At 36.8% G+C, this 134,117-nt stretch overlaps 2 protein-coding genes across 3 annotated transcripts; both read left to right on the top strand.

Annotated features, from left to right (window-relative positions):
* The first annotated feature begins 8,250 nt into the window (after window positions 1-8,250).
* On the top strand, window positions 8,251-24,585 carry FBXO30 (F-box protein 30). Its single transcript, XM_069488072.1, has 3 exons — window positions 8,251-8,388; window positions 16,902-18,954; window positions 23,936-24,585. Exons 2-3 carry the CDS (start codon window positions 16,918-16,920, stop codon window positions 24,137-24,139), a joined length of 2,241 nt encoding a protein of 746 aa, XP_069344173.1. The 5' UTR covers window positions 8,251-8,388; window positions 16,902-16,917; the 3' UTR covers window positions 24,140-24,585.
* Window positions 24,586-55,056: 30,471 nt separating this feature from the next.
* EPM2A (EPM2A glucan phosphatase, laforin) lies at window positions 55,057-119,784 on the top strand. Of its 2 annotated transcripts, XM_069489218.1 has the most exons (4): window positions 55,057-55,357; window positions 81,984-82,158; window positions 110,404-110,645; window positions 117,069-119,784. In XM_069489218.1, the coding sequence occupies exons 1-4, from the start codon at window positions 55,057-55,059 to the stop codon at window positions 117,344-117,346; spliced, it is 996 nt and encodes a 331-aa protein (XP_069345319.1). In that variant the 3' UTR covers window positions 117,347-119,784. The 2 variants fall into 2 exon arrangements, with proteins under 2 accessions (XP_069345319.1, XP_069345320.1); XM_069489219.1 differs by lacking the exon at window positions 110,404-110,645 and having other exon boundaries at window positions 117,069-117,323.
* Window positions 119,785-134,117: the final 14,333 nt, after the last annotated feature.

Genomic DNA, 134,117 nt, shown 5'->3' with positions numbered 1-134,117 from the left:
TCCTTATAAATACAATACTGGCCATTTTAAGGTTGTCTTTTAATAGGCAATTCCAGAAGATCTCATAACTACCAAATGAACAAACTGCTAACATTGTTACTCACCCAGAGGACTTGCCTTTCACACTGCTGGGTAGACTTTGGACTTCCCAACCTTGAGGAAGAGAACAAGAAGACACATATCTCTCCTGGAGTTTTGTTTTCCTCAGGGAAAAGTCAGTCCAGAGAGGAATCAGGGAGCCGTTTGCTGGGTACAAGCTTCAACTTTGTAAGCCGCCAGAAATAGAAAACATGCTCACCTTTAACCCTTTTTATACTGCAAAAGCAAATTAGAAAGGCTCTTTCATTCTAGGTCTTATCATTCCTTCATCCCTGCTCTGGAAGACTAATTCTTCTTTCAATGGGAAAACTCCCCCAAATCTACATTTCTAATTTCAGGATATATGTAGTAGAGTCTTTTGTACTGCAATGACTTGTTCTACCTTAGGGGGTCATTAATATCAACCCATTATTGTTGATTTGCTTATATACATTTCTTTTCTCCAGTCCCACCTTCTATACTCCGAATACATCCTGAATTGTTTGTATAACCTAGGAGAAATGGAAGTAATGCTGGCTAATTAATTTATTCCAGAAATATTCTGTCTTAGAAAGACAATTAACTTGTCACCTTGGATATTTCAGTGGAGTGGAAGATAATCCATTAACCTTGAGGAATACTAACTTGTTTCTGCTCCCAGAAATATGCGAAGCTAGTAGCTGTGTGCAGGTGAGCTTCTATTCCAACATAATTATGCATCCTCTTTCCTTTGTTGTCAAAGTGTAAGGTCAGAGAAAGGTCTATGAAAAGTGTGCCGCCATCTCAAAGAATGAAACAACAATTTACAATTATTGGTGCAATACCAATGTCACTTAGCCAACATTCATTTAATATCAAATATATCATACTTCCCTAGGCTCTGGGGATACAGGAGTAAACTACATAGACAACAGATTCTGTCCCTTGGCCTGTTGGGGGCTATCAGATTTGCTTAACTTACAAGGCTTAGCAGAGGTTTCAGTGACAAATATTAGTGAGAGGACTAACTACCCCTCAGAGGCTCATCACACAGGATGACTCAGTTGTTTCTGGGTTTTCCCAGAGAATGTGTCAGAAGTGCTCAAGAATAAATCCACTAAGGATCTTGTGCTCAGCTTCTTCCTCATCACCCAGACCACTAAAGGCATGGCCAAGTCTCTACACTGATGAGGACATAGCTCCCCTGGCTTTCACAGGTGTCCCTGCAACTCTGTCAGGCTCTGTGGCAAAGTTACCCCATGGTAATACACGAAGTAGGAAAGAATTTCCCTTTGCCCAACATGATGCCACATTTTGTCACTTGGTCTTGAAGAAGCACAGAAATAGCCCTTTCAGCTTCTGTCTACCACCCTTCTTTGCTAAGATTCCTTCACCTTTAGGATCTGGATGAGGAAAAGACATCCAACACTATTGCATGCTCACGTTTCCAATCACTGTTCTAAGCATTTTACAGGTTTTAATTCATTTAACCCTCATAATAGCACATGTTGGGGGTAGGGAAAGTACTATTCTTTCCTATTTCAGAGATGAAAAAATTAAGGCAGGGTGTATTAGTTACATATTACCATGCAACAAATGGCCACAAACTTAGTGGCTTAAAACAGCCAATACTTACTGTGTCCCATTTTCTCTGAATCAGTGCATGGCTTAGTAGAGGCCTCATGAGGCAGCAAAACAAGGTGTTGTCCAGGGTTAGAATCTCATCTGAAGGTTTGACTGGGAAAGGATCTTCCTCCAAGTTCATATAGACAGTCATTGGCAGGATTCAGTTCCTTTGGGATGTTGAATTGAGGGCCTCAATTCCTAGCTGGTGGCTGTCCAGTGAATACCCTCAGTTTTATGCCATATGGGCCTCTCCAACATGACAACTTGTTTCATAAAATCCAGGAAGGGGAAGAGTCTGCCAGCAAGACAAAAGCAACAACCTTTGTAATCATCAAAGTGATATCCCAACACCTTTGATGTATTCTATTGATTAGCAGCAATTACAGCTTCTCCCCACATTTGACAGAAGATTACACAAATACGTGCCTATTAGGAGGCATGGGTCACTGGGGGCCATCTGAGCTTGCTTTCACTCCCACAGAAATTAAATAACTTACGGGAATTGAAAACTAATAGACAATGAAGCCAGCATTTGAGCACAGGAAATCTACCATCAGAGGAAAGTGAGACTCAAATGGTTTGGAAACCAGGCTGTGCATAGAAATATGTATGAACTTTGATTTCATCATCTTGTGGATGAGTCACTAAGACAAAGGTTGCTAAAGATGTAGGCTTTTTTGTGGTGGTTGGTTTTTTTCTCCACAAAGCATTTTAAAATATTTGAAAACAAATTACGTGGCTTTCACATAATTATCTGAATTTCTGAGAGCTTTAAAAAAAATAATCAGAAGATATGGTACCACTATCTCCTCCATTCTCATGTGGCAACAGCTATTGACTAGAGGAGCTAAGTAACAAGTTTATAACAATGTGCTTCTCTGAACCCACTTCTTGTTACTAACAAGGCATTTAGCTGGAGGCATTTGACTTTGCTACCTCTGCAAATGAATACAGAAGGCCTGAGAACTGGAATAGTCAGCCCACTTATAGGGTAAATTAAAAGTGTTTTCTCCCAAATATTTAACCTATACCAAATTCTTTGAATAAAGAGAAATTTATACATAGAAATGAAACATTATCTAAAAACATACTATGAAAAAGTACTGTTAGCTTAACAAAGTTACATATTTCTTGACAACTGATTAAGAGGATGTCTTCATTACTCCTGCCTGAGAGAAGGCTACCTGCTCATCTGCTCAAGCACAAACTAGTACCAACTAGTGCTAGCTCCTGAAATGCAAATACAACACTTTGGAATAGAATGATTCATTTGTTTCTTTATTTGTTTAATAAACATATATTCTACATGCTAGGCACTATATCAATACATCTAATTATAATAATGCAAATTATGAAACATTGAAATGCACATGATAGATAATTTCAACAACGTCCTGCAGCAAGTCTATGGTGTACAGAAACAAAACCTGGGTCTTCTACTTTTCTAACAACACAGGCTGCCTTGGTTCACATTCCCTTGATAATTTATATAAAACTACAAGGTTGATTTGGGGTTATGAACATTATCCTTGGCAGGCTGCTTCTAAATTACCATATAATTGTATGTTAATTATCATATTCTTCATACTTCAAGTGAACTTGTAGAGGAAATATAATTATAGCTACTAGATTCTAGACTCTGGCAATTAGGTGATTCAAACTGGCTCTTTCTCACTTGTAATTCCTTAGGAGCATATCATAAAAGAGGAATGGTATTTCCCCCACAGTCCCAGCTGGTAATTCCGATTGTCCCATGATTTCACAGCTGCAAATCAGTCCCCACCCAATCACACTTGTCTCTGGCAAGGATGCTTTCCTTAATTAGAACATGACTTAAACTTTAGTCCTGGCCTCTGGGCTACCTGAGTGCAGGCTGATCTAATTGGGAAAGAAAACCTACTTGAACACAGAAGCTGTTTGCCCTGACATGGAACAAAGGGAAGAGCAATTTGTCTGGTTGCTAAATTTGCTTTCTTTATCAGCTGAATTTGTTGTCTTTGATAACTTCTCTCTCTCATAATGTAGTCTTGTGTATAGGTGTTACGTTATTTTTATCTTTATGGTTCTCACACCTTTCCCAACTTGAAAGTAGCCCCTAGAAAAAGCCAGTAGGAGCTATGCCTTGTCCAAGCCTGTGTGGACAGCCTGCAGGGTGTGATGTGAGGAGCCAGCAAGGCCCTCCTCTCAGGTCAGAGGAGTACTGCCCTTTCCTCTTTTTTTTTTTTTTTTTTTTTTGCCTTAAGTTGCCAGGATCCTTGTCACTTCTCTGGATAGTTAAGCCACACATATGTTAGCTTTCCTCTAGAACTCTGTGTCAAAATACACATATATTAGAGAAAAGGCATATTTGAAGAAACCTGTGATTCCTGGCATTGTCTCTGCTCACCACTTAAGTTTTAGATAAATTCCTTGAAATGGCACCAGTAGATGGTAAATAGACAGTATACAGAAAATGGGGGGAGGATGAAAGGAAAAGTAAACATCTTATTTTTCAGGTGACAAAAATTCATCAAGTGTCTATATATACATGGTATGTACCAGATACTCAGGAGAGATATAAGAGTGATGCAAAACCTGCTTCCATGAACTTGGGAGATAATCTGTGAGCTGACATAGATTTGTGAAACAGGTAACAGTGCTAGTTGGCACATGTGGAAGTGCTGAAAATAGATAGCATTTGCTACAGAAGCCTCTTAGAGCTGTATAGTTAAGAGGTAGGAAGCTTAGTTCTATCATAATACTGTATGAGCACAGGTGGCTTGGAATTGGACTGTACACAGTGTTTGGTGGAGAAAAGAAGGAAACTAATCTGGCGAGAATGAATGATTTACTTTAAGCAATTGAGGGCAGGAGTTGAGACTTTATCCCATGGGCACCAGATAGCCATCTACTGTGGTCTGAATGCTTTTGTCCCCTTCAAAAATTCATGTTGAAAATTAATCCCCAATGCAACAGTATTGGGAAGTGTGGCTTTTGGGAGGTGATTGAGTCATAAGGGCTCTCCCTAATGAATGCAATTAGGTATCCTTATAAAAGGGCTTGGCTAAGGGAGTTCACCCCTTTTTGCCCTTTTACCTTCTGCCATGTGAGGACACAGCTTTCCTCCCTTCTGCAGGACACAGTCTTTGGACATTGGAAGGAGAGATGGTACCTGTACCAAACAATTGAACCTGCTGGTGCCTTGATCTTGAACTTTCCAGCCTCCAGAATTGTGAGAAAAATAAATTTCTGTTCTTTATAAATTACCCAGTCTGTCACATAGACCAATGGAACAGAGTAGAAAACCCAAAAATAAATCCACATAAATATAATGAACTTATCTTTGACAAAGTGGCTAGGCACACACACTGGGGAAACGACAGTCTCTTCAATAAATGGTGCTGGGAAAACTGGATATCCGTATACAGAAGAATGAAACTAGACCCTTATCTCTTACCATATACAAAAATCAAATCAAAATGGGTTAAAGACTTAAATCTAAGACCTGAAACTATGAAACTACTAACAGAAAACATTGGAGAAATGCTTGGGGACATTGGTCTGGGCAAGGACTTCTTGAATAATACCCCAAAAGCACAGGTGATCAAAGCAAAATTGGACAAATGGGATCATACCAAGCTAAAAAGCTTCTGCACAACAAAGGAAACAATCAACAAAGTGAAGAGACAACCCACTGAATGGCAGAAAATATTTGCAAACTACCCATACAGATTAAAAAGTAGAATATACACGGAGTTCTAACAACTCAATAGGAAAAAAACAAATAATCCTATAAACATAGGCAAAGGATATGAATACATATTTCTCAAAAGAAGACACACAAATGGCCAACAGGTATATTAAAAAATGCTCAACATTATTAGTCAACAGAGAAATGCAAATCAAAACTACAATGAGATATCTCACCACAGTTAAAATGGCTTTTATAAAAAAATCAGGCCATAATAAATGCTGGCAAGGATGTGGAGAAAGGCGAACCCTTGTACACTGTTGGTAGGAATGTAAATTAGTGCAATCGCTGTGGAGAACAGTATGGAGGTTGCTCAAAAAACTAGAAATAGAACTACCATATGACCCAGCGATACCACTTCTAGGTATATATTCAAAAGAAGGGAATTCAGTACATCAAAAAGCTATCTGCACTCCCATGTTTACTGCATGCAGCACTATTCCTAATAGTCAAGAACTGGAATCAACCTAAGTGTCCACCAATGGACAAATGGATAAATTGTGATACATATACACAATGGAATATGTAGCTATTAAAAAGAATGAAATCCTGCCTTTGCAACAACATGGATGGAACTGGAGAACATTATGTTAAGTGAAATAATAAGCAAACCACAGAAAGACAAATCTCTCATGTTAAACAATCCATCTCATGGAGACAAAGAGTAGAATGAATGATGGTTGCCAGAAGCTGGGAAGGGTGGCAGGGAGGGGATGATAAAGTGGGGATGGTTAATTGGTGCAAAAATAAAGTTAGATAGAATGCATAATATTCAATAGCACAACAAAGTGACTACAGTAAGTTATGGTATACTTTAAAATAATGAAAACAGTGGAATTGGAATGTTCCTAATACAAAGAAATTATAAATTCCTGAGGTGATGGATACCCCAATTACCCTGATTGATTAATATGCATCGTATGCCTGTATCAAAACATCACATGTACCCTATAAATATACACAACTATTATGTACCCATAAGTAAAAATTAAAATTTTTAAATAAATACAGAAATAAGTTATCCAGTCTGTGGTATTTTGTTACAGCAGCATAAATATACTAAGACACCATCCCACTATTTCTATTTAAATAGAAAAATAAAAAGATGAAATGGGTAGAACTGTGTTGATGGTGTATTTGAGGTAGGAAACACTGGAGGAGAAAGACTGGTTAGGCAAAAGCAGAAATCCAAATTTATTTAAGAGGATAACTAGGGATGAATGTGAAAGACAGGAAGAAAGGATTTTTTCATGGGGGTGGGGTCTGAACATAGAAAATTATTGAGTTGGAGGGAGAAAGAAGATGGTGAGGTTTCCAGCCTGAATGACTCAGCTTGAGGTGGGAGAGGTGACCTAGTGTCAGCTAGGTGATTTAGCAAAGGGGAAAGCCCCAGATTTCAGTAAGTACAATCATATGGAATCATGGGATTTTAAAGCTGGAAAGGGCTTTAGAGATCATCTAGTCTAGCCCCATTATTTTATAGGAGGGCAACTCAAGCAAAAGAAGGGTGTGTGACTCAGCCCAGGACAGTGAGCACAAAGTGGGGCAACAGTGTAACAGAACCCTGGTCTTCTCCCCCCAGGTCATCCCGCTTGCTTCACCATCCTGTTTGGCTCTCTGCACAGCAGCTCTCAGACTCTGGACTGAGGATCAGGACCTGTCTGCAGCCAAAGTAGGCAAAATAAGAAAAACAGGCAATTTAAAAAATGTATCAGCTTTTTTTGTTTTAATTTACTGGTCTTTAAAATCCAAAAGTCTGAGAGTCATTTTTCTGCAGAATAGCAAACTATGTATTAGCTGTTTTTTCCAAGGCACAATAAGGGGTAAAAAATGTAGCCGCAGAAAGAATGACAAAATAGGGTTTTCCTGCCTCTGTCTCCACCCCCACTGCCAGGATTACAGCCATAGTCTCTTTGTTACAGTTCTTTTGAGACAGAAGTGGGCAGGAGTCCCCGAAATGGACACCGGGGGGGGGGCGGGGTAAGGGACTCCCACTACCCCGCACTGAGTCACTGTCCCCTCTGTCCCTTGGCTTTAGACCAGGGCTTGATGGTAGTAGCGGGGGGCGTAGATACCCACTCTTTGATATGGCCATGTGGTATCACGCGAAAACAGCCTCAAGCCCCCTTTCCAGCCAGATTACCTTCGCGGAGGATGCCTCAGTCCCTCACAGAAGCAGACCTCGGTGGGCTGCCCCGTCAGGGCTCCAGAAAGGCTCCGCCGCCCGCCTCAATGCAGGGCTGTGCCCGGTCCCGGGGAGCTAGAACCCTACGAGGGTCACAGCACCACGGTGCTGGCACTAAGTGACAAGACTTGGCTGGGTACGTTGAGTTAGCCGGCGGGAAGGCCTGAGGGGTGGTGGCAAACATCAAACGTTCAGCGAGAGCTGACCCATCGCCTCCAAATAAGAGTTAATGGGAGGAGCACTGCCCTGGAGTCAAGAGATCTGGGCTGCTTCTCCCACAACTGGCGAGGCGAACAAGTCACTCTACTCGGGCCTGTTTCCCCAACTGTAAAATCAGGGGTCAGGATTCCTTCCAGGAATACAAGATTCTAAAACTGAACAGGATTTGGTAGCACCGCCAGAGTGGAGCTCTAAGGGGCGCAGCGGTAACCCACTCCACAACGCGCCAAAGCCTGGGGCTCTCCCGACCCTACTCTATGCCACGTCGCTGCGGGGTCAGAGGGCGGCGTGCGCGTCTCCGCCAGGCCCTGCGTGCGCGCCTCCGCCGGGCTTGCGGCCGAAGCCGGCCGGGTGGGCGGGGCAGAGCGGGGCGGGGCGCTGGGGGAGGGCGGCCGCGTCTGCGGGAGGCAGAGGAGAAGAGAAAAGGCGGCGGCCCGGCGGGGGGAGAGGCGCGGAGAAGGCGGACCGGACGGGGGTGTGAGGCTCGGAGCGTCGCCGGGACACAGCGGGGCAGCCGGGCACGGCGGCTACGGCAGCCAGGGCCTGGGCCGCGGTTCGGCCGCGCCGGCCGGTGAGTGTCTGGAGGCCCGCAGGGGAGGCCGTACGAGGCCCGCGGCGGGGTGGAGACGCCGGCGGCGGCCGTGGGCCGGCGGGCCGGGCCTGGAGCGGAGGAAACACTGCCCCGGGCCGGGCTCTTGCGTGTCCTGGGGCGGCCGTCCAGGCGCGCAGAGAGGGCGTCCGCGGCGCCGGTGTTCGCGCCCGGCCTCCCGCCCGGCCAGCCGTTGAGGCGGTCAGCAAATGGCGACCCATACCCCGAGGGCACCGACCCCCCTGTCACGCCAGTCTGCGTGTCTGTGTGCTGGGAAGGGACGAAGGAGGTGTTAAACTGAGGAAACCATAAAAATCTGGAAAGAAACCCAGTTTCTCGTTCCGTTTGGCTTTTAGAAACTTAGGTTCTTTGGGGACAAACGGGTTAAAGTAAGACCTGGAGGAATCATCAACTATCTCCACGGGATGAACGAAGTTGGTAACTTTTCCATTCATGGAAGTGTGAGGATTAGTCTTAGCCTCAGTCCTTGTTAAAGGGAAACTTCTGATTTTTCAGACCTGAGCGGTTGTGTTATTTGTGTCCTGCTCCTTGGAAGTACATTGCTTGGAAGGGGTACAGAGAGCGCATGCTAGATTCAAACTAATCTCTTGTGAATATGTTTTTAACGTGTGTGTTTGGGAGTCTAGAGGGAGACAGGCGGAACAGTATGTGTTTACCATGGTTCTAGTACTCCATTTCCCTCTCCCTTTCTCTTGTTTTTCTTTCTGAGCCCTGTCGTAAGTCCCATATAAAAGATGCCTGGGAACGAATTGACCTTTTATTCCATGATTACGTTATTGACTGTGATCCAAGATGAAGTTATTTATGGGCATTCTGATATCAGTGTAGATTAACTTAAAACCCTTTTAATAACAAAAATCCAAACTAAGTTTTAATTTCTATTTGCCAAATTTTAATACTGTGTTATTTCCTTCAGAAACTTACTAAATTGTGTTAGCAGGCTTTGCATTTGCTCATATTAAGGTTTTCCAAAGCAGTCCAGGTAAAAGGAAAAGAGTAGTATAAAATATGCCCTTAGGATTTTTCTGAGGGTTAGATTTCAATATGCAGTTTTCGCTGAATCACACTTCTTTATGCTTAGTCACTGTTTCTCACCACAGAAGTTTAATTGGGGATAACATGGTGTTTTGCTAACTTTTTAGATTGCCAGTTTGTTTTTACCTGGTACTTTAATGCGATGACATAAGCTTTTTTTTTTTTTTGGTTTGATTTTTGGATTCTGGAGATGTTAGTGGGTGGAGTTTTGCAAATGTTAGAACTGAAGTTTTGGATATAGACAAACTTTTATGTATTCCAAGTGTACTAGGTATTTAATTTCAATCTGGTATTTCTCCATGTCTAGTATTGGGAGGTTTTCTTTTTCTTTTAAGTGTCCTAATAAAGTATACCATTAAATAGCAATAATATACAAGTGATTCTTAATATTTTAAGATGCTTTATATAGTTAGAGAGGTACTTTAAGGTCACCAAAATAGGCATTGGTTAATGTGTTTACTGTTTGATATAACAGGTTTCTAAAATGTGACTATTTTAATGGGATAAGCCCTATGCTATTCTGTATGATTTTGGACAAATCTTTTAACTGAGTTCCCAAGACTGCTTATTTTGATAAAAGGAGTTGCTATGGAATGGCATTGTATTTGTAGAATTCTTTGACATTAAAGTCTTGAGTGAAAGGCTATATAAAATAAAATAAAATTTAATTTCAAATTTGGTGTGATGAAGTAGGTGAGATTGGCCTGGAACTAGTTGGTTCTATTAATATATTGTAGGTAGCTAATACAAGCATACCTCAGTTAAAACCCAGTCCGTGAAAATCTTTTACAAAAAAAGTCTTTTTTTAAAAGAGTGGATAATATTAGCATTAGATAGTTCCTTATATGATTGCATTTAATAAGCTTTATAAATTTAAATGACCTCATAAAAATATACATAAAGCTTTGTGTATGTTAATGTGGCTTTTGTGTAAATGGAAGTACACCTGTTTTCTGAGAGCAGCATGTCTATATCCTGTTAGATACACACAATTGTAACCAACCTTTGCAGAGTTCTAGATTATTTTCAGGGTTAAGTAACTGCTTCAGGGTCACAGAACTGAGACTTCTTGGAAGCCCACTCCCTCATGCCATGCTGCCCATTTTAATAAACTGAGTTCTGCCATTTGGATGGGTTATTTTTATCTGAGTATCAACTCAGTTGGGTTCTGGTCTGAGTATTAAATATTTATTAATATCATTTCAATTTCTGATGTAAGTCTATGACAGTTTCATTTGTCTATTTAGTGGAGAATATTACAAGTAGTTAGAACTTTTATTTAGAGTGAGCTAAATAAGCTACTCATGACCATGACCATGTTTAGAAATTAAAGATATATATTTTGATTATATCATAGGTGAAAGGATAAAAACTTGAAAAAAATTTTCCATGTAGTTAGATCATTCATTCTGTAAATAAAAAGTCAGAACCAAAGTTTGATAAAGGAATATACACATTGTAATCCATTTAGCCATTTTTGACTGGGAGCATGTGCTTTGAGTTTGGAATTTAATGGTAGTGGATTTTTTAAAATCTTGTCTAACCACCCCCCCTTTAAAAAAAAGACAGATAAGATATCCACCTGAGGTATAGATTTATTATGTGGTCTTTAAAGCTGAGTGCACCTGATGAGTAGATCAATCAGCAAGTGTTTGCATTTACTATGCACTACTACCTCTGACTATACAAAGGATGAGATTTGCCTGGGAGGAGCTTATAATCGATTATTAAATTTGAAATTTCATTTGTGGACTTGTAATAATGGTTAATTGAACAAGTCCATTTATAGTTCCATGTCAGCCTTACATTGGAGCAACATGCTACTGTATAAGTAGAATTCTATTTCTTCTAATACCATTTGTATTAATTGTAATATTAAACAGTAGGCTGATGCCACTTCCTATTTTGAGCTTCTTTTCCTCACCCTGTACTCTACTCAGCACTTTTGCATGTTCAGACATTAGCCTCTGCCTTTTTGTTCCTAGTGCTTCTGTAGTCAGTTTTCCAGTAATTAATGCATAGTTGGTTAGGGAATTTAAATAATCATAAAGGTAAATGTTTCCTCCTGTGCCTTTTGTTATTATTTAAGATTTTAAAACAGTGGAAGGTTGAAATTAACTTTCTTTGATTTGCTTTTTTGATAGATGATTTGTCTTACTCCATATATAATGCCTGGAACGTACTACCCTAGGTGCTCAATAAATGTTTCAGCACCATTGACTTTTTATGGCCAGTACAATGAGGTAATATTGACTCAGTTTAATTGTCTGATGCCAGATCTGTAAGATTGTGTCTTTCATGGAATGTGTAGTTTGCAGTAAAATCAAGAATCTCAGTTGTTTTGGAATCCATTTTGTTTTTATTGTGTTACAGTTCTTCAGGTATTTAACACAAATGGGTCTCTAATTGAGGCAGAGTTTTGAATGTAGGGAACAGTAAGAATGAATGAGACAGATGGTCCTGACCTTCATGGAGCTTATAGGTTTCCTGTGGAAATAAATATTAAACAGAATAATGATTTACTGAGAGCTGTCATCATTATTACCAAGGAAAAATGCAGTGTGTAATGAGCATTTACAATACAGGATTCATGCCTTGTCTTTGGGGTATATGGAAAAGTAACATTTAAGCTGATACTTAAAGAGTTGAGGTGGCAGTGCATGTGGGGAAGGAAGATGTGTGGGTGTGTCTGTGTCTTGGAGGCCCAGGCAGACATTTAGGAACAGCCCTGAGGTAGCAAGCTGTTTTAAGTACATTAGGTGACTTTTTTAGTATATTTTAAAGTCATGCTAATTTGTGATTCTTTACTTATTTCCTTATATGTTTTAATGAATTTGAAAAAAATAAATGTTTTTTTGAGGACAGTGTCTTTATGACTTTAGTGACAAGATCCCGTTTCATTGTATGGGAAAATGCTGTGTCTTAAAACTATTTTTATGTATTGCTTGTTAGCCACGGAGTATGAGTTGCCAAGGAACTTCTCTTAGAGAAAATTGAAACTGTTGAAAGCATTTCATCATTTATAGATATTTTCTAGTCTAATGAAACTTTTTCCAGTAATTTAAATTTAAGTGTAAGTTAATTGAGATGCTATTTGGCATGTTAGGATTCTGATTTAGGGGAGTTAAAAAAAATGAAGAGTTTTAAATTAAGCTCATTGTGAACTTGAAACCTCAGTGTTAGCAACATGTTTTCTACTGGGCCTGCTGTGTCACTGTTCAACTGATAAATCAGGGATTGATGTCTTTAAACCTGTTTCACAGGATTTGTAAGCAGTTGTGAAATACTTTATGAAGGCATATTTAATTTGGCAATAGTGATCTTGATTAGAAAAGGGATGATCTGGGAGAATTTTAAATTCTGAAGCTGAGGATTTTATCCCCAGAATACTCTTTGGGTATTAACTATTTTCTTAACTTGTTTTCTTTTTTTTTTTTTAATTCTGGGAAAATTTATTTTATTACTTTTTGTACAATTTTTACATAATTTTCTCCTTCTCTCCTTTTCTTTTTTTTTTTTTTATTTCAGCATATTATGGGGGAGCAAAAGTTTAGGTTATGTATATTGCCCTTGCCCCCACCCTCGAATCAGAGCTTCAAGCATATCCATCCCCTAGACAGTGCGCATTGCACTCATTATGTATGTATACACCCATCCCCACCTCCCCCCACATCTGCCCGACACCCGATTAATGTTATTCCTAAATGTGCTCTTAGGTGATGATCAGTGAAACCAATTTGATGGTGAGAACGTGTGGTGCTTATTTTTTCATTCTTGGGATACTTCACTTAGTAGAATGGGTTCCAGCTCTATCCAGGAAAATATAAGAGGTGCTATATCCCCATTATTTGTTAATATGTTTAACTGTAGAATGGAATTGAACTTGATTCCTCCTTTGTATAGCTATTTTGAGAATTTTTAAATTCATAATGTTGTTCCATACATTTATACTGAGTATTATCAATGTAAAATATTTTAAAAATAATTTAAAACACATATGTTCAAAGTAAAGTGATGTGCTGTTTATTAGAAAGGACCAGAAAGAGTTTATGACCACATAGGTAGTTAAGTGTTGGAATAAACTACATGCAAAGTTGTGTAATCTCCATTCCTCAAATAACATCTTAAAATTGGATCACCAGTTACTGAAGTGCTGCCCTGTTTTCTTAAACTTTTGTAAGTAAATATATCTGTTATTGTCCAGGTACGTTGATCAGGTATAGATTTAAGTCCTAGCTCTGCCTCTTACTAGGTAGATGACCTTGGGCAAGTCACTTACTCCTTCTGAACCTGTTTTCTCTGGATTGTTATGAGGAATAAGTGACACAATATATGTAAAGAAGTATAAAATAGGTACTTAATTAGTGTTCTCTTTTCCTCCTCTGTAAGTCCACTTCATTAAATAATAAGTGTTGTGAACTTATTGCTATGGATTTTTTTTTAACCTTCTTATAGGAATAGTGTGAAAGAGGCTATTTATTTTGAAATTTGACTGCTTCTGCCTTTGAAAGTTATTGCTGTTTTTGAATTTAACTAAGTGTTGTTTGTAGCAGTTGCTATTGTAAACATTTTTGAATTAAATGATGTTTTTAAGATGTGTTCTGCCCGGTGTTGTCACATGATAGTGTGTACAGTAACCTAAAGTATCCCTAAAAGTTCTGAGAGCACTGGTTACTTCTGTTGAAACTGCTTTTATTTTTAGTTTTCTCCTGTAGTAATAGTCAAGCTTATAACCCTTAGCAGGTGAGATGAACTCAGTTGTCTAGGTGTTGTAACTAAGAAAGCTACAACTGTTTTCACAATGTAATCACTCAGTAAGATTTGTCTTAATTCTTAGTAAAATTTCTCTTTGAATGTCTGCTTAATTTACAAATGTCATTACTCTTTTATTTCTTCTATTATGACCCTTTTAAGCATGTCTATTTTTAATTTACTGGTTCTATACTTCCCTATAAAGTTTATGAATATAGACATTCAAAAGTATTTAACTCATAATTTGTAATTTTTTAACACAGTTTAAAAATAAAGTTTTGGTGTTGAATGTGTACCTTGTTTTTTCCTTGGCATCATTGAACACCATAGTATCAACTCAGAACTTTTCCACTTAATCAAGAAAAGCTCTATTAATGATGATTTAGGTAGACTTTTGTTAGTCTAGTTTGAGAAAAATCAAGCCTCAACTAGAGAAAATGTTATAGTAATTTGGGGTGTGATTACTTAAGCTACCTGGAACCAAGATAGAATTTATGAAAAAATATGTCAGAGAGCTAACAATCACTTATGCACTGAGGTTAAGAAAATACACTAAGAATCAGCTTCTTATCCAGAAAATTGTCTACTATGTTGTCATTTAATTTGAGAAATGTTGAGCTGAGTTGCCTGTGCCATATGCAAGTGGAAATATATCACAAATAATTAGTTGTAGAGGTCTGGAGTTTGGAAGAGGAATCTCAGCAAGATGTATAGATGGATCAGCATATGGGTGGTAATTGGAACTTTGGAAGAAAATGAGAGCACCCAGGGGGAATATATAGAATGAGCAAGAAATGACATGGGACGCTAAAGAAAAGTAATATTTAAGATGAAAAAAACTAAGGGATAACCCAGAGAGGTAGGAGGAAAACTGTAGACTTGCGACATTATGAAAAGTAAGGGAAAGTAATAGTCTAAAAAGGAGGAATTAGTCATCACCATGATATAATGGCCAAGGAAGATGGGGTCTGAAAAAATATGCCCTTTGGATTTAGTATTGAAGATCTCCATAGAGCAGTTTTAATTAATAGGGGTAGTAAAAATAAAGCCAGATTAGAGAGTTGAGGAGTATATGGGATATTAGAGATTTTTTTTGTTTGTTTTTAGTTTTTCTTCTGAAAACTTAATAAGAAAAAAAAGAATGGTAGCAAAAGGGGGACATTATTTTATTATTTCAGTTTTTAAAGAATATTCTTTTAAGTTTTTACTGCTAATAGGAAACAAACCAATAAAGAAATTGAAGATTATAGAAAAAATATATTGAGTAGGCTCAATAACTAAAAGTAAAATGCTTATACTTTCTTTGTTTTTGATATAGAACTTTTTTTGATCAAAGTTATAAGGCATATTTTAAAGCAGGAAAGACCATTAGGTATCTGTAATCCCTTCATGTTATCTTATAGACACTACTTCTCTGCTTCAAATCTCAGTGACTTCTAATTACTAAAAGTCTGACCTCCTTGGAGAAGCATATGGCACTAATTATCATTTGCCTCATACCTATCTGGCCTCATCTTTCACAACTGCCTTGTGATCCAACGATATTAGGAAACTTGAGGTTCCCTGAATATGTTTTGCCAATTCGTGGTTTTCTGCATTTGCATATGCTGTTGTTTCAGCATCAAAATGCCCCCTTTCCTTACCAACTTACCCTTCCATACATAAGATTTCTCTTCTTTCAACACTACTTTGAATTCTTCTCTAACCCTTACTCATGATGATGATGATGATGATTCTCTGTGCTACCATTTTATTTCTGTTGTGTTGATCACATAATAATGTGTTATCATTTTTACTGTCTTTAAACATAATAATGTGATACGATTTTTATTGCTGTAAGTTCTTCAGAGGAGGCATCATGTCTTACTAATCTTTATTTTGCCACACCAAACACAGTGCCTGGTACATTGTAGTTAAACAGTAAATAGGTGTTTAATGTATGAATGGAAACTGTAGCCCTCAGAAGTAAGTGATTTGCCCACAGCCACAGAGCTCAAATTATAACTTTTATTTTCTGGATAAATTCCCTGTTTGTTCTAATTGAGTCTTAGTGTGTTGATTTGTTATGGACTTTATGAAGGCATATGTAGAAGGAGACATCAATAGATGAAATCTTAATGAATTCCTTTATTTAAAGGGAATAAAAAAGAAAACGCCTAGTAAAGTTTTGATTAGGTATATTCATGAAATTTGGATTATTCCCTTTTAGGAATATGATGAGGTCTCTGTACTGTGTGATACATTAAAATCAGTTTAGTTGAAATTACAAAAGTAAAAGCTAAAGTCTTCTCTGAAATCTAAAAGTTAAAATACACATTAACTTGTTATTGACATTAATTTACATGCTACACAGTACTGGAATTTAGGTGGTACATTTTGAAACTTTTGCCCTTTTAGGCATATTGGTATATAATATGTAAGAATGATTTTTTATGACATTTTAAAGTACTGAATTGTTACTTGAATCAAAGTGCTTATATTCTTTTAAGAACTTGATTGTGTATAAAATTGATTATAAAAACTATATGTATTGATTACATATAAAATTAATGGGTTAAATATGTTTATATATTTCATCATAAAGTAAGCTAAGATGCGTTAGTGATTTGATTTATATTATTAAACAATTTTGAAAAATCAACCACTTGTTCCCTAACTTCTTATCTTTTTTCCATTTCAACAACTAGAGCTGGACTGGCCATTATGGAGGAGGAGCTGCAGCATTCACACTGTGTGAATTGTGTCAGTAGACGGTGTATGACCAGACCAGAGCCTGGGATTTCCTGTGACTTGATTGGTTGTCCATTGGTTTGTGGAGCAGTTTTCCATTCTTGTAAAGCTGATGAGCATCGACTTTTATGTCCATTTGAACGAGTGCCTTGCTTAAATAGTGACTTTGGATGTCCATTTACCATGGCCCGAAATAAAGTTGCTGAACATCTAGAAATGTGTCCTGCAAGTGTGGTATGCTGTACTATGGAGTGGAACCGATGGCCAGTTAGTTATGCAGACCGGAAATCGTATGAAAATCTAAGCAGAGATGTTGATGAAGTGGCACAATTAGATATGGCCTTGGCCCTTCAAGACCAAAGGATGCTCTTAGAATCTCTCAAAGTAGCCACCATTATGTCAAAAGCAACTGATAAAGTATCTGAATCTAAAGAACAAATCTCAGTTAAATCAAGTGTCCCAGAAATACCACATACTAATGGTTTGGTATCTGTTGATGAAGAATCTTATGGTGCACTTTATCAAGCTACTGTAGAAACAACCAGAAGTTTGGCTGCTGCTTTAGATATCCTGAACACTGCCACAAGAGACATTGGCATGTTAAATACAAGTCTTTGCGCTTCCCCAGATAAAATAGAAGAGCAAAATGAAAGAGAAAGCTTACAGGATAGAAACTTAAAAGACCAAGAGTATCTTTCAGAGGATGAGATAGGAGCAGTAGGTGGAATTGATCATAATGACACAAGTCAGAATGCCCAGTCTGAACAAAATGGCTCAAGCGATTTATTATGTGACTTGAATACAAGTTCTTATGGCACTTCTGCTCTTTGTAATGGCTTTCCTTTGGAAAATATGTGTACACAGATCATAGACAAGAATCAGAATTTACATGGTGATTCAAAACAAAGTAACTTAACAAATGGAGAATGTGCAGCATCAGATGGCACTTCCGAACCTTCCAGTTCACTTTCAGTAGCAGCACAACTTAGGGAAGTAATACCATCCAATGCTTTGCCTAATGGCACGGTTCAGCATATTCTCATGGCAGATGATGAGGATGAAGGAGAATTGTGTTGGAGAAAAGTAGACTTAGAAGACTTGAGGAATGTAGATGTCTTATCTTTCAGTCATTCTCCTTCATTCAAATTTCTTTCTAATTCATGTTGGTCTAAACCAAAGGAAGATAAAGCAGTAGATACATCAGATTTGGAAGTTGCAGAAGATCCCATGGGCCTCCAAGGAATAGATCTGATCACAGCAGCATTACTGTTTTGTTTGGGAGATTCTCCAGGTGGGAGAGGTATATCTGATAGTCGTATGGTTGATGTCTATCACGTTGACTTTGGGACTCAGACTTTTTCACTTCCATCTGCAATATTAGCTACAAATACAGTGGTTGGGGAAATAGCCTCAGCTTCAGCGTGTGATCATGCCAATCCACAGCTTTCAAATCCAAGTCCTTTTCAGACACTTGGGCTGGATTTAGTATTGGAATGTGTCGCTAGGTACCAACCCAAGCAGCGTTCAATGTTTACCTTTGTGTGTGGACAGTTATTTAGAAGAAAAGAATTTTCTTCACATTTTAAGAACGTGCATGGTGATATTCATGCTGGACTGAACGGCTGGATGGAACAGAGGTGTCCTTTAGCTTATTATGGTTGTACCTATTCTCAGCGTAGATTTTGTCCATCAACACAAGGAGCAAAGATTATACATGACCGCCATTTGAGGTCATTTGGAGTTCAGCCATGTGTTTCTACAGTATTAGTAGAGCCTGCCAGAAACTGTGTGTTGGGATTACATAGTGACCATTTAAGTAGTCTTCCTTTTGAGGTCCTGCAGCATATTGCAGGCTTTCTTGATGGCTTCAGTTTATGCCAGCTCTCACGTGTATCCAGGTTAATGAGGGATGTGTGTGGCAGTCTGCTTCAGTCTCGTGGAATGGTCATACTACAATGGGGGAAAAGGAAGTATCCAGAAGGAAATTCATCGTGGCAGATAAAAGAAAAGGTTAGTTTAATCTTAACTGGATTAACCTCTTACTTGACATGAAGTAGGCCCTTAATAATGCTGCTAAATTAATATCTTGTTGAGAAATTGACTATCTCCTAAAACTTACTAAATCAGTATGATGACAAATTTTTTAATGATAATTAATGAAGAACTAGAAAAGTTAGAATTGTTTGTCATGATCACAGATTTATTGCAGCTTTCCTAGGAGCAGGAAGAAAGTTTTTTGTTCTGCTTATAGTTGTTACTTTCTCTCCATTCTTAGCAGTTTTTTTCCTTAGGATTTGCTTGTTTCAGGTAGTACCTAAATCAAGATGAGAAAAAGCTATAACTATTAGTATGGGGTCATACTAGTAAGTTACCAATGAAGTATCTGGAGGATAGAGAACATAATGGATGGATAAGGAAATGTCTTAGGCCAGAGTGAGGTAAAAATAGAACAGTAGAGTTTGATATTGTGAGTGGGGAGTCTGGGTTTAGTACAGTACAAAAGAGTGATGCATTCTGTATTGGAAACGTGAGCTGGAGAATTGGGGAGACCTAAACAAATCCAATCTTCACCATTTTCCTCCTCTGATAACCCTACTTTTGCCCAGCTTCTATTTGAGGCATTACTCAATGGAAACCAGAAGGCATTACATATATCTTTGATTGAAGGTATTTTTCATTTTAGAACACTTAAAATATAAAACTACATTTTATTAGGCCATTAAATATGAAATGTCCAATTTCTAATCAAAAGTGTACTTTATTATATCTTAGACAAGAAGCAGTACAATTAATCAAAGTATGCACCTAAACTATCGACACAGTTTTGCCATCTTAATGGTAGTTTGTTTATGCCAGCAGCGAAGAAGCCTGGAGAGTGAGTGGCAATAAAATCATAAAAGATGTTTTCCACAGCTTGTTCAGAATTGAATATTTTTCCTTGTAAGAAGTGGTATAAAGCCTGGAAGAAGTGGTAGTCAGTTGGTGCAAGGTCTGGTGAATATGGTGGATGACAGAGTTTCCAAGTCGAGCTGCTGTAGTTTGAGCAGAATTATTTGTGTGACATGTGGTTACCGTTGGCTTGCAAGAGAATTGGCATGTCTCTGTTGACCAATCTTGGATACTTAATCACAAGCATCCTCATCATTTCACCCAGTTGGTTGCAATAGATATCCACTGTAATTGATTGACCAGGTTTTGTGAAGCTATAGTGGATAATACCAGCGCTGGACCACCAAACTGACACCATTAGCTTTTTTTGATGAATATTTGGTTTTGGACTGTGTTTCGGCACATCATCTTTATATAGCCATTATGCTGAATGCTTGCAGCTGTCAAAAAGTGTCCATTTTTAATCACGTAACAATATGGTGTAGAAATGGTTCACCTTTATGTCGTGACAGCAAACAAAGGCAAGCTTGAGATGATTTCTCTTCTGAAGCTCATTTAATTCATGCGGAACACATCTATCCAGCTTCTTTACTTTGCCAGTTTGTTTCAAATGGTCCAGTATTGTTGGGATATTAATGTCAGACCTTGCTGCTATTTCACGTATAGATTGAGATGGATTTGTTTCCACTGCAGCTTTCAGCGCATCAGTATCCACCTTGGTCTCAGGTCACCATGGCTCATTTTGAAGATTAAAATCACTAGAATGGAACTTTTCAAACCATTGATATACTGTGAGTTCAGTAGCCACATCCTTTCCAAACATTTTGTTAATATTTCAAGCTGTCTGCACTGCATTGGTTCCACAACAGAAGTCATATTTGAAAATAACACAAAGTTTTGACTTATCCATGGTTTCAGAAAAATTGCTCTAAAAAAGTGAAAGATAATCACAAGCCAAAATATACGTTTGTAAGACTGAGGATGTACCTTTACGATAAAAATAAAATAAGTAGTGTCAAAGTGAAATGTCAGAGATATCAACTGTCAAACTTAGTACTTAAGGACATTTCATACTTAATAACCTAATATTAAAGTGGAAACAGTTTTGATAAACTTCATATTTGACTGCACAGCATTCAAATTTCTGGTTACTTTATTCGTAGCACCCTTACTTTCTCTTTTACTCATTGCTCTAGTTTTTCAGAATTCTGCATCTACTTTTCAGTTCTCCTGAGGCTTTAACCAATAAATGAACACAAATTATTTTATGCTTTTTTTTCTCAAAAAGGAATTCTAGTGGCAGAAAGTTTCACTTGCTGTGTGTATGTATGTATTTTCGTTTTCCAGATGATTTGGTGAGTTTTTTTTTTTTCCTTTTAGGATGGGACACTCTGAGTATGGCCTCTTTTTTCCTTGCCCACTTGTATTGATATATGGAATGAAATATTTTCTAGGGATTCTGTAATCATTGCTGCAGAAAATGTTACCTACTCTTCATGTTTAAATTGCCGTCATTCATAAAGGTTATTCACACATTTATACCCTCACCATTTCCTCTACTTCAGACCACTATATATAAGCATCTACTGGACATCACTACTTGATTATCCTACAGCTTCCTCAGACTCAACATCTGAAGCCTAACTCTACTCTTCCACCTCTCTTAATCTCAGACAATGTTATCATCATCTACCTAGGTGCCAAAACCAGGAATTTGGGAGTTAGGGTTCACTGCAATTTTCCTGTATCCAGATTATCAGGAAATCCTGTTGACTCTACCTTCTTTATACCTCTCAGGTTTGCTTCTCTGTTTCATTGCCACTTCCCTAGTTCAGTGCCAACTTTAGTTCTCTTCTGGATTACTGCAACAGCTTCTTCCTAACTGGGTATCTACTTCCAATTTGGGCCAGTCTCCAACATATCCTCTACACAGAGCTATAATAGAATGAAATATATTTTCTTAAATACAGTTCTTATGCTGTCACTGCAGTGCTTAAAACTTCTTTGATATTTGCCCATTACCCCTGGGATAGAGGCCAACTCCTTAATAAAACATTGAAGACTTTGCATAGAAGACTTTTCATAATCTCATCCTTACTTACCTCTTCAGTTTCCTCCTGCCACTTTATAGTCTAGCCACGTTGATTTACTTATATTTCCCTGGTGTTTCCTTGCTTGCCTTAGACCTTTCAATATGTTATCTCTAATACTCATGTTTGAACCCCTGCAATATGCTAGACAGTGTGCATGGGTACTTTTATTAGCTTATTTAATTCACTCTACCCATTTTACAGATGAAAAAACAGGTTGGGTAACTTGTCCAGCTAATTGATGGGTTCGGATGTGAGGAGCCTATCTCTTGAGGTTATGCTTTTCAGCTTCTTGCTATATCCTGCTTACTCTTTGGGTCTTACTTCCTGAAGAAAGCCTGTTGGAAGCTTGACGCCTTCAGGGAGGTGCACTGTGTTCCTGTGGTGCTCCATTATATGCCCTTACTAAAGTACTCACCATGCTGTTTTGAAAGTCATTGATGAATTGGCAGTTTCAGTCATTAGATTGTAACTTGAGAAGTGGGACTCTATGGAAAACAAAATGTCTAATGCTTCGCATAACATCTACTGTATAGTAGGCTCTAAGTAAATACTTGATGGATTCTTGAATGAAAAATTGACCCATTACTAAGAAACTGTGTCATCAACAGGTGGGAGTCATCTGTTTTCTTTTGCCTGCTTTTCCTGTGTTTATTTCACCAGACTCTTAGTTGTGTGGAATTAGAAAGGCTGCCTACTACCATTGAATCTTTCAGCTAATTCATTCTGCCAAAGCTTAAAGAGAACTCCTAATTCCTCCTATAGCTATGAGATATGGGGGATTATAAGGGAGGCTAGTGACATATCACTAGGCCTTGACTGACTCCAGGAAATCACTCCATACAGGCTAATTGATCATAACCCTAAGGAACATAGGGCGTACCCTTTGTGCTGAACAGTGGGGACTTGTATTGCTAGCTGAAAAATTATTGTGTTCCCACAGAATTTAAAGGAATCCAGCCACCCCAGGAAGGCATTACCATTCTTTCCTGAGAAGTTGTAATGAGTGCTGAGTGTTTTTCCCCAAATCTGCTACTTTCTAGAGTATCTGTTGTTTATCATATATTCCGTGTTTTCTAACTAGACATTTGCCTATTGATGAACTTAGCTAGGATGCCTAGGGCTGTCCTGCCCCATTCATGCTTGTTACCTAGGTCTGTCCTGCACTGCATTCATGCTTTTAACATATCCTCAGGTAGCTTTCTATTTTCAATTGTAAAGATGAGAGGGGGCCACAGTAGTCGCTGCTGAACTAGTAAGATGACAGTGCTTCAAGGCCTGGAGCTGCTGAGTGTGCACAAGGGGCAGTAGCTCACATTTTTACCAACAGACAAATGAACAGGATGGCAGGTGAATGTTTTGCCTAGAAACACATTTTACAATGATACGGACTAAAGTAGGATCTATTTTACAAATGCTGTTGTATAAATTTTCAGAAACATTTTAAATAAATTGAAGCACCTGTGTTCTTAAATATTGCTAAGTAACTTTAATGCTTGTGCATAGTGGAAAGATAAGCTACCTTAGCACACAATATTCCAGGGTATTTTTTAGTATACTTTATGTGGTATAAATAGGAATGGGAGAAAAACCTGCAGAAAACAATATAACAACACTTGTATTGTCAGTATCTCCAGGCTATGGATAATTCTATGTAGCCAGTTAGTATGAAAGAATAGTGTGCTAGGAAGTAGCTCTGAATTCATAAGGTTATGATTTTTAAATAATCATTTAATAAGCCAGGTTGCATGTAATTTTTAATGTTGGATTTTGTCCTTTTTTTGTTTTTAAATTTATTGAAGTCATATCATAGAAGTGATTTACCTTATAAATATTTGATAAACAGATTTGTATCCAAATAGATTTATTACTTTTTAATTTTGTAGCTAAATAATTGAAATTTTATATTGAATGTGTCTCTAACAGTAGCCATGTATATAGTTAGAGCAAAAAGTATGTTTTGATTCTCTATAAATTGACATGTTTAAATCTAAAGTAGAATTTTCTTCTAGGTATGGCGATTCAGTACTGCATTTTGTTCTGTTAATGAATGGAAATTTGCTGACATCCTAAGCATGGCTGACCACTTGAAGAAATGCAGTTACAACATTGTAGAGAAACGAGAAGAAGCAATCCCATTGCCATGTATGTGTGTGACGCGAGAACTCACTAAAGAAGGACGTTCACTACGCTCAGTTTTAAAGCCTGTACTTTAAAAACTGTACTTTCCCTTGCATATACATACAAGCACCTAGTGTAATATCTTTGTAATATGTGATACTTTAATAATGTATTAAAGATTACAACTAGCTAAATTTATTGTCACTATGTATATAATGTTTTGAAGTGACATATATTTTTATAAAGTACTGTTTAGTTGGGAAGAAGTTGCCTTAATGTTTGAAATGTGTGAAATTTTTGGAACTTGCTGGACAGGGTGATTTAATTTTTAGCTACATAATTTTCAGAATTAGTATTTTTAATGGTGTGCATATTTTGGTTCTTAAATTTTTTGCTTCTTTAACTAACAAAATCCTGACCAAACAATTTATTCCTCATGTTTTCTGTGGGTTGCAGCCCATGCAATGAAAAGCAAAACTTTGATTAAATTTTTGCAGCATAGGTTTTTCAGATAAAAACATTCTCAGTTGCTTAAGCACTACCGTAAGATCATTATGAAGTTTTTATTTTGTAGTGCTCCCTATATACACTTGTTGATGCATAGGTGATCTCTAATGTATACTTACATGATATTTAAAATCATGACTAATGTTTGGTAATGCCATTTATCTTGATTTAAAAATAATCCACAAAGATATTTTCATCTTATGTACTTATAACTATTATACAAAGAGTAACCAACCATATGCAGCTTTCTTTTTTGTTAGATGCCACATCCAAAGACTCATGGCAATGTGTTATATGACAGATTAAAGCAAAAACAACAAACAAAAAGCAAGCCTGTGAATGTAAGTTAAACTGTTCATGGTATTACATATTTGCTATTTGGTGTTTGAAAAGGAAATATACCTCATTTTAAGTTTGAATTGGGCATATTGTGTGAGTAAATTTAAAAAATTCAGAATGCAAAGGGCTTAACTATTCTTTTCCATAAGCATTTAAAATTTTTGCCTTTTGATTATAAAAGTTACAACTATGTTTTACGACATCTAAAAATGTGAAATTTGGCATCTTTGTAAGACGACAATCATGCAGAAACCTGTCTTGGTTGACAATCTCTTCGAGACATTTCCAAGTTAATTTCCCATAGACTTCTCTACCAGGAAAGAAAGAGTTGCACCTTTGTATAAAAATCAAAGTGTAGTAGAAAAATATTCAAAGACCTATTTTTGAAGTATTTTATTATTGTTTTCAAACTGATTTATACTATTAACCTGATGTGGTCAGTTTAAAAAGTGAATATCAGTATTTAGAAATAAATTGCAGAGATGGGGGCATATATTTAAATAATTTGCCCTAAGTAAATTCTGGCATTTGGTAGTCTGAAATGGTGACAAATTACTTTGTTAAAATTGTCAAAACTCTATTGCGTCTTCTGTTCCTGCATTTGTCCCTGCGGGTGTTCTATGGTTACTAGGTTCTTGATTCCCATATATGGCAATCAGGCTGGGTAGAGACGTTCCTTGGGCATTAGAGAAGAATTCTGAACTGCTAAAGACTTGTTTTGGTTGGATCAAGACCTTAGTACAATTAAAAAATGTAGCGCTAAAGACAAATCAATTGTTTGGCCTCACCTGTCATTTTAAGTAGAATACTTATTTCTCATTGCTTAAACTTTTTTTCAACTATGAAATTGATGCATAAACAATCTATTTCTGTGGAAAAGCCAGAAATAAGATCAAATACTGTAAAATATAACTCTGCCTTTTAAAGTTTTGCTGAAGAATGTGTCTATGGTTAGGATAGCACAAGCATTAACTTTTTGTTTTATAGTTATGCTTTTTAAAATCTATGGTTTTTAAGTTTACACTTCTTATTTCCACACTGGATCATGAGATGTTTAACATTTTTTCCACCTTATATTTCTTTTACACATCTTTCTCTGTCTTTTTTGTTATGCCACCATACTATTTTGTTAAAACATTTTCTTTGTGAAACATTTGTTCAAGTTTTAATAAAATTAACATTTTCCCTTTATATGGCTCAGTAACTTAACAAGAAAAACTTTCATTCAATAAAATTTTAATACTTGTTTGACAAATTCCAAACACAATCCTGTTGTTTCTATAGTGTGGGTTTTCTGCATGTTTTTAGGAGTCACTTGTTTTATTATTGCTCACCCATGTTTTACTGGTGAACATTAATTTTCTTAATGTGAAAAACTCCTTAGTTAGCTTTCTGTGCCCCTTCGGTGTCTTGAAAGTAGTCCCACATTGGGGTATTGAAAGGCTGAAGAGTTTCTGGCATGATTATATCTCTAATACGTGTAATGGGAACCATGTATTTAGCCTCTTAAGCATGTAAACGTTTGTATGTTGGCCTAGTAGATTGTCATTTGAGAAGTCTTTGTTGCGTTCTTAATTTTTGCTAACCAGCAAGATAAAAGGGCAAACATCAGAATGCAGGGAAATATTTGAATTCACTTTTATTCTCTGCCTCCTTCCCTAGTGCTACTTGTTAGCTTAATGTCTCCCTCCTTCTTTTTCTCCCCTTCTCCCTCTCCCTCTCTCATTAGCTTTTGAGACTCACAGATACTCTTATAGCAGTGATTCCCAAACTGTGATCCCTGGACCAGCAGCATCATCACCTGGGAATTTGTTAGAAATGCAAATTCTGAGCCTCTCCCCAGACTTACTGAATCCGAAACTCTGGGGTAGGAACCAGAAATCTCTTTTAACAAGGTCTCCAGGTGATTCTGATGCACATTAAAGTATTAGAACTTAGAGGAAAGCCTGGGACGTGCCAGCTACCCTCTGATGCGTTATTGGAGTGGACATATATATGTGTTTGTACTTATATGTGTAACTGAAAATTAAGAGTGGTGATAATGGTTAAATTAAAAGATCTGTCGTCTCAATCTTACAGCCATATGACAAAATACATTGGGTACTATGGTTGTTGGACTTTTATATTTTAAACTAGTATTTACAAATATTTTAAGTTTCACTAGTATTTTACTAGTGTTCTGTTGAAGGCAAATTGCGGTGCAAACTTTAATTCATTAGCAGTAACATTTAGCCTAGTCATCTCATTCTCTTGTTTAGTGATTGTGGAGTCATGTGAACGTATTTTTAGGATAAGCAAAGAGAGTAGAAGTAGGTAAATACTGGATTAAATCCCACAGAAACATTTGTAGGGATCCTTTCAATCCTATCAATAAGATAATATTAAAGATTGGGTTTCTTATTTATTAGTAGTATAGAATCTTTTTTGACTGTGTGCTGCATATCCTGTCAGTGTTGTTGCTTTCAATATCTGTCCCTTAACATTGGATATTGGGATCTTTGTAATGTGGATGATAATGGGATTTTCGGCAAAACTTCCATGTCCCTTGAAGATTTGGTGGTTTAAATTACCATATTGATAACAGATTTACCTGTGGAGATTTAACTAGTTTTAAGTGTTTAGAAGCAAAACAGATTTCTTCATGTTTTGCATCCCAACCTAAACAGACATAGAGTTTATTTTTCAAATTTCCTAAGGAAAAGTTATTCAGATATTTAAAAATGTGTTTGTTCCATGCATGACACATCCCATTGGAACTTGCAAAGTTGGTTGTTTATAAGTACAGTAGAAAGAAAGCCATTGGCCCTTATTTTCAGGAGAAAGACTTTTGATGGAAAGAATTTCTCTGATAGGTGTTTGGCTGGTTATCTAAATGTTGCTGTAGGTAGTCTTACTTAACATGTTCATGAGGCCTAAGAAGCCAGAGAATATTAGTTATACCTTTAAAGAAAATCAGCTCATTAGTGACTTGTTCGATAGTGTTTGAAATAATTTAATGATGGGTTTTGTTAGGATTTATCTAAACCTGATTTCCAAAAAAGGAAAAAAAAAAAATCACTTTAGTAAAGGCCAATTCTAGTGAAGTTCTTTCTAAATAAAATAATGGGAAAAAAAGAATGGCTTGTTTTTGAGATCACCTTTTACATAATTATTTCCTTTTATTTAAAAGACCAGAGTGAGTTCAAAATGTAAGACCTTTCAAATTTCTATTTTTATGGATGAGAAAACTAAGGTACTCAAAGTTTAGGTACTGATGAGTGTATTGGGGAGAAATTTGAGGGAGAAATGTGTCCTGACACAGATCACTTTTCCACTTTAAAAATGCAGAAAGAGAAAGGACATTTAGATATAAGGAAATTTGAAAAATATTGTTGCCTAGATTATTTGATTACTCCTGTTTTGGAAAGACTTTTGGGGTTATACCAACAGGAAACAAAATAGAAACTAACCAAGTGTGGTATGTTGCTCTGAGAATCTTTGCAAAACTAGGACCTTTTGCTGAATTTTTACAAGTATTTTATTGCATCTGTGACTGAAAAAATTCTGTATTTATTTGACATGTATAATCTTCATAATTAGCCAATAAATCTTTTGATGTATTAATGGAGACATTATACATCTTGAGATGCTTTGTTACCTTAGAAGATTTCAAAACTGAGATTTTGTATTCAGATTGTTTTGTATCTCAATGTATGATGTGGAGAATGACTTTATTATAAAGAATCTACAAATAGGTTACAAGGAAGATTCATGAACGTGCTTTATAGAAAGAACTACAGTAAAAAATCATTGATGTGAATCTTCTTTTTTAAAAACGATTTTTGATCTTTTAGACATGCTAGACTTAAGCTCTTTTACTATGAAGGAAAGCAATTTTAAAGTAAACTGACAACATAAACAAGGAAGATATGTTTCTTTTTTATTAATACCGATAAAAATTATTTCCAAACTCATTTTATTAACCATTTGCATGCAGATATGAAGTGAGATGATTCTTCAGTACATAGTTTTAGTGGTGATAATAGTTCATGTGTTTGAAAGTAATAAAACTGCATTTCTGTTGAAGTCTTACTAAGATCAATTCATCAGGTCAAATTACTCTTTCCCAACATAGACAAATTCGTCAGGTTTAATTTTTATCTTTTTCTAACATAAATGGTTAGAATTTGTTTCTCAGACAAGATCTGGGAGAAATAGATTATTTGTGTTCGTTCTTTGGCAGAGGAACTGACTAGAGTTAGCTTTTTATATCCCTTCCAGGCAAAGGATAACATTGTTACATTATTAAATAGTAGTTACGAGGTGTAATGATATAGAAGAACAGTAGCAATAATTTGTTATTGCTCAAAAGATTGAAGTTGAAAGAAGGGGGTCCTGCCCTCTGCTGTCCTAGAAATTTTTTCTTTTGAATTTCTTTTCCATATTGTCATTATTGCTTATCTATCCCATGACTTTTCAATTTTCTGACAAGGTAATCCTAACTTTAGTAGTTTTGCTCAGTAATTTTAGATTTAAGCAACTTATCCCACTTTTTTAAAAGTCCCTTTCAGCTCACCAATGAAGAAACAAATTTCCTTCATTTGTTTCCTCAAAAAGCAGCACATATTGCTAAATTAAATTGAAGTATCAGCATTCAGGTTTAACCATATTATTTGATTAAAAGAAATCAAGCCATAGAAATGAAAATAATAATCAGTACTACATCTGTTCGAGTAAGATTATCCAATGAATAATTATGTCAAGTGGATGTCTTTTATATCAATTGATGATTTCTGAAAATTACTGTATTTTTAATAAAGGATTTGAAATGAGAGAACAGTATTGACTCCCTACAACATTCCAATAGCTTTGTGATAACAGCCCTGACATATAAGTTGCTTTAAATAGTTAATAATTCAGTGGACGTGAATTCTATAGATTTTTATTCTCATTAAAAATGTTGAAATTGTATTGTTCATTTGATCAGTGTTTAAATACCAGTCAGTACTGGAAATTCTAACTGCATTCTGAAAGATAATTGTGCTGACTGACTCACTTACCTCAGAGACAAGTTTCCAGTGTTCTCTTTTTTTCCTCATGATTGATATTAATTAGTGTCATTACCTTAAATGCAAAAGGATATAGTATTCCTTGGGGGAAAAAACATGCTAAGTGAATAAAGCTTGACACAAAAGGCCAGATATTGTATGATTCCATTTATATGAAATACGGAATAGGCTAATCCATAGAGACAGAAATCAGAATAGTGGTTGCTGGGGGAAAAGGGGAGTGTCTGTTTATCGGGTATGGGGATTCTTTGGGATTGATGAAAATATTATAGAAGAAGATAGTGGTGATATTTGCACAATGTTGTGAATGTGCTAAATGCCATTGAATTCTATACTTTAAAAAGGCAAATTTATATGTGTTTTACCACAACTTAATATGATATTTGCAGTCATTACCAAAGCCAGAAAGTACAGTTTTCCCAAGGTTTGTGAAATGCCCAGACTATGGTTTAGAAATAATTTATAGCATTAATAATGTCACAAATTTATTCAGTTTTAAAGTCCAGATGGAATTTATGAATTCTCATCACAGAAGTACTGCAGACAGCAGCAGAAATAAAGCTGTAATCCATCATAATTTCCTTATATTTAATACATCTGTGACTGAGTAATTGGCTTCTGCAGCAATATTTATTTTTTACCTTTTGTAGTTTATTATGATTCCTTGCGGCACATCTCAATCATGCTTTTTAACGATCTGTTTTAAAAATCATACTTTGAAACAAATTTGTATAATTTTCAAGGTTATTTTTATAGTTTTATACTTTGTTTCTTTTAAAGAGCAAATGCAATTATGTATGACTAAATTAATAAATTGAACTGATGTATACATTTTGTATTCTTTTTTATTGTCTTGTGGGAAAAAACTATTTGAATCTTGAGATTGGCAGGGACTTTAATGATCATTTAGTTTTATTTTATATTTGGGGAAATTAAAGCTGAATTTGTGTGTTCTTTCATTCAACAAGCATTTATTGAGAATTCATGCTAGGTACTGTGTAGTCTTGATTCTGGAAGGTTGTTTCATGCTTAAAGTTTAATAGGTAATTTCTTTCTCTCTTCTTTATTTCATTATCTAGTAACTATGCCAGACACATGGACAGACAAGTTTCAGAGGAAGGAAAGCAGAGATTCACTTTAAATATAATTCTTCTCCAAACACTTTAAAGAGGTGTTCTTCAGTACAGTAAAGTACACATGATCATAAGCAGTCTGTTACTCAAGGAATGCATTTATTTTCATGATTTTGGAAAGGAAGTATTTTCAAATCACTTTAAACCAATTACTTCCTACTATTCTAAGGACTCGACTTGGAATTGTTGATTCAAATCAACCTTAAGAAAGTTAAATTGCTTTGCACATAACTGTGCCTCTCATGTAGTTGGGGGTATATATGTTCCAAGTTGAACAACAATTAAGTATGAGCTTAACAGAATGAGGCTGACAGTGTGAACTAAGCTATCAGGATAAATGGGGACAAGAAGAGACTTGCACTACAATAGCTTTACTTACACAGTACAAAAGAGTCCAAAGTCAAAGAGAATGAGAAGAAGGTAAATAATTGTAATAATTGATGCTCTAATAAATTTGTTGTGATTTTTCACTTTGGTGATTTTGTATTCATTTTTTGATACTTCTTACCAAATAGGTTACTTGACCCAGACTTCCTTAATCATCCACCTTCCCTTATTCCATCCCTTGCATGCTGCATTTCTGCTGCACTGTATTTCTTACCACTTCCCAAACACTTTATATCCTTCAGTGTCTCCAAGCTTTTACATATGCTATTTCCTTTGCCTAGAATGTTCTCCCCCACTTCTTTTCCTGGTTCATTGTCGAGGATCCAGTTCTCATCTACTTTTTTCCTAGACCATCTCAAGGCAATATGTCAGCCTTCATCTTTGCTCCTATGTTTTGCTTTCATTTTTTTATCATCTTTTTTTCCATATTAATCAAACTGCATTGCCATTATCTATTTGCTGGTATCTGTACACCACTAAATTGTGGGCCGCTCTAGGTAGAGACCATTATCTTAATCGGCTTTGGATCCCTGTGCCTAGCTGAGAGCCTTACACACAGAAGGCATTTGTTGATCTAACAATGAAAAATGTTTACATAATTTTAATGCTGTTTCAGTTAGCTTTTGCTGCATAACATGCCACCCCAAAACACTGTGGTTTAAACAACAGTATAATTAGTTCATGATTGGTTGGCGGGGCTGCTCTGGTTTGGCCTGACTTGGCTGATACCCGCCTGGTTGGCTCACACATCCATGGTCAGCTGATGGGTCAGCTGGAGGTTAGATGATCTGAGATCACCTTACTCACATGTCTGGCAGTTGGCAGGCTGTTGGCCAGGGGTGATGGGAATGATTAGGCCACATGTCTCTCATCATCCATCAGGCTAGCCCAGGCTTATTTACATGGCAGTAGCAAGAACAGCAAGAGCTCAAGCCCTAATGTGCAAGCCCTTTCCAAGCCACTGCTTATTACATTTGTTAATGTCCCATTTTCCAGAGCAGTCACATGGCCAAACCCAGACTCATGAGGTGGAGAAATAGACTCTACTTCTTGATGGGAGGAACAACTAAGTCATGTTGCAAATGAGTGTGTATGTAGGAATGAGGAGAATCACATCCACTTAAATCTACCACAAATGCCAATGAAATTTCAAAACTTAATACTTCCTCCACCCCTCTTAAGATTTTTCTAACAAAAAAATCCTGAATATTAGAGCCAATTTAAAATCAGAATTATTTTTTGCTTTCTTTTCTCAAACTGGAAAGAGCATTTTAATCAGGGTTCCCCAAAGAGATTTTATTTATATGTGTGTATATATATGTATATGTGTGTGTGTATATATATGCACACACACATACACACACAGAAGAGAGAGATGAGAAAGAATTTTTATTTTTTAATTTCAGAATATTACAGGGGTACAAATGTTTAGGTTACATATATTGCCTTTGCCCCACCCAAGTCAGAGCTACAAGTGTGTCCATCCCCCAGACCTCACCCAGTAGGTATGAATATATCCATTCCCTCCTCCCACACCTGTCCAACACATGATGAATGTTACTACTATATGTGCACATGAGTGTTGATCAATTAATACCAACTGATGGTGAGTACATGTGGTGCTTGTTTTTCCATTCTTGTGAAAGTTCACTTAGAATGGGCTCCAGCTCCATCCAGGATAATACAAGAGGTGCTAGATCACCATTGTTTTTTGTGGCCAAGTAGTATTCCACAATATACATATACCACATTTTATTAATCCACTAATGTATTGATGGGCACTTGGGTTGTTTCCACATCTTTGCAATTGTGAATTGTGCTGCTATAAACATTCGAACGCAGATGTCTTTTTCACAGAACGTCTTCTGTTCCTTTGGGTAGATGCCCAGTAATGGGATTGCTGGATCAAATGATAGTTCTACTTTTAGCTCTTTGAGGTATCTCCATATTACTTTCCATAGAGGTTGTACTAATTTGCAGTCCCACCGGCAGTGTATGAGTGTTCCTATCTCTCTGCATCCACAGCAACATTTATTGTTTTGGGACTTTTTGATAAAAGCCATTCTCACTGGAGTTAAGTGATATCTCGTGGTTTTGATTTGTATTTCCCTGATGATTAGAGATGTTGAGCATGTTTACATGTTTATTGGCCATTTGTCTTCTTTTGAAAAGTTTCGGTTCATGTCCTCTGCCCACTTTTTAATGGGGTTGTTTGATTTTTTATTGCTGATTTTCCTGAGTTCTATATAGATTCTAGTTATCAGTCCTTTACCGGATGTGTAACATGCAATTATTTTCTTCCATTCTATAGGTTGTCTGTTTGCTCTCATGATGGTTTCCTTGGCTGTGTAGAAGCTTTTTAATTTGATCAGTTCCCATTTATTTTTTTTTTTGTTGTTGCTGTGATTGCCTTTGGGGTCTTCTTCATAAATTGTTTCCCTAGGCTGATGTCTTTAAGAGTTTTTCCAACATTTTGTTCTAGAATTCTTAGAGTTTCTTGCCTTAGGTTTAAGTCTGTTATCCACTGTGAGTTGATTTTTATGAGAGGTGAGAGGTGCAGATCCTTTTTCAGTCTTCTACGTGTGGCCATCCAATTTTCCCAACACCATTTATTGAATAAGAGTTCTTTTCCCGAGTGTATGTTTTTGTCTGGTTTTATTTCTTTCTCTTGCCTGATTGCTCTGGCTAGGACTTCCAGTATTATCTTGAATAGAACTGATAGAAGTGGACATCCTTGTCTTGTTCCAGTTCTTAGAGGGAATGCATTCAACTTTTCCCCATTCAGTATGATGTTGGCTGTAGTTTTGTCATGTGTGGACTTTATTTTGAGGTATGTTCCTTCTATGCTGAGTTGTTTGAGGGTTTTTATCATGAAGTGATGCTGGATTTTGTTGAATGCTTATTCTGCATCTATTGAGACGATTATATGGTTTTGGTTTTGAATTCTGTTTATGTGGTGAATCAGATTTATTGACTTGCATATGTTGAACTATCCTTGTATCCCTGGAATGAAACCCACTTGATTGTGGTGTATTATAATTTTGATTCAGTTTGCTAGTATTTTGTTGAGGTTTTTTGCATCCGTGCTCATAAGAGGTATTGGTCTGTAGATTTCTATTTTGTTGTTGCATCATTTCCTGGCTTTGGTATCAGGGTGATACTAGCTTTCTAGAATGAGTTAGGGAAGATCCCCCCCTTCTTGATCTTTTGGAGCAGTTTCAATGAGATTAGTACCATTCTTCTTTATATGTCTAGTAGAATTCACCTGTGAATACATCTGATCCTGGCTTTTTTTTTGTTTTTGTTGGGAGATTTTTTTTTTAATTATTGATTCAATCTCACTACTCATTATTGGTTTATTCAGGGGTTTTATTTCTTCCTGGTTCAATATTAGGAGGTTGTATGTTTTGAAGATTTCATCCATTTAGTCTAGGTTTTCTAGTTTGTGAGCATATATTAAAATAGTTATCCATAATAGTCTGTGATGAAATTTTTGTAATTCTGTGGTATAAGTTGTAATGTTTCCTTTCTAATTTCTACTTGTGTTCATTTGAATATCCTCTTATTTTCTTGGTTAGTCTAGCTATCAATTTTCTTTATCATTTCAAGGAACTAAGTTTTTGTTTTGTTGATCCTTTGTATTTTGGGGAGGGGAATGTTTCTATTTCATTTCTGCTCTGATCTTTGTTATTTCTCTTCTTCTGCTAACTTTGGATTTGATTTGTCCTTGTTTTTCTAGTTCCTTGAGGTATGATGTGAGGTGGTAATTTGTGATCTTTCTGCTTTTTTGATGGAGACATTTAATGGCATAAACTTCCCTTTTAGCACTGATTTTGATGTTTCCCACATGTTTTGGTATATTGTGTTTTCATTTCTTTTGAAAACATTTTTAATTTCTTTCTTTTTTTCTTCATTGACCAAACAATCATTCAGGAGTGTGTTGTTTAACTTCCATGTATTTGTAAACTTTCTTTTCATATTGATTTCTAGCTTTATGTTACTGTGGTCTGAGAAGGTACTTGATATTGTTTTCATTTAAAGACATTTGTTAAGACTTGTTTTGTGGCCTAACATGTGGTCCATCTTGGGGAATGTTCCATGTGGTGATGAAAGAGTGTATATTCTGTAGTTGTTGGGTGAACTGTTTTGTAAATGTCTGTTAAGTACATTTGTTCTAATGTCCATTTTAAGTCCAGTGTTTCTTTTTTGATTTTCTTTCTTGAAGATCTCTCTAGTGCTGTGAGTGGGGTGTGGGGTTTGGGGGTGGGAGGAAATGGGGATGTAGGTCAAAGAATACAAAGTAGCACATATGTAGAATGACCAAGTCTGGATGGAGATCTAATGTACAACATGAGGAGTATAGTTATTGAAACTGTAGTATATTAGAGATTTTTGGTAAATAAGTAAATTTTAGCTTATCTAGTTATAAAAAAGTACGTGAGGTGATAGATACATTAATCTGTATCAGTATAGTAACTATCTTACTATTTCCCTATTTCCCATAACATCATGTTATAAACTTCAAATATATACAATCGAATATATTGTTTAAAAAGTAGGCCCCCATTCCTTCAGGTTGAAAAAAAAAAAGAGGAAATAAAAAATTAACAAAAAGGAAAAAAAAAAACGTAGGCCCCCAAATCTCTATTTACTTCAATTTGAATTGTTATTTTGGTAACCCACTATTCTCAAGTCTCAGCACTATATTTGCTGTCTAGATTAATTTAATGTCATTTGAACTATAGCATCTTCTATGAGGTAGCAATGAAATTGAAGCCTCAGAATATTTTATCGAAAGTATATGGTCTTTGGAGTCAAATAGTCTTGAGTTCAAATATTGGCTCAGCTACTTACTAACTTGGAACAGAGAAAGAATTTACTTAACCACTTGCACTTCATTATCTTAACTAATAAAATGGGATAATAATTTCTAGTTCACAGAATTGTTAATGAGATTTTATTATTAATAGATAATGTAAGCAAAGTTTGAAGCTCAGTGATGGCCAAAAGGTAGTTCTCATTAATTAGCGAATTTTATTACTACCAAACTTCTTGAGAAACTCCAAGTACTTCTGAGGCAATTAGACTTTCTCCAAAAAATTTTGCATTTTTATCCAGATGTTTCACTTATTTAAACAATTATATGCATGATAGACTGTTCTGTAAAAATAAATACTAATCCTGTGAAATTTCTTCATGCCTAAAATAGTTTTGTTTTGTTAGTTTTGTTTTTGCATTTTTTTGCTTGCAGAAAAATGTCACACTTCCATATTTCCAAGTAGAAATTGTCAAATAAGTCCTAAGTAAAAGAGAACTGTTTTCTGAAGTCAGTAAATACAAGAGAAGTTAGTAAAATTTTTCCCTATTTAACTTCCTTTTTCAGGGTTACTTAGCAACCAGCTAGTACTTTTGAAAAATCTCCTTTGAATACTAAATTACCTTTGAGATTTGTGTTTATTTCTAAATTGAGCATCAAATATGCAGTCACCATTTCCGTAAAGGACACAATTGAAAACTAGGTAGTATTACCTCATTACCACTAAGAAACCAATGTTTTGCCCTTCCTCTTTAGTAATGTCATTATGTGCTGTTACTTATGCATAATAAATTTATAAGAAAGTTCATGAGAGTGGAATTACAATTAGGAGTGTGTCATGCAGCCAACAATCCCTCTTTAATATGAGCATTCCTTATTTGCTTTGAGAACACACACACAAAGTGTTATAATGAATAAGGTGACAGTACATTCTGGTTTGCCTGGGATGGATCTAGTTTATATCTTCTGTAAATCAGCTAAAACTGTTATTTTAGTACTTTTCATTCCCCAAACCATCTTGTTTTGGACAATAAATTACCTGGTCACCTTAGACTGAAAAAACTTGGAGTTACTGCAGAAAAGAACAATGGAAATAATAACAGGCATTGGGAATAGCACTTATGAAGAAATGACTAAAGGAATTGGGTTTATTTATTTGTTGAAGAAAAGAGAAAACATAGGGAGATTATACACTTCAAGGAGCAAATATGGAAGGAGATAACCTGATTTCTCTCCCACCCAGGGCTGCATAGTATTAGAATTCACACACTGGAGGTATGCCGTGTAGAAATTAGAGATTAAGAACCCATTGTACACATTAGCTTGCACTCCCAATAAAGGTTATTGTTTCCTGTTTTGAATATTCTTTAAGGAACAGATAAAATATAAACATGCTCTATGATTTAGCAAGTCTACTCCAAGGTATATATACCCTAGAGAAACTTGTGAAAATGTACATCATGATGTACCTACTAGGATGTTATTAGCTTTACTATAATAGGCCCATACTGACAACTCATCTATCCACTAACAATACGATTTCTAAAGTATGGGGTATTTAAACAATGGAATATGCTATACATAAATAAAAACAATTGAAGTATAAATACATGCTACCATATGTATGTATTTCAAAACCATAATGTTGAGCAAAAGGCATAAATTATAATACATGCAGTATGATTTTATTTATACAAAACTCAAAACATAGGTGAAACTAATTTTTTAGTATTGGTGGCCTCAGAAGCAGCCCATAGATAAAGGATTCAAGTGCAAGTATTAAGTTGAAACATATGAAAGTGAACATCTTCAACCATCAGCCCTGGCCTCAAAAAATAGCTTGAAAAAGCTAATGCCTCCCTCAGCAGTGCATTTCCTATTGCTTTAGTAAAATAGTATCCTCTGGGCCCTCCCAAGGAACATGGTCAGCTGGAGGCTTCTCTGGCCGTATATTCTGAATACATGATGGCATGTTCACCCCTGTAATCTTTTCATCCTTTTCTAAATACTCTGCTAGGGCAATTTCAATATCTTGCTCCATTTACCATATGCCATCTTTTTTTCCAAATTTCAAGAAGCCATCTCAATAGTGCATTAAGACTGGCTCCAGGAGTCCTTAAGATGTCATATCCTGACTCACAGGACAGTGCCCTCAAATTAATAGAACTCACCCTTATCTGGCTTATTTTCTACTCTCTCAACTTCAGGTATGTACTCTCAGTGAAAGCCCACTCATGCCATGAGCACCTACTAGGCTTTCCACCCTAACACTCAGTTCCTGCTTATACATATTAGCCTGGTCTGCAACACATCTGGTAAATAGCCTGTTTCCTCTTATAGAAAAGCAGTTAATCTCCAGTCACACTGTGTTGAGATGTAACCCTAGTAATTGCTATATAAGCCATGAATGAGAGTAGGGACAGCTTTTAAAAGATATGGATATGTTCCTTCTATATAGAATTACTTGGGTAAATGGCTATATTTCCCTTAAGTGAAAGAATTGGGGAAATCATTGTTTAAATACTTGCTGTAGCATTGCAAAGTCCTTCCTCAAAGGGACCTGGTGTCCTCTTCCATTGATAGGTACTAGTTCTGGCTTGGAAACTGGATAAGGAAATATGATTTTCTATTGTGGGGACTGATGACTGTCTTCTGAGGTCTCTGCATGGTACCCAAGCAAGGCGAGGCTACTATACTCTATCATGGTGGAGTGGAGCATTTATGCAGCCCCGGGGGTTCAGAATAATCTGGAGGTTCAAGATTTTCAAGCAAAGAAGTCCAGGTGTTTTTTGTCCCAGGTCTCTAGGTTCCATTCCTTCTTTATCAGGACTCTGTGTTTGGTATAGGAGAATTACTGGGGCTGTGAATTTAGCATTCTTTGAAATTTAAATACTTTTACAGTTAGATCTTGCATCTGAATTTCAGTCTGCCCTCTTGGTATAGGAAATGAGGGTCTTTTTCATGCTGTTTTGAATAATATTCTGAATTTCGGATCCTGCAATCGGTTGAATTGAGTTCCCCAAAAGATATGTTCAGAGCCTTACCCCCAGTATCTGTGAATGTGACCTTATTTGGAATTGGAGTCTTTGCAGATATAATCAAGTTAAAATAAGGTCATACTGGATTAGAATGGGCCCTACATTCAATGACTGGTGTCTTTATAAGAGAAAGGAGAGGGAGATTTGGAGACATAGAGACATAGAGGGAAGAAGGCCACGTGGCAATGGAGGTAGAGGTTGGAATGAATCAAACTGCGAGCCAAGGAACATCTGGCAACCACCAGAATCTAGGAAGAGGCAAGGAAGGATTCTTTCCCAAAGCCTTCAGACAGTTCAAGGCCCTGCCAATATCTTGATTTTGGACTTCTAGTTTCCAGAACTGTGAAAGAATAGATTTCTGTTGGTTTAAGCCACCTAGTTTATGGTACATTGTTATGGAAGCCCTAGGAAACTAACATACATCCCTAACTTTCTAATTTTATAATTACTATTGCCCCATATCTTTTAAATGATAGAGCTATCACAGAAGTGTAGGAACCCCATCTTCCACAAGTGAGAGTCAAGAAATATGATACTACACCACCAGGAATGGGATTCTCGTTGCTCTGCGCCCAAGGAGTTAGTCAATTTCCAAATCCCTTCCTGAAGATCTGCTTCTTAGAACAACTTATGATATCAATCATTTTAGTTTGAATGCTCTCAGAGACAGACTTTGAGTTAAGGACTTGGGTGCATATGGTTTATTTTAGTGGGGCTGCAGTGAAGAAAACACTAGTAGAGGGGTAAGGAAGGTAACCAGCTACCATTGTGGACAACTAGAGCTTAAGCCCACTAGATAAACTTAGATAGCTGGTATAAAACACATCCCTCAGTTATCCGCTGGAGGAACAATGGAGGTAGAGTGTATTTATACCAGTTCCCATCTGTCATTGAGGGTGCTTCTGAGGCATTTTCCCGAGCACTTCTGGCCCACTTGCACAGCACAGATCCACCAGCCATCAACACTCCATACACTGGCTATACAGTCCTCTTCTTTCTTTTAATACCTTTCTCTCATTATGTACATGTATTAGATATATTTATGATATTAAATGTTTATATACTTATATGCATATATATGTCTATTGTACACACATAAATATATACTTTTTAAATGTATGATACATAATATTCTAATATCACAAATATGTATTAATAATATATACATATCATATATCTATTTTATAAATTTTTTAAAAACTACTTAAGAATGGTTTACCACAGATTTTTTTAGTGTGCATTTTCTAATAGAAAAAGGATGTTCTTTTACATGATCATTATGCAGTCATCAAAATTAGGAAATTTATCATCAATACAATACTGTTGTCTCAACTGTAGCCCTTTTACATTTTTGCTAGTAAGCCCAATAATGTCCTTCATGGCGTTTTTTTTTTCCTGGTCCAGGATCCAATCTAGGACCATAAATTTCATTTAGTTGTCATGTCTACTTTGTCTTCTTTTGGCTGAAAGAGTCCTTTAGACTTTGTTTGTCTTTCATGGTATTGACATTTGTTTGTCTTTTATGGTATTGACATTTTTTGAAAAGTATAGATCATTTAATTGTATAATAGAATATGTCTCAATTTGGGTTTGTCTGATGCTTCCTCATGAAAATATTCAAAGTATGTATTTTAGGTAGAAATATATAAAGTTCTCCTTACTTTATATCATGTGACCCTGCACACTCTTTCCAGGTCATAGATGGTTAGCTGTAGTTCTATCAGGAAGTGTGGAATGAGTTCTTTGATGCAGGGTAATCTCACTGGATTATGACAGGTGAGCCAATCAGACACTTACTCTGCAGGAATCGGAGACACTCAAGAGAAAGGAAGGCATAGCAAGAGCAGCAGAAGACAAAGGAGAATAGCTGAGTCACACTCAATGGCAGAACACCAGAGTGGAGCTCAAAGGTTGCCAGTTTCTCAGCAGACAAGTATTAAGAGTTGTTGAGACACCAGAACCACTTTCAGATCTATTAGAACAACTGTTGTATTTTACACAATATTTTGGTTCCTTGTGAGGCTTGGTTTTGTAGCCATCTGTTTTATGTGAAGCTCTAATTATCTGAGATAACCTAATTGTGTCTCTCTTCCCTCTACATTAAGAATCAAAATGATTTCAATAGATGTGGGCTATGACTTGTAGGATCTTATACAATAGAGATGTCAGTGATGGAGGGAAATAATCAGAATATTTATAAAGATGTACTATTTTAATTTTGTGGAGGGATAATAATTCACATAACACAAAACTCACAATTTTAAAGTGTGCAATTCAGTGGCTTTTAATATATTCACTATATTGTACAATAATCACCACAATCTAATTTCAGAACATTTCCATCACTCCAAAGAGAACCCTTGTACATATTCATGGTCATCACAATTTCCCTCTTCCCTCATCTTCTGGTAAGTCCTAATCAACTTTCTGTCTCTATGGATTTGCCTACTCTGGAAATGTCATGTTAATGGAACCATACATTATGTGACCATTAGTGTCTGGTTTCTTTCACTTAGCAGAGTGTTTTCAAGGTTCATCCATGTTTTAGCATGTAACATACTTCATTCCTTTTATGGCTGAATAATAGTTTATTGTATTGTAATGTACAATATTAATATATGTTACAGTTTGCCTATCCATTCATCATTGACAGGTATTTTGGTTGTTTCCACTTTGGGCTATTAAAAATAATGCTGTTATGAACTGTCAATGTACAAGTTTTTGTGGTAATAGTGTTTTTCACTCTCTTGGATATTTACCTAGGAGTGGAATTGTTGGATTGTATGGTGATTTTATGTTTAACTTTTTGAGAAACTTCCAAACTCTTTCTACAGCATTGGCATCGTTTATGTTCCTACCAACGATGTAGACAGGTTTCAATTTATCCACATCCTTACAAATACTTGTTATTGTTCTAATTATAGCCATCCTAGTGGGTGTGAAATGGTATCTCACTGTGGTTTTTACTTGCATTTTCCTAATGGCTAATGATGTTGAACATTTTTTCATGTGTTAAATGGCCATTTACATGTCTTTTTGGAGAAATGCCTATTCAAATCATTTTCCTGCATTTTAATCAAGTTGTCTTTTTATTGTTGATTTGTAAGAGTCCTTTATATATTCTGGATAGTAGACACTTATCAAATATATGATTTGGCAAATATTTTCTTCCATTCTATGGGTTGTCTTCTCACTTTCTTGATGATATCTTTTTAAAATTTTGATGAAGTCCAGTTTATCTGTTTTTAATTTTGTGACTTATGCTTTTGGTGTCATATCTCAGAAACTTGTTAGGGTGGGAACTCTTAATGTGGGATGAGAAAGAATTCTTGACATAAATATTAGGATAAGTTTTAAAGAAAGAAGTTTATTTTACTTTTGCAGAGAGGAAAGGTCACAGCAGGAAAGAAAGAAAGAAGTGTCGCCCTGAGGATAAGGAGTCTGGGCCCTTTATTGGGATAGAGGATAGGGTCGTTACTGTTGTAAAATGATAACAGGACGCAGCTGTGTTTGTTTCTTTTTTCTGCTAGGCTGGCTTTATCAGTTTTCTTGGAATGTGTTCTGGCAGATGTGGAGGAGGGTTACATGCCTGCTGTTTGGTCAGTCCTCTTCAAGTGCTGTAAAACAAACTCTTAAAGACAACAAGGGAAGCCACAGGTGGTTAAGCAAACAAAGGGGCAGTTGTGTGTTGTGATTTTTCTCCTTTTTTTTTTCCCTCTGTTAGATAGTTTTTTTCTCTGTTAGTTTATTGGTAATGTCGTCCTTTCAAAACTGTTACCTAATCCACGATCGTGCAGATTTACAGCATTTCCCTTCTAAGAGTTTTTTAGTTTTAGCTCTTACAATTAGGTCTCTGATCTATTTTAAGTTAATTTTTGTATATGGCATGAAGTAGGGGTCCAGTTTCATTTTTTGCATGTGGAGTTGTCCAGACCATTTGTTGAATAAACCAGTTGAAGCAGCTGAAGCATCATTTCCCTGTAGAATGATCTTGGCACCTTTGTCAAAAATCAATTAACCATTGATGTATGGGTTGATTTTTGAAATCTCAGTTTTATTCTATTGGTCCATATATTTATCTTTATGCCAGTACTACACTGTCTTAATTACTGTAGCTTTGTATTAAGTTTTGAAATTGAGAGCTACTCTATGTCCCACAACTTTGTTCTTCTTTTTCAAGATTGTTTTGGCTATTCTGGGCTCCTTGAATTTCCATTTGAATTTTTTAAGATCTAGCCCGCCCAGTTCTGCAAAATAGGCAGTTGGAGATTTGCATTAAATCTGTCAAACAATTTGGGGAGTATTTCTATCTTAATCATCCATTCCTTGAACATGGGATATTTTTTCATTTATTTAGATCTTCAATTTCTTTCAATCATGTTTCAATACTGTTTTGTAGTTTTTAGTCTACAAGTCTTGTACTTTTTTGGTTAAATTATTGTTAGTGTACACACATACAATTAATTTTGTGTCCTATAAATTTGCTGAATCCATCTAATAGTTATATTTTGTGTATGTGTGAAGATGTATTGCTTTAATGAAAAATTGGGACCACATTGTCTGGCTTCCACATTTGTGCCACATCACAGTTAAACACATTGAAACAGTTCTGTGCTATTTTGAAGGAATAGAGTAATAAAAGTCCTCCCTTCTTTCACTATCTTTGAACAAGGGCTAAATGACTTCTTATCACCTCACCTTCCATTCTCTCCAGTGACTCTCAAGGTACCTAGAAGCCACATAGAAGAGAAATGCAATTATTAAGATTTCTACCTTTATTTTTGTGCATATTTCACAAACATACTTATAAAAATGTCAAAATTCTATATTCTCTAAAAGATGAGAATTCAGGCAGAGTTTTAAAAGGATCAGATTGGGCAAAAAACAAGGTAAATTAATTCATGTTTCTAAAATTTAGCAGGGTCTATATCCATGTCCAATCAAGTAACTTAATGAAATCACTCAAGATAAAAATAAAACAATGATTCAAAGTGGAACTATGAACACTGGAAAAGAAATAGTAGCATTATAAAAATCTTAATGTAAATTTGCAGCTAATTGGATTCTAGAGAAATGCAAGAAGTGATAGAAGTGTCCATTCCAAAGTGATAGAAAACTGTCTGCATTTATGTGTTTAACTCAAGTGGATAATGAAAATGTAAGTTTTATATCAAAACTTCTCTTTTCACAATGCAAACTTAAGAACACAATGTCTGTGAATTTCCAATGCAATGAAAAACTTGAGTCTAAAATAATACATAGAGTATTATATTTTATCTGTAAATTAGTATGTACGTTTTATAGTGTCATCTATCTATCCATCCATTCATCTACCTAGTCATTTATCTATCTTTCTATGTATTGATATATAGTAAGTCTAAGGGTAGTTTGTAAATTTTATGCTTAAACAAAAAGATACATCTCACCACTCTATATTTAGACTTCCTCTGGCCACCTACACATATGTTCAGGTCCTTTCCCTACTCACTTCTTGAGACAGGTAGATACCTCTAATACTTCTTGTGAATCTGAAACTGCCTCCTACTATTTTTGGTTCCCTGGTCTGGATGACTGTATTATGACTAATAAATATTTGCTTCCCTTTTTTGAAAAACCTTTATATTTTCTTGGATTATCTAATGATAGTTTTGGCCATGTGGTTGCTTTAGCCAATGAAATATGAGCATAATTGCCTTGCAATACTTCAAAGCAAAATCTTTAAGAGACATTTTTCTCTTTTCCTTCTGGCTTAGTAACCCACAAAATTCTAGCTAGAGACTTCTACCCACCTAAGCCCTGCAGTGAATGTGATGTAGGGCAGAGATACAGCCAAACCAAGATGGACATGAGATATGATTGAGAAATGAAACTGTGGTGGTTGTTAAGTCATAGATATTTTAGGGACATTTGTTACCAAAGTGTAACTGATACACCTAGTGTTTCAGACTTTTCCAAAAAGCTACTTTAAGGGAATATGGAGAAAAGGAATACAGTAGGAAATATTTTACTGTTTGGGAGTTGGGAGGAGAGATTTCTCTCAAGTGAAGGGGTATGTGCTTGCTCTCCCCTGGCTACAGAGGTAAAGGACAGCTTCGAGATCAATCCCCACCTACTACTAGGTACCTGGGAGTATGTGTGTGTGGGGGGGTGGGGGGTGGTTTCTGTCCATCTAGAAGGTAAAGTAACATGCAACAACTGACAATGAGTGACAGGTAGCATAAAGGTCAGAAGATAAATAAAACATCAAAGGACCTATACAATTTGGGTCTGATACCACATCACAAAGGGCTTGCAACCAGAAGTTGAGATAGGCAGAACACAAGAAAGAGATGGAGGTGGAAAGAAGCTGGTACTCCAGGTTGGGGCCATTCTTTAACAAAAGCCAACAGGCAGAAAATCTCAGAGCATGTAATTTTAGAGTAACAAAGGATAACAATACCAGAAATTGTTCTTCTAAGATAATTATATGGAAAACATATATTTTGCCTTACTCAATTATATTTTAGACTAATTATATACTTTATCTTATATGTTTCACATATCACTATTTGTAATAAAGATACTGGGTAAAGAGACAAACATGTTTATGGTAGTTCTATAAAGAAGAACTGGAAAAGAAAAGAGAAAAATAATGTCTTGTGTATTTAATGCCCAAAGAGAATAACAAACTTATTAAAATCAAGAGGTGAACCATTTCATACACCTCAGTTTAATATGGAGATATGAGTTCAATTATGCTTAGCACACTGTGAATTGTTATAATCTATTTGCTTATTACTTGGGAATGGGTATGTGAGTACATACACCCACAAGCTTACCAGGCAAACAATATCAATCATGGCAAGGCTAATATACATTTAATAATCTCCTTCGGTTATCAAATTTCTGAAGTATTAGGTACATGAGATTGCTTTTTATAAGTGAATATCTTTGCAATGAAGTAACATTCTTTGTAGAAAGTGTGATTTATTATTACTCTGAGGAAAAGGTTGACTTCCAGAATCTTTAATTTTTGATAAATTTCCAGCTCTGACATAGTCACTGCAGGGCCACTGAATTCACCTGAAAAAAACATCCTGTGGTTTAATTAAATTTGCATGTCCCTGGTGGAGTAGCAATTGATTCTGTGATTCAATTTAGAAATTCTATAGAATAAATGGAAACGTAACTTATTTCAACGGATTAATGCCTTTAATATTTAGTCAATTTAATATAGTTGTACCACTTTATCCTGGACTAGAAAATCCAAAGAAAAAATCTTTTGTTTTTAGAAATGCAGATTTTAAAGAGCCAGAAGAACATCTGTGTTCCAGCCTCTTTGATCTACAGGGAAACTGAGGCTCTTCTAAAACCATTTGTAAAGGTTATTTATGTATTTTCATCCATAAATCTAGATTCTTGAACCGTGAAGGATTATCAGAGAGACATGCTTGCCCTGTTTCCATGCTCTTCATCCTTACTCCTTTTCTTGAAGAACCACGTGTTAATCTCAAGTGTCCGTGATATATCCACCAGAACACACACAATGCATGACTAAGAAAAGTAATTTGCTTCAGGAAAATAAACATCAGTGATGTTTTGGTTTTGTGAACAGTATGTTCATAGAGCTTTTTCAGAACAGCCCCTACTACTCTTTGAAGGTAATGGTTCCATATATAATCAGCATTTTAAACCCCACTCTTCTCCTCAGGATATTTCAAGAAGTAGTATTGTCCTAGGATACCATTCAAGAGCAGTCTTAAAACTTTTTAGAGTAGGGTAATTTATTATGCTACTTTATTTCCAAGTTACTGCCATCCAAAAGAGGAAGAGCATCTTTGATTTTTCACTGAAGTACAAACCATATTCCATGTGCTCAATAGTTAGATCATCCTCATTACATGTTACTTTACCTTCTAGATGGACAGAAACCACTCCCCGTAACACACACCAAATTTTCATGGGGGCCTCCAGTAGACCTGCTGGCGACCCATCTTTCTTTCGAGAGTGCAGCGAGGCAAAAGGCCCTTGCTTTTTTCCCTATTGGCTTTATTGACTAATAATTTGCATAACTTATTAATTAACCCATTTAAAATATATAATTCAATGGCTTTTAGTATATTCACAGAGTTGTGCCACCATCACCACAATCAACTTTAGAACATTTTTATCACCTCCCCAAAGAATCACATACTCTCTAGTAGCTACTCCCCATTCCCTCCAATCCCCACTCCACCCCATACCCAGTCCTAGGCAATGACTAATTTACTTTCTGTCTCTATATATTTGCCTACTCTGGACATTTCTTATAAGTAGAATATTATACTATATGGTCTTTTGTGTCTGGCTTATTTCCCTTAGCATAATGTTTTCAAGGTTTGGCCATGTTGTAACAGGTATCAATAGTTCATTCCGTTTGTTGCCAAATAACATTCTATCACATGGACATACCACATTTTGATGATCCAACCATCAGTTGATGAACATTTGGGTTGTTTCCAATTTGGGGCTATTATGAATAATGTTGCTATGAACATTGAGGTACAAGCTTTTGTATAGACATTATGTTTTCATTTCTTATGGAGAAGTGGAATTGGTGGGTCATATGGTAAGTCTATGTTTAAGCTTTTGAGGAACCCTCAAATTGTTTTCCAAAGTGACTGCACTGTTTTACATTTTTACCAACAATAAATGAGGGTTTTAATATCTCCACATCCATGTTTTTTTTTCTTTTTTAATGCTTTTATTGGGGGGGGGACCCTCTTGACATGGAAGGATAAATAGCAACTTGTCTTCAATTTCAGAAAGACAATTTGAGTGTTGGACACTGGAGTGTCAGGACTTCAAGCCCACACAAAGAGGAGGCAGCCTCTACTCACTTCCAGCCCACCGTGTCTTAAAGGTTTTAGTCCCATCTCGCCAAATCTTCTAGTTTTTCAAGTGAAGAAAACAATTTGGATAATTGTATGAAATTTTCCAATTTTTAATTTTGGCAACTAATTAAATAAAAGTTCATGTATGACTGTCAAGTGTGGTCTGCTGTTTTGAACCTGCTACAGAGATCACCAGTGGTTTTTACGATCACAGACTTAATGACATTAGAGCCACTAGGATGACTTCCCTCAGAGGGAACAACAATTGCTACTATTACAATGACTTCATCCAGTGGAACTCCTGTCCCTCTCCCCCATGGGGTGACTATAAATTCTGCCAGCTCTTTTTGTGGTGGTATAGAGGCCTCCTATGAATAGCACCTTACTCCAACAGATCACATTTCTACCTGAAATTGAAGTAAAATGTTTTAAGTCAAGTTAAAAAAAACTATTCCCCCATCATGGCCTTCTCTAGTCTCCTTTCAAAGATGGAAGCATTAGAATTCTTTTTCCCCTATTTTACTCATTCTTCGAGTTCCCTGAGCTACAAAATGGCTGTGGAGTTTCTGGTGAAGCTTCTGCAGAATTAATCTTAGCAGAGAGTGCAGAATCCTCCACCTGGCAGACCCCCAAAAGCAGACACTTATCATCATAGCAAATGTTATAAAGTCCAGGCTACTGGTCTAAATCTAGTTAGATGCATCTGTCCTTGTCTATGCTGATATGTAAGATCTGAATACTGCTGCAATTTTGTTAAGAATCTGTCCCAATAAGTAAAAATATTAAGATTTGCCAAACTACATTTAAATAGCTCTCATTAATTTTTTTCTAATACTTTGAAGTCAACATTTGGCTCCCTTTGGAAGAAAGAAATACAGTAGTGAAATGTGCCACCCCTGGGCACTTGCAGCCCCGGCGGCTTTAGATAGGTTTGCTCCATGGCACTAGGCTTGCCAAGGAGCAGGTATTTTATGAGAAGAAAAAGGCACCTACAGCAAAATGTTTGGCACATGGAGTGTGGGCTGTTCCTTCAGCCCAGTGCCTCTGTTCAGTGCATGAGCTACACAACCATGTTCTGTATCCCCCCTGGCTGGAGAGGCTGTTGGATCAGACATTCCTGGTGCAAATCCTGGCTCTGTCATTTATTAACTCTAGGGCCTTTGGCAAAGCAGTTAGTGTCTCAAAAACTTGGGGTCCTCTTCTGTATAATGGAGATCATAACTATGCTGCAGGAATGTTGAAATGAATAAATAGGATAAAGTATGTAAGATACTCAGCATAGTACCTAGCACACGGTAGACAGGAGCTCAACTAATGGGAAGATGACTATTAATATACATTGTTAATAAAAAGTTAATAACAAGTGAGAATTAAAATTCCAGGTTGACTGCATGTCCTGCATGCTGGAGTACTATCCATCAGGGCCACCAGAGAATTATTTCATTCTTTATAAGATTATTTGTGCCTTGGTTTATTTTACTATTTACTATTGATTAAGGCCAACCTCCAAAGTTGTAGATGAAATCTGACAGATGTTTATCTCTTAAAGATGCATTTGATTCTGTTGGGTTTGGCAATCTCTGTGTTCTCAGTTCTTGGTGTGCTCTTGGCTGAAGAATGACCAGACACACCAAAGTAAGGCAAGTATGAGGTGAAATTTATTGAGGGGGAGCAAGATAGGATTATAGAGCAAGCGCAAGATACAGGTTTACAGAGCAAGATCATACACCACAGATGACTACGGGACCCCTTCTTTCTGCATTTCCAAGGAATCCCTGAATTCCTAGTAAGAACTAGAGATTTGGGGGAAGCCCAGGGTATCTCTCATATTGAAGATCAGTAGGGTTTCACTGAAGACTTCTCATTTCCAACCCTTATCTTCCTCCCTGGGCTCTCTTCTTCCCACTGATGGTAATGTAAAAGAATGTTTTCAAACTCACCTTCTGATTGCACCCCAGTTCTAGGCTTAAAATACTTTTAATATAACACACATACACTGGTTAGGAAAAATAAACAAAGGGTGAATTACAGAGAGTTCAAGTTCTTAAAAAGTACTTGCCATGTTTGCCCTAGCCACACCCATAGTCTCCATTCTCCATTTAAGTGTGAATGAGCCAGCTCTGCTTTCAGCCAGTCTCTTTGCCTTTTCTCAAACTCTTTGAAAGTTCCCTTGGGAGTTTCTAATCATCCCTCCTAGCCACCATTCTTTTATTCCTAGGGGTTGAGTTATCAAGCTCTCTACCCTCTTTGAGAAAGGTGTTAACTAGCCTGCCATTCATGTTACCCAGTCATAAGAGGATCTTTTTACATCTGAAGGAAGCTCCTAACTGGTGTCTGTAACCTTGAGGTCCAGCTACCCAGCTTGGCCCTCTCCTTTTCCCAGGCAAATTCATTTGAGGTCATTGCCTAACAGAAACCAGGCTTGAATGACCTGTTGAGTAGAGGTTCTTAACTGAGAAGTGAGAAGGAGGTATGGGTTTTACAATGATGAGGATGGGATGGGATGTGCAAGGGAAAGGGCAGGTGAATGTCTTTTGAAAGAGTATATGCTTCATTGTAATTTCATACTTGGAGAATTTTTTTAAAAATATATTTTTATAGTATAAATTGCAAAGAAGGAAGCATGACAAAACAGGCTGGTGCCAATGCAGCATTTCTCTACGATGGGATGGATGGGAAGTGGAATTATTGGAATCTACTGGAGATACGAAATTTTTATATGTATCAAAAAGGGATATGAAGTTGAGAGATGTTGTGGGATCTTTGGACAAAGCCTTGGTATAGCTTATATCCTTTTATTGTCCCAGATTCCCAAAGGGGTTTCAAGTAGCCAAACCTAAAATTTTCCAACTCAGAACAAAGTTAGCTGTAACACATAGAAGCTTCTAAGCTGTATTCATACTTTTTCCTTTTTTTTAAAGCAACAAAATTGGAAATAGTATATGTGACACATTTAACTTTTAGATGTGTTCTGTCAAATAATAAACTAATACTTATAACAGTCTCTGAACTATTTGGATGAAATACGGTTTACATCAGTGAGTATATATGTATATATATATATATTTATACACACACAAATATTATAAGGAAAGATTTATGAAAACTCACTGACTAGTGAAAGATTGCTTCAGAAAACATAAATCACCAGAGATCCAAGGAATAGCTTTCCCTGAGGGGGCGTCAAAAGAATTTGCATTTGAATTGGATCCTGAAACTCTAAGCTTGAATTTACCACCCATTCTTCAAGAAATGTTATAGTTATATACAAGATAGCACTATAGAAATGAAATTCAATGACACGAAATTGGTTGCTTCTTTTAAAAGTTATCATCAGAATTATGTTACTCTACTGAGCTGATTCTTGCATTAAATTCAGCTTGTCCCCATAGTATCAAGAATCTGACCTCAAATGGATTTCATAAATAATCCTTTTTAATAAATATCATGATTCTTTGAAATGTAGAAAGAAATATTACGAACCCAACAAGATAAAAGATCTGGGACTAACACTGCTTAATAACTGGTAAAATTCTTTATATTGGCTTCTAAAATTTGTGTTTCCATTGCCAAAAAATGGGTATATAAAGGCACAAAAATTACAATTTCCTGTGGACTGAGGTCAAATCCTCTCTAAATACCAAGATATTTATGTCTTTACAGACTCATTGATCAGTTTAGACTGCCACTTGTGATTCATCTGTTCCATATCTGTAAGGATAAAGTTATTTACAGGAAATAATTATAGGAAGTTCATTTTTATTAAGAGCTTATGGAGAATAACATTTAAATATGCTGGGATTTAAATGCATTCTATAAAAGACAAAATTTCTCTCTGTCGCCCTGGCTAGAGTGCAGTGACATTGTCATAGCTCACTGCGACCTCAAACTCCTGGGCTCAACTGACCCTTTTGCCTCAGCTTCCTGAGTAGGTGGGTCTACATGTGTGCACCACCACACCTGGTTAATTTTTCTATTTTTTGTAGAGATGGAGTCTTGCTCTTGCTCAGGCTGCACTCCTGAACTCAAGTGATCCTCCAGCCTCAGCCTCCCGAAGTGGTAGGATTACGGGTGTGAGCCACCACTGGGCCTGGCCTATGAAAGATTTTTCTTATCGGAATATATATCTATTGGATATATATTAGTTATAGATATATATATAGGATATTTATAGTTTTCCTTTCACCCTTGGAAGGTTTGCTGAAAAATCAACTCACAATAAGGCAGATTAGTAAGAGACAATTATCAAATTTATGTTAACATGTATACATGAGAATCCTCAAAAAATGAAGATTCAACTCCCCAACAGGGGTCAGAAGCTTATATGCCTTTCTGGTAAAATGTGTTATGGGAGGGAGGAAAGAGGAATTCTGTTTAGGGGCAATCAAGGATTACTAGGGAGGATGAATGGATGGGGAACAAAGATGAACTGGTAAATAGTTCCTTTGGAATAAAATGAGTCTGGGAGATGGGACATTATCTTCTTAAAGAGTTCTCTGCAGATGTGGTCACATTCCTGGTCTTATAGGGAGGGAAAGAAAAGAACAATTGTTTTCCTAGGTGAGTCTGGATCTCAGGCAGATAGAGAAACTTCAAAGATTTTGGCAGAGAGAGTGGTGGTGGTGGTAGTGGTGGTGGGAGTCAGAGAACTTGAGGCTTCTTCAGAAAATCCAGCATGTCAAAATGCCATTATTTGGGGGTAAAAATATTTCTAATTTCCCTTATTGTACATCTGTATACCTTTAACTACAAGCTGAATGGATGCCTGTTAGCACCTGGCTCTGCCCATTGCTGTAGGCTGTTCACTGGACCCTTTTGTGCCTCAATTCCCTCACATCTAAAAATGGTGATAACAATTGTAGTTACCTCATAGGACTGGTGAGAGAATTAAATAGATAATAGGGCTATGAAAACCATGTGCATATAATAAGGGCTCAATGACTATTATCATGGTTAGTATATCCAAATGATTGACACTCAAAGTATGATCAAGGGCTTGAAACATGTCCTTTAATCCGTATTTCGGTAGTGTTCTTTCCAGTTGCATTTTATTTGGTGCAGAGTGTAGATATCAAATTTGTACCATATTTAAATTCATGCCATGAAATAAGCTGTTACATACTTTGTTTAGGGGCTTAAGGAGTTATTTCTTCCAAGTGTTAAAATTATTCAACCTTTTCGTGATGACAGAGGAAAGGAAATAACATTTGTTGAACAAACATTGTTTTCTTTTTCTGCTATTGTTTCATCTACAGAATGGGCAGAACTCATTTTGGAAGAGCTGGTGGGGATAATGCCATTTGGAAAGTGCACAACACAGGCCACTCTGCAGAGCACAATAAAGTCCTGAACTGTTAGTTCTCAGGTCCTGAAAAAATGAGAGGGTTCACTGGAATCTGAATTTCACTGTAGACAAACAGTCCTCTTTGCATGCCCAAGTGACTCTTATTTACCTAAAATTACCCTAAGAATATCTTGTAACATAAATTTGAATAAACTGACTCACGGGCTACTGTGATTTAATGTCTGATTTGCTACTCAGCTGTGTTGGGCCAGTCTATCCTCCCTTTTTCTGGATGTTTATCCCTAACCTTAGCAACCAACCAAACTTTGAGTGGAATATCAATATTTAAGAGTGAAATGTATTGTTAGTTTACTGATTGTTCCACAGAGAGACTGAGTTTGCGTAGTTTACATTTTTGTTCTTTCTGCTTTACTTCTGATATTCTGAATGCATGACAGTTTGGCTTTTTTCCCCTTGCTTTTCATCAACTTCCAAATACTGGAAAACATGCCTTTGTGTCTTTAATTCACATGAGAGATTTGTGTTATCTTAAATGGTAGTGAATATACAAAAGTAAGAACATGAGAATAATTCTGTTAATGAACAAAAAATTAACAGATATGTACACAGTACATTCCTTTATCTTGTGGCAGTGAAAAACTGAAGTCCCCTTCACCCCAAGATGAAGTATTTTTCTTTTGGCCAGATAGCTACAACCCTCTGTCTCTTAACCCAGAAATGTTTTAAGTTGAAAAAATAGTGCTGACTTTTACTGAAAGCCAATTTTAAACAGCGTTTTTATTTTTATGCCACTTAAAATATTATAAGTCATACACTTATAATCACAGAATTACAGTTTTTGTTTTGACCTTGAAAAGCACTTGAAAGTATTTATTCCAAACTCATTTTACACATACAATATAGTAATTTTCGAAAAAAGTAAGTGATCCTGTGTCTTTTCAGGCTTCACACTGGAGTAGGCAAGGGAAAGGTATAAAATGCTTCCGCATTAGCTCCTGGTCCTTAGCGATGCCTCTCTCACCAGTCAGAGAACCTTTAGAGCTCGAAAGATCATTATTTCATATCCTCATTTTACAGAAAGAACTCAAGACCAGAGCGAGTAAGCGACTTGGTTAGGACCTGCAGCGCTCCAGAGAACGGGCCCAGGATCTTCTCCCCACTTCACTAGTAGGAGGCCGCTGTCTAGAGGCCATTCCTTTCTTTAAGACCTAATAAAGATAATTTCGAGACTCTTGGAAAGATGACTGGACAATCGAGGGGCTTGTGAGAAGATTTCCTCCCTCTCCTAATCCGTCTTCTCGTCCTTTGCATCCCCAGTGCCCCGAGTGGACATCAGCCGCCCGCAGGGCTGCGGTGCGGAAAGAGGCTGCCGGTGGCTCCGCTGCCCACTTGCCCCGGCCACAAGCCCCGGCCTGGACGAGGCCCGGGCTCCCCGGCCGCGTGATGCAGCCTAAAAAAGGCGCAGAACCGCACGTGTCCCCGCGGGCACCTGGGGCCTCCCCCGCCGCCGCCCAATCGCCGCGGCCGCCTTGCGCTCGGGCCACCAGAAGACGGGGCCCGGGAGACGCGCCGCCGCCGCCCGCCGCCATGCGGTTCCGGTTTGGGGTGGTGGTGCCGCCCGCCGTGGCCGGCGCCGGGCCGGAGCTGCTGGTCGTGGGGTCGCGGCCCGAGCTGGGGCGCTGGGAGCCGCGCGGGGCGGTGCGCCTGAGGCCGGCGGGCACCGCGGCGGGCGCGGGGGCGCTGGCGCTGCAGGAGCCGGGCCTGTGGCTCGGGGAGGTGGAGCTGGCGCCCGAGGAGGCGGCGCAGGACGGGGCGGAGCCGGGCCGCGTGGACACGTTCTGGTACAAGTTCCTGAAGCGGGAGCCGGGAGGAGAGCTCTCCTGGGAAGGTACTGGCGGCTGGCGCCTGCCCCGGGCGCGGAGCGGGGGTTCCGGCCCGCACCCCCGGCCTGGGCCTCCACCTCGGCCTCGGCCGGGCCCCACAGCCCCGCGGCGCGGTTCCCGGGCGCTCTGCCCACTCCCCCCGCGCGCCCTGGGCTGACCCTCTCTGCCGGCCAAGCTGTCGCTGCCAGCCGCGCCTCCTGCTCCCTACTGGTTCCCTGGATTTGAGCAGTGCCCTGGGAGCGCCTTCCCACCCCTTCCGTCGTTTGACCCTCCGACCGCGTTCCCACACAGCCAGTCCCAGTTTTTTCCTACCATGCCAGCGTCACGGGCCAGCTTTCTTCGTCTCCCACGCCCGGGGCCCCCTTCACCCTCCGCGTCCTCCCTGCGGCTCCCTCGGCTGCCTGCGCCGCGCAGCTGACGGCTTCGCTGCTCAACCCTGCCTTAATTGCTTTTTCTGCCCTCGTTTTCTTGCCCTAGTTCACTAAGCAATGATCCAACCAGTGAAGTTAGCCTTTTCCCTAATTCTAGACTGCAACGTGCTACTTATTGGATAGAATTCTTTTTCTTGATTTTGAGAATGAATTTTTGAAAGACTTTAAGAGTGTTTCCCTTTTGGGATTTTTTTGCATCCCAGATATATGACAATTGAGTCATGACCTAATTTCTTAAAATATGAAAACAATACACGCTGGTTGTAAAAAAAAAAAAAAAGTAATAAATATGCAAAGTAAAAAAAAAAAAAACTTACAGCGTCTCCTCCACACAACACCTTAAGCATGCTGCCCGCCCACGTTATATATGTGATGTGTATGTGTATGTATAATTTTTACAAAAATTGTATAATATAATTCTGAACCTTGCTTTTTCTCACTTAGCAATACGTTGTGGGTAGCTTTCAGTGTCACTACATAAAAGATGTATTTTATTTTTAAAATGACAACAAAATATTCTATCATCTGCCAGTGAGCATTTAGGTTGTTTTTAGTTATCAGTTTTCCTCTGTCAAATTGGAAGTCCACATGCAGTTATCTTTGAGCATTTGGGAGTGTTTCTGCAGGGTGGATTCAGAGAAGCAAAATGATTAGGTCAAAATGTAACCTAACCATATTTTACATTTTAATAAGAACTTCCCAATTAGACCCTAAACAGGTGATACCAATGTCAACTTCTGCCAATAATGTATGAATTGAGACAGCCCTTTCTTTAAATGAAATGTGCAAGGTGGAAGATTGGAGTGGATGAATAGCTGTCTAAAGCCAATGAAATGAATGTCTCTTTAGGTGTTCATATGAAAAAATGGTTCCTTTAGCCCATAATGATGTGGAAACAAAGAATCAGCAAAGAAGATGAGTGTGCTGGAATATGTTTATATATTATCCTTGTTCCTCTTTTTTACTGTCTGGTAGCATTTATTGTTTTTTTCTTTTACCATGCCAGAATTGAAAGGTACCCTCTTCAGTTTATCCTTTCTTTACAGGGTGGTACTATTATTACTAAGAGTAGTATTCTAGAATTATTTTTCATGATAAAATAATATCTGATAATTTTAATAAAAATGTAAATGGTGCAAAACAGAAGTCTTTTCCCCACTCCCTCTTTATTTTTAGCTTTTCTTATTCCTCCCAAACCTCTGAATAATTTGCTTATGTTGCTATTTCTTAATTTATCATCTTTAACTTTTGTTTTTATTTTTTCTAATAGTTATATAAATTATATATAACATTTTTATTAAAATTAGGCAATACCTTACACATTCCCTTCCCTCTCCTGACTGTGGTTCATTATTACTTTTACATTATTAGGTTTCCTAATTGTTAGTTTGCTGTCTTGTTTTAGGTTAACAGATTGATTCTAAGAATTGTCAGTTAACAAAAAGCATTATAAGAGGCCATGTAGTCACGTGTTTAAGAGCTAGTTTTTTTGGAGCCAGATTGCCTGGGTTCACCAATCAGTGTGGGACCTAGGGAAAGTCACTTAACCTCACAGTGCTGTCATGGAAAGGATTAAACTGCCTAATAAATGAACTTCCTTCATTAGAATAGGATATATATGAAGAATTTAAAAGAGGACATACGTTAAGTGTCAATAATAGGTAGTTATTTTTACTATTATTAGGAAACCAAGTAGTGCAATTAGACTCATAAAAAAAGAAAATAAAATTTTGTGACATGAAAACCATACCTCTGGAAGAAAAAATTTTCTTTTCTTCACTATAAATCATGCTCAAATTGTACTTAAAATGACACTAGAGTTTATTTTACTTCATATTTGGACTGTATTGTTCTACAACTTATTTTAAAATTTGTTGTTAATTTCTTTTAACCCAAGAACTGCACTCATTCTCAAAATTTCCTAGCTTAATTGCACTATTTGATGAATGCAAATGAGCAAATTGCTTCTTTTTTTATTTATAAAAATTTACGGAGTACATGTTTAATTTTGTTACATACATAGATTGTATTGCAGTCAAGTTCAGGCTATTTGGGTACCCATCACCTGAATAAGGTAGCTTATACCCATGAACTGGTTCCTCATCATCCACCCCCAGCACCTCTCACCCTTCTGAGTCTCCCTTGTCTATCCTTCCACTCTCTACGTCCACATGTACACATTTTTTAGCACCCACTTATGTGTTAGAATGTGATAGTTGACTTTCTGTGCTTGGCTTGTTTCACTTATAAATTGCTTATTTCTTGAAAACATTTTTTTTTCCCTTAAAGAGTTAGGATTCCTGTTCTAATTTACATTAATATATAGCTTTCTGAGCACAGCTAAAAACCTGAGATTTAAAAAAAAATGGACTCCTATGTTAGTTGAACTGTTTTGAATTCTCCATCTTCCTCTCTCTTGAATACATTCATCATTTTGTTGGATTGTATTCTCAAATAATTTTTAAGAAATAGGATATGGGAGATAAAATATCTGGGTCCTTAAATTCCAGAAATGTCTTTATTTTGTCCTCACACTTGATTGATCATTTGGTAGAATATTCTGGTGTTAATTTTCCCTTTGAGGGCTTAGCCTCAGTACATTCTAGCACCCATTGTGGATGATACTTCTAATGTCAAACTAAGCTCATTTCTTTGTAGGCAATCTGTTTTTCTTCCCCATTTGAAGCTTTTAAACTTTTCTTTATATTGTTTTATCAGGATGCATCTGAGTCTTTCTTGTTTGTATCACTTGGTACTTGGTTGTCTCTTTTAATTCCAGGGATTGTTTCCTTCAACTCAGAGAAATTTTCTATTATCTCTTTGAGTATTTCTTCCTCTATATTTTGTCTGTTTTTTCCTTTAAAATGTCTGTTAGCCATAGAGTTTACCTTCTGATTATGTATTGAGCATCTCTTAACTTTTCTCTCATATTTTTTTGTCTTTTGTGTTAGAATAGATTTCCCTGCCTGTGTTTCCCAGATTGCTATTTGGTTTTTAATAAAATTATTTTAATAAAATTATTTGGTCCTTACACTGAATTTTTCACTTTTGAAATTCATATTTTTAATCTCCCAGATTATTCTGTTATTCTCTGACTTCTATTTTTTTCCAGAGCTGCTTGTTTTTTATTTATGGATATATTTATACCCAAACTTTTCTGAGGACATTAAATAGAATTGGTTAAAAGTTGTTCTTGTTTTACATTAACTTTTTTTTTCCCCCTGCAGTCAATTGCTTTTTCATGATGTTGGTTTCTCTCTAATATCTGGTAATCCTTAAATGCCATTCATTTTTATGAAAAAAGGATATGTTGATCAAGGCAGCTGTGCTGGTTTCCTGTTAAAGTTGTTTATGTTTATCCAAAATCTCCTTTAAATGGGAGGACACTCTTGGTATACTGTATACTTTGAAAGATTTTGTGGAGGAGGAAGTTTCCTTCCTCAAGGTGTGTGGCTGGGGAGCTCAAGATCTTTACCATTACCGAAGTAAAAAGAACTTTACTATAAGGTGGGATGTTTTAGCATATTTTATTCTTGAATGGAGTTGCCTTTTTCTTTTGCCTGCAGGTCTATTGGGTGGGTCCATAGACATCTCAGAATCTGCTCTACCCAATCTCAAATCCCCACACCCTCACTAGGACTCTGCAGGAAAACCTTTCCCTCCTGTGTTTTGAGCACACTTGTTGTAGGTTGGTGGTGGGATAGGGTGGAAGGAGGAAGGTGGGAAACCTTTCTTTCAACTTTTCTTCAGGCTGGAATGTGTTTAGTTGTTAAGTTTCCTCTTTCATGTTGTTTTGTACAAGTCTTTCCTAACTACCTTCTTATTCTTTCTCATAGCACCTATTCCTTTTCCTTGTACCTCTTATTGCAGTTCAAAATCACAGTTATATTGGCTTGCATTCTTTAGTTGCAGGTAATAGAAACTGAATGTGAACCAGCCTAAAAAAAGAAAAAAAAATTCATTCATGTAGCCAAACCGAAAGAACCATGGAGTACAGCCTCTTTCTCCTTACATGCTTTCTAGCGCTCTCTCTCTTTCCCTCAGATTTGCTTTTTTTAGATCTTGGCTTCATTTTCTCAAGCCAGTTGACTCTGCCAAGCTAGACTTTCCCACTAGGAGCTCAGGCTTACATACTTAAAGTCACAGAGAAAAAATATTGGATGTCAGGTGTAGTGTCACACTGCCTTCTGTTGGCTTTTTCCTCAAGGCAACAAGATGGCTGCTGCAGCTCTAGTTATCACATCTGCATTCAGTGGAATAAGGGAGGAGAGGGAGGGGTGGAGGTATCAGCCATAGGTATCCCCTTTTGTGTAGAAAGCAAATACTTTTCTGGAGTACCCCTTTATCCCCACTTTTTATGTTTACAATTGGCCAGGACTTTTGTGCTTGACTACCTCTACTGCAAAAGTGAATGATCCAGCACATTGCTGCCTTGAAAAAAAATAGGGTTCTGGTTACCAAGAAGAATGAGAAGAATGGATTTTAGGAAGGCAATTAACAATGTTTGCTACATTTAAAAACAAAAGATACCATGCACTTTATTTATTTTGTTTGACTTATGTCTTCCCACCAGACTTTGAGTTCTATAAGCATAGGGACTATGGGTATTTTGTTTCATATCTTACAATCATAGTTGAGGCATGGTAGCTGCTCAATAAATATTAGTTGAATGACTTAAAGCACAGAGCAGAAAGAGATGAGGGTTTTATCGTGTCTATAATGTACTAATTACTTCTTCAGTCCTTTCAGCTAAGTTACCCTTTGTCCTCACAACACTGCAGATACTCATTTCTATGTTATACAAATAAGAAGAGTGAGGCTTTCTGTAGGGTATAGTATGCTGTTAATTCCATCCAGTGAAATTTTCTTTTTTCTTTTTTTTTTTTTGAGACAAAGTCTCGCTCTTTTGCCCTGGCTAGAGTGTCATGGCATCAGGATAGCTCACAGCCACCTCAAACTCCTGGGCTTAAGCAATCCTTCTGCCTCAGCCTCCGGAGTCGCTGGGACTACAGGCATGTGCCACCATGCCCAGCTGATTTTTTTCTATATATTTTTAATCGTCCAGATAATTTCTTTCTATTTTTTAGTAGAGACGGGGTCTCGCTCTTGCTCAGGCTGGTCTTGAACTCCTGACCTCTAGCGATCCTCCCTCCTCGGCCTCCCAGAGTGCTAGGATTACAGGCATGAGCGACCGTGCCCAGCCATCCAGTGAAATTTTCTTTTCAGGTACTATATTTTCATCTCTACAAGTTTCATTCAGTGCTCTTTGGCATCTTTTCCTTTTGTTCTTATTTAGTTTATGTCTTTCTGTAAATTCTTGACCATATAGAATAGATAGGTAGAGTCCTTGTCTTCTAGTTACCTTGTATCTATCATATTTGAGCATGGTTTCGAACACATATTGATAATATTTTGCTTCTTTTCATGCCTTTTTTTGGCAATATAGCTGAACTTTATTTGTGGATTTTTTAACATATGTTGGATCATATATATGTATTGTTAAAAATAAACTGTTTATTCAGAAGAGTTTTAGATTTACAGAAAAGTTGCAAAGATAGTACAGAGAGTTCCCATACACTCCTCACCCCATTTCCTCTATTGTTAACATTTTATATTAGTATCGTACACTTGTGAAAATTAAGGAACAAATACTGACACGTGATTGTCAAACATTGAATACCTTTCTAGTGAATTTTCTAGGCACACCAGTGATTCCTCAACCTGGCTGTGCATTCGGATCACCTGGGGAGCTTTTTAAATGGACAGATTCTTGGGCCAATCACAGACCTACAGAAGCTTCGTGGGTGGATCCTGAGAATCCAGTTTTTAAAATAACAGTTTTATTGAGACATAATTCACATACCATAAAATTCATCCTTTTAAAGTTTACAGTTCAGTGGTTTTTAGTACAGCTGGCCTTCCATATCTGTGGGTTTGACATCCATGGATTCAACCAATCTCAGATTGAAAATACTCAGAAAAAAAAAATCTAGTAAGTTCTAATAGCAAAACTTCAATTTGCTGCCTGTAGAGTGCTACATTGATTCCACTTGAATAAAGTGATGTGTAGGCATTGTAATATATTGTAATATTAGGTATTATAAGTAACCTAGAGATGATTTAAAGTACAGCAGATCCTCGAATAATGTCTTTCCTTCAACATTGTTTCCTCATAACGTTGGTGAGGAAAAAAAAAGAATCGATCAGGCTAAGATCCCTGCCTGTGTGGAGTCTGCAGTTCTCGCCGTGTCTGCGTGGGTTTTCTCCGGATACTCAGGTGTCCTCCCACCTGTGGCCATAAGGTTCATCGACGCGTCTCCATAGTCCCAGTGTGAGTGAGTGAGTGTGAGTGTATCCTGGCCAGGGCTGGTGCCCACCTGGCGCCGTGAGCTGCCCTGTGGGCTCCAGCCACCTGCCACCAGAACTGGAATGAGAGGGTTGGAAAATGAATGAATGAGTGCACGTGATTGTAAAATAAAAATTGCTAAAGTCTATGATAATCGTCCAAACGCACGACAGTAAGCAATGTGGTCCAAAAGAGCTCAGGCAGCTGCTGTGTTTGGAGCAGGGTGATGGGAGGAGGTGTCCTTATAGTTTTTGCTTTGCAAACATTTGTTCCTTAATCTAACCCACCACTAGGATGACTGCCCTCACTCGCTGATTCACCAGAAATTGGGTAAATAATTATCTTACTTGCTTTTATTAATCTTTCTTAAATGTAGGTATAGCTCACATTTACTTCAGTGTTTAATATTGCAAGAGTTTTGGTCTTTATCTAGAAGTTTGGCCATGTTTTTGTGACCCATGCTGCAGGAACTTCACTCTTGTTTATATCACTCAGCCTATGGTAAAATTTGTTTTGTTATATGTCATTTCACTTAAGGTCACAGTTTTCAAGAACTTATGAATGATCTTAAGTGAGGACTTGCGGGGCATGGGAGGATGTGTGCAGGCTATAAGCTAATATTATACCACTTTATAACTGGGACTTGAACATCTGCAGATTTAGGTATCTGCAGGGGGTCCTAAGACCAATCCCCCATGGATAACAAGGACAACTGTATATTCATAAAGTTTCGTAACAATCAACATGGATTCCACAACATTTTTGCCACTTTTAAAAGAAACCCTGCGCTCATTACCAGTCAGCCCCTATTCCTCCCTTCCCCACCCTCTGACAAACACCAATGTAAATTCTGTCTCTGTGGATTTGCCTATTCTGGTTATTTTGTACAAATGGAATCAAACACCATGTGGTCCATTATAACTGGCTTCTTCCACTAATTGCAAAGTTTTAAGGGTTTATACATGTTGTAGCATATCTCAGTAATTTCATTCACTTTTATTGCTGAGTAATATTCTGTTGTATGAGTGTACCACATTTTGTTGAGTCATTCATTAGTTGATGGACATATGAGTTGTTTTCACTCTCAAAATGATGGTGCTGTGAATATTTGTGTACAAATTTTTCTGTGGACATATGTTTTTACTTTATTTGAGTATATACATACCCAGAAGTGGAATGGCTGAGTCATATGGTAATTCTATATTTAACTTTTTGAAGAACTGCCAAACTTTTCCAAAGTGACTGCACCATTTTCCATTCTTGCCAGCAGCGTATGAGTTTCAATTTCTCCACATTCTTGTCAACACTTTTTATTGTGTCTATTTTTTATTTTACCCATTCTAGGGGATGTGAAATGTATCTCACTGTGGTTTTGACGTGCGTTTCCCTAATGACTGGTGATGCTGAGCACTTTTTCATGTGCTTCTTGATCGTAGGTCAACATGGAAGATACACATTTGTGTGAATATCTTTTTTGGAGAAAAGTTTATTCAAATCCTTTGCCCATTTTAAAAAATGGGATTATTTGCCTTTTAATTGTTGTCTTGCAAGAGTCCATGGTTTTTGCAAATCTACCTCAGGTGACATTGTTACAGATACTTGTTGGATGGGCGATAGGAAACCTCAGGGTAGGCAGCTGATGCACCTAACTTGGGCTGGACATTGACACTTTCACTTTGAAATGCATGATTTAGTTTTGTATAGTGCTTTACTTTGTTGTAACAAGGAAATATGGTTTAGTGCTGGTTAAGTGGAATTATCTGTTAGATATATTTATCCTTCCTTTGCCAATTTTATTATTATAATTTTTCTGTGCACTGTCCTTAAGTGTAAGTGCTCTTTGAGCTTCTTTACTCAGATCACTTCTTATCTCAAGCTAAATTCTCTTCCTGGAGGATCTCCTCTGATCCTATGGTGATGTATCTCTAGCTCTAATCTCTCTTCTGGGCTCTACACCTATATGTCCTATTGTCTATTAGACTTTTAATTCTAGATGTCGCATAAGTACTTTAAACTCATTATGTCCAAACCTCAATTCATTATCAACCTTTGCGAAGCTTCTTTTTCTGTGTTCCTGATCTAAAGACACTGCAGCTCCTTCACTCAAGCTCGGGGAAACATAAGAACTTCTTAGGCTGGGCTGCCTGCATCATAAGCCCCTGAGGTATCACAAGCATTTCCTAGGCCACATCCTTAGAGATTTTGATTTAATAGTTCTGGGATTGGCTAGGGAATAAGAATTTTATAACTTCCACAGGCACTTTTGATAACCAGCTGGTTTGGAAGACTGCTGTTAGAGATTCTGCAGTTGAAATATTTCAATCCCCCAGTTGTTTTAAATTTTCATCCTATTGCCTCTGCTCTGGATTGTTTCATTATCATTTCAGTGGCCTTCAACATGATCCAACTCCTTTGTCTTCCTTCTCTATTCAGTCCTGCCTCTGCACTGCTACCAGAATTACCTTCCTAAAATACAGATGGGATAATGTCACATGTGCCATTAAAATTCTTTGATGATTTTCTATTTTTTTTAATAAAATAAGTCCATGCAACCCTTTCTTAGTGTTGTCCTCTTTCCTTGGATTTCTGTCAAAATGGTGGCAGTTTTAGTTCTACAATAAACCATGCTACATTTATTCCATTTGCTTTGGTGTAATATTATGAAAAACAATTAGAGATAGTGTCTTAGTCTGTGCTGCTATAGCAAAAATACATTAGATTGGGTAATTTGTAAATAATAGAAATTTATTTCTCACAGTTTAGGAGGCTGGGAAGTCCAAGATCAAGGTACCAGCAGAATCAGCCTCTGGTAAGGGCTTGCTTTCTGCTTCCAATATGACGCCTTCTTGCTGTGTCCTTACATGGCAGGAGGGGAAAAGGGACAAACTCACTCAAGCTGTTTTATAGGGTACTATTTCCATTCATGAGGGTGGAGGCTTCATGACTTTGTTACTTCCCAAAAGGCCCCACCTCTTAATACTATTGCATTGGGGATTAAGTTTCAACATGAATTTTGGAGGGACACAAACATTTAAACTATAGCAAGTAGCCTCTTCAAATAATTTATATTTATTATACAATTCTTAAACACAAGTAATTAAATAATATAAACCTATTGAATCTATTTAAATAAAACCTTCTTATTAATATACAACACTAACACATGCATTACACATTGCTTTAGACTAAGGACAAGCACTGAGGATCTTAATCTCTATGTGGTGTCTGCCATGTACTATTAGTGGCAAAGTAGGTGTACTTGCTCTCTTTTTCCCCAGTGGCTACCTGGGTCATGAGTATTGACTGGATTCAGTATGAAGGCTTGCATTAGAGCTTCTCTTCTGAGGCTTAACCTTCCAGCATTAGCGGAAGGAAGGAACAACATGCAGTCTTCCAGGGAACTCACATACTTTAGTCATATATTAATATATAAGTGTACTTTTGCTTGTGTATAAACGAGGCAACCCTAATGTGTTGATACAACACATTTGTGTTGTATAGTTTGTGTATCTCAGGCTCTGACACCCCCACCCACCTGGCTATAGTTTTGTGTATATGCACAGTAAGCAATCCTACAATATTTCTTCTGAAAAGATATGGTATCCTTCACTGGACACACGCAGTTCCTGTAGATTTGTACTAATAAAGTACTGTGTCCAGAACTGGGATTTAGCATTCATACTCACATTCTAAATACATTTTCTGTCTACTTGTTTAATGTATACTCATTTTGCATCTCTCATGTCTGAAGCCTAAACATTCCAAGTCCTCTGGCCTTCTACGACAAACTCTTTCTTTTCCTATTTACATAAAATTGTTTGAATTCTCATCTCAGATACTGAGGGATCCGATCTCTTTCCTCTATGTTACCCTAAACCTCCTTTCCTCAATGGAAAGGTGGAAAAGTTGTGGTGTGGCAGATTATTACTGTTTACCAATATCCATTTCCTCTCCCCAGCGATAGATTGTTCTTCGCTCCATTGAAGAAGTGTATCTTTGTCTTGTGACCTCCTGTGGCCAGTAAAATGTGAGAGGAAGTGCTGGGCATCACCTCCTGTTGCTTTGCCTCTCTCTTTTATCCCTCTCAGAGATTGCTGTTGCTGTTCTGAATAGAGATTGCTGTGTCTGATGGTCCCAGCTGAAGATGAGGGCAATGGGAAGAAGAGCTTTTAGCCAATCTGCAGTCAACTCTACTATGGACAAAAAGTAAACTTTTGCTCTTTTATACCACTGGTATTTTTTTTTTTTTTGTAATCATAGTATGTTCAAGGACCTAAAATGATGCCTGGCATGTAGTAGGTATTCATTAAATACTTGATGGATGAATGAACTTCAACCATGTAGTATCTAGGGATTCAAACTAGAATACCCATACTATCCGTCTTTCCTTCTTCAATGTGGTCATGTGCCAGGAAGTTTGTAACACAAGATAAAGATCCAGTATTGTCTTAAAAGATCAATTTTTCTCAAAGACATTTGAGAAAATAAAGCATTACTTTAAACTTAAAACAGACATGTATATCATATGGAATAGAACACACATCTCACAGGAATTTTAAAGGAAAAATAGAAGTCTTTTAAGAATATTCGTGCCGGTAGGTTACTGCTTCAAGCTATGTTTCTGAGACCGCTCGGACATGTTTGAGAAGCCTTGATAATCTCTGAGTCTCAGTTTCATCCTCTATGAAATACGGTGTTTGGACAAGAGTAGAGATGTCGAAGGCCCTTTAGGAGGGGCTACATTGTGTGAATAGCAGTGGACCTTGCTTAGCTACTAAACACAGGACTCTGTCAGGTCATGTAATTTTGAACCTCAGACTCAGGAAAAGTTGTAGTAACACTTCTGCTATCTGTCCCGTGGAGTTTTCTGAGGACTAATACATTTTAAAGTACTTTAAAAATTATTAAACTCTATTATTTTAATTGAAAAGTGATATATGAAATTCTCACAATCTTTTCAAATTTGAAGATTTTATTTATATTCTAATTCCACTGGGTGGCAGTATTTTACTTGTACTCTAATTTTTATAGTTTGTATATAATCTCATAGAAAAGAATTTAATCACCATTTTAAATCAGTACCTCATTCTCTCCCAAATTTATCTTTCTCCTTTCTTATCCCATATACTCCCTTCCTCTCAAATAATTCTGAAAAACCATTCCCATTCATTTAAAAAAGATTTACTGAAGTAAGTTTGAGGGGAGTCTCCCTAAGACTTAGCAGTTTATTTAGCACTTCTGCTTCATTTGGGAAGAAATATTAAATAGCTTAATTTTGCTCAGATGTAAGCAGATTATTTCGATGCAGATAATTAAAATCAGTTAAAATCACCTACAAAAATCTTGCCCACTGACTTGTAATTCCACCATAATTCTATCACGTAATTTTCTTAGGCTGAGTGGCTCATTTTTGACTAAAATGGCTAGACAGATTTACATATACAGATGTACAGAGAGACTACTCCTTATTTATCCAATGTATTAATGTACTATTTGCCATAAAAATAGGAATAATCAAGAATAATCAGTTTTCTGAGGTGGGAGGATTGCCTGAGGTCAGGAGTTTGAGACCGGTCTGAGCAAGAGTGAGACCCTGTCTCTACTAAAGAAAAAAAAATCTCGCCATTGACTCTTTATGAATTCTTTAACAATTAATTTTTTTATAGACTCATGTAGGCATGTTTGACTGACAATACCAGTGATGCCTATGTTATTCTGTGTATCAGAAGATCGTCATATACCAAATCCTCTGATGTTTATGACATGTTTGAGAAACACTTTATCACACTTCCATATCAGTTTACTTTGTGTCAGAATTTCCTAGAGAATTAATGCCATGATATGAGTTAAATCAGAAAAGTACATTTGTAAAACTTGATAGATAATTCTTTGCTGACTTCTGTTGATATTGAGGTTTCAATGTAAGTAATGGCATGAGTGTATTAGAGTAGTCTTGTCCTATAGCATGAAAAAAATCAGAATTATTTATCAGCATAATAGATTGCTAGTTTTCACTTGTAAGGAGACCATGAATACAATTTCTAAACTGCTGTAATCACTGTGTGCTATACGTTCTATACTGTTTTCAAAGAGCATAGCTGCTTTGAAAAATTAGACTATGTAGTTTATAAAACTTGATGTAGACAGAAGAAATATTTATTTTTAAATGGCTAAAATTTGACAGAAAATTTTAATTGTTTTGTGCCAAATAAGTCTTTGCTTTTTCAGAAAGGAAAAAAAATTTTTTTAAATAATGTCTAAAGTTGAATTGATATGTAACTGAAAATTTTGTATCTTTCTCTTATGGTCATAAGTATGAACCACATTCCGTCTCTTCTAATGTATAGAATAATGATAAACTGTATGCACTGTGTGTATAAGAATTAAAATAGGCCGGGCGCGGTGGCTCACGCCTGTAATCCTAGCACTCTGGGAGGCCGAGGTGGGTGGATCGCTCAAGGTCAGGAGTTCGAGACCAGCCTGAGCAAGAGCGAGACCCTGTCTCTACTAAAAAAAATAGAAAAAAATTATATGGACAACTAAAAATATATATATAGAAAAATTAGCCGGGCATAGTGGCGCATGCCTGTAGTCCCAGCTACTCGGGAGGCTGAGGCAGGAGGATCACTTGAGCCCAGGAGTTTGAGGTTGCTGTGAGCTAGGCTGACGCCACGGCACTCACTCTAGCCTGGGCAACAAAGTGAGACTCTGTCTCAAAAAAATAAAAAATAAAAAAAAATAAAATAATTAAAATAATTTTTTAGGAAGATGATCCATAATTTTCACTGATTTGCATAGAAACTTAAGAACCACCTAATAGTTTAAAAAAAAAAGTCACTGATATTTTACCATCCATCATTATATATTTTTGAAGTAGGTTTACAAATTGCTTTAGAAGTTTTACCTGATCAAATATCAATCTCCATTTGTACAAGGGGGTAAATGGAGGAACAGTGTATCTTAGTTTCACAAAAAGATTTTAGAAAAATCTCACAATTTCTTTGTGCACAAATTAGAAAACAAGACTTGTTGGCTAATAGATTATCTAGGTAGATTCATTGCAAGTTGAACAACTGAACCTACAGTGCTCTGATTAAATAAACCAGTAAGAACATGAGGTGTGTGCAAATAGCATGTCAAGGCACTCTGTTCTAGGTTTTTCCCTGCTAAATCTTTTTGTATCAGGGACTTAGGAAGCATGTTTATCAAATTTGCTGATAAGAGAGAATTGGGAGAGATTGTTGGTATTTTGTTTGAGATAAGTAGTATTCAAAATATTATGTCCCAAAGATAGGAATAAACCAAAAGGAAGAAATTAATAAAAGTCATCTCTTATATTTTCATTAATGTCATTTTATAAAAATAGAGAACAAAAGAAATTTTCCTTCACAAACAATTCAAAGAGAAGATATTTGGTAGTTTTTATTAGTTTCAGTTTTAGTTTAAAGTTAGCATGGTCTGGGGAGGGATTGGTTAGAATTTGTAAATTAGGTGAGTTATTGGAAAAATCAGTGGTTTTGTCTTGGGATAAGCCCATGTGAAGTTACTGTTATTTTGGTCTTGACTTGGTACACATAGGTCTGAACAAGGCTGTTTTTAAAACTATTTGAGTGCATTTTAGTGGTATACCTGTTTGGCAAGTCAACATACCATTTTACAGAGACTAGAAGGATTGGAGGAGATGTAAAGGAAGAGTTGTCATTGAACTGTTGAACACCAACTGTGTCAGTTCCTATGTTAAATGCTTTTAATGCATTATCTAATTGAATTCCCTCACAAAAGCCCCATGAGGTAGATAGTGCAGAGGCACAGGTTGCTTAAACTATTTGCTTGTTACTCTTGTTGCTGTTTACAAATAGTTACTAGCATAACTCAGAGTGGAGTCTGAGTCTGAATCTTGAGCCCATGGACTTCACTGCTGTAATATACTGCCGTTTAGTAGAAGAGTATTATGGAAGCTACAGAGGGGAGTTTTGACAGAGGGTGGTCACTATCATTAAATGCTGCAGACAGATAAAGAAAGATGAAAAACATAATATCGCAGTTAGGAGATGACTTCATTGAAAGTTTTCCATTGAAAATTGAGGGCAGATGGCATGTTGTAGTGCACTGAAGAATGAATGGGAAGTGAGGGTGTTGTGTGAGCGCAGGGCTAGCTAGTGGCAAGGTAAGGTAATAAGAGATGATGGTGGGGCAGAGATGATTGGAAAACTGGAAGAGGTGGGATTTGGGGGTGGTGGTGTTAGGGCCAGGAATAAAAGGATGAGATTCTGTATTACAGCAAAGAGGTTGTACAAGCCAAATACAATCAAGAACTAGACAAATAGCCTGTAATCTCTTTCTTGCTCTCTTTTGTCGTGTTGTAATTTTTGTTTTGAAAGTACATTTAAAATGCTTTTACTTTTACTGCCAATTTATTTTAATAAAAATCACGTGCAATTAAAAATTTAATGCATCAGGTACTTTTGAATTAAATCAAGTAGAGATATAATACCTAAGGAAATATGGCTTATACTCCAAAGTTATTTTCTGGAGAAAGGTGATGTGTTCCAACCCATCACTTCCCACCATCAGTGACCTAGCGTTTGTTTCTCCTCACTCTCCTCAGCTAACGGAATCCTGACTTGTTTAGGCACTGATGGAATAAGTCATTATTGATCTAACCAGTTATGATAATCTTCTTCCCCTTGGCTAGCAATTTGTCTAAGGGTGTCCATATCACCAGTTCTGGACAATGAGATGTGGGCAGGTTAGGTTCCTAGGAAAGCTTTTGCTTTTCTCATGAGACGGGATAAAGGCTCAGCTGACATGGCCCTTCACCCTTCTTCCTGGCTAGGACTTCAGACATTATGCCTAGAGGTCACCCTCTCAATGTAAGGTGACAAGCATGACAACAAAGTCAGCATGTGAAGGATGACAAAGGGGACATTTAGAAAGAGTGTGATGTTGTCTAGTTCGGGGCTTCCTGGCTTTACACTTTTTGTTATGTGAGACAGAGTCCTGCGTTTGTTTAAGTCACTGTTAGTCAGCTTATGTAGTCCTGAGAGGAACAAAATCTTTCTTAAGCTGTTTCTTATGTATGTGCAGTTTATGATCATGGCAAATTTTAAGATAATCTCACTAATTGCCGGGATTAAGCCCTCTTTTATTTTCAGTTTATCATGTCTTATTAAATGATTTAAAACAACCTGGTTTCTTAACTTCAAAAACAATTTCATCTTTAAAAATTATATTTGACCACTCTATCCTCTATTTCAATTAGCTGTGCGCTTCTAGTTTTTTCCCCGTAACAAGGGCAGTGCTATATAATAGTCACGTCAATTATATTCCCATAACAGTCATAAAATATTTTTTCCATGGAAGAAACCAAAGCATTAAGCCATCAGAGATGGTTTTCACAGCAGAACTAGATCAGCTCAAGGGAATGTTTTATTAAACTATTTAGTCCACATTCTAAAATATCTTAATTGAAGAGATATTTCATTCCAAAATATTTACTTACTGTGAAACTGCCAAAATACATGTTTGCCAGGCAAGCGGGGTTAGGATGGAGTTAAATGTAAAATTATCCTCAATGTTCTAAAGAGTTCCTGGGATGAATGTACTTATTCTATGTTCTCTGCATCTAAATATTGGACACTCTTGAGATATGGTTCCTAGGGAAGGTGTATCTCCTGCCTCAGCATTATTTGTGTATTTAAGTACACAAGAATAGGTGACATCAGAGCTTTTTTGTGGTCTTTAAGATATGGCAAATGAGGTAACGAAAGCTGGTTAGAAACATTTACTTATATAGTGAGACGAATGCTAATATAGAGGCTTTAGCTATTTTTGCAGTATGGCTTGGCTTTCCGTTCAGGCAATGAAATAGTGAAATTTCTAGCCAATTCTGGGAGTGCTGTGGAGAGAAAAAATGAACTGACAATTTAACAACAGCAACAAAAGTCTAGACACTGCTATAAAAATTGTTTTGATGACAGTAGGAAAATGAGCATTAAAAGTTATTAGAATAATTAAATCAAAATTTATTAAACACATGAATAAACATCTCTGCATGTGCCATAGAAAGTAAATGCAAATCTAGCAAATACTTCCAATTATGCAAAGATGGCACATTTTAATACATTGAGCTTTTTGATTAATCCCTTGAGTCATGGCATAACTAGCTACCAAAAGATTTGATCACTTCAAATTAGGTGGTCAAATCTTTTGGTATCCCTTGAGATGATCATCACATTGAATGAGTTAATAATTCAGTCTTGGTGCTTTGGATCAAGCCTAGTAAGAAAATCTAAGTTTCAGATTTTCACTAACAATTATACATTTAGGAGAGTTTAGTTACTGTGTTTCATTTCAAATGGAAGCATAATCGCCCGATAATGCCATTATTTGAGATGTTTTTCAGGAGACTCTACAATCTTTGAGATATTTTCCATTTTGAGGTGTGTGTATCATCATGAATCACTAATTACTGTAAATTTTTTTGCATGTAAAAATATGCTTTCTTAAATAATGGTTAGAGATGTGTATAATTCTGTTCTCTACTTTTCCAAGTCATGAAAGCCATTTGTTTTACAGTGCTTGCTTTAGAATTTGGTAAATAATGTGAACACCCGTGGGCCATTATGTTGTCACTCTGTCCACTGAAATAAACAGACTTGTTCTTATCCATTTCCTACTTTGAATCATACACTGTTGTACTGTTTGTCATATGTGTAAAGCATACCCTGTTGTCAGTCACAGCTTAACACTCATCCCCTCTATTAGAAATCTTTTCTCAGTAAGTCTAGCTCACTCTGATTCAGACTTCTCCCAGATACTCCATTTTTGGTTTTCTAAATTCATGTAGATGCAACAAATCTATCACAGTTATCTTTCCCAGTGAGCCAGTTGCTCCTTAGAATACATTTCGACATAGTGTTCCAGTCATCATACGTTGAAAATGGCATTTGAGATGAAGCCTGTTTGCAATCCTTGGGTATTCTGTTCATGTTTCAGTTGTCACATAGTTTTTGAATTATGTTCATAATTTAGTTTTGCTTCATTCACTAATTGCTTTGTGTGAATCAACAAAGGTCCATTCATGGTGGGAAACGTGTTTTAAACCTTGTTACCTCAGTCTAGTGCAGGACTGGATACATAACCAGCTTTCAATAATACTTGATTATTAACTGGATTAAACTCTGGAATATTTTGCATATATGACTGTGTTAGTCTGCTAGGGCTGCCACAACAAAATAGCACAGACTGAGTGCCGTAAACAACAGAAATTTATTTTCTCACAGTTCTGGTGACTGGAAGTCCCAGATTAGGGCGCTGGCCGGCAGAGTCGGTTTCTGGTGAGGTCTCTCTTCCTGGCTTGCAGAGGGTCAGCTTCTCCCTGTGTCCTCATACGGCCTTTCCTCTGTGTGCTTGAGGAGAGAGAAAGCGAGATCTCTGGTATTTCTTCCTCTTCTTATAGGGACACCAGTGTGATTAGAACCCCACCTTTATGACCGCAATTAACCTTAATTTCTTCTGTAAAGGCCCTGTCTCCAAATACAATCACATTGGGGCTTAGGGCTTCAACATATGAATTTGGGGCAGGGGGTGCAACACAATTCGGTCTATAACTATGAGATATTAAATTATTAGTAAATCTCTTTAAAAAAAGACTATTGAAGTTTGCTTTTCCCGCAGGTTTTTTCCTATTACATTTCTTCAACTGAGCTTGATACAAACCTCCATTTTATCCACATCTTTCTCCAATCATGGATGTTTTCCCTTGTAATATTTTCTGTTCTGTATAGGTTGGCAGGTGTTAATTAAGTCTTTCCTTAAAATTCTTAGCTGGAACTGATCAAGGCTCTTCTGGGAGTTTTCCCTCAAAGATCCCCTCTGGAGGCTTGGCAAAGGGCGAATCCAAGGCTAAGCTTTGCTAATCACTCCTCTGTTCCCCTTTTCTGCACACCTCAAACTCACCTTTGAGAGGAATAACGCATCACACTGGGCTGCTAAACAACTGTCTCAAGGACGTTTGTTGATTTTCTCATAGAATTTGAAGCGTATGTGAATGACCTTAAGTCTGATTATTAATGAAAACTAATGAGGCCAAAGGTATGTGCACACTGACTTGTAATTCCGCCATAGTTCTGTCAAGTAATTGTCTTAGGCTGAGTGGCTCATTTTTGACTAAAAGGGCTAGACAGATTTACATATACAGATGTGCAGAGAGGCTAATGCTTATTTATCCAATGTATTAATGTATTATTTGCCATAAAAATAGCAATAATCAAGAATAATCAATTTTCTACCTTGACACACACACACACACACACACACACACGTGCCAGATGTTTGATTCATGACTATGATCACCCTATAATATTTGATATTTTTTTCTAGTCCTCTAAATTCTAGCCTCTTTAACAAATAATATTTTCATATCTGTTGTAGAAAGCTTCATTTTCTCTAAATCTAATACCTGTTTTAATCATTGCTGAGTGGGATACTTATTTGTCTTTGTAGTTATTTTTATGACTATTATTTTTAATTGAAAAATCATAATTGTAGACATGGGGTAAAATATGATATTTTCATATATGTATACAATGTGGAATGAATAAATCAAACTAATTAACATAACTGTCACTTCATTCACTTATTTTTTGTGGAGAGACTTTTGAAATTTATACTTTTAGCTATTTGCAATACACTATTATTGACAGTAGTTACCATGTTGTGCAATAGCTCTTACTAACTGCAACTTTGTCATCTTTTCAAAACCAACTCCCTATTCTCTCTCTAAGCCTCTCCCCAACCCCAAGCTTCTGATAACCACCTTTTCCTACTTCAATGAGTTTGAATTTTTTAGATTCCACATGTACATAAGATCATGTGTTATTTATCTTTCTGTGCCTGCTTTATTTCACGTAGCATAATGTCTTCCAGGCTTATCCATGTTTTAGCAAATGACAGGATTTCCTTATTTTTCATGGCTGAATAGTATTTCATTGTGTTCATATACCACATTTTCTTTATCTATTCATGTGTTGATGGACACTTAGGATTTTTCCATATCTTGGCTATTGGGAATAGTGCTGCAATGAACATATGATGCAGATCTCTTTTTAGCGTATTGTTTTCATTTTCTTTGGCTGTGTACCCAGAATTGGGATTGTGGGATCATATAGTAGTTCTATTTTTAGTTTTTTGAGGAACCTCCTTTCCATTTTTCATAATGACTGTGCTAATTTACATTCCCACCAACAGTGAACACATTCTCACCAACATGTTGTTTTTTATCTTTTTCATAATAGCCATTCTAACTGGTGTGAGGTGAAGTCTCATTATAGTTTTAATTTTCATTTCCATAATGGTTAGTGATGTTGAACATTTTTTTCATGAACCTGCTGGGATATTTGTATATCTTCTTTTGACAGATGTCTGCTCAAGTCCTTTGTCCACTTTTAATGTTTTTTTTTTTGTTTTTTTTTTTTGCTATTGAGTTGAGTTCCCTAGATATTTTTGATATTAACCCCTTATCAGACATAGAGTTTGAAAATATCTTCTCCCTCTTTGTGGGTTGTTTCTTCACTTTGTTAATTGTTTCCTTTGCTGTGCAAAAGCTTTTTAGGTTGATGCAGTCCCATTTGTCTATTTTTGCTTTGTTGCCTCTGCTTTTGGGGTTATAGCCAAAAATCATTGCCAAGATAATAAGTATCATGGAGCTTTTTCTCTGTGTTTTCTTCTAGTAGTTTTATAGCTTCTGGTCTTATATTGAAGTCTTTAGTTTATTTTAGGTGAGTTTTGTATATGGTATGAGATAAGGGTCCAATTTTATTGTTCTGCATGTGGATATACTGTTTTCCCAACACTATTTATTGAAAAGACTGCTCTTTCCCTATTGTGTGTTCTTGACAGCTTTGTTGAAACTCAACCCACCATAAATGTGTGGATTTATTTCTGGGCTTTCTGTCTTGTTCTGTTGGTCAATGTGTCTGTTTTTAGCTTAGTAACATACTGTCTTGATTATAATAGCTTTATATTTTTGAAACCAGGGAGTGTGATGCCTCCAGCTTTGTTCTTTTTACTCAAGATGGTTTTGGCAATTTGGTGTCTTTTGTGGTTGCATACTAACTTAAGGATTGTTTTTTCTAATTCTTTGAGAACTGACATTGGGATTGTATTGAATCTGTAGATTGCTTTGGGTAGTATGGACATTTTAACAATATTACTTCTTCCAAATGATGAACATTAGAGTATGTTTTCATTTATTGTATTTCCTTCAATTTCTTTCATCACTGTTTTGTAGTTTTCAGTATACAGATCTTTCACCTCCTTGGCTAAGTTTATACCTCAGTATTTTATTTTATTTTTATTGCTATTGTAAATAGGATTATTTCCTTAATTTCTTTTTTAGATAGTTTATTATTAGTATAGAAACTCTACTAATTTTTGTATGTTGATTTTGTATGCTGTAACTTTCCTGAATTTATTTATCTAACAGTTCTAACAGTTTTTTTGTGGAGTCTTTAGGGTTTTTTGGTGGAGTCCTTAGGATTTTCTATATGTAAGATTTTGTCAACAGAGACAATTTCACTTAATCCATTCCCATTAGGATACCTTTTATTTCTTTGTCTGACTAATTTCTCTGCCTAGACTTCTAGGACTACGTTGAAAAGACGTGGCAAGAGTGGGTATCCTTGTCTTGGGTCTGATCTTAGAGCAAAAGCTTTCAACTTTTCATCATTGAGTACAGTATTAGCTGTGGGCTTGTCATATATGGCCTTTATTGTGTTGAGACACAGTCCTCTATACCTGTTTGAATTCTGTCAAATGCTTTTGCTACATTTACTGACATAGTCATGTGGTTTTTATTCTTCATTCCATTAATGTGTAGTTGAATTTGGTTTACTAGTATTTTGTTGAGGATTTTTGCATCTCTGTTCATCAGGGGATGTTGGTTTGTAATTTTCTTTTCTTGTAGTGCCCTTCTCTGGCTTTGGTATCAAGATAATGCTGGCCTTATAAAATGAGTTTGGAGGTACTCCCTCCCCTTCAGCTTTTTGGAAGAGTTTGAGAAGAATCAGTATTAGTTCTTCTTTAAATGTTTGGTAGAATTCAGCAGTGATTACATCAAGTTTTGGGCTTCTCTTTGGTGGAAGACTTTTATTACTGATTCATTGTCTTTGTTATTGGTTTAATCATATTTTATATTTTTGATTCAGTCTGATAGGTTGTATATTTCTAGGAATATATCTGTTTCTTATAGGTTATCCAATTTTTTGGCATATAATTGTTCATAGTAGTTTCTTATGATTCTTTGTATTTCTATGATATCAGGTATAATGTCTACACTTTCATTTCTGATTTTATTTATTTGTGTCTTCTATTTCTTAGTCTGGCAGAGTTTGTCTGTTTTGTTTATCTTTTCAAAAACCCTCAATTTTTAGTTTTGTTTATTTTTAAAATATTTTTCTAGTCTCCATTTCATTTATTTCTGCTCTGATCTTGTTATTCCTTCCTTCTGCTAACTTTGGGTTTAGCTTGTTCTTCTTTCTCTAGTTCTTTGAGGAACTAGATTATTTATTTGAGATTCTTCTTTTTTGATATAGCCATTTATGGCTATAAATTTGCCTCTTCAAACTGCTTTTGCAGTATCCCATAAGTTTGATGTTATATTTCCATTTTTGGTCATCTCAAGGTATTTTTAAATTTCCTTTTTTATTTCTTTTTTGACCCTTTGGTTGTGATTGTTCAGGAGCACATTGTTTAATTTCCACATATTTGTGAATTTTCCAAGATTTATTCTGTTACTGATTTCTACTTTCATTCCATTTTGATTGGAAGATATACTTGATGTGATTTCAATCCTTTTAAAATTTTTAAGACTTGTTTTGTGGCCTAACATATGATCTATCCTGGAGAATATTCCACATACACTTGAGAAGAATGTGTATCCTGTTGCTGTTGGATGAAATGTTATATCTCTGTATATATTTGTTAGGCCCATTTGGTCTAAAGTGTAATTCAAGTCCAATGTTTACTTATTGATTTTATGTCTAAAAAATGGATGATCTGTCCATTACTGAAAGTGGAGTATTGAAGTCCTCTGCTGTTATGATATTGTAGTCTATCTTTCCCTTCAGACCACTTAATAACTGCCTAATTTATTTAGGTGCTATGATGTTAGTTGTATATGTATTATATCCTCTTGATGAATTGAGCCCTTTATCATTATATGATTACCTTCTTTGTCTTTCTTTACAGATTTCAACTTAAAGTCTTTTTAGTTACATATAACTACAATTACCTCTGCTCTCTTTTGGCTTCTCTTTGTGTGGAATATCTTTTTCCATCCCTTTACTTTCAGTCTATGTGTGTTTACAGGTGAAGTGAGTCTCTTACAAGCAGCATATGGTTGGATACCTTTTATTAAATCCATTCAGCTACTCTCTGTCTTTTGACTGGAGAATTTAATCCATTTACATTCAAGGTCATTGTTGATAGGTAAGGGTTTACTGCCTTTTTGTAGTTTGTTTTCTGGTAACTTTGTAGATCCTTTGTTTCTTTCATCCTCTCTTGCTGCCTTCCTTTGTGGTTTGATGATTTTCTGTGGTGGTATGCTTTTTGAATCCGTTCTTTTTATATTTTGTGCAACTACTATAGGTTTTTGCTTTGTAATTACCAAGAAGCTTACATAAAACATATTTATAACAGGCTATCCTAATTTATCTTTAATCAAATACAAAAGTGTAGACACTTTTACTTTTCTCCATGGCATTTTATGATTTTGATGTCAAAATTTACATCTTTTTATAATTTGTATCTCTTAATAGTTTATTGAAGCTATAGTTGTTTTTAATAGTTTTGTCTTTTAACCCTCATCTTAGAGATAAAATTGCTTTATACACTACCCTTAGAGTATTAAACTATTCTAAATTTGACTATGTATTATTTATACCACTGAGTTTCTTACTTTCATATGTTTTAAGTTATTAATTAGCAGTATTTTACTTCGGCTTAAAGACTCATTTTGACAATTCCTATAGGACAGGTCTAGTGGTGATGAACTCCCTTATTGTTTATCTCAGGTACCATCTTCTCTCCCTTCACATTAGAAATGTATTTGTGAATGTAGTAGTTTATACTGAAGGTTGGAGAGGAGGAGAAAAGAGGCATATTACAGAAGTGCAAAAACCTTCAACTTAAATATTAAAATGCTTGGTGTTAACTGCTCTTTGGTGGTCTCATGATCAGGTGTTTTTGACTATTTATTTCATCTTATGTAGTTTGCTAGATGAATCTTCTCTCTTTTCTTCTATTTCTGCATCTCACCTTTCCTTCTTTCCCATCCTCTCTTTCCGTGATTGACCTCAGCTCTCCATTCCATTATAAAGGACAGTTCAGCTATTGCTACCACTACCCCGAAACTCAGCTATTTTCTGCCTTTGCATTTTGAAATTTATCAAAGTGCTCAACTGGTACAGAATCCCCCATCTTGACGAGCTAGTTGGTTGAACAAAAAGATGTTTTTATGTGTTTTATTTTCTTTTGTTTTTGCCATCAGAAAAGAATATCAAAGTGCCAAAGAATTTGTAATGATACCATGTGTATGCAATTTTATGCACTAATAGCTTCTGAGGTAGTAACAGATGGGGCATGATATGGTATTTACCATGATATGGTAAATACCTAAATCCTAAACATGACCTAGCACAGTACCTGTCTCAATAAGTATTTGTGGAAGAATGAATAGGTAAACTTACATGGTTTATAGTATTTGTTATTAAAATAGTATTACTACACACATGTATCTCTGTATGTATCTCTCTTTAATTAATATTGCTGTTGATTCTATTTCTAGAAGGTTGCTAGTATAGTTTGGTTTTTATCTATTAAATATGAAGGTTAATAGAGATGCAGTGCAGTGCCTTATAGCCATCAAGAGAAAAAAGCCATTAAGAGAAAAAAGAGGAGACTGATCTAGAGAGATCAGTGATGATTTATTAAGGGAGTCATCCTCTACCTTCTGTCTGATAGAAGGGAGTTATATCCCAAAGAATCAAACAATAACTTAAGATTGTTTTTTCTTTTTCTTTTTCTTTTTTTTTTTTTGAGATTTTATGCCAAGCAAATTCAGGTTAAATATTTGTAAGACAGAGCAAAGGGCAAATGAGTCAAATTTTTATATTCATAACAAATGTGATTTATTTCTATAAAACACTCAGATATTTATTTTGTTTATATGTTTTTCTTATGGTATTTAACAGGTAGGTAGTATAAAGAAAATAATTAGGTAGTCGATGGGGTGGTCACATAAGAAGGTAATAAAAATAATGTATGAATTATAATTTTCATAGAAATCAAGGTTTACTAGCATGTTAGACCATTCAGGCTGCTGTAATGAAACACCGTATGCTGAGTAGCTTACAAACAGCAGAAATTTATTTCTCACAATTCTGGAGGCTGGGAAGTTCAAGATCAAAGCACCAGCAGATTCAGTGTCTGGTGAGGGCTCGCTTTTTGGTTCATAGATAGTGCATACTTGCTGTGTCCTCACATGGCAGAAGGGAACAAGGGGTCTCACTCGGCCCTCTTTTACAAGGGCACTAATCCCATTCATGATGACTCTGCCCTCATGACTTAATCATCTCTCAAAGACCCTGCCTCTGAATACCACCGTCTTAGGGGTTAGGACTTCAATATATGATTTTTTTTTTTTTTTTTTTTTTTTTGAAACAGAGTCTTACTCTGTTTCCTGGGTAGAGTTCAGTGGTGTCATCATAGCTCACTGCAACTGCAGACTCCTGGGCTCAAGCAATCCCCCTGCCTCAGCCTCCCAAGTAGCTGGGACTACAGGCACATGCCACCACACCTGGCTAATTTTTCTATTTTTTGTATAGATGGGGTCTCACTCTTCTTGCTCAGGCTGGTCTCGAACTCCTCGAACTCCTGAGCTCAAGCAATCCTCCCGCCTGGGCCTCTCAAAATGCTAGGATTACAGGCATGAGCCACCACGCCTGGTCTCAATGTATGAATTTTGGAAGGGACATAAACATTTGGACCATAGCAACTAGTGTAGTTGATACTAGGCAGGATTGTGAAGTAGGCAAATGAGATTTTCACATATGTGTCCCTCTCTTTCTGCTTCCTTTGTTCCTTGGCCCTGGAAGGAAGATGATGTGTCTTGGTACATGTGACATAGGCAGTGAGCAGCATGAAAGTGTCAGGTGCCTAAAAGTTGGGTAACTGGGGGAATCAGGTTACTATTAGTTCTGCACTACTAGTTCTGTGACCGTGGGCAAGCTAGTTAATCTCTGTGACACTTAGTTTCCTCATCTGAAAATAATAAGCACTGTTTTATTAACACCTGAAAACTAGATTAGATGGGATATGTTTATTATTTATTAATGCATTTATTTATATTTATGTATTTATTGTTTGAGCTGATACTAAAACACTTTATTACTGATTTTAGTCATAAATTTGCGTATCAGAAAGATAAAAGTATATAATATCGGGGCATTAATGGCTTTAAAAACCTTTTCCAGCAGCTTATCAGGCTGCAAAATGACTCACAATGGGCTTCTAGGGCACCGAGAAGTTCATGAAGTTCTGAAAGAGTTAAAATGCTTTTTTAAATCCATGTATTCAAAGGGAGCATGGAACCCTATAATTTTCCTAAGTAATTTCTTACAAATGCCTACTGTTCTCTCTCTTACTCTAGTCTATTTTTGTTTATATGAAATGTGTAGATTAAGCAGCTTCATGTTTATTTTCTTCGTGCTATTAATTTTGCCTCAGACACTTCGAGGCTGCTAAGCAAAACACGGGTTTAATTGCTCTGTTTGTCATTTCTTCTTGTTCTAGGCAATGGGCCTCATCATGACCGTTGCTGTACTTATAATGAAAACAACTTGGTGGATGGTGTTTACTGTCTCCCAATAGGGCACTGGATTGAGGCCACTGGGCACACCAATGAAATGAAGCATACAACCGACTTCTATTTTAATATTGCAGGCCACCAAGCCATGCATTATTCAAGGTAAAAATAGTGCCATGTTTATAAGCATAGAAGTAGGACAAGAGGTAGCATTAGGACAATGGAAACATTTACTGTGTTCAAAACTGCAGTGTCTCCCTTTGGAGGGACCTATAGGTCTATAGTGCTTGGAAGAGATAGATTACAGTGAGTCAGTGTGTGAGCTTTTCTGGGTCCAGATGCGAAGGATTATTTCTTTATAGAATTCTTTTATTAAATACCTACCCTAGTATCAACACGTTTTGACCAGACAGTAGTTGACCAAAATCTATACTGATATAGTTGATTAAAAATAAAAACTGCACTAAAATATCCTAGATCAGTATTTGTGTCCTTTATGCTACTGACAGGGAAACAAAAATTAGTATCTCCTTATAAATCTTATCCAAATAAACATGTATGAAAATCTAGGCATAAAACTAGATTGTATGTGATCATTTGATTTATTATTTATTAATATTTTTATTTGTTCATTTAATTGTTATATCAGCAATATATGCCATAATAAAAATTGCAACACTGAAGGGTTACTGAATGAAAAGTAAGGCTCATTACACTTTTCTCCATTCCTATGCATCAGAAGTGATTATTTTTAACCATTTTATGGATGGTTTTTCTGGAAGTTAAATCCAAATCTTTAAATAATATGCATATACTTTACTTGTTAATGTATCAATTTAAAAATACCTATTAATTCCCTTCTATTACATATGAGAAATTCCCCTCTGTTATACTTGTCCTCTCTCTTGACTCCGATCCCAGCCGGACATATTTTAAAAAGTTTCATTGATGGCCGGGCACGGTGGCTCACGCCTGTAATCCTAGCACTCTGGGAGGCCGAGAGGGGTGGATCGCTCAAGGTCAGGAGTTCGAGACCAGCCTGAGCAAGAGTGAGACCCCGTCTCTACTAAAAACAGAAAGAAATTATCTGGCCAACTAAAATATATATAGAAAAAATTAGCCAGGCATGGTGGCGCATGCCTGTAGTCCCAGCTACTCGGGAGGCTGAGGCAGTAGGATTGCTTAAGCCCAGGAGTTTGAGGTTGCTGTGAGCTAGGCTGACGCCACGGCACTCACTCTAGCCAGGGCAACAAAGCGACACTCTGTCTCAAAAAAAAAAAAAAAAAAGTTTCATTGCTACTTATCTTCATAAAAATTCTGTCTTGACCCATCAATTTTTTTACAGTGCCTCTTGATTTCTTTCTTTGTAAGAGTGGAGGGTTTTTTGCCACTTCATTTTCTTCCACATCTACTTTGACCTACTAACTCCTGATTTTTATTACCTTTCCTTTTCCTTTTTAGGGATATAGAATTTACTTAATTTAGTAAATATAAATGTCTTTCTTGCTTTGATTATTTAGAATTTTCAACCAATCTCAACATTTAAAATATTGTGTAGGTATTACTTTCTGTAGAACATGCTATGTTTGCACCAAAGATGAGGAGATGCATTCCTATGTTATTAAAAATGTATTGCTTTGAATGAGAGGTACGATGACTATAAGCAAGAGTTGTGAGATGTAGGAGAGGAAAAATGCAATTTCCTCATAGTGTTAGGCAATTAATATTCTTCTTGAACACACTTTTCTTTTAAATTTATGTTAGATGTTGGCCTTGCTGATGTATTGTATACATAGAGTGAGGGAGAGAGGAGTTAAGCATGGTTTTATGACTTGAGCCAAATTGAATTAATGGTGTTATTGCTTACTGAGATGGGCAAGACTAGGAGGTGAGCAATTTGGAGTAGGGATTGAGGTAAAAATTCTAGTTTAGTCATATATTTGAAATGTGTGTTAGATTATAGAAAGGAAATTAATTTGATGTCAGGAGTTTGGGGAGGAGATTGGAAGTAAAGATGTAAAACTGGGGGTTACCATATATGGCATTCAATGTGATGAGTCTTAATGAGATGATTTATCAAATGAGTTAAATATAGAAGAGACAAAGAGGAGAAGCAAAAACACTGAGCCTTGGTTCACACAATTTAGAAGTCAGGAAAAAGCAGAAGATCCAGAGAAAAGAATGAGAAGGAAAATTTATTGGGATGGTCTGATGTGTAATGAAGATGTTTTTATGGGCTATTTTTCATTTATCCTGAACCACATTTACTGAACATTGTGTCTAAAGAGTCGTGTCTTGGGCTCCAGAGATTTTCTTCTACTACACGGTTGTTTCTTCCCCTTAATTGCCTTTGCTCTTTGTCATTAAAGACACTCCTTAGATGGTTGTTGGACCTGTTGGATTTTTATTTTATATTTTTCATCTCCTGGTTTTATTGATTTACATTTTGGGCGACATCATTTTTTTCTAGTTCAGATTCTTTTTGCTTAATTTTGATAATTGTGTTCTTAACTTTCATGGATTCTTACTTATTCTATTATTCCCCTTTCACATATTGGTTTGTTCTAGTTTACGAATGGATATATTCATGAATCTTTCTTAGAATACTAATGAGAGTTGAAGTTCTCTTGGCTTACTGGACCGATCTTTTTTCCTCCCAAATCAGTTGTTCTTTATTCATTTTGATCTTTCTCTTTTGTGTTGTTAGCTTTTTAAATTGCTGGTGATTCTTAGTTGTTCACATTTATGACATAAAAGGATAGGTTGATTATTATATGTGGCTGGGCATGAGTTTCCTCTGCCATTACTGCTTCTGTATCTGTGAGAGTGTTGGCTGCAAGCCGTGTGTATGTGGACAGGTCATGCCTCCCTGGACAGACCCCAACAGACAACCTACCTGCGCACTCCCACCACCCTACCCTCGATGAAAAGATAAGGAGGACCTGTTGTGGGATGCACTTGTCACTCTGAGAGCCTTTGCACCCCCCCAGTAGATGTTTTAATTTTTAAAATGCAGCTTCACATACAGTATCAAAGCTATATGTGGAGGTGAGAATGCATCTTAGGTCATGTACTCAACTATGCAAGAAAGGTTACATTTATTTTCTTTAAAGCAACTTAGTTTTATATCCAAGTTTCTATCCTACCGAATTCTCAGATTGTGCAACCTGTTATTATTCACTGCAGGTATGTAAATATATGTACTAATATATATAATATTAAAATGTATATATATTATATAACATTATATATAACATATAAGTATATATACATTTATACCTGGAGTGTAATATATATGTTATATATATGCACGAACACACACACACTTTATGTATAATGTGTAAATGTATATAGACACCAAGTCCTGGGAATCTTCATGTGATTCTTATGTGCATAAAAATTTGAAAACTACTGAGATTATTCCAACAAAGGCAGTATTTTAGAATAAAAAGGAATATTTTTACCTTCAGTCCTTTTAGTCTAAATCACCTTGAAAATTCCAACCACCATTCACCCTCACTTGAAACTGGACAAGATAAAAATGTAAATTCAGTTTAAAAGAAAAAAGTTGAAAAGACATTCATATATTTCATTATTAAATTGAAAACATCTAATTGCCGTCTGCAATTAGATGCATTCTGTTCATCTGATGACATGTAATGCTAAGATAACTTGTAAATTTATCTTAGTTGCTGAAATAAACACATGATAGGTTATGTGTTTGAGCATATATAAAAATAGAGGTGTTCAGACTCACCTAAGAATTTGTAATCACAAACAATCACCCTTAGCCGGGCGTGGTGGCTCACGCCTGTAATCCTAGCACTCTGGGAGGCCGAGGAGGGTGGATCGCTCAAGGTCAGGAGTTCGAGACCAGCCTGAGCAAGAGCGAGACCCCGTCTCTACTAAAAATAGAAAGAAATTATCTGGCCAACTAAAATATATATAGAAAAAATTAGCCGGGCATGGTGGCGCATGCCTGTAGTCCCAGCTACTCGGGAGGCTGAGGCAGTAGGATTGCTTAAGCCCAGGAGTTTGAGGTTGCTGTGAGCTAGGCTGACGCCCAAGCACTCACTCTAGGCCGGGCAACAAAGCAAGACTCTGTCTCAAAAAAAAAAAAAAAAAAACAACAATCACCCTTTAGTTTGAACATAGGAAGAGAATTATGCCTAGAATTTTTTTATGGTTGGGCTAAGCCTTATCGGGATTGAATTGTCAGTATCCTTCACAATGATAAGACTTTAGAATACAAATATCTAATGACTAAATTTTACGTGGGTAAATGGTAAATTTATTCATTGAGCAAGAATTGTGTGGCTCACTCTGTGCAGCCCCTTTGTCGAGTGCTGGGTGATCAATGATAGAAAGACAATGATCCTTGCCCTCCTGCTCTGGTGGGAGACAAACACATAACGCTGCAATGGAGTGAAGTGATTGCTATATTGCAGTTATATATGCAGTGTAATGAGGGACAGGAGGACTTTTTTTCTAGGAGGATATTTGAGAAAGGGAAGTCAAAGTAAGGAGAACAGCAAGGGCAAATGTACGGAGGTGTGAGAGAGCAACAGTAAAGGGACCAAATAATGTTGTCCAATCAGGGTACTTTTGAAAGTAAAAAGAGGTACTTTAAATAATTAGCCTGGACAACAGGTGTAAAATAGGACTGTATTGGGCATACCAGGACCAATGGCAACCTAGAGAACATGCCATGTAGAAGAGAACATTCTGGTATCTCTCAGTATTCAGGTTCAGATTAGAGGATTTCCTTGGATGCCTAGAAATTCTCAGTTCTTGGCTTATGCTCAAGTGTATGAGTCAAACAGGCTGATTAGAGGCTCCGAGCACATGGGTGGGCGTGTGACTGCGTGATCCGGCTGCCCCATTTAGATGGGAAACCTCTAATGTCAGTATCTTCAGATCTTTTCTTCTGGGGTGCTTTAATTCCCTAGACAAGGCTTTGCCAAACTCCTGCCTGGGGGGTGAAGGTCTGTTCTAGGACCTAATGTCGGGGGCTAGCTGAGGGCCTCTCTGCTTCCAATATACATAACACACTTAATTCCTTTGTTTTCAGTGTGGTGTGCTGCCCTGTGCCTGGTGTCCTCACAGTCCAGAGATTTCTTTAACCTTTCCCAGAGAAAAACCTCCAGTCTTTTGTCAGGATTGGGAAGGGAAAGTTTCCCAGCTGAGGAGGGTGAGGAAATGAACTCGGGCATGTAGCTTCTTCTTAAACAGACTTTCAACCAGTTCTCCTTATTTCTTTTCCTCACATCCAGAAATATCTGACGATACTCTAACCCGAAGAGCCTGTTGGGGGTTCTATAGTGTCATTCCTGTCAGTTTGCAGCTTTTCCTACTGATGGACTTAGTGGGTTTTTTTGTTTGTTTGTTTTGTTTTCCAGCTCTGCTAAATTATTCAGCAACCAACCAATTGTTTTCCAACTCCCATATTTTTGTTGTTAGCATCTTCCCCCTGTTCTCTTCATTCTTGAGGTTTTATGGGCTTTTTAAAAAAAATCTTTTAATTGTTTTAATGGGATTTGGGGAAAGAGTCAAGAATTTGGTTAAAGATTCTATTAATAGATGTATGGAATCAATTTGTCTGCAAAAAATTAAAGTGAAATAAAATATTCAACGTATCTAACATAAAACTTGGTAAATAATAGCTCAATAAATTTTAAGGCCATTCTTTTTACCCCTCACGTTTAGTTTGTATTGTGTTCCTCTGACACAGGTAAGATATTTTCATGCTGGAATCTGATTTAAAAAAATCAATGTGTACTTCCATATTCAGGCTACACTTAGTACCAAACTGCATCTCCCTCTTCAATAGAATTATTTTTCATGCAAAAGAAGGAATATTTGCTTTAAAGACACAGATAACTAATTAAATAAGATGTTAGTGGTAAAGAACTATAATTTCTGTACCTTGTAAAGGCTTATTGCCAGTTAAACACACCTCCAGAGACATAAATTAGATTTTATGAACATCACAGCTTACACTCTTTTAAAAATGTTACAGTTTAGAAAATGTCTTGTAGAAGCATGTGTATCCATTGCAGCCCCTTTGGCTCATAAAGAAAAAGATATATGGTAATTTTTAAAACTAAAAATTATCTTAAGTGCTGTATAGAACAATAATTTGACACATTTAAAATACAGTTTTATCCGGCATATTTTTCAAAATGAATGAAATTAATTACTTTGGAGTAAAAAGGAACTTGGGTTCTAGCCCCAGCTCTCTCATTTACTCCTTGGGATAATCCTGTAACAGTTCTGGGAATTTCAGTTTCCCGATTTGCAAAGTGAGCTGGTTGAGCTATGATTACTAAAGGTCTAGTTCTGGGAATAATCAGGGCTAACTGGTGATTAATGTTAATGTTAATTTCAAAAACTAAGGCTTATATGACATTTTGGCAATATGTTATGTTGACCTAACAATGACTACACTCCGTATTAGCTTCTCTGGTTTCAGATCCAGGGACCAGATGCCTGAATTCTAGTGCTGCCTCCAGGTGCTATTTTGCCTTATTTTTGTAGCCCGGGACATACATTTAGTTCAACTCTACAGAAGCTATATTTGGAAATTCACATATTTCATAGCCAGTATACAAATAATCTTTAAAAATGTATATGCTTCTTATATATTGATAAGATATTTTTACATTGCTCACATTTATAATCAAACTTTGACAAGAATTCATTTTTGGAATAAATAGAGAATAGCCACAAACTTCTGTATGCAATGGGACCTCATTACATTCATTGTCCTAGTTCTGTAATTCACAATCAAGACATTATTGGCCAAGGGAAAATTTTAATTTCAATTGGTATTTACATGTGATTGAGTGATTTGAGATTATTTAAAACCTTCAAACCAAGATTATAATTGTTTATGTCAGTAAGAAAGGAAAGCAGCATGCTTCTCCTTGATGAGCTCTTCTGATTGGGCAGTGATTTTTACTGAGTATTAACCAGGTGTGTGAGATTTCTCTAACAGTTCCTTTTCTTTGTCTAATGCCGTTCATATTTTATATGGTCAAATTAACTGATGATTGTCCTCTTTTTCTTATGATTTAAAAATATATTTTATATGAAACATATTTAAATATATTAAGCAAAATATATTTTTATATTATATGTGTAATTATATTAGGGTAATTTATTTTCAATATCATATCAAAGAAAAAATATTAGTGATAGATATTAGCATCCTCATGCTATAATGCAAACTTACCCCCTTAATTCTTGTTTCTTAGGAGTCATTTAAAACCTATCTGCTCAAGTGTGTGATAAAATCAGTTTTGGCTGATAGTGCTCTTGTGGAATCAGTACAATTATGAAGGAAGCATCTGGATTCTGTGCTGCCTTGAATATTATCAGCATCATTGTTATTTAAATGATGATAGAATCACATCTTTTACAGCAACATGGATAGAACTGGAGGTCATTTTCTGAAATGAAACAAGCCAGGCACAGAAAGTCAAATATCACATGTTCTCACTCACAAGCGGGTGCTAAAAAATGTGTACACAAGGAAATAGAAAGTGGAGTGATAGACAGTGGAGACTAAGAAGGAAAGGGGTGTAAGGGATTTGAATGATGAGAAATTAGTTAATGGTTACAATGGAATATTCAGGTGATGGGTACCCTAAAAGCTCTGACTGTGCATGTAACAAAACTGCACATGTACCCCATAAATTTGTACAAAAATACTATGATAGAAATGTCTTGATCACTGGTAAACGAAAGGGAGACTGGAAAGGAGAGAGCTTGATTGCCATATCTCAGGTTGTGTATATAGGGATGGTAGTAAGAAAGAGGGACTGTTTTATCATATAAATTAAGCAAATTAGATTGATAAGTCATTATGTGGGTAAAATATGGCAATTTTTTAATAAAATATGGGATTTTACTACAGAAGAGAGCCGAGCAATGAGGGCAGGTAGGATAGGACGGTAATTAATAAGATGGGAGTCATTACAGAATATTTTCATGTTAATGAAAATAATCCCATAGAGTGGAGAAAAATTAATGATTAAGAGGAGATAGGGGAGAGTTGTAGGAGCAAAATCTTTGTATAAGCAAGAGTGAACAAAATCCAGGAGAACAAACAGTTCAACCCAACCATGGTCACAGGAGGAAGGCAGAGAATGTGGGCACAGATGCTGATGTAACGGTGAGAGCATGTGGAAGTTCCGTTTCTGATGATTTCTGTTTTCTCAGTGAAATAGGAAGCAAGGTCATAGGATGAGAGTGAGAAGAGAGAGGAGTTTTAGTTTTGAAGGAAATATATAGATCATGAATTTTAATTTTTACAAGTCTCCCAATTCCAATATTACAGTGGCCATGACAACCAATGAAGAGTTAATTCTCTCGTATGAATGCAGAGGACAAACATAATATTTTTGACAAGTTCAGATAGGCTTTTTTTTTTTTAAAGTTTTGTGTGTGACTCTAGCCCAATCAGAAAGAAGTCTAGGAAACACACTAAAATGGAGTCTTGATAGCTTGGGAATTTTATATTATGTTTTTCAGAGGTAGAATTAAATGTATTTTGCCAACCATTTTAGAAGGTCCACTTCAGGAAACCCAGTCAATCTATGTGTATCAGAGTCAGTGAACACATTGGGGAACATTTATAGCTTGTTGATGTTTAGAGGACTGTGACAATCATTGATTATGACCATTTAAATTGGTTTAAAATGACTAGTTTCTTAGATCATAGTCTCCTCTTTGGCTGAACAGAAGGGAAGGCTTATCAAACCCTTGGAGGAGAGATCAATTAAAAAACAGCAGTCTAAATGCGTATGTTCCTTACTATATATGAGAATCAATGTTGCTGTTGGCTATTTCTGTATCTTGAGGCCCTGTTATGACTTTTCTGTTCACAGACTTTTTCTTAAAAGTGAGATCTTTATTTTTGTGTTTTGATAAGTTGTAAAATGCCTTTCCCATCCTTCTGTGCCTAAATCCTTTTAATTTTTCTCTTTGAATGTCATGCAGACTTATTGTTCCTGATAAATGAATCAATAGTGATGAAAATATTAGCTTAATTGATTACATGTATAAACAGAACTCTGAAAAAATACTGGGTGTATCTACACGCAGGCACATTCACACACACTGATAATGCCTACTTGTATAGGCTCTCCATTGTGTCATGAAAGAATTGTTTTCTATCCAAGGCTACCACATAGTCAGATAATATTTATAGACAGAAAAAGGACAGTGAGGTACAGAAAATAGAAGTGAGGTACAGAAACAGCTGGATTGGTTATAGCTTGGTGTTTGCCTTATTTAAATGTGGTTTGAACAGTTGGCCTTCTGTGATTGGCTGAAACTCGTCCTTGGTATGAGAGTAGGTTAGTCTATTTACACATCCAGTTAAGTTACAGTTCACCATGACTCAAGAGCCCTTTAGGTTAAACTTAAAATAGGTAAGGAGGCAGCTTTGGGCTAAAGTTACTTTAACACAGTTAATTTACTTTTTCCTTTTCTGTGATTTTTCAACTTATTTTCTTTAAGTGGCCTCTAGTGCAATAAGATCTTGAATTCTTGTGTAAATCTTGCTGCATTTAAAATGTAACTTTGTACAGCATGAGTAAGTATGGAAAAAAAAAAAAGAAAGAAAAATGAAATATAACTTTGCTTTAAAAAATTTAGTTAATATTTAATTTTCGGGAACAAGTTTTTTTAATAAAGGGAGAATTCATGGTACTTAACATTTTATGAAGCAAGGAAATTAATAAAATTTTTATTTACCTTACATTATTTTCTCATCCTAATAAAATATTTTTAATAATTATACTATTGAAGTAGAGCAAAAGCCTTCTGGGTAAAGTACGACACTGTATTTTAAATTGTGCTTTAGATTTTTACCATTATTAAAAAATATAATTTCATAGAGTGGTTGCTTATAGGACTCTTGCCTTGCACACCTCCGGAGTGTATGATTCATGGAGTAGTTTACGTGAATCTGCCTACCCTATTCCACCTGCTCTGTGCAGTGCTAAGCCTGCTTCACTATATGTGGGAAGACTGGTTGGGTAATAATTGCAGACATGATACAGAACTCTAGTGGTGGACATTATAATCTTTGGATTGACATATATTTAAAAATTTTATGGTAGATTTTTTGATACAAGACTTAGTAATAGAATTTAGGAAATGATCTATATTCATCTTTTTTAGTTTGTAAGTCAAGTGGCTAATATTCCATTGCATCTCCTTTGGAACTGTTTGAATGAGTTAATGCCTCTTGTGTTACATAATTTTCAAGCATATCCAACTTCACAGTCTGAAAAAATCTTTCTGGAATTTGTATAGGAAAAAGTATCTAAGCCTAGAAACAAATATATCTAAGCCCGATAGGCCAATGGAGATTAAAAATTATATTACTCCATTGGTACATTAAATAGTTGACATTAACTTAATTAAAAATCACTTTTGAGTTTTGAATTTAGAGAACTATTATGGCTTTTTACTACTTTAACTTATAAAAGGCAAAATAGATTTTCCTACATATTTAGGTTTGTAAAATAGCTTTATAAAGCATGTGTCATCCCAGAGTAGATTTTTTTATTGCTTAATTATTAATTGAATTTTAATGAAAATAACATGATTTTCATCTGGAATTCAGTGACCTATGCCTTTACAGAACAAGACTTAAATGAGATCTTTTGGTTGTATTTTAAATGAAAAGAATAGGAAAGGCATCTACTGGTATTTCTGCTTTCTAAAACAACTAACTCTCTGACTGAAAACGTTTCAGACTTCTAGTAACAGTAATGAGAAGGAGAAATAATGAGTTTAGGAGCAAAAGTCATCCATGGTGTTGTAAATGGTGAATCCAAACTACAGATCCTCATTAAAAATCAGACACCCATAAATTTTAAAAATGCTATAGAGTGCAGAACAGGTCAGTCATCTAATGGAACATATCTATAAATAAAATGCAAAATAAAGAGAAGGCAAAGCATGACTGACTGCATGCTAGATAGATGCCGACAGTGTTTACTATCCAAATTGGCTCAGAGTATTTCATCTCATTGACTTGACTAATTTCTTCAACTTATTTAGAGATATTTGTCTTGGGCTGCTATTTTGCTAATGCAAATAGCTTTTGGGGGAAATTAAAATAGTAAATAGTGCACACAAAGGTAGCTAGCGCCTGATAAAAATTAAGGACATGATGTTTTATTCTAGACACTTGAGGAAGCAAACAGTCTTATGATATACTAAGCTGATGGGAATTCAGTATTATCAGTTTAGGACAAAGTTGAAGGGCAGTCCAAAAGCCGTGTCACCTGAGTGCCTGTATGTCTGAGTTCAGCAGAGTCTGGGGACAGAGATTGTAAATCTTCTACTGTTTTAAGAGCGAAATGACAGTCTTTTGATTAGAGCATGAAATTGGTCCTTAAAATGTACTTGAAAATGTTAGCAATAGGCTGCTCTGTATTCTGAAAGTTCTAATAAAAATCTTCCTTGTGGCAACTTCTGACCTCCGCTGACCAAACAGGTTGTTAGCAAAATGCCACTTATGTTGAAAGTCAGATCTATTATTATGGATCAAGTAGTTAAGAGAAACTAGCATAGAAGAAGAAGGAGCAAATTGAAGAAAGGGAAGAGAGAAGAATATAAATGAAAAAAGGCGTAGGGAGAAAGAAAAACCAAATGCATCCTAATGGTGAGAATATATCCTGTCAGTTATTAGGAAGAATAACTCCATAAAAACTTATAACATAAGCCTGGAAAAAGAGTCAAAAGAATTAAATTTCTCAAATGAAAAATGAAAGAAAAAAATTATAGACGTAATTGTTTTGTTTATTGTAATTTCTTACTCTTCAAATTTTATTGTTGACTTTAAACCTATTATTGAAATTCACTAAAATGAATCCTGTCTTATTTTATTAGTAGACACTGAAAAAATTTCTAGATTTTCCTAAAAATTAAATATAAGAGTCAAAGAATATTTTACCTTTAGCAGCACAATATTGAATTGTGTCCATTTTTATTTACAAGATTAGACAAATTAATTCTGCCTGGCCATCAGAGAAATTTAAAAGAGCTTTGTGGATCAGGGATTTTTTCTGAAACTTCAAATAATGTACATGGGATCCTGAGAATAAGAACATATAGACACACTGGATTAGGAAATTATTCCATCCCGTTCATATGGCTCCTTTGGCAACAGCACTGTAATCATGCCAGTTTTCCATCATGTTGACATCATATCATCATGTTGGCATATCCTGATATTGACCAGGCCCCTTCTCTAATGCCACCTTCTCTGTGAATCCTTCTCTGGTAATGAAGGTAGAGACCTTGTCTATTTCATTCACTGTTGTATTCCCAGACTCACTGCCTATACTTTGATTACTTGATATTAAAGTTATTTGGGTGGGTTAGTTAACTGTTGAACGTCATCTGTAAGGTTATGATGATAATAACACCTTATGCGGTTGTTGCCAGGGTTAAATGAGATAAAACATTACACACTTAGTAAGTGCCTAAGACATGTTTACTTGTTACCAAAATTGGTATTATAAACAAGCAACAGTGTTACTTTGTCTTCCAAAACTTAGTAGTGAAATTCTTCTCCTGTCCCTGGATAAAAATTTGAGCAGGTCAATAATTTCTTTGAAACATTTTAATATTCTTGCTTCAAATTCAATCTTATCTGCTATTAAAATCTTAAACCTTGATTTATTTTTGCAAATAATAATTTAATTATAAATAAATTTGCGATGAAAAACAAATGATGATTTTTGCCTATCCATTTATGTTACACATTTACAAATTATTTTGTTTATGGTATGCCTTTTATGTAAGCCAACATGTATGTAGTTGGTTTGTTTTTTGAGTCAGTGGGAGAGTAGATGTCTTTGAATAGGTAAATGCATCCCATTGATATTTAGTGTTATAAAATGTTTAGTCTTAATTATAACATCTCATTTTAGGTTTCCTGCTTTTAATGCTTTCTGAAAATTCCCTTTTTCTTTTTTTTTAATTTATGTTCATGTTTCTGATAAATTGGAAGATATGTAGAATATTTCTTCCTCTATTGAAGGTTATCTTTTAAATGTTAACTTCAAATTCAATTTAATCAATGGAAAGCACCTATAGAATCTTCCCTTTAAATGACCATAGATATTATCACACAAACAACTCTCCCCCACCTCTGCCCTGGGCTGCAACCTGAGTTTTTATTATTATTTGCTGGGATTTTTCCCTGTTCCTCATAAGTATTTATTTTTATTTTTATAATGCACTGTTTTACAAGTGATAACATATTGTTTTGTCATTATAAGTCATTATTTAGATTAATTATTTACTTAAATAAATTGCTTGTTCATCATGTGTCTTTCCTACAATGGAATTATGGCAATATCATTCCTATGTCTCTTGTTTTTAAAGTTATCATTGGGTTGGCTGTATTAATTCACTAAGTAGAGTTTTTTAAGAAAGGTTTATGGGAGTTATATTTCTTAAATCTTGTACTTATTTAATATGCCTTCATATTGTCTTTGTACATGAATGACAATCTGGTTGGATATAGAAATTTTGAATTGCCTGCAGATAGCTTTAGATACTGTTTTTGATCTCCCGATTTGATTGTTGCTATGGAGAATTTTGAGGCCAGGCTGATGTTTTTTGTCCCTGTATAGGTGACTTATATTTTCTGCTCAAATCTTTAAAGTTTCACTTAACTTTTTTGGAATATGTTTCAGTTTTGATAATTTTATATTAATGCTTCTCATTCTTCCTCTTTGCTACATACATATCCCAACCTTGTCTTACCAATCTGGGTTGGGGGCTGATCAATGAGGATTTATAGAATTTAGTGCACTTAACCTTTGACCTTACTGATCTTTAGGGTCAAGAGAAATAATGTGTTGGTTTTTTTGATTTGGTTCAAATGGTTTTACATTTTCACCATTTCTTGGAGTTGGTAATATAAGGTTGGGCTCTTGTATTAGTTGCCGACCTGGTGATATATTCTTGACTATTTTTATTTTGTCTGTATTTGGTTTTGAGAGGAAGGGTTTGCAAACCTGTGTCTTTGCTGTTATTTTCCTGGAAGTGAATTTACTTTCATATGTTCAAAATTAATATAAATAAAGTACAAGATGCTGATACTTAATTAGTATTCTATTGTTTACATATTTTTCTTAGTTCATAAGTAGCAGGAAAACACTGAAAACCATAGACAACATCAACATTATGAATAAAAAAAGAAAAAATTTATTGAGCATCTACTAGCTACTAGGTATTATGCTAATTAAATATTTGCACTAATTCATTTAATTCTTTCAAAACTATGTAATCCATGTGTTAATGGCCCCATTTTAATGATTTGGAAATTAAACTACAGAGAAGTTAATGTAGCCAGTAAGTTGCAGAACTGGGATTCAAACCCAGGACTGTTTGACTTTTAAGGAATGTTTTCTGAGTATCATGCTGTCTCATTATTAAAAAATGAAATGAAAATAAACACTACTTTTCAGAAATGAAAATGAAGAGTAGAGAAGATGACTCCTATATTTACTGAATATCCTTTTTTGCTGCATGAATGTGGCTAAATTAGTCCTACGTTCTGAGATTTTTCTTAGCAGAATTTGGCGAGTTTTCTGTGGCTTCATTTTTATCATCATTATAGACTTTTGAAAAGTAAAACTTTAACTTAACTTCCACACTCTTTTGCATATTAGTAGACTTCTGGATTTGCTCTGAACATTTCCATTTCAAATCCTGCAGGAAAAATGTGTCTTAGATGAACCCTCAGATTGCATTTTTGGATCAAACACCTAAAGATATCCAGTAATAGCAGTAATAGATTTTAAAAACACCTTCCCAACACGAAGAACTAAGCTTATGTCATGGTTTATGATAGTTATTTTAATGTTATAAATTTATATATTTATGACTTACCTTAAAAATAATTTTTGAATTAATGAATGAATGCCAGTGTTCTTTTCTTTTTCTTTTTTTGAATAAATATATTTCAGTTTTATCAGGACCATTTCAATAGAAATACCAAGCAAAAGATTTTTATGCTTATTCCTGAAGAAATTCTTTTTTAAAGATTTAGGGAAGTCTAAAGCCTATGAAACAGCATCCTCATCAAGTACCATATTTCTCACAAATTTGCATTCTTTAGTTATTAAATTATTATCTTTTGGAATAATTTTGTTTTGTAAATTTGAAAATAAATTATGACTTCTACCTCTCAAATATTATTTTAGAGGATGGGTGTCACTGTGAGCTTTTTGAATTTAGGGACTGTATCTTATTTACCTTTGTCCCCTTGCAACTTATTTCAGTGTTGGGTGTAGAGAACATACTCCAAACTTACTAAACAGTTCCCTGGACTGCTTTTTTTTTGGTTACAGAAGGTATATATGAGTAACTTTTATATGGTTAATAGCTATTTTGCACCTCTCTAGCCCTTTTGGACAGTATCCAAGAAACACAATAATAGATGTTTGGACACTTAAATCGATATCATAGAATATAATGGTAATAAACCACTGGCAAATCCAATCCTATTTTCATTTCACAGTAAAATGTTGCTGACCGGAATACCAGGTTCCTGGAACTTCCAACGTCTAGATTTGCTGTAGTGTCAACAAAGTATGACCACACCCATGTGTGTGTGCACACACACAATTTCAATAAAACCAAATCAAACAAACGAAGAAATCTATACAGTCTTGGGGAGTGAAAAAGCAACTCACAATGGTAAATAAGAATGTTACCCTCAAGGAGCTGACAGTCTAGAGCAGGAGATAGACTTATAAATGTAAACTATCATTGGTGGCAAAAGTCCAACTTTATACTAATAAATAAGAGACTCTGGAAACACAGGAATATTAACCAAAACATTAGGAGTCTTAAAAAACAATTCTATTGACATATGGGACTCAAACTAAGCAAAAATTGGTTTTAAGTTAATATTAGTGACTCAGTAGACAGTTATCAAATTGTAGCCAGATCCTCTGCTTTTTTTAATGTTTAAACTTTATTTACATAACCAGAAAGTGATATCATTGAATAGATTACTTATATTACCACTAAGTAAAGAACTGTGTTAGAATCTAGGTCAGGTGTAATTAACTTGACAGACTTTGTAATGCTCTGTAGGCAACTGGGAATTTCTGCTGGACTTTGAGTACGGCAGATCAAAACCTTTTTTTATACTTCCTACAATCAAGAAAATTTTCAGTAACATAGAAAGTTATGTTACTGTTTTTTTGGTTTCTGCTGCCTGGTCCTGAAATGATTTTCTGCTTGTCTGTGCTTTTATACAGTATTAGGATTATGTAGTTTGTGCAGAAAATAGTAAAATTGACACTAAAAATGTATCACTTGATCAATAAACATGTGATGAGTTCTGAGATCAGGACAGTGGAGGATCAAGGAAGTTCAAGAAAAGCTCCCTGCCCTACTGGATTTTACTGTCCATTTGGGATGATAAGGCATTAATTCTTCATCATTTTAGTGGCAACACATAAATAAAACAAATCAAGACAAGATCAGAAAAGCACCTAAGAGTCAGCATGTGACACATACCTGTGATGGCTAATTTTATGTGTCAACTTGGCTAAGCCATGGTACCCAGATATCTGGTCAAACATTATTCTAGGTATTTCTTGAAGGTATCTTTTTAGATAAGATTAACATTTAAATCAGTAGACTTTGAGTAAAGGAGATTGCGTTTACTTATAATGTGGATGAGCCTCATACGATCAGTTGCAGGCCTTAATAGAAAAAAATTGACCTCCCTGGAAGAAAAGGAAATTCTGCCAGCAAACTGCATTTGGACTTAAATTGCAATATGAGCTCTTCCATGGGTCTCCAGCATGCTGGCCCACCCTACAGATTTTGGACTTGCTGGTCTCTGCCATTATATGAGCCAATTCCTTAAAATAAATTTTTTCTTTAGTGTACATACATATCATACATATCCTATTTGTTCTCTTTCTCTGAAGAATGCCGATTAACACAAAACCATGGCAGTTGGGTGCTGTGGCTTGAGCAGAGAAAATCAGCTGCAGGCTTGATTATCGTGTATCTCTTGTATCTTCCTTTTCCCACGTTTAACCTTCTTTCCTAGATGGTGAGCTCCTAGAAGTCAGTGGGAACAACATCAAAGGTCTGGTATGGATAGACTTTGAAAGGGAGTATCCTTTAATCCTTATGTTATAGTAGTCAGAAATTAATGTGCAAAAAAGTTGGCTTATCATTTGGATTTCTCTCTCCACTTTAGAAAAGCTTTTAGAGGCCACAGGCAGTCCTGTGGAAGCTACTAGATGAAAAGTCTAGATTTTGCTCTTCAAGAGTTGCATGGCATTATACGAATTGCTTCATGTCTCCATGCCTGTTTCTGCCTATAGATTAAGCAAGGTAAGAGAAATTCCTGTACCCATGAAAACAGGCAAAACTAATTGATGCTGTTGTAAGTCAGTATAGTGGTTATCCTTGTGATAATTAGAAAGGAGCATGAGGGGAGCCTTTTAGGGGGCTGGTAAATATTCTGTTTCTGGATCTGGGTGCTGGTTATAGAGATATGTTCAGTTTGTAAAAAATTACTGAGCAGTGCTCACGTGTATTTTTAATGCAAATTACATTTCAATGAAATTTTTTAAAAGTTCATGTACTCAGTCTTGTAAATACTTTAAACAAATTGGTAGGATGCAAAAATCCTGATGTGTCATAAATGTAACCAAAATAACTTGTTTCAGCATTTCCCTTTAATAGTTTTGATTGAAAAATTAGATTTCCATTAAAGGCAAGCAAAAAGAGCTGGCAAAGTACAGGCTAAGGAACACAAATTTCTGCAAAGCCCATTAACTGATTTTCAGTAGAGCTACCTAAATTGTGTTTTAGATCTTCCGTACTATACCTCTTTTACTTGTTGATGCTTATTTCAAGAATACAGGGAGGCCAAATGCTTGTATTTGTGAAAGTGCTTTTTGATATTTGCTAAAACATGATGGAAAAGCCAGGTAGTAGTGGCACGGGCTTTTTATAGATCATAAAAGGAACAAATAAAACCTCTTAAAAATATATTTGAAGCTTCACAGTTCCTAGTCAGAAAATGGAATTAGTGTTTCAATAATGTGGTGGGACCATTCTCCTTTTATGAATAGCAAATATCATGCCACCTGCCTACTTTTAATACCAACGAGAAGAGGATGGATAGAATTTTCATACACTCAAATATGTGTTAGGAATAATAAAACATACAGATCCCTGTAGAAAATGTGTTGGTCACGAGGGTTGGACATCGATGTATCTCAGTACTCTGAATCACGGCCACACTCCCTCTTCTCTTTTGGCTATTCTATTACTATATTCACGACCACTCTTATTTCTTATTCCTTGTGTGAAATAGAAAGAAATACACCACCTAATTCCTGATTTCTTTTAATGAAAATGTGGATGGAGAAGGCAATTCATTAATACATCACTCAGTCTTTCTGGTTGCAGAAATGCTATGCATGAATAAGCAGAGAAAAAGGCTCTCAGGACAAGCTTCCTTTACATTGATAGAAACAGGTGTTCTCTTTTAGTTGTCAAGTCAGCTCCCTTCTGTGAATCTCAGATAAGTGGTCCAAATTACATCTAAGAGGAAGATTCGCCAAAGCATAATTACTTTTCATCAGGGTGCCACAGATAATGAAAGGAAAAAAACACTGGAAGTACATTGTAGTGTACTTAATCACCATCATTTTAAAAAGCTGATGTAGAATTCCTTACTTGATTCAAGACAAATTGTATAGCTTTGGTGGTAAATTAGGCATATTTTCTAAACACTAAATTATATTTCTTCTAATTCACATTTGGCTAAGAAAAGCTGACTAGTTTTTGTAGCAATGGAATATAAGAGATAAGGTTTGCAGCTGCCATTTCAAACAGTGCATTTTTTTGTCTGTTCTTAACAGCTTCCTGTGTTTCTATTCAGATCGAATGAAACCCCTTCTCTATCTTTCCTGGGAAGATAAATTTCATCGGGGTTGCTATCTATGCAGGATGCTGGCAGATTCCTTACTTCACTTTGCCACTCCATTTCCTATTTGTTGCCCTACTTTTAATGCTGATGGGCTAAACTTGTGGACAGCAAGAGATTATTAGTATGGGTAGAAATTGCAAAGCCTTGCCCAGTGATAAACAATTGTCTAGCACAGTGCATAAGAAATCCTGGTAATTAGAATTTTATGTAGCATTTCTTTGCATTTAAGAGAAATTCTAGCACTGAATAACTTCAGTTGAGGGACAATGGAAAGTTGGAGACTGATAAAAGTATAATGGTTGACTGTAAGCTCAACTATTGATTAGATATGGAGAAGTTGCTTAAGCTCTGCATGGTTTATTTATCTATAAAATTAGGATAATAATACCTATCCTTTAAGAATCACATGGCATAACAAAAAACATTTTTTCTAGGGTTGTACTTGATTAATAGTAGTAATTTTAAAGGAAATCTAGTATTTTTGAGCGAGTATATAGGCTTTTGGGGAAATGATGGGAGAAAATGTCCATCATACAAAAGCATTTTTAACCAGAGTCAAAGTCTTCAAGTCACCTTATGTTTTCCTAACTGCTTTCTGCTTCTTCCCCTCAGCAGCTCTCCTTCTGTGAGCTCTCCCTCACTGTTTATTCTTTCCAGCTCATGTCACTGAGAGCTTCCACTCCCATAGCTACTCGATCTTTGCACCCTATATTTGATGACTCTTTCTCTCTACAACCAATTGGGTAGATGGCATAGAAATGCCCGTTCATAACATAAAATTTGCCTTGATGATTAAGTTATTATGGGGTAGAGCTGTAGGCTTCCCAATACATTATACATCTAAGGCAGGGATCAGCAAACTTTTTCTGTAAAGAGTTAGAATGTATTTTAGGTTGTGTGGGCTATGATTTCTATCTCAACTGTTCAACTCTGCTCTTGTGGATATAGACACTATATACACAAATTGGCATGGCTATGTGCCAATAAAACTTTATTTACAAAAACAGGTGGCAGGCTGAATTTTGCCCATGGGCCATAGTTTTCTGGTCTCTCTAAGACATAGAGATGAATCAAATTACACTAGAGTTTAAAGGGCCATACCAGTTATGCAGTACAGCTTTCTGCAAAATATGCTCCATGGAGAGCTGTCCTGCCACAACCAAAAGCTAACTGGTCAATATAGTTTTGAAATGTTATATAATTTGTCCCCATTTCAGAGGTCCACCAGCACATTAGCATGCCAAAAGCCCTGAATTTTTTGGGTGTGGTATTCGTTAACAGGATGATAACTCATGCATTAGTAGTGCTTGCTATGTACTCAGAACTATTCTAAATTCTTTTACATGTATTATTTCATTTAATCTCACAACCCTGTGAGATATGCAGTGTCATGAATCCCATTATATAGTTGCTGACGCTGAAGCACTGCGAGGTGAAGTACCCTGCCCACGGTGACATGCCTAGTGGAGTCAGGATTCACATTTAGGCTGCCTTCCTCCGGGGCCTGTGCTCTCAGTCGCCCTGCCAGCTCCTTGTAACATCTCAACACCTGCAAGAATTACTGTGAGACCTGCGCAAGTGCTTATTTAATCCAGTTCTCTCAGTGGACACTTAGAAAAGAGAAACCTAGAGAAATTGAAGTGACTTTGCAAAGGTCACAAGCATAATTAATAACTGAGATGAGTCTACAAATCAATTAAATCACTACCTGGTACTTGAAGACATGCTTAAATTAATTCTTTATAAAGACAGAAAATCCTTTTAAAAATGAGTAATCACCTCTAACTTCCTCTTCTTAATTCAGATTTTTATAACCCGTTTCACTTCAATGGGGTAAATACACAGTTTGATTTTTAAAAGGTAGAATTATTTTCATTTTTAAAATTCTGATAGGCGATTCCCTGTCAAGGAGGAGATGAGAAATCTTTATCTGCAACTCTCTTTCCCAGGCTCTAAATCAGTGTTTCCTAAAACTTAATGTACATTAGAATCACTTGGGGATGCTAAGAAAGAATGATGCTGGGCACCGTCTCACCCCTCAGATATTCTGATTTGAATTGAGGATCTAGTAAAGGTATTTTGAAGGACACCTCCAAGAGATTGCAGTATGTAGCCAGCCAGGGCTGTGAACCACTACTTTAGAATCACATTTGTTATTACCTGCTAAACTTGTCTACCTGCGTTAACAGCTAACATTTAAAATACTATGTGGCATGAAACAAAACTTATGGTTATGGTCCATGGGTTATAATTATTAAAAATGTGACCACATTCCAAGCATGAATGGAACTTTATTACTGCAGATGAAACATACTGGTGGCTGTAATATTCCATCAGTTTCATGTGAGTGAGACCTTTGGATTGACATGCATCACTGCAGAACCAGACTGACCAAAAGACCCAGGGATTCTGATGGCTTGCTACAAATCTCTGTGGCTCAAATAGAGGCTGGTCTCTACCTTTTATTTGGCTGTCTTAATGCAAGGAACTTAAGGTGGAAGAAACAAGTGTTTTGGAGGGTTAGGTTTTGCCTCCATCCTTCACCTGTTACAAATATATATAATCACTTATAATAGAAGACTTTAGAAAAGAAATCATGTATAGTGGCAGAATTTAGGATAGAAATAGACTATCTATGAGAACAAATAGAATAGAAATTACCAGGGACTTGAGACGATCTAATTACTACTATTGAACACTAAATTTGTCTTTAAGTTTTCTGGCAGTTAAGGTGAAAAAGGAAACATGTTGAGCAGCATAGTTTTATATTCTGGCTAAAAACAACTTTCACATTTGTCTGCAGAGAAAATTATTATTTTTAAGCTAAATTCAACCAATAATTTAACACACATGTCCTTGGGATAACACAGTTGAAAATGTCTTTGCCACAGTTTAGCAAAAGTCAAAGAAATGCTTTTCAATCAATGATAGCTGAATGAACCATCTAAAATAGCTTGAGTTAGTAAAGCTATTTCTCTCGTTCATTCATTCTTTCATTGATTTATTTCTTCATTCACCTATTTGCTTTTAACTGTAGGCTGGGTATGATGTTAAGTTCCGGGGATGTGGTGATGCATAAGATGAATAAGATATCTTCTCAAGGACCTCACAGGACAGAGTAAGTAATGCTCAGAGTGAGAGAGGCCGGAGCCTGAAATAAAGATGGGTGATTATTTGTACATACCTTTAACAAAGGTATGTGTAAGACGTCATGGGAACACAAAGAAGGAGATAAGTGAGCCTCAGGGGCATCAAGGAAGATTGAGTCGGTTTTATCACATAGATGAGCAGTGGAACGCAATGGAAGATGTGTTCTGAGAGGAAGGATAGCAGGACAGGAGGCGAGGAAAGGGGAGTGCATGGCACTTTAGGAAAATTACAAATATCTTCCCTAAATTGGAGGGTGGGATTTATGTGGGGATGTGGGATTAAAGACATACGTAAGGGTCAGATTCCAAAGGGTCAGGTCAAAGAATTGAGAGTTCATAGGAAAGTGATGGGCAGTCATGTCAGTATTTGAGGAAACGGGGAGGGGGGTGTCACATGATTTGTGTTTTAGAAAGATCACTCTAATGACAGTGTCTAAGGGAGACAGACTGGGAGGTCACTTAGGAGGCTTCTAGTGTAATTCACTTCTTATGTGTTGAGGATCTGAAGGAAAACAATGGTAATGGACATCAGGGTACAGATTCTGGAGCTATTTAGGAGATTGACTTGTGTGGCTGCGTTAGTGGCTCTGGGGAGAGGGAGAGGGAAGAGACAAGTTTCCTGTTTAGACATTTATTGGTTTGCTAGGGCTACTTTAACAAAGTGCCGCAGACTGTGTGGCTTAAAGAACAGAACTTTATTGCTTCACAGTCCTGGAGGTTAAAAGTCGGAGATCAAGGTGTTCACAGGGTTGATTCCTTTTGAGTGCTGTGTGGGAAGTATCAGTTCCAGGCCTCCCATTTTGGCTTGTATGTGGCCATCTTCTCCCTGAATCTTCACATTGTCTTCCCTCTGTGTCTGTGTCCGGGTTTCCCTTTCTCATACTGACACCGTTCATATTGGCTTAGGGCCTTCTCTAATAACATCAGTTTAACTTGATTACCTCTCTAGAGAAGTATCTCCAAATATGGTCATATTCTGAGTTACCAGGGGCTAGAATTTTAACAAAGGAGCTTTTTGGGGGTATGATTCAACCCATAACAGGCCTTCATAACTAATTTAATTATATGACATTTCATAATATAAAAAGTAAACGAGTATTGTGCCAAAAATTATTTGCTTCATATGGCTATAAATTACTTAGCACATGCAAAAAAGTTTAAGACACTTACATTTATAGAAACGCTTACAGAAATTAGCATGTGCTCTATATACACTGTAGTCTATGAGCCATAAGCAAACTATAATAAAACTATATTTTAATAAAGAAGCTAATTAGTATCACTCTCTAATTTGGAATTTGTCTTCGAGCGGTTATTCTGCTGGAGTCTGTTCAAGCACCCTTTTGAGGTAGAAGTTTGGCATTAATAACTTAACAGTTGAGGCTAGAGGACAAATTTTCAGCAGAAGGAACTCTGTGGCTAATGAAGCTTGGAATTTACTGGAGGTTGATTTTAATGTTTCTTTTGCTTTCCCACTAATGAGATCTAAATTATAGGACTGATAGACTTTTTTTCTCACCCATTATTTAAAAGCCAGATCACATTTTAATTTCACATTGAATTGCCCATAAAATATTAAATAAGGTAAATGCAGCACAATTATCCAACTTAGGAACTATGCTTTTTTTTTTTTTTTTTGCTCCTAAATTCTTAGCTGGGTTTTGTAAAGAGCTTCAGCAAAATCTATTTTCTTTGTTTTGCAATGGTGCTATGTTTGTACGGCTAGGAAGAGGGTGCTTCTATTCAGTAGCGAGTGTCTTTGGGTGTGATAAACAAAAGCCTGTGTTCATACATCGATTCCATCATTCCTGTGGCTTTCCTGATCTTTTTTTTTCTTTTATGGACACAAAATAATGCTAATTTCCACCTTCAGGATAAAGTTATTCTGCCATTTCTCCTGGGCATTGGTAATGGAGCCTCTGATGTCGAGTCCATGTAATGGATCTGTCTGCTGATACGTTTTGTCTTTTACACACCCACTCCCCCTGTCACTACCCTAGGGGATGTTTTTGCAAAGGGCTTGGATGATCATTCTTCCTGATGTACTCATTATTGCCACGAGGCCTCCTGTGACTGACAGCTGAGGCAAACGGTGTAGTGTTGTGATGTGATTACCTGGAACCACAAATCCAGATTCTCTCAAATAAATTAAATTGATTTTGATTTGCAGTCCAAGAAAATGAGGTTCCAGAATGTCAGCCATCTATTCTTTCGCCTGGTCTCTAACTAAGTTGCAATATTACTAGGATAAATTTTATTTGAATCCAGTCTGGTTGAATCACAGCAGAAATAATCAAAACCCAAATTAATAAATTTTTTTCTACAGAAGTACATTCTTAATGCATATGACTATATTAAACATTTGTCATGACTCAGAAGTAGATTTAGGTTTGAATGTTTAGAAGGTGCTATGCATTAAACACATGGACACACATTGTCTCTCACAACAGATAATTTCCCATTCCTTGCTCTCTAGGAATCATTTTAGTCTTGAAACTATTTCTTGGACAAGGGTAAGAACTTGACTTGATATGTACATGTAGAGAGCTGAGCAAGTCCATGAGCCTGTTTGTCTCTCATCTCCATAATTTTTGCTGCTATTAAAAAGTTGAGCTGTGTATAGCAAGCTTCTGTCCCATGTACAGTGGGACTTGCCAGCCTGCTGGTTCCAGTGTCATACTCAACCTGGTCAACCTCTAAAAACCAAACAACAAACAATCCACAGAATCACAGGCTTCACTCCAGGACCTCTTCATGAGTATCTCGGGGGTGGATCCCTGTAATAGATACTTTTATAAAGGCATCTCATGTGACTTGAATGCAAAGCCAGGTTTGGGAACTCATGTTCTGGGTTGACTGAGTGTCAATACCCACTTGGTACGGTTGATTTCTCTTTGACCTTTCTAAATAGTCTACAGTGGAGCCGCTAGAAATCTCTGATAGTGATTTATTCATAAAATAATTCTCTGGAAATTTTTACAATGTAATTTATAATAAAATTCTAAACTATAACTTTTATTTCATTGTATCTTTGAATCTTGGTCTGTCTTGCATTAAAACTGCCTTTATAGAGAATTTTTATTCTCTAAATCTCATATTTCAATAAGCTTCTTTTCACCCTAAAAAAATCCCAAATTAAAAAATTGTTTAAAATATCATTGACACCAGAAGAAGATTAAAACTAAGACGAGATGAGTTAAAATGGATTTTTAATGGTGTCAAGCCATCTTCTCCCGAATGGATAAGTAAAAGTTTAATTACCGTTTAGAAAGCACATCATGCATCTTGTTACCTCCAGTGTACCCTGTAGCTAGAAATATATCACCTACTTTTGGAAAACAGACTGAAATGGAATGACCATAAAGGGCACTTTAGCTGTCTGATTAAGCAAAATCCATTGATTTGTGTGTTTCCAACAAGCCGAGTCTTTGTCTCTGCATCCCATGTAATGGTTCAGTACAAAGCAATTTATAACTTTAATTTTCTATCCTTCAGTGCGGGTGCTTGTTGTCAGAGTTTGTGTCTAGTTATCTGTCTCCTAGGTTTAGAACGTCTTGTTTAAAAAAGTCAGAAATTACTTTATATTCATTTCTTAAGTATGGACTCGGACTTCTAACATATCTGGAGGAAGAATCATATGTTATCAAAACATTGGAAATATTTGATACAGAAACTTGTGTTTCTTTTTTTAAATTTTTTTTTGTTAAGAAACTAGTGTTTCTATGTATGTGAGACTATATGGGTGTGTACTTTAAGGGCTTCTTTTCATTAGAAATGTAATGTGTGAAATATATATGTTAAGGTACCAACTTTGGGCCTGTTTGTCTTTGACTTTTTCTGAGTTTTCCTATGATTTTAAAAACATTTAAAAATCAGGAATGAATGAGATCTTAGAATAACACTTCTTTTAGCAACAATATTTGATTCTGTATACTGACTTTGGTTTGAGAATTCTGACTTAATTTGTAGGCTCAAATGTCCTAATTTATCCTTTGTATATCTCTACGAACTGTTCTTTAGCTTTTATGCAAATCTTGTGTGAAAAATCAGCCAGCCACTTTATTAATATTTTCACATTTATTGACGAACTAAATACTAAGTGCTACCCACTTAAAGAATACAATATGAAAAGAACGGCTGAGTAACATGTGGAATTAGGCTTGCCTGTCATGAATATTCATTTTAATATTTTACCAGTCCAGTTTAAGATTTTGACAGTAAAAAATCCATTACTGTTCAATTGTTTATATTTCTTGGTTATACAACTGAGGTGTCTGCTTCCCTCTTTTCCAGCTTAGGGTTAACTTTAGTGTGCTCAGTTCAACCCCAAAGTGTACCTATGGGAGCCCAACACTACCATGCCTCTGGGCATCTAGCAGGTTCCTAGAGCAGGAATCTTTGAGGGATAATGGAAAGAGAATGGAACATATAGCTAGAGACAGATTCCGCTCCCACTAACAGCCAGAGGGAAGGGGCATTAACCCAGGGGATGTAATGTTTCCTTTCCTGTGAAGACTGAATACTCAGCTAGCAACGTCCTGGTCAATCACAGCTTTTGGGCACTCTGTAGGTGTCATAGCTCAGGGTCTTTCTCTCGGTCCACGGGGTCCAATGGAGCACCTAAAAATTCTCTGGGATCAGGAATAAGGCGAATAGGCCTTTGGACCCCATGCCCCTCTTTCCAACATTAATAAGTCTTTCCTGAATTTCTAACTTTTCTTTTTCATCCCTTTATTTTTTTCCATAATGACCCACAATAAGTATTTCCACAAGGAAATTCCTAATAACGCTTTAGACAAGAACTCAAGCAGAAAACAAAACTTGCTTTATCCTCTCCAGTAGGGTAAGTAGGGCTCAGGCCTTAGAAAGGTGGTGCTAAATATTGTGAGATATTTTCACTGAGGATGAGTAATACCCACATTCGAGCATTAGCCAATTGGCTTATCATGTTAACACTAACAATGGCAACAACAGCCAAAAGAGAAAAAAGCAAAAACCAAAAACAAGCTGGATTTGATGTTAAAAAATACTGTAAGTATTCTATACCCTGCAGTATTCAAATAAAGGATATATACAACAATGAATGGTCATTAGAGTATAACACAATGTAAATTACTAAAATAAATCATTCATTATAGTAGACATAAACTCCACTCGCATTTATTTTGTATCCACTAATGTCAGTCTTATTCAAATATATTAATTATATTTACTCCCTACAAAATGCCTGTGAATTAGTTATTTTTAGATTCATTCTAAAAATGAGTACATGAAAAAACTTAAAGATGATAAATAACTTGGCCTGACAACATACAGTCATTACCAATTATGATAGAAAATCTAGCATGTTTTAGTTTTTGGCTTTTTTCCTTTTGGCTGTTGTTGTCATTGTTGACGTTAACAGGAGAAGCCAATTGACTAATCCTCAAATGTGGGTATTACTCATCCTCAATGAAAATATCACATGATCTAGCACCACTTTCTAAAGCTTGAGCCTAAAGAAGAGAAAACTTGTTTTTTTTTTTCCTACTTGGATTCTTGTCTAAAGGGTTATTATGAATTTTCTGGGTTTTTAACTTTTCTCTATTATCTCTTTGTTTTTTCCATAATAATCTTCAATAAAGATTTCCACAAGGAAATTATATTGCTGTTTCTTCTTCTTACCCTGTAGCATTAGGTGAAACATATAGAACAACACGGGGCACTAATGGAATTAATCCTGACTTTGATTTTCCTTAAAAGAAGTTTGTTATTTATTAGTTTCTGGTGTGTAGCACATTTTAAAGGTCTCATACTAGTTGAAATTTTTACAAAGAGTTTTAAACAGGAATTAATGTTGAATTTTAGCCAGTGTCTCCCAGAATTTATTGATACAATTATAGAAGTTTTCACCTTTAATTTGTTAGTTTGAAGTGTATTGATAGATTTTGTAAGGTTGAACCATTTATGCATTCATAAGGTATATAACTTGGTGGACTTATTATATTTTAATATATTGCCAGGTTTGATTTGCTAATGCTTATTTCCTGGCATTTAATTAGTTTGAATTGCTTGTTTTCCCCAAAACAATAATACCAGTACTTTTCCTTTCAATTATGACATTGGTTCTCATATTCTTAAAAATCTGGCGTTTCCTGTGCCAGATTTAAAGGTTAATCATATTTTAATACAACATGTTTTATGCAGTTCCTTAGACTTCAAATCAGAACAATAGTAACAGTTGACTCCATATGTTCTCATTAGAATTCTACCAAATATCTGGCTGGGTAGCTGCCCTCGACAAGTGGAACATGTAACCATCAAACTGAAGCATGAATTGGGGATTACAGCTGTAATGAATTTCCAGACTGAATGGGATATTGTACAGAATTCTTCAGGCTGTAACCGCTACCCAGAACCCATGACTCCAGACACTATGATTAAGCTCTATAAGGAGGAAGGCTTGGTCTACATCTGGATGCCGACACCAGATATGAGCACCGAAGGTAAGAATCGGAAGAATCATTCTGGCTCCTTGCTGAACGTGTTTCAGAGAAACCCTGGCTGTCTGTCCGTCTGCCTGCCTCTCTCTCTCCCTAGCTATCTATAACTGAATATGCTAAATAGGAATGGCAGAAATGGAATGAATATAAGATTTTAGATTTAATATATTTGATACATATCTTTTAACACTGTGGCTAAGATTCTGATTAATGTGACTTCTTTATTTATGAAACATACATTTGCTGTGTATCGACTGTGTATGCGGCATTTTGCTGGGTGGCTGGGAACACAAAGGTGAAGAAAGAGGCGCAGCTCCTGTCTTCACAGAGCTTATCATCCTACAGGGATGGCAAGCATTAATCAAATAACTATTAATAAAAATAGAAATTTAAAACTATGATGAATTTTTTTTTGTTAGAAAGATACATAGACATTGTTAGGAGATTATGTGCAGGTAATGGGGCCCAGGAAGGGGGCCGGGGAGGGTTTTCTGGGGAAGTAGTGTTTGAGTTAAGATCTGAGGGTGGGTAGACTGGGGGAAGAGTGAATGCAGAGTGTCCCAGACACAGAAAGCAGCTAAGGAGAATCCCTGTGGCAGGAGAGCACAGAGCATTGCAGGAACTGAAAGACCAACGTGGCTGCAGATCAGAGAATGAGGGATGACAGCCCTACAGGATTTGGGTCACCATAAGGACTTTAAGACTCCATCCTAGGGCAACGAGCAGCAGTTGAAAGGGTGGGAAGCTGGGAAATGCCACGGTACAGTTTTTTTCTCCCGAAGTGTACTTCGACTGCTGTGTGGAGAAGGGGCCGGAGGTGGGCCTGGGAGGCCAGTTAGGAGGTCAGTGCCATAGTTGTAGTGAGACGTACCGTGAGAGAATGCAGCTCGGGGTGGGGTGGTGACAGTGAGCCTTCATTTATTGCACGAGTACTTGCTGAGCGTGTCTTTGTGAAAAGGGAATTATGGTGTGGCTTGGGTGCTGCCAGGGAACAGAGACACCTAAGGCATAGTTTTGACCTAATGGTAAGCCGCGGTAAGACAAGTTCAAAACTAATTACAGGACAGAGAAGAATGAGCGAGAGAGGAATGGGTAACGCACTGGAGGAGGATGGGGAAGAGCACGTTCTGCGGAGGACGGTGTTTGAGGTGGGCGTGGCTTTGGCAGGTGACAGGCAGCTGTGGAGGGAGAAAGGGCTCGCTAGGTGGAAGCAGCAGCCCAGGCCAAGGCACAGAGGCGTGGGATTTTAGAGGAATGTTATGTATTTCAGCCTGGTTGTAGAATAAGTTACTTGCTGACAAGGAACGGCGATAACGGCAGCCCTCCGCGGAGAGAACTTACACTGACACTATCAAGAAGATGTCAGCAGGGGGCAGCAGAGAGCTGTGGAAATGGCACAGGCTAAGGGAGTTTGGTGACCTGCTATTTCGGGGGAAAGAAGGCAGGCGGTGATGCCTAGCCAAGGAGACGTTTCTATTTGCAACCCTCTTTCCCCAAACACACATTATGCATCAAACATAAGCAGTTTACATGCATTAACTCATTTAATTCTCATAATAACACCCCGGGAAGATATTGCAGTCATCTCCATTTTGCAAAGGAAGAGATTGAGGTGCAAAAAAGTTAAGTAACCTGCCCAAGTCATAGAACTAAAAAGAGGCTCAGTGTGAGTTTCAAGGCAGGCAGTTGGACTCGGACTATTGCTCCAGACACCAGCTATGAAGCTTCTCTCTATGTTCTCACACAGACTCTTCATGCAGACTCTACAGACCAGCATAATTTCAATCCCTTATGTTCATGATCAGCTGGAGTTATGTTAAGCCATGGATTGCACAGGAGGTAGCTTGTCTCCCCACGAGTCAGTGGCCTGCAAGATGGAGCCCTGTCGACCACCAGAAAACTTTATGGATCTCAGGTGGTCCCCCCGGCCACGCTGGGCGCCCTTGTGGGTCTGTGTCTGAACTGAACTATCACTGGGGATGGGGTATAAATTTTGTTCCTGAAGGTGGGGAGAGCTCTTGACAATTTGATTATTCCTCTAGGTAACTTGATCCAAGGAAGCCTGATTTAGCTATAAAAGCTCTGCCCTTTTTCAAGGAAGGAAAATAAAAACCAAAAAACTTTATTTGCATATAAGAGCATTGGTTGAATCTATGAATCTAGGTTATACTTGCCCTGTCCAGATGTTTTCTCTGTTTTCAAAACAGAAAAAGTTGTTAGGACAATAAGACTAGCTTCCAGAGAACATTTTGATTTTAGTGGCTTTGATTCTGATTTAATAGCATCGTTATCCCCTTAGAGTATTATATGAGATGAGGCTGGGAGAAGTTGAGCTACTAACTATGCCAGGCATCCCATCCCACCCCATGCATGGATTACCTGAAGGTCCTGCTGATTAATAGGTAATTTGCTTGATAGTTTGGGAGTCAGGAGAAGCCTGAGGGAAAACTGTATCCCCAAGGAGCCATTGTAATTTTAGTCAAATCTTTTTTGGGGTCTCTGAGTCACAGGTCCCAGTCGTAAAGTGCAGCAGTGGAGCACCTTTCATGTTGAGACAGCAAAATGCAAGCTCCCTCTCGAAAAAGGCCAAACTGTAAGACTGAATGAATAAAGGATTTCTTTGGTTCAGCCTAACCTGGGGGAGTAATCAACAGATTAATGATTTCTGAGTGGCAGGAGGACTTTTTACCAATAGATCAATCTCTGTGGCTCACAATATTAGCACAACGAACATATAGATTAATTCAGCTGAATATTTTTAGAACTCTAGAGAAAAATCCATTTGGAAGTGTTTTGAGCCACAGCATAATGCTGTCAGATGAAGTCTGAGAAAGAAGACAGTTTGTTAGGCTCGACTGTCACCACTGGTTGTCACAGACCTGTTACAATCAATTGTGCTATCGATCCTTACTCTTGTACACTTTGTCGTATGTGGAGGAGTGGTTTAGATTTCTTTTTCTTATCTTTTAAAAAAATTTTGGTTTGTGTCTTTCACCTGAGAAATGAAAATTTCCCAAATCTAGCACTCACCTGAGCAACACAAAACACAACAAATCTGCTCATTAAAATTTCCTTCACATAGAAAGTATTCAGATTGTGTTTTGACCTCTGTCAGTGCAGTGCTATTTATAACAAATGGTCTACTCTCACCTCCCAAATGAGTTCATATGCTTCCTTGTGTCCTCGGCTACCTCTCTGTTGTCACAGTGTGAGTTATTTTCTCTCACTCAACAGTCTGAATTCAGCTCTGCCACCGTGCAGAGACATTGACCTTGGAGCCAGAACACCTGGGCTTGAGTCCTGCCACCACTGAATAGCTGTGTGATATTGGCAGGCTGGTTCCTGCAGTGGGAAAATGGGGAGAGTAATTTCTCCATTGTGGGATTATAATAGAGTAAGATAATTCCTATGAAAGGGCTTTGAAAATCACAAAGTTGGGACTATGTGATTAGTCCCAAGTCTTTAAGTTTCCACCAGAAGATGTTATATTAACAGGTACCATGAACCATATCTATATTACACTCCAAAGATGGAAAAGAAGCCATACCCAAATAAAATAATAATATATTCATCCATATATTTGCTTCTGGAGTAAGAAAGGAAAGATGTGTGTGCGTGTATGTGTGTGTATGTGCATTAGAGAGGCTGAAAGTTGTGCCATGCACAATTTCTTTCAGAGTCAGCTTTGGATAAAGCTTGTCTTTAGGGTCTTTTGACCCTTCTCCCTCATCTCAGGCCCTAATGCCTCAGGCTGCTCCATGCACCTGCCAATGCTCTATCCCTCCCTCATCCTCACAACTTTGCCTTGCTCAGTGCGGCTTCCAGGACACTCTTAATCATTCCAGAGTTGGATTAGCCTAGAGCAGGTGTGGGCCACAAGTCAGGTTAGAGGGGTCTAGCAGTGTCTCAGATCAAACAGATATTATTGGGCTTTTGTTGTTTGTTTTGTCTTGTTTTTATCCATGCACTTAATGAATGTTCATTACCATCTCCTGAGAATCAAGGATTTGTATTAAATTTCAAAGTAAGAAACACAGACAGAAGACCATTTTGTTTGATCTGCACAGGGTTTACAATTTCTCAACTTAGTTGCCAATATGTAAAGTTTGGACTATTTTACATAAACAGATCTGACTTTCTGTCTTGTCTTGAGTTATTATTGTTTTTAAGAATGGAAATATTTTATCAAATTAAATTCTACCTGGAGCCTATATATAGGGAACAAAAACTAGATGCTGTGGTTGACACTGCTGTGGTGTGTGGGGTATATCAAGTTGAACCCTGATTCTTGGGACCCTCTGTTTATTCCTTGATGGGTTAGTATTAGCTTGGGTTTTCAAGTTGAGGGAGATGGGCCCCTTGAGAGGGCTTCTCTAGGGTGGGGCAGAGGTGCTAACCCCCAAGGAGGATGTTGCTGTCACGTAGGGGTAAGAGCAGCAGTGTGACCAGGTAAGTGGGGTACAGAGGGACTGACTGACGATCCAGATTGACAAGATGGGGGACAAAATGCACCATTAACGAGGTGGGTGAGGGAAGGACCATTGTACAGTGGTTAGGAACTGGGGCTTCAGAGTCACACTGGCTGGGTTTAAGTGGCCACTTAGGGAATAGCCTTGGGAAATCTCTGTGCCTCGGTTCCTTCATATATAAATAGAGGATAGCAATAGTGCTGACCTTGTATTTGTTAGGAGGTGGTTGTAATGAGCTATTTTGTGCAAAATGCTTAAAACAGCGCTTGGCAGGTAGGAAGGGCTCAGTAAATGTTATAGCTCATCAATCACAGTGGGTGATTTGCAGTCACTAGAGGTCAAAATAAACAAGGGCTCCAGCTGAAGCCAGGCTGAGATGGGTGGGTGCCCTGGACTGGCTACTTCTCTGGTGCCCCTCTTAATTATTCATTTATTCTTGATGTTATTTGAATATTTGGCAACTCTTCAGTGGGATGGTTGAGTGATTCCCAGGGAAGACCACTCATGGCTGTGCCCTGTGGGTGAAACCTATGTGAAGCTGTGAGCCTTCAGAGCTTCCACCTGGGAGCTGACACCAACAGAGACTAAAATATTGTCCTGGCTGTCACGTTGGTTCTGCTTCTGTCTCAGAGTTTGGTGATCCTGAAGCTGAGGCAGATGTTCCCCTGGGTAGGACAGAGATCTAAGGGGCTTTTAAGCCACTCGGGGGTCTTTGGTAAACTTTGTCCTGCTGAGGTGCTGATGCCTGATCTCAATGTGTTGTGTTGGCTCCTTCAAGAGCACTTGCTGAAATGCAAGAGGACATCTAAAGAGGGAAGTGTAAACTTGCTTGAGTGGCTCTCGGGGGAGAATTCCAGGCCTCAGTGAAGATCTACAGGTGAGATTGTTTGAGGGAGAGGCCCTCCCGCCTCTTCAGTCATCCAATGAGGATGGCACTGTGAGGCCAGACAGGGCTCTTCTGTATGACCCCTGGAGGACCTTCTGGGGCCATTGTGTCCCTGTGTGGTTGAGGACGGAGAACACCACATCATCAGCACAGAGTTGTAATCCAGCGCTCTGTATAGCGTCCTTCTTCCTTTCCCTTTTGAAGTAATTTACATTGACTGTCTTCTGCCCCAAACAAACAAACTCACTAAGTATCTCTGCACTGAGAACTTGTGGGCAGAGGGCATCCAGGGGCGCAAAGCGACAGCAGCGTTCCCCTGCCGTGTGGGATCAGGGTCGGGCAGGGTCTGTCAGGCCTCAGCATAGCACGTCCTCTCCCAGTGTGAGCAGAAGGCATTTGAATAATGTAATAAACAAAATAGTAGTCCTGAAGCAGCAATAACTATTAATGCAACTGTAATTGCTCAATAATGTAGAAATTAAATCAGTTTTAGTATTCACTGTGTCACAAGGGAATAAACAATCAGTTATCCCATGTGTACAGAATAACAACTTAGTCATTCCATTGGACAAGTGAAAATTAGCATATGTCAAATGCAGAAGATGGATTCTTCTGACCAATATGGATGGATTCTGCGTTTTACATTTACCCGGAAGATACTTTTGGATTAATTGAAATGCAGGTGATTGGACCTGACAGATTTTCTTTGGAATCCTCTAAACCTCTGACCAATCTCGGCCAACCCTTCTGACAGATGTGGAAAAACCTTACTTTTGACGGTAGGCGACAGGTAACGTTTCTTTGGAGGGCAGTTTGCATCGGTGGTGAAGTCACACAAAGGAGCAGCGATATCCAGGGAAGGTTCCGAGAGGACCTACTGCCTCTGGAGTGCTCTCTCCAGAGCACTTAGTTACCACCAGCTTTCAAAACTGTCCCCCCTTTTCCTTCGCAGCGCAGGACTGAGGCAGACTGTCACCGTCACTGTGATTTCTCCGTGTGCCGGAGGACCCCTCAGTGGCGGGATGGGGGTTCTGTTGCTCACGTGTGTGCGCTGTGCTCTCTCAACTGCAGGCCGAGTGCAGATGCTGCCCCAGGCCGTGTGCCTCCTGCACGCGCTGCTGGAGAACGGACACACCGTGTACGTGCACTGCAACGCCGGGGTGGGCCGCTCCACCGCGGCCGTGTGCGGCTGGCTCCAGTACGTGATGGGCTGGAACCTGCGGAAGGTGCAGTACTTCCTCATGGCCAAGCGGCCGGCTGTCTACATTGACGAAGACGCCTTGGCCCGGGCACAAGAAGATTTTTTCCAGAAATTTGGGAAGGTTCGTTCTTCCGTTTGTAGCCTGTAGCTGGCTGATCCTGCCTCTGGTCCCTGCAGATTTCCTTAAGGATCCTGGGGTGATGTGAGTCAAATGACCTGGAAACTACCTGAACTGAAAGGGCTGTGTGTCCTCCCCCAAGCCACCCCCTTTCATCTGGGGATGACTCTCTAATATGCTTTGATTGGGCTGTACTTTTGAAATATTTTACAAAGAATGCTGTGACTGACACATAAGAAACAGCCCAAGCAGTTCGGCGGGGCTTCAGACAAAAAGGCAATGCGTGCTCTTCCCGCTGCCTGTAGGCCGGTCAGTCTTTTGCTTTGCAGGCACTGCGTGTGTTGTATTACGGATCCGCGGCAGCACTTTCTTGGTGCATTGTAACTCTTTGGTATGCAGAAGAAAAGTTAGGGAGTTTTGTGGATTGTATCATGGGTGCGTGTCCATGTGCACACACACACACACACACACACACATTTGCACACTGCTTTCCTGCTGAACTGAACTGACATTATAAAATGAGAGCTGCTCAGTTGCCAAGGGAGGAAATAAGGGTAGAAGCCTGGAGTGTGAGAAGGGAAGAGCTCAACACGGCCAAAAAGTGATGGCCTTTCTAGATTGTTTTTGTATCTTGCTTCAAAGGCAACACCTTCCTTATATACCCAACAACCTGCCAGACAACCAAAGTAGAGTTATTATTATCTATTTGTTTTAATTGAGGCATAATGAGCATAAGCAGCTTACCCAAGATCTCATGGCTGGTCCAGGCTGAGCTGGAGTTACTAATCCATGTTTATTTGACTCGGTGCTTTTTTCAACACAACGTGTTGTTTTTCCAGCATCGTGTTGTGAATTCAGTTTTGTCTTTCTCAGAGTGAGGTCGATATCCCTGCAGGAGTTCCTACAATGAGAAATAGAACGGTATTCTGATCAGTTGCCAAAGAATTTAGGAAAGTAGCTGTATTTTGTGCAAACTAATTTAAAACATGGTGAGCTATCTCAAGGCGGTGTGTCCTGAGCCATAGCTCATAAGAGGAAGTATATTACCAAAAGAGCCCAAAGAGCCAAAATCCACAGATAATTGTTCCATGGCCTAAGACATCCTGGTTCAGCACTCAATTTAGTATAAGCCACAGTTGCTGTGCCTGCAGAATATGCAGTTCACTCTCCAATTTCTGTAGGAAACACAGAGATGAACAAAACCTCAAGAGTGTGCAGCCTAGAAACAGACCTGTGCTCAACCAACCGTAATGAAGGGTTGAACCGTGAATGATAGGCTAGAACAGAAAAAGGGGAAATGTCTTTTTATTGAGAGCCTCTGTGTGCCAGGTGCTTTACAGTTGTATCCAATTTAATCTTCACAGTACCCAAGGAGGGAGGTTTCATTATCTCTGTTACCTAGATGAGGAATCTAAGGCTCAGAGAGGTTAAATCAGCTGTTCACAGTTACATGGTGAATAAATAGATGAAATGAGATACAAAGCTAGGTTTGTCTGACTCAAAGCCTGTATTTTTCTTCTATTAAACTATTTAGGTTATTCAATATGAAATGTCCGACTTCAAATCAAAAGTGTAGTTTAATATATCTCGAACAAGAAGCAGTACAGTTAATCAAAGTATGCGCCTAAACTACCAACACAGTTTTGCCATCTTAGTGGTAGCTTGTTTATGCCAGCAGCGAAGAAGCCTGGAGAGTGAGTGGCAATGAAATCACAAAGGGTGTTTCCCACAGTTTGTTAAGAATTGAATATTTTTCCTTGCAAGAAGTGGTCCAAAGCCTGGAAGACTTGCTAGTCAGTTGGTGCAAGGTCTGGTGAATACGGTGGATGACAGAGAGTTTCCAAGTCCAGCTTCTGTAGTTTGAGCAGCGTTGTTTGTGCAACATGTGGTTGAGTGTTGTCTTGCAAGAGGAGTGACCTGTCTATATTGATCAATGTCGGCTGCTAATCACAAGCATCCTCATCATTTCATCCGATTGGTTGCAGTAGACATCTGCGGTAATAGACTGATCAGGTTTCAAGAAGCTGTAGTGGATAATACCAGTGCTGGACCACCAAACAGACACCATTAGCATTTTTTGATGAATATCCGGTTTTGGACTGTGTTTCAGCACTTCATCTTTATCCAGCCATTGTGTCAAATGCTTACGATTATCAAAAAGAATCCATTTTTCATCACATATCACAATACAATGTAGAAATGGTTCGCCTTTATTTCATGACAGCAAAGAAAGGCAAGCTTCGAGATGATTTCTCTTCTGACACTTGTTTAATTCATGTGTAACCCATCTATCCAGCTTCTTTACCTTGCCAATTTGTTTCAAATGGTCCAATATTGTTGGAATAATAACATCAAACCTTGCTGGTAATTCATGTGTGTGTTGAGGTGGATTCACTTCCACTACAGCTTTCAGATCATCATTATCCACCTTGATCTCAGGTTGCCCACGTGATTCATTTTCAATATTACAGTCACCAGAACAGAACTTCACAAACCATAGATGTACTGTGTGTTCATTAGCCACATCCTTCCCAAACACTTTGTTGATATTTCAAGCTGTCTGCACACATTGGTTCCACGACGGAACTCATATATAAAAATAACACGAATTTTTGACTTATGGTTTGACTCATGGTTTCACAAAAATTGCTCTAAAAAAATTTGAAAGATAATCACAAGCCAAAATGTGCATTTGAAGGAATGAGAATGTACCTTCACAATAAAAATAAAACAAGGAATGTCAGAGTGAAATGTTAGACATATCAACTGTCACACTTAGTACTTAAGGAAATCGGACATTTCATGCTTAATGACCTATACCGTGCTTATTTCTCTCCTCCTTTTCTTCCACAAATACATATTGATAAATATGAGAGACTGATTTAGGAGGCATGGGGCATAAGGACACAAGGTAAGTTTCAGTAGGGCTCAGAGGAGGGGGAGATGTCTTACAAATGTGACATTTGCTTGGGAGATGGGAGGCTAGACAGAACACATTTCTCCTACAGTTTTACAAAGTTAAATTTATACGCCAGCACTGAGTAATGTGAAGTCCAGCTCCATTGCTAAAAATAACTAAAGGTAACTATTGTGTTCAAGTAAATCACAGTCATATGTGTTGTGTAAAATTTAATCTGAAAAATGGAATATTTTTAGTTTGTGTGTATATGAATTTTGTTAACATCTAGGAAATCCAGCTGCATAATTTCCACCACAGAAAAATGTTTTTGGGGTGAATTTTTTCCATTTGCCCCTTTTTGCTCTGGTAGACAAAATCAATTTAGGACTACTAAGGAATGTTTTGGAATAAACTCTCTTATCTTCAATGAATGGGATGTCTAATGTATTTCAAAATCACCTGAATTTTTTTGTTAAATAAAAGCATTTAAAAAAGCCTTTGTGTACAAGATTTTTCGATAGTATCATCTTAGTCCGAACTCTAGAACAAACTATTTCCTTATTTTTAAAGGGGGAAACAGCTGAGCTAAATTGTTTTTTCCTTGTCACCTTTACTCTGTCATTAACTGATCAAATTGGCAGTTTAATGACAAAGGAAGTCGAGGTGAGGGCACCACAAAGAAGTGAGGATGAAAACTTGAAGAGCATGTCGGGGAAAATCAAAGCAGATAGTGCACGGTAGCTGCTTGTCACAGGTGTTAGCAGAACTTTCCAATTATGGGTTTCATTCATGGGAAAGGAATGCCCACATAGGGTTGCTTTCTTTTAGATGTGCAACAGTATCCCTCTATTATTTTGTTTGCCAGCCTTAGGAAAAATATAAAAAAGAAAAAAAAAAAAAAAACGCTCTCTTCTGACCAACAGTAAGGTGTGGGGGGAAAACCACTTGGCTTGGCCTAAGAAATAATGATGGAAAAAGTTGGGACTTTGGAAATGAGAAGGAAGTAATGAAAAGAGAGATTTGAAAGCAAGTTAAGAAATGGGAAATGAAATGAAACTTGCCACACTTGAAAAATCACTGGATAGCTAACCATAGAGTCAGTTAGATCACAAGTTAAAACTGAAAGTATCTTCAGAGATAATCTACTCTAATGCCTTTATTTTACAGAGGAACAAACAGACCCAGAGACATCAAATATCTTTTTCTTACAGCAAAGACTTTTAACTGAGGACCAGAGGAAAAGGATAAGTCAGGCAGATAGGTCAGGAGATTTATTTTGAGGTGAAGGAATCGTAGGAGAATTAATGGGAACAGGAGCAGACAGTATCGTTAGTGGAAAAGAATTGGTGCAAAGATTAATGGAAATTGGAGTGAGAGAAAAATGGCTAAAGTGAGAAAAAGCAAAGACCAGTGTCATTTCCAAAAGAAGAAAAACCAGGTGCTTTCTGGGGGAGGATTGAAAGAAAAGGTATGACTATGGAAGCAGAGAGGGAGAGTCAAGGTTATGTGGCCAGGAAAGAGAAGCAGCAAGCAGGCCTCCTGCCTCAGCCTCCCAAAGCACCGGATTACAGGCATCAGCTGCCGTCTGGTACAGCCATTATGAAAAAGAGTATGGAGTTTCCTCAAAAAAAAATAAAAATAGTACTACCATTTAATCCAGCAATTCCTCTTATGTGTATATATCCAAAGTAAATAAAAATCACTATCTTAAAGAGATTTCTACACTCCCATGTTCATTGCAGCATTATTTACAATAGCCTAGATACGGAAGTATCCAATGACAGATAAGTGAATAAAGAAAATGTAGTGTGTATATATACAATGGTATATTATTTAGCCTTAAAAAAGAAAGAAATCCTGTCATTTGCAACAACATGGATAAAACTTTAGGCCATTATGCTCATTGAAATAAGCCAGACACAGAAGGGCAAATACTGCATGATCTCATTTCTATGTGGAATCTAACAAAAGGTCAGACTCATGGTAACAGAGAGTAGAATGGTGGCTACCAGGAGCAGATAAGTGAGGGAAAGGGGGGGTATTGGTCAAAAGGTACCAACCTTCAGTTATAAGATGCATAAGTACTGGAGACCTAGTGTACAGCATGATGACTATAATTAAGAATGTATTATATACTTGAAATGTGCTAAGAATAGAGTAGATCTCAAGTGTTCTCACCACAAAAAAAGAAAAAGGTAGCTATGTGAGTTGGCTATGTTAATTAGCGTGATTGTGGTAATCATTTCCTGATGTGTACGTATGTCAAGACATCACATTGTACACCTTAAAAAACACAATTTTTATTTGTCAATAATACCTCAATAAAGGTAAAAAGATTGATATCATTTAAAAACTGAATAATGGATAATTAGTATTAAATGACCTGGCATGGCATCAGAATGGAATGGGTTACAAATAAGATACTTAGTAGAAACTAGACATTGAAAGAATAGATATCTGGACCTTGAACAGAACAGAACAGATAATTGTCCTTGCCATAATTATCAAGATTTTATCAACTCCTAGTGAGAGAAAACTCAGAACTCACTGAATAGAATTTGCTGTTTGCTGTATATGATTGGACAAAAGATGGAATATATTTTTATTCAATGAAGATCTTTATTGTCTTCTTAAAGTTAAATGATAAATGCAAACATGGATATATAGTCTAAACAATTTCAGAAAAGATTGTACACCCATAGTGGACAAACAAGATGAGTATCCCGCATTCCCCCATTTCCTATAGAGTGGTGTTTAAACAAAGCTGGTCACTGCCCAGCACCTCTCATGTTTCAGGGGCTTAAGCCATTTATATTTATTGTAATTTCAGTTATATTTGGACTTGTTTATATATATATTTTTTTAAATTCTTGTTTATATTTGCTTATTTTTAATCTCACTTTTTTTGCTTTTTCTATGATTCTTTTCTTGCCTTTATTTTTAATAATTATGTCTTCTCCCTTACAACAAAAGAACTCTAATATTGACTTATATCTACTGGCCTTTGTACCTCCTTCATGTTGACATGATTGTGATTATAATTATGAATTGTTTTAGATATACTTCCTCTTTTTCTTTCTGTGTTCTTAAATTGTTTTTAGGTTGTTAGGGAAAGCAAAGAATATGCTGGTGGGGACCTACTCTTCATTGCCAGACAGACCTATGATCCCCACCCCACCCCATTTTTAACTTTCTTATTAAATATTTCCCACAACTTCTGTTAATATTGAGGACTTTAAGCACAGTGACTCCCAAGGTCCCAGGGAGCATACTATGGCCCGCTTCTCCTGCAGTACTGCGTCCCCCCAAGGTATTCGGGGACACATCTTCCTTTGCTTTAGTTCATCCATCAACTCACTTCCAACATCAGTCTATCACACTGAAGTATCTGTTGGTAATCCTTCTTAACTGTCTCTTCATTTTTGCAGGTGGATTTCTGTCTTCAAGTTTTACATGGGAATTTTCATTCAGATGTCAGGAACAATAGTGTGTTTGCCAATTTAAACCAGAGTTTTCTCAATCATTGTATATACTGATGACACACCCAAATCTCAAGCCTCATTTTAAAGCTCTTTACTCAGTGCCAGGCTCTTGTATTATTTTCTTTGTTTTCAGAACATTTCTCAGGCTATCTCCCAAACTTAATATTCCACAAACTGAAGTTTTCTTCCTTTTGCCAAACCTCCCATACTTTCTCTGGTGGGTAGACATTGGCAACATCTTACCCCTAGTTGCCCAGGTCAGAAATTCAGATGCTATGTTTGCCATCTCTCTTCCATTTACCATCCTCCAAAGCACTCAGAAAATTCTTTCAATTATACCTCCTTAAATATTTCTTTTTTTTTTTTTTTTTTTGAGACAGAGTCTCACTCTGTTGCCCAGGCTAGAGTGAGTGCCGTGGCGTCAGCCTAGTTCACAGCAACCTCAAACTCCTGGGCTTAAGCGATCCTCCTGTCTCAGCCTCCCGAGTGGCTGGGACTACAGACATGTGCCACCATGCCCGGCTAATTTTTTGTATATATATATTTTAGTTGTCCATATAATTTCTTTCTATTTTTAGTAGAGACGGGGTCTCACTCTTGCTCAGGCTGGTCTCGAACTCCTGACCTCGAGCGATCCACCCGCCTCAGCCTCCCACTTAAATATTTCTTAAATACAGCGACTCCCCTCTAGCAGCTCTGACCCGGACTATTAAAGCATCCTGACTTATCTTCCTATTGCTATTATTACCCTTCCCAGACTAGTCTTGATACTGCTGCTGGAGAAACCTTTCTAAATTTCAAATATGGTCCTGTCTCTTCCTTGCTTAATTCTCCTCAATGGCCCCTCATTGTTCTCAGGAAAAAGTAAAGCATCCTTAATGTGACACATAAGGCCCTTTGTGATGTAGGCCATGCCTTTCTCTCCCATCTCCTTGTCATCCTGATAACCATTCCCCAAGAGGACTCTCCAGCCACAGAGAATTACTTAAAGAGCTATGACCTTTTTTATCCTCTGGTTTTGAACATACTTTTTCCTCTGCCTGGAATCCTCTTCCCTCCCATGTATATGTGGCAAACAATGAATCATCCTTTGGGTCTTCAAGGTCACCCCAACTCTGAGATATCTTCAGGAGGCCTCAAGCTTCCTCCTCTCAGACGTTTTCATAAGGACCCTTCTTAATGCACTGTGCTGTAACATCCTTAGGTAGGAACTGCAAGTAGTATTTAGCATACATAGGCTTTTACATATTTAAGCCAAGTTCTTCTTTGGATTTTATGCTCTGATGTAGTGTATATATTAATCTAAAAGAAACATGAACAAAATATTTCATGAGAACTTTTCATATAAGTTAATAATGAAAGTACTATTAAAGGGTTAATAGTACTTTTAATCTTTTTTGTTTTAAGCATTTTAATAACCATTTCTCTACTAGTATTTAATGATATTGTCATAGCAATATGTCAACCTCAGAGAGCCATGATCCTATACGATGTTATATAGCATTTTCTACCTATCCTTTTGCTGAAAATTACATTTATTCAATCCCCTTTTGGCTTGCAATTGTGGGCTAATAGTAATGGCCTTCAAAATATAATAGCCTTATAAAAGACATTGCTATGTGTACTAAGTATATAAACATATTTTGTGCTTCACTTCATTGCACTTCACAGATATTATAACTTTTATAAATTGAACATTTGTGGCAACCATATGTCACCCAAGTCTTTAGGCACCATTTTTCCAACAGCATGTGTTCACTTCCTGTCTCTGTGCCATGTTTTGGTAATTCTCACAATATTTCAAACTTTTTCATCATTATTATATCTGTTATGGTAATTTGTTTTTTATAATTTTTTTTTTTTTTTGAGACAGAGTCTCAGCTCTGTTGCTTGGGCTACAGTGCTGTGACATCAGCCTAACTCACAGCCAACCTCAAACTCCTGGGCTCAAGTGATCCTCCTGCCTCAGCCTCCTGAGTAGCTGGGACTACAGGTGTGCACCACCCCACCCGGATAATTTTTTAAGCCCACTATTGAGACCTAATTCTCAGAAGAAAAGACTCCTTTTAAAATATTACTCCTCATTGACAATGCATCTGGTCACCCAAGAGCTCTGATGGAGTTGTACAGAGAGATTAATGTTTCCATGGCTGTTAACATCCATCCTGCAGCCCATACATCAAGGAGTAATTTTGGTTTTCCCATCTTATTATTTAAGAAATACATTTCATAAGGCTATAGCTGCCATATATAGCGAATCCTCTGATGGAGCTGGGCAAAGTAAATTGAAAACCTTGTGTAAAGGATTCACTATTCTAGATGCCATCAAGAATATTCATGATTCATGGGAGGAAATCAAAATATCAACAAAATATCAACATTAACGGGTTTGGAAGAAGTTGATTTCAACCATCACAGATGACTTTGAGGGGTTCAAGGTTTCAGTGGAGAAAGTAACTTCAGATGTGGTGGCAATAGCAAGAGAACTAGAATTAGAAGTGGAGCCTGCAAATGTGACTGCAATCTCATGATAGAACTTAAATGGATAAAGAGATGCCTCTTATTGATGAGCAAAGAAAGGGGTTTCTTGAGATGGAATCTACTCCTGGTGAGGATGCTGTAAACATTTCAAAATTATAACAAGGGATTGAGAATATTACATAAACTTAGTTGATAAAGCAGCAGCAGGGTTTGAGAGGATTGACTCCAAGTTTGAAAGAAGTTCTACTGTGGGTAAAATGTTATTAAATAGCATTATATGCTACAGATAAATCTTTCATGAAAGGAAGAGTCAATTTATGTGTCAAGCTTCACTACTGTCTCATTTTAAAAAAATTGCCACAGCCATCCCAGTCTTCAGCAACCACTCCCCTTATCAGTCACCAGCCATCAAGATTGAAAGGCAAGACCCTCCACCAGGAAAAAGATTGACTTACTATGTTGAAAGCTCTGATGACCGTTAGCATTTTTTCAGTAATAAGGTATCTTTTAATTAAGATATATATACATTGCTTTTCTTAGACATAATGCTATTGCACACTCAATAGAATGCAGTAAAGTGTAAACACAACTCTTGTATGTGCTGGGAAATTGAGAGCTTTATTGTGATATCCTTTTTATTGAGGTGGTCTGGAGCTAAGCCCACAATATCTCTGAGTTAAGCCTGTATTGTTGATTATACTACATTGTACAGTATTCTCCTAGCAAGGGACCTCATGGAATAAGTTTTCTTCTGGCCAAGGAATAAAACATAGTTTTTATTCTTGAGCAATAACAAAGATACTTTATGCAACTTTGGGGCTTACAAATAATTATATTTTTCCCATTCCAATAACAATGAAGATTATAAATATGTGTTTTTTGAACTTACTTTACTCCTTTCTATGCCTTGTATTTCTACTTATTTTTTCCCCTTTGCCACATCTATCTTACTTATTTTAAATTTTATTTTCATCATGCTATATTGTTTGATCCATTATACTACATTTGATCTTAATCAAAAGGCCAGGAAAGTGATTGTCTGATCCATTATAAAATGTTATATTTAATTCCTTTTAAAATAGGAAGTATAAATACATAAATAAAATAGTTGCCATGTTAAAGCACTTGTACAATAAAGAGGCTGATATTATGAATACTATTGGCATAAGTGTCAACAAAAGATGAAATGTCATGTATGTTTCAGAGTAAAATCCTATCTTTTGGATTATTGGTACTCTAATAATAGAATTGTCTTTTTTTTTTTTTTTTTTTTTTTTTTTTTTTTTTGTTGAGACAGAGTCTCACTTTGTTGCCCAGGCTAGAGTGAGTGCCGTGGCGTCAGCTTAGCTCACAGCAACCTCAGACTCCTCGGCTTAAGCGATCCTACTGCCTCAGCCTCCCAAGTAGCTGGGACTACAGGCATGCGCCACTATGCCCGGCTAATTTTTTTATATAGATTTTTAGTTGTCCATATAATGTCTTTCTATTTTTTAGTAGAGATGGGGTCTCGCTCAGGCTGGTCTCGAACTCCTGACCTTGAGCGATCCACCCGCCTCGGCCTCCCAGAGTGCTAGGATTACAGGCGTGAGCCACCGCGCCCGGCCAGAATTGTCTTTTATTCCTCACCTTATGGACACAAATATCAGAGGATTGTTTCGTATCTACAGAATGTCCCCTTGCTTATGTGTTGACTTGATTGATAGATGTATTGTCATCATAAGCAAGAATGAACTAGAATTAATTCAGACCATCAATATAAATTTCCCCTACATCTAAAACTGTACAGATGGAGGAACGTGTTTTTCTTTTCTACTTCTGACTAATCCAACAATTTTCCTAATCATAATGTCTCCATAATTTCTCTTAAAATCGATAGAATAAATAACCATATGTGACCACCTGTTCTTTCATATATTCTGTTGAGCATATAAACAGCTGCAGGCCACAGAAAGTCATAAATGAAACTCGCAACTAAAAGATTAAGCAAACTGAGTGACTGGCTACATTTGTCTGAATAGTGAATTTCTCCCTTCCAAAGAAAATTACAGTTTTAATAGTCAGCATTGTTATTAATCACATTGACAGTATTCCCTTTTGATCTTAACACCAAGTTTTAATTTTTCCTCCTATTTTTAGCATATTATTTTTCTCCAAGGGTAATAAAAATTTGTTGACTCATTACTTAAAAATATTTCTGTAAATAATGCTGCAATAAACATTGAAGTACGGATATCTCTTAAACATACTGACTTCATTTCCTTTGGATATATTCCCATAAGTGGTACTGCTGGATCATATGGCAGTTCTAGTTTTAATTCTTTAAGGAAACTCCATGCTGTTTTCCATAGCGGCTGTACCAACTTACATGTCCATCAACAATGTACAAGGGTTCCCTCTTCTCCACATCTTCACCAACATTTGCCATGTTTTGATTTTTTGATAATAGCCATGTTAACTGATGTGAGGTGATATCTCATGGTGGTTTTGATTTACATTTCTCTGACGGTTAATGATGTTGAGCATCTTTTCATATACTTTTGGGCCCTTTGTATGTCTTCTTTGGAAAGATGTCTATTCAGGTCCTTTGCCAATTTTTTAATCAGTTTTTTTGCTATTGAGTTGTATGAGTTCCCTATACATTTTGGAGATTAACACCTTATCAGATACATGGTTTGCAAATATTTTTCCCATTCTCTAGGTTGCCTTTTTATTTTGTTGACTACAGAAACTTTTCTTACATAAACTTCTTAGTTTGATGTAGTCCCACTTGTTTATTTTTGCTTTTATTCCCTGTGATTTTGGTGTCAAGTCCAAAAAATCCTTATAGTGACCAATGTAAAAGAGCTTTTCTTCTATGTTTTCTTCTAAGAGTTTTATAATGTCAGGTCTTACATTTAAGTCTTCAATCCATCTGAATTGATTTTTTGTATGGTACAAGAGAAAGGTTTGATTTCATTTTTTTTTTTTTTTTTGCATGTGGCTGTCCAGTTTTCCCAAAACCACTTATGAAGAGACTATCCTTTATCCATTGTGTATTCTTGGCACATTTGTTGAAAATTAGTTGATTGTATATGCGTGAGTTTATTTCTGAGCTCTCTTTTCTTTCCCATTGTTCTATGTGTCTGGTTTTTTTTGGCAGTATATTCCGTTTCCTTATCCATGTGTTTTGCACCTAAGTATCTGTGAAAAGATGAATGTATAAAGAAAATGTGACACACACACACACACACACACACAGAGGAATATTATTCAGCCTTTAAAAAGATGAAATACTACCATTTGCAACAATATGGAGAAGCCTTCAGGGCATTATGCTAAATGAAATAAGCCAAACACAAAAAGACAAATATTGTATGATCTCATTTATATGTAGAATTTTTTTAAAAAGTCAAACTCACATTAACAGATATTAGAATGGTGGTTACCGGGGGCGGATATTGGTCAAAACATACAAACCTTCAGTTATAAGATGAATAAGTTCTGGAGACCTAATATACAACATGGTTAATAATAATATATTATATACTTAAAGTTATTATAGTTAATAATAATGCATTATATACTAGAAATTTGCTGAGAGTAGACCTCAAGTATCCTTACCACACCAAAAAAATGGTAACTATGTGAGGTGATGGATATGTTAATTAGCTTGATTGTGGTCATAATTTCACATTTTATATATATATGTGTGTGCATATGTTTATATATATACATATATATAAACATCACATTTTACACCTTAAATATATACAATTTTTATTTGTCAAAAAAAAAATATTTCTGTTCCTGTACACACAGGAAAATTTGGGAATTATTAATTATATTAGGCTGATGATTTGAAAATGGAGATGACACTCTTTGGAAATGTATCGGATCATTGTATATGTAAACCAACTAGGTAAAGGTGTACTGTATATATCACTGACAAGCAATAATTAGAGATGTGTAAAGAAAATTTGTTTTATTATTTAGGTATTTAAATAGTTCTGGATATACATGAGGAATAGTAACTGATCTAAAACAAAATAAATCTGTTTGTAAGGTGATTTTAAAGTATCAATAAGCAAACACCTTAGTTTATTTTGAGGCATTTACCTAGAAATTACTTTTACAAAAATATTTGTTCTAAGTCCAAAATATATTTTATCCCGTAGTAGTCTATTTGTTTTCAGGTCAAAGAGGAACTTTTTGACCTATGATGTATAAATTTCAATTATCATTTTTAATGACAGAAATAGAGGATACATAAACTAACTCCACATTTTAGTCATGAGTTAATCTTCCCACAGCTCATTATAGAAATATTATCAAATAAGATATTTTGCAAAAAATAAAAAAGGAAGAAAACTGGTTTAGTAGTAGTTCAAGTGACAAAAATTTAGGATATTTAAATTAGCCAACCATTTGCTGCTGCTAAAAAGGCTACCAAAATGATGGCCGATTCATTGCACAAGGATACAAACAACGAATGCTCAGGTCCTGATCATAAAAATTAAAGTGCAAAACTTTTTTTCCAAACACTATTCAACTGAAGGATTATGTTCCACTCAACAAGTTTGAAGTGGAATGTTGATATTTATAAATTAGACAGTGATCCAAAGAAGATTTCTGATTTCTTCAGAATATACTTCTGAAGAAGTACATACTCTATACCAGTGGTCCCCAACAGGAGTGTGCAACCTAGATCCCCCGCATGTGCAGTCTATAGTAGAGATCGTGCTCCTATGAGAATCTAATGCTGCCACTGCTCTGACAGGAGGTGGAGGTTATGCAGTGATGCCAGCAAAAGGGAGCAGCTGTAAATACAAATGTAGTTTCACTCACTTGCCACTGCTCACCTCCTGCTGTGCGGCCCAGTTGCTAACAGGCCACTGACTGGTATCAGTCCAGGGCCTGGGGATTGGGGACTGCAGCTCTGTATGATGGAGAAAAACAAGACTCACAGATATTTTTGTACTAGTAATTTCATATTTTGAACAATCATGCAAATGCTTGCTACCTTCCTGGTGCTGTGCAAAATTTTCACTCACATAGTACTCATACATCTTCATTAAGTAGATGTAATATATAGAAAAGAGCTTTAAGATGATTGGCTTGGAGAAAAAAACACTATAGAAAGAAGTAATACTCTTTAAATATCTGAAGGATTGCTATATAAATAAGGCAATTATCTTGTACTAATTGCTCCAGAGTGCAGAAGGAAGATTCATATTTAGGCATTTTAGGGTGGTAGCTTTTAACTTCTTTTAAGAAAGAACTTTCTGGCCGGGCATGGTGGCTCATGTCTGTAATCTTAGAACTCTGGGAGGCCGAGGCAAGAGGATTGCTTGAGCTCAGGAGTTGGAGACCAGCTTTAGCAGGAGTGAGACCTCATCTCTACTAAAAATAGAAAAATTAGCAGGGCATGGTGGCATGTGCCTATAGTCCCAGCTAACTGGGAAGCTGAGGCAGGAAGATCACTTGAGCCTAGGAGTTTGAGGCTACAGTGAGCTACAATAACACCACTGCCCTCTACCCAGGGCGACAGAGTGAGACTCTGTATTAAAAAAAAAGAAAGAAAGAAAGAAAGAAAGAAAAAGAAAGAAAGAAAGAAAGAAAGAAAGAAAGAAAGAAAAGGCAAAAAAAGAACTTTCTAAATAGAGTTGGAAAATGGTTAAATAGATTGTTTTTTGAGACAACACTCTTTCTATCACTAAGTGATTTTAAACCTGAAGTTAAAACGCCTCCCTCCACAAGCATTTTAAAGAGGATTGATTACTGGGTGGGAAATTTCATCATATAAATGATGTCATCTCTTCCAACGTTAACAATGTTTCTAATTATTGATTTATGTCAACTTTCAATTTCCTCTTTTCCATTGAACGCAACCAAAGAACAAAGGCGGAGTGTACAGAAGTCCTACAATGCTCAAAGAGAAAACTGAACGTTCAATTGGCTCTCGCATTTTCCTAAGAGTAGACAGAGTAAAAAAAAAAAAACGCGCAGCTTAAATAAGTGTAACCCTTCTGTAGCTATGCAGGGGTTCACATTATGTGTGTAGGGAACACCGGAATAACTTATCTGGAGCCAAACGGAATGAGCTGTGGATGTCTTGTCCAGACAGAAGAGCTTTAAAAGAGAAAGAGGGCCATTGGCTGCAGGAGAGCAGAGGCCATCTTTGCCATAAGAATCAGACCCTAAAACCATTTAGAGTTTAAGTAACTGTCTTGATTGGGTGTAAATCACTATCTTCCCCATGTACCTTCCATGTCAAATTCTTATTCAGAATTCCTCATGAAGATAACACTTTAAAACATCTCCAACAAAAATCTAATCTGGTGGTAGTAAAACAAATTTAAATTTGTTCATTCGTGGACCCAGTTCCAGTTTATTGGCTGACTTAATTCTATGGGCTGTGTTAGATTACGTATATTGACTAGTCAAGTCTTGTTTTCCTTTTCACTTTTTATTTTAACTTTGCACCAAGCATACAGTCAGATCAAATTAATTGACTGAGAGCGCTACTTAAGGCAAATGTATTAAATATGCTAGAATTTTATATTTACTTAGTCTTATCATTAAAATACCACTCCCCTACTCCCACTGGAAGAACTCACTTCCTTTTACTGTTTCAAAGGACAAGAGCTGCTTGCTGAGACAATGTCTTAGCCAAGTACATTAAAGACAAGCATACTTGTGAATGTGATCACATTTCTCATATAAACAACTTCCTGAGTAGTTTTCTCCCTATTTTCCCTGCTGTTTAATTTCTTCCCTTTGACATAATTTGCTGCCTGTTTGGTTAAGGCAATTAGATATTTGTGTTAATTACATATTTGTTGTCTGAACTGAAGTGGAAGCTCTTCGCTCCTGATGGGAGCTGGGTCTGAGATGCTCATTGTGAGAGGAGCTTTTTGTTTTGCTATTTTCTTCATGGCACACTTGACCGTTGTCTCTTCAATGCTGTCTATGACTCTCTGAAAATACAACAAACTTAACATGGGCCCCCCCAACAGCACTTCTCTTGATTGTGCTGTCTTTTTCTTTCATACCACAGGAGAATAGAGATATCACCTGAGGAGGAAAATAGGAACATTCCTTTCATTGACCAAGATCTTGAACTGTTTATGAGGTGGTATGTGTAAAACATGTGAGAAGATAATGATTTACACCCAATCAAGACAGTTGCATAAACTCTAAATGATTTTAGAGGCTGATTCTTATGGCAAGTGAGTTTCTGTATAATTAAGTGCAGAAAACTAAAATCATTTACAAAAGAAAATAACATAAAAAGGGCATTAATACAATTGTTGTTGAAGTTTAATTCTGATACTGTTTTCTAGCTTTGGAAGGTGTAGGTGTCATCACAGGCGTGCTTGAGTATGTGTTTATGTAAAAGTATTTCTTTTTCTCTTTGCTTATTTTAGTTTTGTTTATTTTATAGTTCACTCTTTTTAAATTTATTTTTATTTCAGGATATTATGAGGGTACAAACATATTGGTTACATGTTATGTCTTTGCCTCACCCAAGCAAGGATTAGAGGCATGCCCTTCCCCTCTACAATGCTCACCTCATCTATTAGTTATGAGTTTACCACTCCTCAATCCCGTAATCCCTGGAGACTATTACTACTGTGTGAGCACCATAGTGTTGATCAGTTGGTGCCAGTTTGATGGTGAGTACATGTGGAGCCTATTCTTCCGTTCTTGTGATACCTCACTTCAGATAATGGGCTCAAGCTCTATCCAGGAAAATATAAGAGGTGCTAGATCACTGTCGTTTCTTATAATTGAGTAATATTCCATTGTATACATATACCAAATTTTAATGATCCACTCATGAATTGACAGACACTTGGATTGTTTCCACATCCTTGCAATAGTGAATTCTGCTGCCACAAACATTTGGGTGCAGATGTCTTTATTATAGAATATCTTTTGGTCTTTTGGGTAAATGCCT

The sequence above is a fragment of the Eulemur rufifrons genome, chromosome 15, assembly GCF_041146395.1.
Source record: "Eulemur rufifrons isolate Redbay chromosome 15, OSU_ERuf_1, whole genome shotgun sequence".
NCBI classification, from domain to species: Eukaryota; Metazoa; Chordata; class Mammalia; order Primates; family Lemuridae; genus Eulemur; species Eulemur rufifrons.
This window is presented reverse-complemented; position numbering and strand designations above follow the sequence as displayed.

Excerpts from the sequence above, each read along its gene's own strand:
- FBXO30 (XM_069488072.1), top strand. The coding sequence starts at position 16,918 with ATGGAGGAGGAGCTGCAGCATTCACACTGTGTGAATTGTGTCAGTAGA. Across the intron at positions 18,955-23,935 it reads CGTGGCAGATAAAAGAAAAG|GTATGGCGATTCAGTACTGC; the intron begins GTTAGTTTAATC and ends ATTTTCTTCTAG.
- EPM2A (XM_069489218.1), top strand. The coding sequence starts at position 55,057 with ATGCGGTTCCGGTTTGGGGTGGTGGTGCCGCCCGCCGTGGCCGGCGCC. Across the intron at positions 55,358-81,983 it reads AGGAGAGCTCTCCTGGGAAG|GCAATGGGCCTCATCATGAC; the intron begins GTACTGGCGGCT and ends TTCTTGTTCTAG. Across the intron at positions 82,159-110,403 it reads CAAGCCATGCATTATTCAAG|AATTCTACCAAATATCTGGC; the intron begins GTAAAAATAGTG and ends TGTTCTCATTAG.